A 134,392-nucleotide genomic window follows, 5' to 3' on the forward strand; every position below is an offset into this window, starting at 1 on the left:
GGTTAGAGTCCATCACTGCTCTTAAAATACTTTTTCAAATATCGGCTGGTGTATCTCAGGCAGCAATTGTTAAAGTAAAGATTAATCAAGATGAATAGACACCATTTTGGTATGAAAGTGTTAAGTTCAACCCATGTTTCCAGGCAACGCAACAGGAAGCCTCCACGTTGGTAAGTGGATTTTGTGATTTTAAGTTCCCAGTAATGGTGCCAGAGAAAGTGAAACTGCTGTGTACTGCGGACTGACTGAAACAGCAGCCAGGTGGAGTTGAAAGACATGACCGTAGCTCAACCCTCCATATCAAGGCCTTAGGGGAGCTTCAGAAACTGGCACAACTTCACTAATGATGGGTGAAATGTTTCATCTCTTCATCACATCCCACCCATCAAACTGTCTCTCTCTTTCTGTCTATCATTCGGTTTCTTGTGGTCTGTCTTCCACTTTGTCCCTCCCCACGTCCTCTCATCTTATCTGTCTCGCACCAAGTGCTTGTCCAGCAGGTAAGTACCTCTACTTTCCTACTCACATTCTGTCCTCCGTGTCCTCAAGTCCCTCCTTCAGTCTTGTCTCGTCTTCCACGCCGTCTCTCTTTACACTGCATCAGTGTGGGCTGTATTGACTACACTGCCAGCGAGGAGTCTAAAGGCTGAAACACACTACCTGCATGTGCAGCGAACATATTGGATTTCAAGATTTTGGCGCCCATGTTAACAGGTTAGAGTGGACATACTACCTGCGTGACACGCAGTTCTCACCAAGAACAGACCGGGAAAACCTCTGTTGTTAGTGATATTGACTTTATATGAGCAACATTACATAAAACTGACACTTTTCACTATAGTTTCAATCTCTAGGCTGAATCTGAATATGATAGTTATATTTTTTTTAACCATTTCAGAAAATTAATGTGGAGACAGTGGAGGACGGATGTACTATATGTTCATAACAGAAACCCAGTGTAGGCAATAACTGAATTATGTCAATAATGTAACAGGTAAAGGGCAGTATTTTTTTGGTGCACCCTCTCTCTCTCGCTCTGTGTATGTGTCTTGCTCTGAACAATGGTAAACAAAAGTCAAGGCCAAAGATGGAGCTGGCAGTAGCAGTGATGCAGCAGGCATGCAGCCAGTGAACACACACACACACACACACACACACACACACACACACACACACACGTGTGCCGCAGAAGTTCAGCGGCATAGCCGCCAAGCACGCACAATGCAAGCAGTGCGCCGTGTGTGTGTATGCTCTGTGTTAAGAGAGAATGTATGGGGGGGGGGCACACAGCTGGTTGATTGATTATCTGTCATACAGTGAGATAGGAGACTCATTCTGCAACCTTTTGTGTCTGTCTGTGTGTGTGTCTGGATGGATGTCACTGACAAGGATGCTGCAGGATGTGTTGAAATGACAGAGGGAAAGGCGGATTCCAAAAAAATATTTGACTTAAAAAAGAAAAGAACTGCAGACTCACACTTGTATGTAGCATCACATGTGCCAGTGTGTGTATCTCTATAGATACATATATGATGCTGTGATGCTATGATATATAAGTAATGTACTCTGCACTTGCAAGCACATTGCCAGGCATGTGAATCTGCGCATGTGGCTGCCTCCATGTTTCCCAGAGTGCTGTCCTTCCTCCTGATAGACTGTGAGTCATGAGTCACTGGTTAGCATGCTGGCCAATAATAGGATGATAAATGGGCCTGCTGCTCAGTGTTCTGCGGTGTGATTGGGTGATTTAATACCAGCTGGTCCACAGGTTACTTGTGTTGTACATTGATCCACATTATTCAGATGGCTCATTGGCTTCTGTGTGTGTGTGTGTGTGTGTGTGTGTGTGTGTGTGTGTGTGTGTGTGTGTGTGTGTGTTAATTTATGTACTTGTGTATCTGTGTGCAACAATTGCTTAATATGTACTTCATTATTTCTTAATTATCATAATTTATTTTCTGACATGTAATGCTCATGGCTTGAGAATTAATAAAGCAAAAATGTTTTGCTTGCACAAATGTGCAAACAAATGAGTCACGACTTGAAAGTCATTTGGGTGTTAATGGGGAGCTAAGGCCTAGGCTTAAAAATGTAATGTTTAATTTCTAAAGAAACAGTGCATGTGCAATGTCTGGTAGACAATTTAACATTTAGCAGTGAAAGAGCCACATATTTCCCGAAAGGCTATTGGTTATCCATCTTGCAGTTTCAGGCTGCCAGTGTTTTGTAATGCAGTTTGTGTTATTTCAGCAGCTACAATGGATTGATGACAGAATTGATAACAAAAATATTTTAACAGCGAAAGAATCAGAGCTGAAGATGAGGTTACTGTGTCAGCCCCTTCACAAATCAAAGAGCAACACCCCGCCATGATAGACAAACAACCATACAAGGGGAATTTATATTTAGGATGAGACAACAACACCAGTGTCTCCAGAGACAGTTGCTGCAGTGGATCAGTACACAGTATAATGCACCTTTAAAACATGCTGTGTTTTGAGTAAAGGACAATACTTTCGTTTTTTTTTCCTGACAGGAAATATATTGTAAGCTGAAGCAGGTAGGTGATGCAAGTATAGAGGAAGTGGGAGTAAATCATTTTATAAAGTACACTTTATGATATAAGTTGTGAAATACAATGTAAGCATGTGCAGGGGTGGAGCTTTTTTCCCCTTTATTTGTTATACTAATCGGACTAAACTGTTCAGAGAGAGAGAGAGAGAGAGAGAGAGAGGAAGGAATATTATGTAAGAGATGTTAATTAGAGATATCCAACCAAAAACAGGGCATGCATTATATTTCTTGATTTATTTCTTAATCTTTGTGAGTGAATCCATTCCTGAATAAAAACATCTACAGGCCACAGAGAAAATTAGAGCAAGGCTCTTCAGACCTACTTACAAAATGCAACCAGCAATAGAGTGTTATTGCAGCTGCATATTACTCATAATCTCTAAATCCCTGTTGGCACTGGTGAAAGATGTCCTACAGGTCTATATATAATTCTCTTATTCAGGTTTAAAGAATACTTTCCTCTGAGGATTTCTTCTTACATCGTCACTCAACCTTCCAGTACAGTGCGAAGGATGGGCTGTTGACGGTGCAGAAAAGTCTGCATGTGTTTTAGTTAAAGATGGAGACGAGTGGCCTCCCATAGCAGCTGTTGGGAACTTATTGCTAAATAAAGCTGATTGGTGGACACAGGTCCATGGGGTTTCTATCCTAGCCAGTCGCTTCTTGCCTGTTGGGACATGCAGTAGTCATATTTCTTTTACCATATCTTTGCATTAGTCATATCTTTTGGTCCTATTATATAATCCTCCTCAGACTATCTGGCTGTCCTCACAGTAATGCAGACTCCTGGCCTATAGTTAATAATGCTGCCAGAAGCATGTACTGTTGGCATTACTACATTACTCATAATCTTTTTAACACCATTTCATGCATTATTAAGGACTCAGATGTGGTCTTTTCCTCCTGCACTATGTGATGCTGACCTGCTGGAGTGTTGCAACTCACAGATTGATACTGACACTGTACACACTGAGTAATACATACACACTGTAATTTACATGTACAGAGGTTTGAAGAGGGAATTCTCCCATCCCAGAATCCAATCAAGTTAAAAAAAAAAAATAAAGAAAAATAACAACTATACTATTAATCAACCACCATGATTCAAACTGAACGTTTCAAACAGGAGGGTAGAGTCTGAGGAGTTGCAGTTTGCTGCAGTTAGTATACAACTTGTATTTACCTTCAGCTGGTAAATGCTTCCCTCACCCTCGCTCATTTTAGTGCAAGAACAGCAAGTGAAAAGTGTTATTTTTCTCTGTTTCAAGCCTCATGACACTTTAAGGGGGAAAAAAAATGCAAACGTACTACTAAGCTTGTTCTCCTAATGTTCAAATCTGTCTGAATTAAGCCAGTTCAGATGTTTTATTTAGACATGTGCTTAAGTTTCACTTTGATTTGGATTTATTTATGTGGGATACAAGTACGCCACTGGTAGTGATGTTTCCCCCTCGTCATGTTGCTACCACAGTAGTTTGTGTCCTGTGTTTTATCGTTCACATGTGCTCTTGAAAAAACCTTTTTTGTTGACATCTTATTAATATTTAAGAAACTGGGTTTTGCAAAGTAGACCCCGAAGCTCGTGGATGGCTCGGGTCACACATTCATGTTCAGATCTTGCTTCTGAAACTCGTGATGCCACAGTAAGTAGATAACATTTTTTAGATTGTTTCTTTATTCTTCATCAATAGTAACACAAAAAACATCATCAGCTTCTGAGACTGACTTTGGTATTCAAAATAAGAGATAAGAAAAACTGTCATCTGGAAAGCAGGAGCAGGAGAACTTGCCATCAAATCATCTCTGGGTCTATGTTTGAGAAACAGACACAGTGAAAAGTCCCAAAGGGGTTTGCAAGTGATGCTGCATTGGCTGTTTTTCTCATTTCCAAGTAGGTGAACTACATTATATCAAAGACTTGCCTCTCTCTGATTTGCTGTCTGGAGAGCACTCATGTTGTTTCAGTGCTTGGCATAATGACGGTGCCTGAAATTCATTAAAGTGTGAATGCGATATGCACATTTTGTTACCCTACAGGAGGCAAATAGACGACCACTGTGAGTCTTGGCCGGTCGTTGAAGAACTAGTGTGTCATAGCTACATTAGCTTTTTTAACGTGAAGGTTACGGTTGTACGAACAACTTAGATTGACATAAAAATACATTAGTTACAGCACACAGACAACTGTGCCACATGTCATCAAGTGTTAGCATTTATTGTAACTCCTTGGGAACCATTCCACCCGTGGGTGCAAACTCCTACCTGCCGTAAGCAGGCCCACTATAAATGATTTTGCAATATATTTCAGCCCAGGGCTTCCTACCTGTGGTGCTTTCACACATGACTAGAGTACCAATGTGCTTATAATATTTAATAGCTTTTTAGCCTCTGGATCAGAAGAAAAAAACGGTTCACATGGGTCGTGGGTTGAAATGTTTTAAGAACCTCCGATTTAAAGCCAAAAGCATGTTCCAAGTACGTTTATCAAGAATTATCACAACCTGACAACCCATGAAAGAAAACTGGCAAGCATCCATGGCAAAGCTTCAAGGATTAGAAATTTTCTTCTGACTGTTTTTCCTTTTCTGTGTAATTGTAGGGATTTACACATACGTACACAGAGATTAATCAGACAAAAATAATATTGAATATTTCCAGTTTCAACATGTGCTTATCACTGCATGGTGACATAGATAGGTATCCATAGCAGCAGGCTTTTGCACATGCACCGTGCAATTTACACCAGTATTTCTAGATATTGCAATAATTACAATCATTTGCAAAGTCTCATCAGCAGCGGCTTCCTTTTTTTTCCATGAGCAACAGCCAGAGCGGAGTCTCATTGGCTGGCTGCGGCTACTGCAGATAGTTATGGCAGACCAAGGAGCTGGACACCCTGAGGAGGACGACATCACATTAAGTCTGCTGCTACACAGAACATTTATGGCTCTCATGCTGGGATCCCAATAAGTTATTCCTAATAAGTCATCGGCACAAACACATGGTCGCAGTTCTAGTTGCCTTTTAGACGTGGCGGACACGACTTTATAAAAAGCAAAGCTAAAGTTTCAAGGAATTTGTGCAAACTGTAGATTCGTGAGAGAACGACAGCAGTCTCACCTTGAGAGCATGACTCATATCCTGTGACTTTTGGTTTTTGAACAGTAAAATTGGACGCTCTGATCTGAACAACATTTTACTGACTTGGAAGTTGTGGGCTACATCAAAGCATCAAGCATTGATTTCCCAAAAGCCAAATATTGTTGCAGCTGCTTCTACGCTGACCCACAGGACTCCTTGGATCTAAACTAAGTTTTCTCTCAACTCCTATCTGACCTACAGGCCTGCACACTACCCAGAGAAGTATTATTCACACACAGATCTTTTGAATTCTCTCTCATTTGCCATCCATTTCTTCCTCTGACTGGTCTTTCTTTCTCCCATCCTTGCTGCTTGTCTGTCTGTCATTTTTTTTTTTTTTTTTTAAAGAAAAGAGTCTTTTAAGCATTCCTGTAGAACGCAAGTGTTGTGAGAAGCAAGAGGCGATGCATTATTTATTGTGTGCCATCACAGACTACACAAGTGGAGTCAGAGTGGTTTGAAAAGCTGGGTGGGCCTGTTGGGGAAATAGTATCAAGCAGCTCCCCAAGGCCAATCGTATCATACTGGTTTAGCAGGGAGTTTTAGAAGTCGATGCTAAAATGCCTGCTATAATATTTTGCAAGCGGCACAAAATTCTATTTCAGCACCAGCGCCAAGTGACCCAAACTGTTGTGGACTGCCACCGGAGTTCTTTGCCTTAATGCCAAGTCTAAAAATAAGACACTTTTTACCACCAAAAGACTGTAGCTATTACTCAGAGATAACATCTACAGACTTAGATCAGACAACAGCGAAAAATGGTGCTCCAGTAGTCCACAGAGAACTGTTTGTATAAATGTGACAAAGAAGGGAGCGCATCCGATGAAGGTCAATTTGAACAAAAAATGTCAGACTTAAATGTGCCTAAAAATTTAAGCAAACAATAATCATTTTTAATTTATGGATCTGAAAACTAATTTAACTAAGTGCCCATTTACTACAGGTCCCAACATGTTTAATTGACCATGTGTCCCAGGATGAGACTAAGCTTTGCTTAATTGCTTAATTAAACTACTTCAAGTCTAAAATTCAATAGTTAAGAGCTCCGAGGCATTGTCAGGCTCAACACGAAGCAGAGTAAGTTGCCCAGACCAATGTTTCCCAAACCTTTTATTCGACATACCTCTTCATTGAAACCACCTGACACATTCCAGATGTCTGCATTTGAACTGAGTTTAGACTGTATATTATATATTAATGGTAGAAACTCTGAGACTCTACTCTGAGTGTCACAAGATGGTCGGTTCAACCATTTATGAATTACTTTGATATAACTATTTGAACCATTTTTTCCGTTGGGCTCAGCAGTGAGTGTTTCACTCGCATTTGTGACTAAAAGTAGATGTGTGTAAATAATGTTTATACTGTTTAAACTTTAAACTGCTTTAATCTGTATAAATAATCCCATAATTGTTAAATAAATTCAGTTTGAAGCAGAAGTAATTAAGATCCTAGTGTACCTTTCGTATTCAAATAAATCATTTTGCTTGTAAATGCCTCCTGACTTCATAAAGTAAAAACACATTATTTGATGAGTTTTTATTGCACTCCTAAACTTTGTGCGTCTTGGGGAAAAAATAAATTAGGCATCAAGCCCCATCACTGTTTCAACTAACTAGGTTTCACACACTCCAAATCACAACATTGTTCAGGTATTTTAGCTGGTTCAATATCTGGATATATGTTTTGAGTATGACATGGCTGGGAATTACTGCACTAAGGTCTCCTCATAAGGTGATTATGTTGGGTAAAACAGCAGTATGAGATTAAGACAGAATCAAGGTTTATATTTACAATCATAAAAGAAACATTTTTGATAACAGTATAGTATAAGCCGTAAACTGGGCACTGGGCGGTTTTTACTTTAAATAATTAAGTTTTAAATATGCCTAGTAGCAGATAGCTCCTGTTTTTTCACCTTCTCGCACCTTGTCTGTATCTTTTTAATTCTCACTGCCGTCTTTCTTGGTTTTGTCTCATCTGTTATTTTAGCCCAGCTCTCTGTTTTAATGAAAACTAGACAAATTTAAATTTTCTCTTGTTGAGAATCCAGGCACCACCTTCAGTTGAAGGAAAAAAGACCAAATTAATCAATCTTATAGTCAGAAGTAGTAAATGTCTGCAAGCAACTGTTATGCTTTCATTATTAATCATTCCTTTATTCAGAGTTCAGACTGAGATGAAAAAATGTTTGTTGTTATATTGTTATGTTACTAAAAAATGTTGATATCTTTTGAATGACGAAATGAACCGATCACTTAGTTTGCCGATAGTTAAATGAAGTATGCGGTTCAGAGTTACCGCAGGATGATGGGACACTAGGGGGCAATCAGCTTCTCTAGGATTGAAAAATAAGAATCTTTAGCACTATCAAACATCAACTCCTTTCACAGACAGCAAGTAAAGTTTGCTTTCTGAGCTGAACACTCAGTGCTGAAAGTGTGATCTTTTTATAAACTGGCAGATCGAGGTGTCTTTTTATAGGAGGTGAAACTGTCTTTTGCACCCGAATTTTAATTCACCTCTAATGAATATTAATTCCTTTGTTTCAAGGAACAGGAGAACCCAAAGTAGCTTGGATGTTTGTTTGGATGCTGGCTTCACTCACGATTCTCCCAACGAGGTAATGCTTTCTGGGTCACAGTGGTTGCATAGCAACAAGGGTCAAATAGCGGAGCTTCTCAGCAGATTTGGCGACCTCGCTCCAGGGTTGATGGAGCGGAGTTTTGAGGCTGATGATGATTCTTGCGGGCAGGCAGGAGTCGGTAGACAATACGGTCCCCCCTGGGTTTCTTGGTCGGTTGTGGCTGTAGTTGGATAGAAATCTTCTACACTCACTTTCCTTAACTAGACTTGTTGAATAGTCTTGTAAGTAATTTCGTTGGCCGCACAACAAAATGTCCAAAATACTATCCAAGAGAGACTTACTGAAGTTTGAGTTTGGTTATAGTGTCACAAACTGAGGCTTATTTCAGCTAAACATTGAAATGTGGTCGGCCAAATGAAGAGGAAAAAGAAAAATGCAGGAACACTAGTTTTGAAAAAGTAAAATATGATTTTAGCAAAGGCTTGGTGAGCAATGATGGGAAATCTAGGAGGACAAAAACATATTAAAGATTAAAGAACTATTACAAAGACCAAAGTATTCATGGTAACAATCACAACAAAACTTCATAACTTGATTTCATAACACACAGACATCAGAGTTGGAGCAATTTTCATAAAAAAAAAAAAAAAAAAACATTTGCTGAGTAATGTTTAACCGGAGGACTGAATAGTTGGACCACTCTATTCTTGTTAATCCACACATGTGCTTAAACAAGGAAACATGTCAGTGGCAGGTCACTTCAGGGAAGCATCTATGATTTAAGACGGGGTCTGGCAGGTTTCATGTCTCAGAGAGAGAGAGAGAGAGAGAGAGAGAGAGAGAGAGGGAGTGTCTAGATGTGTGTGTGTGTGTGCGTGCGCAATAGAGAGGGAGAGAAGGAAAGACTGCCAATCGTGTCTTAATTTCGATGTTTAATTTGTGAAATATATTTCATTTTGTTGAATGAAGCATCAGTCTCTGTTCCACGAGTGTGATTTCCTTATCTGGTCCTTTTCCTGGGATTTACATCAAGGAGGACCCCACGAGGTTGTAATTGGTTTCACGTCCTGCTGTTATCATCATGTCAAAACACTGAAGTCTCCGGGTTTGAGAAAGGTGTTTCCCTGGTCCGGCCAATTCTTGATTCTTTTATTGTGAGAGGTGAGAAGGCCATTTGGCAGATCCTGAGCGTTTCTGAAAAGCTTTATTCAAACCCACCATTACCTCTTGGTGGCATTCAAAAAGGGGGAGGATCCTCACACACTACACAGTCCTATGAAGCTGCAACCATTTTTTAATTAGTCACTTTCTCACAACTCCTAAATCATTTTTGATCATCCTACCCTCCTCTTTTTCAGGCCCCTGTCAGCTTGCATTTTAAAATGCAAGTAAGATGGACACAACAAATCCATCTATCCTTCATCCTTTCCGCTATTCCTCCTCCTGCCTCTCCAAATCCATCCCCGCTTTACTGTCTCCATGGGGAGTCTAGAAGATGTCTTCCATTTATTATTTATTTCCATCCCTTTGTCCAGCTGCTCTTTGCTGTCACACGTGCACGCACACACATATAATATATCTGGAGTTGAGTCTGTCTCTTATCCTTTTGCCATGGTTGATTTTAGTAGAGGCAGCAGTAGACAGAGTTGTATTTCGGTGAGCTCCAATGAGGACAAAAGTCCCGTCTCGATTACTGTATGAAGTGCCTGAAGACGAACTAAATCAAGACAAAAACAAGTTCACTAATGCTAAGAAAGAAATGGGACTAAAATAAAGGAGAGATGTGAGGAGATGGAAACAGAGGGAGCGGTTATTGAGAAGGCTAGAGGAGAGGGGACAGATGGAGAGAAAGACAGAGGGGAGGGAGAGTAAAGGCTTTGTTATACTAAATGGGTGCCAACTGGAAAACTGACAGAACCATTTGAACCATCAAGCCGAGTCCGAGTTTGTTGGGCAAGTCTGGGGCTCTGAAAGTGAAAGGCTTTGTGTCTCACGACATTGGCCCTTCACTTTGATTCCTGTCAGACTCCAACCAAAGTTTGACAAACTTGTGCGACCGCATTGAGCCCAGGCTTGAACGGTAGGATTTGCTGAGACTAAAATCTGATAGACCTCTTGACAAGTTTTTTTTTTTTTTTTTTTTTTTTTTTTTTTAGGAACAAAACTACAATAACAACAGAGGGTGGTCAAATATTTCTTTTTCAATTCTGCATCATTGATTGTGGCCGGGGAACTACACTATAATGGTGGAAGACTGTAATTCATTTTTTCTTGATTAAAAGCATAAAAGATGAACTGAACATGAGCCTTTCTTACATTATAATTTGTAACCTTTGTTACATAAAAGGCAATAATCCACTTGAGGCTATACTAAATTGATTTTAGACTGAGAGGGTTTCTCACTGCAGAGCCTTCGAACAGCTCTTAGCTGTTGTAAAATCACTGTAAAAATACCCTCTTGTGGTTTATTGCTTAAAAAAAAAAAAAAAAGAATCCTGTGAGCACTCTGAAATACAAACTCTCCAGTTTTGTGCCACTCTGGGTCCGGGAATGCCAATTTACAAATGCATGTGTGATGTGTGTAGAAGTACTCCGTTGTCAAATTATTGCACTCACTGATTTAAGTAAATCTGTCGCTGCTCCATTTATTCTCACCACAAGTGCTTCTTCTCAGAGATAGCTGGTACAGTGACAAAAATCCAACTGTTTTTCTCTCCTTATTTTCTTTTATTTTTTTTTTTATTTTTTTTAAATTTTTTTTCCGAAAAGGGAAGCCCAGGAGAGAAAGTTCTGGCTCGGTTTGAACTTTATTAGAGCAGGGGCACTAATGTAGTTCCAGAGGCGAGGCAGGGAGGGTTTGAACTTGGAGCCCAAATTGTTTCTCAACCACAATTTAGACAAGTACAGCAGAGGAAAGTGCGCAAGTACTGAGCACAGTGTTTGAGTGGCAGCACTAAAGATAGTTCCACTCAAGAAAGAGATATGAGCAAAGGAACGAGACAGAAACAGAAGAAAAGGTGGCGAGGTAACAAATTTCAACAGATGTTATAAGCAAACATAAACAATAAAAATGAAAAAAGCTGAAGGCTGACACAGGTATTGAAAATCGCTGTATATTTAACACTCGTACTGTGTTTCTACGAGTGTGTGAAGGCACTCCCTGCAACAATTTGAAATCCGCCAGCATCAGATCACAATGTGTTTTTGGCGATACACAACAGCCTCTTCCCATATTAAACAATTGTTTATTTCTTATATGCAGTGCAGTCAAATCTTTTTTGATACGGTGAACCAGCTGTACAAAATGAGAGAGCGAGGAGAAGTAATTGAAGCTGGTTTCCCAAAATGCGTGGCAGTGATGGTTTGTGTGTGTGTGTGTGTGTGTGTGTGTGTGTGTGTGTGTGTTTGTGTACATGTGTGGCTGTTTGACAGAGTGAGACATATTCCTCAACTCCTTTCAATTATCTAGAACCCAAACTGTTCTGATGCTGATAACACATTCTGCAGCCCACACGACTTCACAGGGGGACACATTTCGCTTTTCAACACACATTCCTTGAGGTGTGTATTTACCCCACATGTGCGCCATTTGTTATGGTAAGGGTGTTCATGTACATGTGTGTGAAAATGAGCACATTTTGGCGGTACCTTGAAGGCCAATCTTAACTTATTTGTGTGGTTGCGTGCATGTGCGCGTGTAGAGGAATATGAGCTGCATGTGTTTTCAAGCACACAAGTACAGTATGATTTGTGAAATTTGAATATAGAAATCGTTGAATTATACTTGAGGAAAAGATCTGTTGGTGAATGGGCAAACAAGAAATCCCGACAACAGACGACACAACACAACAAACACAAGCACTCATAGCGATGCTCAAAGTACACTGATTGACCACAGAAATCTAAACACCTGTGCAATGTCACGCTGCAATAAATACCACCTTAATTAAAATGTTTAAGTCAGGCTATATAGCTCAGTTATTTGTGTGCTTTCGTAATGCTGTATATTTCAGTGATGCATTGTGTGTACTGGGCTGCATTATATTCAAAGGCATTGTCAAATTCTTTCAACCTCAACACTAAGTGCAGCCTAAGTAAATGACAAGACTCACCATTTTAATGAGGATTACAAGCTTCATTTTCATTAGTATACAGGGTTGTCTGTGTGTGTGTGTGTGTGTGTGTTTGTGTGCACTCAAGTGCATACAGAAGCCCGGTCGAAGACTTGTGTTTAAAAAAAATTGAATGCTTAAAAGTAATCACAGTAATTTTGGTTCTTTTTAATAACACAGAAAAAACAAAAAAACAGCTCAAATCCCATGGAGCCTGACTTCCACACAGTTTCATTGAAATGTGTTGGCACGTTTCTGAAATATCCAACACAAAACAACAATTAATTCTAAAAATTTGTCTTTAAAAGTGGAAGCAGCTATGTTTTCCCTGTAGCGCATCACAAAGGAAATAGTGTCTCATACTGTAAGGTTGTGCTGCATGACTGATGGAGTAAAAGGAGCCTGTGCCCTGATGTGAGAGATCCATGATCCCTGCTTCCCTTGGTTCTGTTAAGATACTAACTGGTATAAATGGAAAGGAATTGAAAGGCTGGGAGTGTTAGTTGTGTCTGTGCGTATCTGTGCCAGTGCTGGGGAAAGTCTGAGACTCAGTGTACCATGTGAATCAACCTGGTCTGCAGCAACTACCTGCTTGCTTTTGTTGTTAACTGCATGACTGGTCACACGGAGTCAGAGGGAGGGAAATGAGGAGGGAGGGGAGAGTAGTGAAGAAACGACAGGGGGAAGAGAGGGGAAGAGAAGATGCAGGGTAAAAATAAAGGAGGCTGGTGGACGGAGAAGTAAAGAGGGAGAGAGAAAAGGAAGTGGAAGGAAAGGCTCAGAGACGAGGGCAGGTTTGTTGTTAACTGCATGACTGGACACAGAGACAGAGAGAGGATGGAGGAGGAAAAGGGGAAGAGCTCACCAAATGGAACATACACAGATAGAAGAAAAGAGTGTGAAGGGAGAAAGCACTTTGGTTAACTTCATTACCACACACCGGAAGAGAGGACAGGATGGAAGGACGAAAGAGGGGAAAGAAAAATAGAGCAGACACAGGTGGGCTTCAATCCCATTTTCACCAACTGTGGCTGGTGAAGGTACAGTCATGCATGATTTAGGATGAGGTGTTTTTAAGAAAAAAAGGTTAGAAGTTTGAAAGAGACCGGACATTGGGCAGGGGCTGGGAATTGTGCAGTTATGCTCCTTGCACCTCATAAAATGGATAGTACAGTATTTGTTGTGGAGAAAGAGGAGGTCATAAAGGGCCATATTTAGAGTTGGAGACTGAAGTTAGCCAAGTGACATCAAATGCCATGCAGAGACTTGGTCTGTGTGGTTGCCTACAAATATATATATATATACCCTTTGAGCTGTTTCTGTCAAGAAATATGACCATAACATACAGTATTATATTACCATTACTCTACTATCAGCACTATATAGTATTCTATAGTAATGCTATAGTGATTCATATACACAAAAAACAAAATATTACTACAGTGGTTTTTGTGTCTTTTAAGTAGTGAGAAGTCACGAATGTTTCTATTGCTGTATTTCTAAAAGGTTTTTTAGAACATCCTGGTTCACAGAGATGACGTGTGAGACAAGTATGACATTACTTTTTGTCAATAACTTTTTCTCATAACTGACACTGACAACACTTTATGCTTCATATGACAATGTTATATGCAATATGCTTTATGTGCCAGTCTTAAATCTTGATTTCAGCTTACTATATAAGGACTAGTTTCTATCCCCCAGCAAAATTAACCAGCTTGAGATGCTGAATGCAGCCTCAAGGGGCAAAAAAAAAACAACCCATATTTTGAATAATGATTCAGTATATTTATGGTGTTTGGTTTTAGTGCCTTATTTAACCAATTTTATTCTTTTATGCAGTAGAAAGGACTATTAGATGTGAATTTAATTATATATTAATGGCTGTTTTATGTACACCCAAAGGGATTTAGAAAGGATGAGATCAAACTGAAAAATCTTTCTAAAACCCAACACACAAGAGCGGAGAACCAAACCCACATTATTGGAGGTAAGCAGGAACACTGACCACAGCACTGCAGTGTTTCAGTGCCAAACTTGTAATCATGTCCTCACATAATTGTCTTCTCTTGTGAAAACGCAGAAGATATTTAATTTGATCTTGCAACAATTTGTAATTTGTACAGCTTGTAAAAAGATTGCATGTCAGCTGCAAAGCACAGCTCTGTCTACAAGCTGATCAGTGCTCCACTAATGGATTTGTGTACTCACTGTCACTCACTCACTCACTCACTCACTCACTCACTCACTCACTCACTCACTCACTCACTCACTCACTCACTCACTCACTCACACACTCACTCCTAACCCTAACTCACTCACACTAGCCGCTTAGTCTAACCTTAACCATCACTAGTAAATACTTTACCCTAACCGTAACCTAGACCTGATTCTAACCCTAAAACCAGGTCTTGACCCTTAAACAGCCCTTTGAAGTCGTGAGGACCAACCAAAATGTCCTCACATAGATAGAGGCACAAGTGTATACACACACACATGTACGTACATGCACACAAGCACAAACACATACACATAGATGGATAGCATAGGATCGCCAGAGAGGGAGGGAGAGAACACATACAGCCAGACTGAGAGCTGATCTGTGCTTCACTAATGGAGTTCTGCAGAGTCATAGCTCCCTGGTCTCCTAATTGACTTCCTGTCATCTACATATCATTTACATACTGTTACCCTGGGCGACGAAGTGCAGGAGAGTCTGGCGTGTGTGTGTGTGTGTGTGTGTGTGTGTGTGTGTGTGTGTGTGTGTACGCACTCCTGTGTGTAGTTAAGTGGAGATGAGTGCAGTGTAAACGCTGTCAGATAGACCCATTAATCATGTGCTTAACCTCATCAGTAACTCCACGCACACGCACAAGGACACGCGCGGACAAGCAAAATGAGAGACAGGGAGTTGTAGAGAAAAAGACAGACAGAGAGAGAGAGAGAGCACAGAGAATGAATGACAACGAGGAAGAAACCTTTGTGACAGTTGTCAGTGGTAGTGAGTGAGCCATTACTTTTGGTGGTTGTTCAATGCCAATGAATGACAAGTTTGTATTCATTATATGCCTGATATCTGTCATTATCTACAATTATCTGTGTCATTTTAAAATACCTTTTGAACCCTTTAGCAGAAGTAAGCTGATGCAGCTTCATGTTAGCTATTCACCAAAACACACAAGTGAATAGACACAGGTTACAAAACAGTTTTATTATTAATAAATAGCTGCTACTGAAATAAGCGGTGAATAAGCATTGAATTTTACACTATAACCTCCATGGTTTTAGTTTTAAGTGTAGTAAATATACACTATTCAAACTATGAACCTATGGAATTATGAGTGACTGGATAAATTCCATCGGTACAAATCATCAAATCACAAACATTGGTGTTTCACTGTATTTACAATTATTAAAACTCTCTGACTTTACAAAGGCATTGGTATTTTAAGCTAAGAGTATGTGTAAATACTGGAATTGTGAAGCCACAGAGGAAATGTTTGGCTCCAACAATTGGATTATGTAACTGTTTTCCTTATTTAGAACTCTGTTTACTCGTTTTGGAGAAAGCTGACATGAGATGCATCTTATGGTGTGATTTATAGCCATAAAACAGCATCAATATTTCACCTGAAACGGTGAGTATAATGAGATTATTACACATATGCAAGCAGGTTTTTTAGAACATTTACTTGTATGCACTTGAGATGTGTTTTAAAATAAATTAACTTGATAGGTAATCGATACAAAAAGCAGTTAACAAGTCCACTGTCTTTCCTATCTCATTTGCAAAATGCATTTTAATCAGTAAGAGCAGAGAGTACACTAGTTGGCTGAGGTGAGGACAACAAAGGAGAGGCAAGTGTGATAAATATTGAGAAATATGGGACAGACAATGATCATCAGACTGAGAGCCAGAGAGAGAGATGGAGGGCGGTACAGAAGAAAGAAAAGTAGGGTAAAGTGAGGTAAGTGAAGCAAAATTACAAACCGAGAGAGGAACCTGTTCTCCATATCCTAAAAAGGAAACTAAATCCAGCCTGATCCCATTCCAGTGTTAATCTACCAACAAAGCCAAGATGATGGAGAGAATAATGAGATTAACGAACAGAAAGCAGTATGAGCAATGGGACACACACCTTGAAATTCAGACACACTGTATACCCTGTTTCTCAGCTGGTGGTCCAAAACAAATAACTCGGCAGTCGGTTATTATATTAATTACTCATTACTCAGTGTTGTCGTGTTAGTAAAGTAGTATCTAAAAACCGAACGATCTAAAAATATCGCCCATGTTTGACAGAAGTAACAAGTACATGTATTTGTTGTGTGTGGCACATGCTCAGCTTGTAATTGTATCCATTGCAGTGGCTTTCACTGTCATGGTTGTTCCGTTTCTCAACGTTTGTCCCACATGTCGGATACCTTCTCTCTCTGCCCATCTCTGCTGTCACTCAAAACCACACTCCACTGACACACACTTGGAAACACAGAGCGTGGTGATGAATGGTAGTGAGCTGTGAAACCGTCCTTTAGCTGCAGGAACCGTGCTCAGTCCTGTATGACAGAGACCATCCATCCCCCTGAAGTGTCCCTTAGCAAAACACTAAATTCCCTCCAAGTCAAGTCTCCCAGTATCGATTGGAAATAGAACACACACTCAAAATACAAAAATGGAACACACTCAGAGTTTTTGGCGCCTGTGTATGTGCATTTATGATATGACTTCTAACTAGTGTGTTGGTCCAACGGTGTGTCTGTGTCATGTGTATGTGGCATGCTTTGTATATGGATGATGTTAATGTGTGTGCACACACAGCATGAGGTAATATGCTATTTTGTAGTCTCATTTGATAAAGTGTTTTTAGTATGTGATGACAAGACTGCTGAGCAGGGGCTCAGCAGGAGGTTGAGAGAGAGAGAGAGAGAGAGAAAGAGAGAAGCTTGAGAGCGAACGAGAGAGAGTGTGTGCTGATCTAGGGGGAGATGAGAGGGGAGGCTAACAGAAAAGAGATGAAAGACAAGTGGAGAAAAGCAGGAAGTGGTACGGGGAGATGGAGAGAGAACAAGAGGCTAGAACAGAGAGAGATGAGGAAACGGAGCAAGAGAGAGGGAGCGACGGTCATTAGAGAGGTCTAACCTAAAGTGCTTTAATAAAAGAAATAAAAGAAACACTAATTGGGAGATAAATAGAGAAATAGTTCAGGGACAGAAAGAGGAGACTAGAGGACACAGCAGATGTTGGTTAAACGATCTAAACAAACATGGCAATGTTAACAGACAGAGGGGAGATTTGGTATAATACATGCAAGACGACCCACACTCTGCACAGTATAGTGTGTCAAGTTAACACCTGGCCGAATCGAGCAATTAGGAAAAGAAGGGCCTTGTTAACAGAGGTGACCAAGAACCTCATGGTGACTCTGGCTGAGCTCCACAGATTCTGGTGGAGATGGGAGAAACTTTTCTAAGAGCCAGTTCCATGCATCATGTCTGGTTTCCTCCAGACATGAAGCTTAGAACAGCGAGCAGACAAGTCAATCTTGGTTTCATGGGACCAGAGAATCTTGTTTCTCCTTTAGGTGCTTTTCTGAAAACTCTCACCGGGGAGAGGCATCTGTGTGGCCCCTCTGCCATAAAGCTCAGATTGGTGGAGTGCTACAGTTGTTGTCCTTCTGGAAGTTCCTCCCACCTCCACACAGGATCTCTTGGGCTCAGCCAGAGTAACCATCAGGTTCTTGGTCACCTGTGTTACAAAGGCACTTCTCCCCCAGTTGCTTAGTTTGGCTAGTTTAGGCAAGTTTATGTATATAGCAAATTTCATATAGAGACATTTTAAAGTGCTTTACTTAAAAATAGATAAAAACAACAGAGCATAGAAAAATAAAAAGGTTAAACAAAAATGCATAGAAAAAATGTAAGAAATAAAATACAGAAAAAGTATAAGATTATAAGAGTGCAGTTATTGGCTATTAAAAGCAGAGGTGAACACAAGTCTTTAGCCAGTTTTTAAAATTAGCCAGAGTTGGAGCACATCTAGGAAGAGTCCTGGTTGTTCCACACTTCTTCCATTTTAAGAATTATAGAAGCCACTCTTGTGAAACTTCAATGCAGTAGAAATTATTTTTGTAGCCATCCCCAGATCTGTGCCTTGACACAATGTCTCTGAGCTCTGCAGGCAGCTCCTTCTTCCTTATGGCTCGGTTTTGGCTCTGATATGCATTTTCAGCTGTGAGATCTTATATAGACAGGTGTGTGCCTTTCCAAATCATGTCCAATCAGGTGTATTTACCACAGGTGGGCTCCAGTGAAGGTGAGGAAAAATCTCAGATGATCAAGAGAAATGGGAGGAACTTGAGCTAAATTTAGTGTGTAATAGGAAAGGCTCTGAATACTCAATGTCGATGTGATATTTCAGTTTTTCCTTTTCTGTTTTCATTTTGTCATTATGGGGTGTTGGGTGTAGATTAATGAGGGGGAAAAATAATTTTACAATAAGGCTGCAGCATGACAAAATATTGTATATGAAGGGGTCTGAATACTTTCCGCATGTGTACTACGATATGAAACTACTATGACTATAATGCACTTCTTTTGTACAAGTTTGAGTTCACTGCTAACATCAGCATGTTAACCACATCCATGATGCTCACAATGACAATACATAGATGTTGATGCTAAGCAGGTGTAATCTATACCTCACTTAGTTTAGCATCTTGGTGGATCGACCAACACTGCCATCCTTAACGCCATGCTCCTCTACTGGCTAAAAATAGAAAATAAAATACAATAAAAAATTACAGAAAAAAGCAAGCGAGGTTGTGGAAAAAAAGAGGAAAAGTCTGTATATATACTGTATTGTATGAGCTAAATTATTTTGTGTTTTCCAGAAACGCAAATCTGATTGGTTAATTCATTAAGATTGTACATCACCTACCCATATCCACATCTCTATCTTGTCTTTCCTGCTTATCCTGCCTAGCCTTCCCTCTTTTTAGTCAGTCTATCTTTCAGGTTGTCTGCTAGTCTCTGCTTCATGGAGTTGTCTGTTTCTCTCTTTCTGCAACCTTTGTAGAGGTTTCCTTCTCCTTCAGTGTTAAAAAAAACAAACAAAAAAAAAATGTTGAACACTGTATAGCATGAGGTCAACTTTATCTATTCATGTTTGTATGTGTGTTTTTCAGTGAGTACATGCAAATATATTGTAATGTGGGGACACAAGCCATGACAATATGCAGTGCCAAGAGTGAGGGGTGATTGTCTTCACATTAACACACACACAAATGCAATTGCACATTGGGAGAGCAAGACAGATTGAATTTCTTGATGCTAAACACACTCATGCGTACACACACACGCACACACACACACACACACACACACACACACACACACACACACACACACACACGCTCCGACAGAGTGACTGAGGCTTATTAAATGCCTTCATATCAAAAGCGTACAGCTCTCACACTTCAAAGAGGAGCAGAGACCTGAGGCACACAACACAACATAGAACTCACTATCTCAGCTTACACACATTCACACACATACACACACATGCACACAGATGTCTGAGGAGAGTCTATAAAACTTTTACTCATTACATTAAACCTGACCGTCGCCATTCCACAACAAACACACACACATAAACATACACACAGCGGAATTACAAGAACAGGTTCAATGTAGCAGAGTACACAATAAGTGTGAATATTTCATGCGCACATACACAGCAAGCACACACACACATGCGCTATGCCGACACAAATTGCAGCACGCCTATACAGTACATTTAACAGTCTTTCATAAACACACGGAAACACATGTACACAACCCTCCTTGTCTTCATAACACTTCTGAAAGTTAATACCCTCCTACACAGAGATGAAAGGAGGACAGTCTATAGTTCACCTCAGTGATTCTCTCCCTCTCCACTAAAGGAACATTGCACATTACTGACAGGTCAAATCACACCAAACTTTGGTCATGAGAGAGCAGAGAAGAGTGATGCTATTCTTCAGTTCGCCAGTGCAGACTGACCATATGGTGTGCTGTGGAGCTTTGATTTTACCACTGTGTATTGCGACACCTCGGTGGGCCATCGTGTCAAGGTTATTACCATCACTGCTAAAAGAAACCTGGAAAAATAGCGGCAGAATGAATGGAGCTTTTTTTTTTTTTTTTTTTTTTTTTTTTTTTAAACAAGGTCAGTCTAAAACAGAGATGTGAAAAAAGGCCTTGAAAAATGTTAACATGCTAAAATTGCGGTAGGCTTGACTTGCGTAGTTGAAGAAAGAAAGCATGGATCACCTTTCCTGCGTGCATCTGAGAATGCTTTTTTTAGTCCATATTATCATAGCAGCTGCTCATTCTTACCATTTTAGATCATTTGATAGTTTTGAGAATTAGCAAGAAGTCACAAACTTCCCATGAGAGTAGGAGGTGTGCATATGTGTTGTTAAAATCCACTGTGTGCTTCTTCAGCTTTTCGGGTGACCATACTTTGCTGCCCCTGAGTCAGTTTGTTCAGCTAGCGACAATATTGTACAAAGGCAGTCAGCGCTCAGGCTTGTTTGCTCCAAAATCCCTCTGTTTAACCATGGAAAATAAGTCTGCTTACATTGTAGTTATGTAGCTATTTGCTTTGCATGTGTGGGCCTCAGATCCCACCTGCTTTTGTGCAGGAGACCAAGAAGTTTGAGGACATGATCCCTCACTGGCTTCCCACAGCCTCCACTTGCATTCCTGTTGTTGCACTGTGTTGTTCTTATCACAAGTACAGGCCGAAAGTTATAAAGACTGTCAAGAAATTGACCTTTATAATATAGATTGAAAGCAAACCACTCCCTTCCTCCCACCCCTGCATCTCCCTACACTGTAAGGCTCCACCCAGCCCTTCAACGAGAAAAAAAAGTTACCTACTATATCTTTAAAAGCCTTCTGATTCAAAACTGTATTTAGCATTTGAAAAAAAAAATCACACACAATCTTGCAAAATGAAATATAATGTAATAGCTGATGTAATAGCCAACTTTATCTTTGGCTGATAAAATGACCAAGAAGGCTGGCCCCCACAGAATGTGATGGAGACACTGAATTATAAGTCAGAGGCAGAGTTTTTCCTCCAGAAAGTGGAAATGAACTATTTGTATGGTTATTTGTCATATGGGAGTTCACCAGATGGTAGGTCAGGGCTTTGCAGTCACATAAATATCCACAGGACCCAAAAGGAGAAGTTTTGTTTCAAAACTTGGAACACTCATCAAAATGTTATGAATCTGCAAAGAAATGCTCATATTTTTTAATATTTGAAATATGATGAGGATACTGTTTGTTGCTTTATTAACCTGCACAAAATATTCAGAATCAGAAACACCATAATTTTTCCTTGTTGTAACGTAGAGGCAAGACTCTGCTCCAAGAGAGAAAGAGGTCAGTTTGACTGGCGAAAAGCTGAACCAATCACCTACTTCCCTCTGGAGACCTGCTCTGTCCCTCTGTTAATGTGTCAGTCTGACTGTGGCACCATGCTGTCGTTACAGCATACATCGCTGCAGGAATTGTACACACATTCATACGGTCAGAAATAGACACACAAACACATACTGTCTCACACACCTATGTGCATACAAAGTTACAGACACACACACACACATGCACACAGCAGGCGGCAGTAAACACTCTCTAATTGGAATGGTAACAAGCCGCCTGTCAATCAAACCCTCTCAAGTTCACTTCAGTATTCTGTTCAATCTGGTCCAACTCTGCAGCACTTTAATCAGCCACAACTGGGACTCAAATTTCCTTCCCGGACCACCTTTGTTATATTTATCTCAGTGTGTGTTTCACAGCAAAGGGCGACAGTAAACATGGGATGATGATTTAGTGAGTTCATAACCTGTATTCTGCATCACCAAGATGCAGTAGGAAGGCGTTTTAGCAGCACTAACGTAGGTGTCTGACTCTTCTCAAAGGTACATGAGTCACCAACTCTTCCTTAAATACCCGAAATTGTCATAGTTGGCTCCAGTGTGACCGTTCAGACTAACTGGAGGTTGTATTTTAGAGACATTAGTAGGCTATAGCCTACACCACCAAAATACTTTGCTGTTGAGTGCACAGGAGGACCATGGTGACTTTCTTTACCAAGGCTAGGTGAATTTAGGTTGGATAAAAGGAGAAAAGAGTGTGAATGTTTTATTATCATTCAAGTAATGCATTATATGTGAAAATGAGCACCTTACCATGAAGTCGCAGATCCACAAACACTGACTCTGTTCTGCCCGGTAGCACTCATCTGAACTGAGATAGATTCTGAACTTGCATTGTGTTACATTATGTGTTTCCAACAGTGGAGTTGTAGTTCTTTCTGTTGGGCAAAAACTACTCAATAGCAACACTGGTAATGAAATCGCCACTGTATGTTTGACTTTCCATATTCTTAATTATTATCTGGCAAAAATAAATAACGCAGATTTATCTTTATTGGCTTAAAGTTGTTAATAAAACCATCTCGCTGATGTATTGGGCGGGATCTATGTGAAATAGGTTATATTAAAATGATAATAGATTTTGTCAGTTTCTTATGTAATTCTGAATACTATGTGCTGCTGTATAACTATTCTAAATTAATATTATTGTTTAGAATATTATCTTGTAAATCTATAAAATCAGTCATTTAGTTGTTCTATTCATCCATGTTTCCTGGATGTTTCTTTTTAGACAAATATGTATCTTAAGTCCATGGATTTCCTTGGTTTTGGAACCACACTCCAGGCCAATCTGCCAGGGTGGTATTAAACAGGCTTTCCTGACATGTGCAATTTCGACTAATACAACATGCCACCATGTATTAGGTTGAGGAATGGAGTTTGTTGTGAAATCCAAAATTGAGTCATATTAGGTTTCAACAGTCATTTGTTAACTCCCAGGATAAATGTTTTGAATTTAAACTGTTTTCCACAGCGAGAGTAATTAGGCCTGTATTCAAATCAATGCATTCAGGAGGCACAATATAATAATAATAATAAAAGTAAAATAATCAATAAGAATGAAGTTATTTCTTCAGTGGAATGAGTATGCTACAAGAAATCAGAGATCCATCACAGCTTAGTCACTATGCAACAGAAATGTCTAGTGACGAGCTAATAGATCAAGCTAGGGAACAATACTTCCAATATTTTCTAAATTGATTTGGGAGCAAAATACGTTTTAACATAAATTTTTGATTCACTGGTATCATCAGCAACATTATCAAATCCTGACAGCCCCACTGTGTGCAGTGACTTAACATGCACGTTTGAGCATGTGTGGTGGAGGACATGACACAAAACATTATTGTGATTCATCCACATGCTTTGATCCTCTGTGTGGTCCTCTAAGGTGTCTATTTTACTTTTTTTTTTTTTTTCTTTTTCTTTTTTTTTTTTTTTTTAAGATTAAAGAAGTCAATATTGGCATTTAAAAATCAGATGATGGTTTCTCCCTGTTTAGATAGCCATGAGTAGATCAGGTCAGGCCTATGTGCCCTAATGACAAATTGAAAAAAAAACCATTTGTACCTGTTTAAGTCATGACTTTAAGAGCCTTTTTAAAGTGGCTGACTGCCAGCAAAATTAGACTGCAACTAAAATTAAGAGGCTTCACTAATGTAAGCCTTTGTTATTTTCTAAGTGAGTTCAATGATGTGGTGATAATATGAAAACGCCAAGTCGTACTGAAGTGGCAAACTGCCAACTAATTGCCCAGCTGTATCACGGAATAAGACAGGTAGATGGATAGATAGTGCACTTCATTAATGCCAAAGGGAAATTGCAGTGTTGCAGCAAACAATGGAGAGGGTAAATAAAAGACAGAGCAATTAAAGGCTAAACTGTACAATAACTAAATAGACTAAATAGAAATAGTCTAAAAGAAAAAGAAAATAGAGATGAAAGATAGACCCATAGCTATACGTTGTGCTGAACGTACTGTACACTGTAGAATGGTGGTAATATAATAGACAGTAAATTAGTGCAGGTTGGTGGATATATATAGAGATGCACAAACCTTGAAAGATCATAATAATGTGACAGATGCAATACATACTATCATAGTGAAAAAGTCCACATGAGCGCTCTGTCCTTTACCAGGAAAAACTATTCTGTCAGAGGAGTCCCCTCTCACACAGAGGAGAATCACTCAACAGAGAGATGGCAGAAATGAATTCCTGTAGTGTTGCTTGTCACAGCAGCTGAAGAAGTCTTTGTTCCGCTGTTTGACCAGCAGGTCGTGGAGGGGCTGCAAGATGTTCTCCACTATATTCAGCAGTTTGTGCCGCAGCTTGCTCTCCGCAACCAACTCCAAGGGCTCCAGAGAACTCCCCAGCCCAGAGCCGGCCGGAGTTTGTTGGTGTCACTGGTTCTGACGCTGCTGGTTACAACAGGCTGGTAAAAGATCAGTAGCATCTTGCTGCACACATCAAAGGACCTAAGCTTTCTCAAGAAGAGTCTGCATTATCCCTTCCTGTAGACAACCTCTGTGTTTCTTGAGGTGGACCCATGGTGTTGGTATCACTTTCTCCACCAAGAATGAAGTTCAGGTTTCCCTCAGCCTGATTCCCCCTCAGCTTTGAAGCCTGTGATTTATTTTTTTTTTTTTCATACCAGACATCCGCCACATCTGCCAAATTTTTTTTCCGGCTTCCTCCTGTGAGCATCTTTGCTCTCACTTTCAGTTCCCTCTGCACGCTCCTCAGTAGGTCTTTGTCCCCGTCCCTGACGCCTCTCCTCTTCCTGTTCAGCAGCTCCTTCAGGTCGCTGGTTATCCAGGGCATGGGAAATGTTGCACTGTCCTGGTGGGGATGGTGTCGTCCACATGGAAGTTCATGTAGTCCGCTGTGGAGTCTGTCTTGGAGGTGATGATGTTGTCTTCATAGGGTTCAGAGTACATTCCAGTCTGTGGCCGTAAAACTTAACACAGGGCTTTAAAACATCCCTGCAAAGTCTCATCAGCTTCCTGGGTCCACCTCAGTAAAAGAGAAGTGTAGCTAGTCTCCTGAAATGACCATGAAATCATGTGGGTGTTGAGTTTATAATCTAGCAGTGATGGAGTTGACGACATCACACGCTACGTTGGCAGCAGCTGATGGCGGGATGTAAACACCCACAACAATGGCACGCCAAATCCCTCGGCAGATAGCGAGGATGCAGGGTCACGGCTAAGAGTTCAATGTCTGGGCTACAGTGATGCTCTTTCACAGTAACATGTGCATCTATTGTTTTGCAAGCGCTGCAGTCCCCTCTCCTTTCTTCATACTACTCTGCCTTCAGTCTTCTTGAATCTGGGGCTTCACTCTGAGCAGAGTGAGTTTGGAGAGAGTGAACCAATCACAAAGGTAAACAATGCCCCCACTCCTGTTGGCATAGCTGCTATGACAAATGTAAAAAAACACTAGGAGAACCAACAAAAGTTCTTTCAGTCACCAGTTGAAAAAGCCAAGCAAATAGTGTCTAAAGGTAATGAATTAGAAAACACAACGTTACTGCAACAGACTGTCACCATTTTGAATTCACATTCAAATTAAGGCTTAGCTAATCTTCAGTTTTTATGATACTGCTTTCTCTGAATACCTAATGAGTGCAATGATAAGATGATCCTATCTAGGTTGTGAATAACGAGTGAAGGCAGCATGCCAGAGAACTGCACAGCTGGAGAGCTGCACACAGAGACAGACAGAGAGAGTGGCTGCATCTCTTGGTCTTCATTCTCATTCAGTGTCGCTCTCTCCCTCCACTTCTCTTTCTCAAATGTCCAGCTTTAGAAAAGTCTTTGAAACTCTTTGACCTAAAACTAAACAAGTTTTTCATAATGTAATGTAATGTTTTGCCAAGGGGAAGGCATGATAAAAGAACATAAACATAAACAGCAAACAAACTATGGTCCCTATTTTACACCTGACGCAAAGCGCAATGCAAGTGTCTTTGCTAATTTCCGACAGATGCATTTTTGGTTTTCCGGTCCACCCACAGTGTTTAAATAGCAGATATACTTGCACCTATCTGTGCACCCATGGGTGTTTTGGTCTGAAAATGAGGTGTGGTCAGGTGCATTGTTGGTGCATTGCTATCTTGAGGCAGTGGAAGCGATTACGTGATTGACCAATAAAAACCTTGTCTGACGTCAGTGAAGCAGTATTTCGCTGTTATTCAAAAGGCACATTATTAAGATAGTAATATGCACTTACACTGGTGGGTGCACAGAGCGCATACGCCTGTTACATACAAGCAGAGTGAGCTAAAAATGTGCTTCAGCTGTTTGGATTAGTCAGGTGGAACATTACAATCCAGCCTCAGAAGGTCGGCGCATTCTCTGTGGCGTATCGTGTGTTGTACAACATCGCCATTTGTCATGACATAAATGAAGCTTTGCAGAGAAGCGTTCTTACTTATTACTTGGTAAATCCACCACAGTGTTGCCCATTTATCACCTTAACTAAATTTGTCCCACCACAGTGTCATAATGAACCAAAAATGTATTTACACCTCTCGTAATGTAACATAAAATATGACTAACGTTGTGATTTGTGCTGCTGCTTCTTTGTAGATTTGTGCACAGTGCACTGATTCACTCAGCCCTTCTTTGCCCCCCGGGGTGCACAGAGCTGTTGCACATGTGTGCCAGGACTGGACTCACTGGCCAGTCACAGTATGTGATCAACAGCCGCAAATAATAATAAAAAAAAAAATTCTGTGTGAAACACTTCACCATTATAATGGCAATCTGCCAAGGTGCAAGCTTTTGACCCATGCTCCTGCTGCAGCATTTGTTTTTTCCGACATTGAAATAGTCAACGTGGTCATGGACACACCCTAAATGCACTTGCGCTGTAGACTTCAGGCCATGTGCTTTTGACTGTTAAAATAGAGCCCGATGTCAATTTTATCAGTTAAATATATTTACAAACACAATAATAATCATAAAATCACAACTTTATTTATATTGCACATGTCATACAAGAAGGTGCAACAGCAATATTTTTAATATTATTAATAAGCTAAGGTTTTTTTTCATTATATTTTCAAAAAATAAAACAACAAATAAAGTAAATGATAAGGAAATCATGGAACATTTTGTGTGATTTGTTTCATCTAATTTGGAACTGCACATATATGTCGATTGATAAAGAAATATTACAATTTTAAACAATGGTAGAATAAACCCATATGGATGGTACATTCTGAGCAATTTGTCAGATACACATAATGTGATTTTACTCTGCATGACTGAAATGATCAGAAATCATGACAATCCATCAAAACCTGCCAGACTTTTTCTTGAGAAAAAACAGCAGGGAGCAGTTCAGTTTCTGAGGGTTGGACACTTTGCATTTCCTGACACTATGGTAGAACGAAGACAATTTTCTGCAACATGAGTGTGTTTGTTTATCAGAGTATGTGCAGGTAGGCCTGTGTGTGCATGTCTGTGCCTACTCATGTGTGGCTATATGTGTATGCATGTGTGTGTTATTAGCCATGCTTTGCTTGGTATCCATCTACCTGGCAGCTGAACTGCATTCCTGTTTGCCTGAGAGCAGCTTCATGTGCCACATCACTCTCTGGGATCTCTGCCTGTGTTCACGCGCAGAGTATCTCTGATGCTAACACACATCCTACTTAAGGTGTTATTTGGCATTCACTGTTGACGTGCACATTTTATGTCAATTCGTCTGTAAATAATCAGCGTTCCACATGTTGACTCCCACCTCTGCCTCTTGTCTCTCACCTGCCATCTAGACATTAAAAGGTGATCCGCCTCATTTCAACCCTATTTCTATTGTGGCTGTTGCTGCTCTGTGGGTTGTGCTAGATATGCACCTGCCACCTCTGCTGTAGCGATCCGGAAGACGAGGAGTCGTTCAAAGCAGCGTAGAATGGCGCCTATGGGGGCAAGCTGTGAAAATGTTCCTTTAATGATCTATTGTTGTCAATGTAAACACAAATCTGTTTTCCTTCTTTCTTCCTGCTCCCAATTTGAACGTTGTCATCACTTTGTCTGTCTACCACTTCCTTTTGCTCTTCTTCTTTTCCTTCCTCCATCACACTTGTTCAACTCGTTCTCTCGTTTTTGAAGCCGCCTGCAGATAGCAGAGAAGAGGAGAAGAGAAAGCAAAGATTGGGACGATGGATAGTGAGCCAGAGCAGAGGAAAATGTTTTTTTTTTTTTTTTTTTTTTTTTTCTTAATGTCTGTGTGTTCAGCCATGTGAGGAGAGAACTGGGATGTGGTCCAGCCACAAGACTATCAAAGAAAACACACCGCGCCGTGAAAGTGTAACACCGTTTAAAAACACACACGCACACAAACAACTGGCTCGTTGGTAACAGGAGGAGAAAATGAGGCAAGTGAGTAGTGAAAGGGCAAGGGTGTAAGAGGACAGAGGAGGGGGATGATGAAACTGGCATTGAGGTGGAGGGATTGAGGCAAGAAGTGAGACATAGAAAAGAAACCCAGCAGGGACGAGTATAAGTGAAGAAGAAGTGGGGGAGATAGGTTGGAAAGTAAAGTTGATATGAAGGCCAAAGAAGGATGGGGGGAGAATAGATTCATTTTCTCCCACTACAGTTTGTCCTTAACTTACAGTTAATAGGACACACCCATTGGGACAATAAGACAGACTCAGAGATGGAGGGTAAAGGAGAGAGTTACAAGGAGGCAGATATGGATGAAGATGCACAAACATACATAGAGATATGAAAGAGAGAAAGGTTGAACAAAAGGACGGAAATCCTGCAATACATCCGTGTGTGTGTGTGTGTGTGAGAGAGAGAGAGAGTGAGTGCGTGCGTGAATGCGTGTACAGCCGGATAAGGCAGCGTTGACATCTGATTACCATCCTCCCTGCCCTCCTCTTTCGCCCGTAGTCCTCTCCTTCCGTCCACTCCTCCTCCGTCATTTCATTTCCTCTTTCATCTTCTCTACGTTTCATCTGTTGTATAAAAAAAAGATTGTGCTGCTCTTTGAAACAACAGCAGCTGCATAATGAACTGACAGGGCAATATTTACACAGCATGGGTCGATCATGAACCCAGCCCAATCTGTCGTGTTTTGAAGTGTCGGGGGAGAAGAGCAAAGTGATCAGCGAGTTCATGTACGACAGCACTCATCATAAGCCGGGTGTTTGCCCAGGAACAGAGTCTGTCAACATTACCTGTCATGCTAGAACATGTACGTGTGAAACCCTACTCGTACATAACTCATGCATATATATTTTAGTTAATTATGATGGACATTTACAGTAGAAGAAAAATGACAACTCACTCAACTCACATTCAACTTAGATTAAAGCTGAATCTTTAACAGCAAATGTGTGAATATTTATCAGAGAATCGCTGTGACTGGCTGCCACCTGTCTGGATGTGAGTGGACACCACTGATATTGGCATCAGCATCATTATCAGTATCTACAAATCAGCATAAATGCAGCTCTATTCTCTGTTCCTGACACTCACATCCCTTACTACTTAGTGTGGTGGTGCAAAGATGGAGCTGATCTGTGACAGTGTTAAGTGTAGCAGTTGTGACTTGGCAGGTTGTGCCGGTGATCTAATGAGCCATTTTACTGAAATGCACAAAGCGTGACAACCTAATAAGATGATCAATATTTCTCAAAAGCCCAGTACACTCAGCCCCACTGAGAAATTCTTCAATAATATATTAGCAATATTTGTGTACCAGCTTTGAAGTGTAAAATTGTGACATTTTTCTCTTTTCTGCTTACTGTATCATGATGTACAGTACAACCACTGACACTGACTTGCCATAAACCTTTACCTTGCTTCCAGGATCAAGCGCCGTTCCCTTTCTGCTGCATGCAGTAGTGAGACAGTTATTTTTAAATACAGAAAGTGAGGGTGGGAGACACAAGCTTGCAGCTAAGGTGTGAAGATGTCTAATTAAAGTTATTTTTTCCCCCAAGAAAAAAAGATCTTATTTTAATTAGAAAACATTCAAATCCAGTCACATGAGTTTATATGAAATGATTCTTTCACGTTTTTCTCCTGAATGTGCCTCTTGATTAACTCGGCTTCAGTACCATGTTTAAGAATACGCTATGATCTGGAGTTTAATAAATTGCTGAATTCTCATCTTGCAGAGCCCACTCCTTTGCACTGCAAGTAAAATCGTTAGTCAGGGAAAGATTGAACATTTATTCATTTTCATAATGAAGACATTTTACCTTGAATTAGATCTGCAGCAATTAGTAAATTAATTGATTTAAACTTTTCATTAAACTTTTTAATAATCGGTTAATTGTTTGTTAATTTTTCAAGCAAAAATGGGAAACATTTAATGGTTCAGGTTCTCAAATGGGAAAATTTTCTGCACTTCTTTGTCATACATTGAATATTTTGGGTGTCGGACAAAACAAGCCATTAGGTCACCACAGACTCAAGAATAATTTGATCAATATTTTTCACTGTTCTCTGATGTTTCACGGACAAAACCATTAATTGATCAATCGAAAAAATAATCAATAGATTAATCAGTGATTAAAATAATCATTAGTTACAGCCTTAATCTGAATTCTACTGTATTTGCAGTACAGTAGATAGGTAGCAGGTGCAGTAGCTACAATTACTATGAGATGGGCTTTAAATACTTTTAGATCTATGTGATTTTAGTTTAGTCAGTTGATGTGAGTGATTTATTAAATGAATCTCTTCTGCTGTTTTTGCGTATACCAGAAATGTCAAATGTTGCCATGCCAACCGATAAAGAGGATGGATCAGTGTATTTTAACTAAACCTTGAATAACAATATCTCTACTTTTACACATGAATGTGTTTTTTTTTCTTTCTTTTTTTGGCTCTTTTAATTGCAGGGTGACAATGTTTTCACACAGATATTCAACAGAATGTGAAGCCACTCTTTACCATTTAGTTTAAAGTATAAAATATGTTTAGAAAATAATAATATAGCCTACTATTTAAAGACAGACATTGTCTTATTGTTGAATAATTGTTGTCTTTACTTTACTTAAACTAGTTTTTCAGCTGCAATGAAGACCATATCTGATGTCTCAATTAGTCATATGTTAAGAAATAGTCCCACTTGTGCGTTGCAATTGGCTGAAACAGATTTTTATCATCATAGGAGACACGTGAAATCAGCATTGTTGTGCTGATCTGTGATAGCAGCAGAGCAATCCAAGTATTTTACTATTCAGCTTGCTTTGTGTAAAGTTGTTACATAAATTTCAGGCATTCTTTTGTTTTCAATTGCAGGGTAGCAGCCCCATTCCTGTAATAATGACATAATTATAATTTATATTTCATTCCATTTTAATTTTTTTTTTTTTTATTACACTACCATTTCAATCAGTACAGTAGAATCACCCCCTAGGAAGTTCAGCCCGTCAAGAAAATGCTTACAACATACCAATCTTCTCCCTGAATCACAATTCACTCAGTTTCCTGTCAAAGCAAAAAAAAAAAAAAAAAACTTTTTCCTTTATCTTTACTTGCATATTTTCCACATAGCTTTATGGCCAAAGCCAGATTTTGTTATGTGTGATTTCAGTGGTGTTGTCATCCTTGCACTTGCTTTGAGAGGTATTAGCATCTGAGCATATGATATTGTTCCATTGAGTCAGTCATCAGTCAATGACCTAACATACTTTCACACACATTTTTCACTTATTTGTAAAGCCTCGGTTTTCTGTATGCAGAGAGTTATTTAATCACCAATGTAACTTATTCTTCGCCGGTGAAAACGTGTTCTTTTCTCTTACATTCATGTCCTTGAATTCAAGCGAGACTCAATGACTCATGTTTCTCTCTGTGGACACTGTGTTCTTCTACTCCTCTTTCTCTGTGTTCCCCAACTCTCCTATATCCCCCATATCTCTCATATCCTCCTACAACTCTTTTTACCCATTTCTCAAATTTTTCCTTGAATTTGATGCAGCAGAAAGAGATTATTTAAGTGGGCATGGAAAGCAACTTCTCTTGTGATTTTGCTCTTGAAATAAAAGGATTACTTGATCTAAAAAAAACAAAAAAAAAAACAAAACAGATACACTGCATAGCCTGTAGCCATCTCTGATGTAGTGAAGTTGATCAGAGACCAATCTTTGCAGCAGTGACACATAGCAAACAACAAGTGTATGATGGGTGTGTGAGAAAAAGAGATCGAATGACATAAAACAAGCTGCTTCTGCCACCAGAGAGGCAGCTGACCCAGACAGCAGCAGATGCTCAGAGCAGAGCAGGTGGAAAATGTCACCGATATGGCTGATATCTCTTTAGACTCCAAAGGTAGCTGCGAGCCAAATGCACACAATGAATGTCTTATCAGAGAGGGCTATCACCACTGTGCTGTAGCCGCTCAGTCGACATAAAGTTTATCAAACACACAGTCATAACTCTTTACCCTCTGGTTTTGATGTTTTAAAAAAAGGCCAGGCTATGCACGGGAACCATGATGAGAAGAAAGTGACAATCTGTTGTTAAAATACAAACACCACTTTACTCAATCTACTTTAGACCCTGATCTTTAGTCTTATTGTTGAATGAGCACTAATGCTTACTACTTAGTATTACAGGTTAAGGATAAGGATGACAAGGGTGACAGATTGTAGTCCCAAGAATTGATGAGGAGATTAAAATGGCTTGCAATGAGAATGGAAAATAATGCAGAAAATTCAACAGATATGCGAAAAGGAATATAATGGAAATAATACAGCATGTAAGTCAATTGTATTGGGACTTAACCTGAACTTTAAAGATGTCAAACTCGCAGCAGACTGCAAGATTGTAGATGGATTTCTAAAAGGTAAAAGGTCACTTCAGCATCACAGGTAAATACTGTGGATAGTAAATAGTGGAACCAATAGGTAAAACTTTCACATCTCTTCTACAGCTTTGAAGCTTTTAAACCAAGACATTCGAGTCTCTATCATTTCATTCAGTTTGGTACCAGTATTAACGGGCAGTTCCAAAAGATGTTTACCTGAATACCATATATGCAGAGGAGGATTTTGAGAGCAAAAAAAAAAGAGAGAAAAAAAAAGCAGTTTAAAATCTAGGCCAAGACAAATGGGTGAAAATCTATAGTTGGTAAATGACATGATGGAAATGAGGAGGGGAAGGTGCAGCTTAAGGAACTATTCATGCAGCTCAGTAAATGCAGTTGTCCGTGACACACAGCACTGAAATTAAATAGCTCATATTGCTGTACGGTGCACACTAAGTGGAAGCCCATGCAATTTGCACATGCATTTTTACACACCTGCATTTCAACAGCTGTTACTTTTACTATATTACTGAATCCTCTCTGCAGTACAAGACTTTGGCTTTGAACCAACCACGTTCAGTTTGAGCTGTGGTGCTGCTTGACATTGGAAAAAACTGACATTGCATTATTTTTTTTCTGCGACATGTATTGTGATATGAAGAAGAGACAGGAATTTTCACCAGACGACTGGAATACGTTCAACCTTGTCTTTTCCGTTGCTGAAATAATTCCATACAACTGATGCTGATTTTCTGCATCTCAGTCACTAGCAACCAACTCCATGTATCCAAAAAGCCTTAAACCGGAGTAGAAAATGTTATATCCGACAGACTTCTCTTGTAGATTAGTCATGGAAAATGAGACCTGCGGGAGTTTTCCTTTTGCATCAAGCAGCAAAAAAAGTTAGAATGACATGTTTGAGTTCATTTCCCTGACTTGACATTGCACACCCTGTGATGCGAGTATTGTGTATGCTCTCATCGTGATGACAATGCTGATGTGATATATTGTGCAGTCCTAGTTTGAACACAGAGGCAGCAGTTATTGAGGGAAGGCTGATAATCAAAGAGTGTGTCCTTAAAGTGAGAGAGTGTGGATTCAAGGCCTGTCTGTGTCTAAGCTTTGCATTTGCACAGTAAATATCACTTTCATGTACTTAGTAAGATGCTACAATAAGATATAACAGGAAACCTGGGAGAAGTCAATATATGAACAAATGAAACAAATAGTGACTCAAACGCACCCGGAATAATTGGGGTAAAAAAAAAAAAAAAAAAATTTCATAAGCGATGGAGGGTGAGGGTTTGTTTATGCTCCTGTTTGAGCCTGCACAGTGAGAAATCAACATTCGGAAACCTTTTGTTTGCTTTGGGAATAGTCAGATTATCAGGTTTTGATTACTAATTTAGCATTTCTAAGTTCACTTCTCCTTTATCCTTTCCCGCTGGGGCGGCTCCTCTGCTGCACTGGCAACATAACAGCTCATCTGAGTGGGAGTGGAAGAACCTCTGTCTGCTGAGCGTCTGTTCACAACACAATTCACAAAAGGCAATTTTGGGAATGTTTTTAAATGTGTTTAGCAGGAAAAGATGCAATCTAGCGGAGAAGCTTCATTTTCTTCATTCTTATTTACAGTAGAATGTCCCACTTTCAAAGACTGTTGAAAATGTTTTAAAAAGCACTTAGAAGAACAATTAACCTACATCATTTGAATGCTCATTAGTGGGAAGGGGTTTGTGTTTGGAAGCCGGCACGATGCAATGTGCAGGATTTCACATTATAAAACCATGAATGAAAAGTTTAAAACAAGAAGCTCCGGAATTTTCTGCGTGAATATATTATTTTCCTTTTATTTATTTTTTTTTTTACATAGCAAAGCTTTATTCTTTCAAGACCTCAGCTTTCACTTTTTTGAGCTTCTTATGTGCATTTTATTCAGGCTTGGAAATCTGGGAGGAGTTTATATATGAACAAATAAAAAAAAATAGTGACTCAAGTAAAACAAATACTGACTCAAACACACCTGGAATAATTGGAGTAAAAAAGACTAAAACTTTTTTTTTTCATAAGTGAGGGGGAGGGTAAGGGAGGACCACCTCAACATTAACAACACTCAACAGCTGCAGGGTTATTGCATTCAATTGGTTTGAATTGTTTTGTTTTTCTTAGAGTAGCATCTCAGCATATTTCAAAATCAACAGAAGCCATTTGTTCCTGTATTCAAGTTTTTCTTTTTTCTTAACTGCAGTTCCATCAACAGTTCAGCCCATTTTGCATTTGAGTGAAGCATTGGCAGCAGTAGAAAGAAATCAGACCTTCAAAGGGGAAGAAAAAGTTCAAATCCAATTTAACAACTTATTTAAACAAATGAAATAAAATGTTCCTAAAAAATTAAGGACTCTTCTCTTCAAAGATCTTAAAAATGAAGTGGCTTCTTCATGGTGTGAAATCCAGTGAAGCGTTGAGATTGATATGCAGATGGCAGACCACAGATATGGTCTTTTTAGAATTGGATAGAATTGGTGATGACAGATAAAAAACGATGGCCATGACACACACAAACACACTCATGCATAAACGCAAAGGCACATATGCACTTGCCCACCGGGTCTAATCTCCGCTCTGATCGGCTGACCCGATTGTTTATCTCTGATAGCACTGTTTCGATGAAGCTGTCCTCTAAACTAAACTCTGACGACTCGTGCTGTCGTCTCTTTTCTCGGCTTTCATCTTCTCATCTCTTTCATATCAGTTGTCTGTTGCCTCTGCTCACTATTGTGTGCTTAAATGCTGTGTCACACCCAGGCCGCTGTGTTGAAACTACTGCACATAAACAATCTGTGAATCAAAATTAATCAGTCAGTTACATTTTTTTTTTTTTTTTTTTTTGCATAATGCATATCCAGTGGCTATTTCCAAGCAAAATTGAAATAACACATCACATTTCAAATCCCCGAAAGAGCTCCCATTTGCTGCTGCATTTTCATCCCCCTTTGAAAAACTTGCCGAAGATTTCACTGGACAGCAAATCATTTTCAAAGCTCTGGCCTCTTTCTACCCCTCTGTGCTGCTCTCCATTAACAATAAATGGAAGCTGGCTTCTTCCTGTCAAAAACAACTTCATCCAGAAACAAACATCGGCATCTCTTCCGTCCTTACATCATGTCCATCTCCTCTCATCATAAAGTTAAAAACACTTGGCTCTCTTATCAGAAGCCAAAGAACAATCCTCTGGTCAATTTCTCTTTTTTTTTTTTTTTTTTTTTTTTTGTATTTTCTTCAAAATTGCATCCATTAAAAAAAAAAAACAGTTAACAACAACACAGCACCTCGTGTCATTTCTTTCAGTCAGACACAGCCTTAGGTAGGGACCTCGCTTGGATGTGAGACGGAAGGCTCGAATGTGTTATTTAAATAAGCCTGGTGTCAACAGAGATGGCCTCATTTGCCTCCCCATCTTCATTCGTCATCAGACACACTCCTCCTCGGTATCAGATAAAGCTGGAGCGTGAAACTGTTTTTGCTAGATTGATTTCTACAGTGTACCTTTTTTGAACAGCATATTGCATACGAGCTGCTTGATACGTGCGCCAGCCGACTCTGAGAACGTGATTTTCAAAGCTTTTAATCAGTTCATATTGGTTGCAGTATAATCTGCATGTGCAAATAGATTCAACACAGTGACAACAATAACATCTGCCTCGCTGTGAAAGTCAGCAACACACAGACGCCTTTCAGCATTATGTTTTATTTTTCAAAAACAGATGAAAATGATTTTAAAAAAAACAAACAAAAAAAACAAACATGCAGAGACAAGGGGAATATTTTAACATAAGTAAAGTAAGTAAAAGTGAGAGAAAAAGGCATAGTTGTGTTTTCTTTTCTCTGTTCTCTACTGTGTGTATGGAGTGGTGGAGGTTTCAAACGTATTCTAGCATGCTCAACAGGCAGGGGAACTTTCCTTCAGTTTATCTGCATGTCTTTGGACAGTGAGAGGAAACTGCAGCGCCCAGCGCAAACCCTCATTTATAACCACAGAGCCATGGTGTTTCACACATAACCCACCAAAAGAAAGTCCAAACAGCTGTGGAAAGTTAAAAAAAAACAATGAAAAATTTAATTCTTAACAAGAGAAGATGCACATTCAATATTAATGATGTCGGTTGTTTATCTCCTGTCGTGCAGGTCTGAGATCACATGTAATATGTAAAGCCGCAGTACATCGAGGGAGGTGCACACAGTGATGTGACATGAATCAGCGTGTTGCACTTGCTCGACAGGTCTCCATGCTGTTCCTTCAGACACAGATTCAGATCACTGCAGCCCCCCTACCACTTCCTGCCAAAATGTGGACACTAACACTACATACTTTGACAAGATTTAGCCCCAATTAAATAGTCCTGTGCATGCAAATTCAGAAAAATACTTTTTTTCCTGAATCCCACAGTCATAATGGTTTTCCTTTGTGGCTTTCTCACAGCAGTTCCCTCATCTGGAAAATTTAGGCTGGGCGAGGACGGTAACTTTGGGTTTAATTAGTTGAACTAAACTTGATGAGATCTTGTGGTGTGCATCCAAGCTAAGATAAAACCAGGGGAGAGCCGAGTTTTTCAGTTATCTCTCACTGTGAGCTGTCCTCATTAAAACACATCTGATGGTTGTCTGCAGAAGATTAAACGAAAAACACCATGAGGTGCCCTTATTATAAATACTGAGCTCTGCTGATTACAAACAATTGCCTTCATCACCCCCTCTCATTTTGCTTAGCAAGAAGGTTGTCTCGTAGAAGTCTATTCAGTTGCCTGGCACCAGTGATTAGGGATATTGTAAATATTGCTGGGTGTGGGTGGAGATTTATGGTAGAGGTGCAGCGAGCATGTAAAATTCTCTCACACTTCAACTGTAGTCCTCAACTGTATTGTATAGTTTAGTAGTCAAAAAGGCAGAAAATTAAGTGGTCATTCAGTCCATTATTCACAATCTATTAAGCAAGAACAAAAACCACAAAGCTAGCATTAATTCAATTAGTGACTAAAGCACTTGAGTGAACCAGGTGAAATGGAGGCAGGTAGTTGGAGAGACATAATTTCATTCAGTGAGTCATTCCTTCCCTCTGTGATTTTGAGTCATTATGAAACAGGAGAACACCTGGTGGCTCAGTCGGCTCTGGTACATGCAGCGACCGGCTTCAGCTGGACGAGATTCAGCTGAAGGCAGCCTCTGTGTGATGTGTGCTGCACGTCATGTGGAGGGACACTTGCGTGCAGGGGCAAAGAGGGGGGAGTGAAGTGATATAAAAACAGAAATAGAACAATTGCAACCCCTTACCAGTTCATCCTCTGTTACCATGGAGACGCTTTAAAGGAGTGTCGTCATAGTCTGAATATATGAGCGTACTTAACCACCTGTTGCCATCTCAGTTCATCTCCGTTCATATGTGGACAAAAGGATGGAGCCTTGACGGAGCTGAGCTGCGACAGGCTGAGAGATCCTCCGGGCAAACATGGCCCCCCAAAATTGACTGCTTTTAGTCTTTTAGTCTTAAAGGGACTGTTTTTTAGAATGAAACTAAGGCATTGTGTTACAGAGTAAAATTACTGATTGAGATCTAAACTTCTTTTGTGGAAAAAAACTACGAATTTGTCACATTTAGTTTTAGGAGCAGCATCTAGTCCAGCATCTACATGTTTGACCTCCGACAGCAGAGGTCAAACAGAAGAGAGAAGCACTGTGTGCTTTGCAGTGTAGTCTCACCTCCCACCTTGTTCACATGTCGGGCATGTTGAAAATTGAAATGTGTGAGACTTATATAATGTACGCCATATGCAATGCATGCCAAAGATGATCAGTATCGCCCGTGGATCGGCCGATCTCACTCATAGATGATCGGTATCGGCGGCAAACATACATAATCTTTACTCCTCCTATAGTGTAACTATAAGCACTCTGGAAGTAGGCACACATTCAGTGTGTGAATTTCTGAATCCATGAGCTGTCTCCTTTTGTCTCTGATAACAGCAGCTACAGTTGCATTAAAATGACCCGTTGTTCTCTGCCTCATTTAATGGCTCCAGTAATTTCTACACATGCGATTGAATACAAGGTGCACTGGGCTGCTGTTGTATTTATCTGAACGCTGATGAGTTTGACCACTGAATATTCTGTTTATCCTCCATTTATTCACTCGTGCTTTTTTATTTTACAAATTGTTGTTAGTTAGCTACAGCTGTGAAGTGCTCAAGTTATTCTTCTTCTGGTGTTTTTGCCAGCTCATGTGTGTTGCCACCACCCAGGGCCGACTTTGATGGGCATTATAGGCTCGTAGCCCTGGAAATCCAGTACAGATTGCAGTCAGATATGTGATCTAGTCAATGGAGAACAAACAAACTTGTTTTAAGTCATATATGGATTTTATCTGGATGTGATACATTTGAAATAACAAGTGTAAAAGGGGCCTTAAGGTTTTCCCACTTTGAACTTAACATGCAGCCATTGGGGTTGCTGCTCGTCTCAGGTGGATCACGAATTTAGACAAAATAGCTCACATTTGTAGATAGTTTTACCTCCTTTTAATATTTCCCATCCGTCAAAACGATTTCACACTTTAAAATTGCAAGGAATCCAAAATGAAGTTGGCCAGTCTCCACCTGAGGAGACGCCATCAGAGAGAAGGCAGTCCTCAAAGGCATAACACATCCGGGTGTAGCAGTGGACTCCCCTGAGTGTGAATGAGGGGGAAACGTTAAACACTTGCAAATGAGATTCAGCCAGACGTCCCTTGGTTTAAATCTATCTTAGGATGTTGGCTGCATGTCTTGCATTGCTCTCCTTTCCAGTTTTGCCTGTATCAGCCCACTGAGGCTACACTGAGAGAGGAGAAAAAATATCTTCAAAAAGAAACAGAAAACAACCCGTCACTGAGTGTGGCACAGGAAGGAAATGGAAGTCTGGGAGGTGGGGTTAGGGAGGGGGGTTGTGGGGGGAACAGACACTTCACTTAGTCACAGTGTAGAAATAAATCATTCAGTCACCCAAGAAGCAGCCAGACAAGTAGTAATGACACACAGAGCAAATGGTGAAGAAGTCGCTCAAGCATGGAGGAAGTCAGTCACTTCAGCCCACCTCAACTTCAGCAGCCTTGAAAAAGAATTTCTTTTACAAACCTTTGTGATCACATGCAAATGTGTCTCTGTGGGCGTCTCTCTGTGTCAGTGTGCGCACAACTCTGTGTGTTTTTATGTATGTGAATGTATTTGGGGAGTTGTTTATGTGCATGTGCCTGGGTGTGCACATACAGGCACCGAGCACCTCTGTTAGTGATCTCCACAGTAATACTGGGTAGCGCCTCTTTTGCTCCCGAAACAGCCCCAGTTCTGTATGGCACGGATTCAACAAGATGTTGGAAACATTCCTTTGAGATTCTGCTCCATGTCGACATGACTGCATCATTTCTGCAGATTAGTCTGCTGCACATTCATGCTGCCAATCTCCTGCTCTGCCACATCCCAAAGGTGTTCTACTGGATTCAGATCTGGCGACTGGGGAGGCCACTGAAGTACACTGATCTCACTCATTGTCATATTCATGAAGCCAGCTTTTGTGACACGGTGATTTATCATGCTGGAGTGAGCCATTGGAAGATGGTAAATTGTGGCCATAAAGGGATGCATATGGAGAGCAACTATACTCAGACAGGCTGTGACATTTAAACCATGATGGACTGGTATTAACTGCCACACCATTTCATCACCACCAGCAGCCTGGACTGTTGACACAAGGCAGGTTGGGTCCAAGGATTCATGCTGTTAATGCCAAATTCTGACCCTACCATCTGCGTGCCTTTGCCCACTGCAGCCTCAGATTCCTGTTCTTGGCTGACAGGAGTGGAACCCGACATGATCTTCTGCTGTTGTAGTTCATCGGCCTCAAGGTTCGACGTGTTGTGCATCACGAGATGTTTTTCTGCGCACAACAGTTGTAAAGAGTGCTCATCTGAGTGACCGTTACCTTTCTTTCATATCCAGCCACTGTGGCTATTCTCCTCTGACCTCTCTCATTAACAAGGCAGAACTGCAGCTCACTGGATATTTTTTGTTTTTCGCACCACTCTGAGTAAAATCTCTGGAGACTGCCGTGTGTGAAAATCCCAGGAGATCAGCAGTGTCAGAAATACTGAAGCCAGCCCGTCTGGCAACAGCAGTCATGCCACGGTCAAAGTCACTGAGATCGCATTTCCTCTCCACTCTGATGTTTGATATGAACATGAACTGAAGGTCCTGACCTGTACCTGCATCATTTTATACATTGCACTGCTGCAACCTGATTGGATGATTGGATAAGTGCATGAATAAGCAGGTGCACAGCTGTTCCTAATAAAGTGCTGAGTGAGTGTATGGAGTCGGTGTAGTCGGAGAGAGTTTTCAAGGCCTCTCTCAAGGCTACAAGTTTCTCAAAGAAAGTTAGCCTCTCTATCTCTCCATCAGGGGTGAGCTCTGTGGCCTTGTGGTTAATCTCTTTACCAATTAAAATTGATATATATTTTTCCTTTCAAAGTTTGGATTTAACCATCAGCAGAAAGAATTATTCATTCACACTAAGAACAGGCAAGGACACTGTGACAAAAGTTCCTGTGCTCTTTGTATTCCTTCTTTTTTTAAATTTTTTTTTAAATGCCATCATGCCAACATCTGTCTGTGTGTGTCTCTGTGTAGACTTTTTTTTCTGAGAACAGTACATGACAGGAATTCAATACGTACACGCAGCATTGCCCCTGTGGAGAAGATGGTCTGATTAAATTTGCACCTTGCTGCATAGATTTACATATTAATGAGTGGAAAATAATTTTCCTGAAACTTCTCAGTGCTGTAAGATAGAGTCCATATTAATACCTTCCAAAGTATGTTATAAATATTTGGCTTAATTAATGAATTCAGAAGCAAAACTGATTATTTTTAATTTACAGTATCATAGTGATTGTGACGGGATGTTGTCACTGTAGATGTGTCTTGTTTTATTCATACAGCTGTGAAGGAAACTTTTAAGCATGTACACATGCAAAGGTGAGTGTTTAATAATTAATTCATAATGATGATAATAATGACTCATCAGCATGTCTTCTGATGAATTTGTTTTCTACTCTGCTGCGTTGATTTCCCATTATAATCATATTCATTCCCTGTTATAGAGACATGAATCAAATTTTAATATTAGGATCTTTCTCAAAATGAGACCCCAGGTGCCACATTTTCTACATCTGCTGATAGCTTATGGGATGACTGTGTGTTCATCCTCCTTCCATTTCTGTTTCTGTCTTTGATGGTGCTGTGGTAATGTTAATCAGTCCTTCTGCTGTTAGAAAAGATATATTTTAGCTTTCCTTTTATTTAACCCCATACATTCTAATTTAATTATTTATGATTCATTAATAGAAAGAAAAAAAAAAACAGGAAGGGAGAGGAATTGTGTTAACAGGTGGTGATGAGAGTAAAGGAGAAAGAGGAGACAGAAATGGCGGAGAGCTGATCTGGTGCTGGCTGCCTGCCAAGAACTAAGGAGCAGAGAACTGAGGACTGGAGTAGATCTGGGGGAGCAGAATGGAGTTGTGTAGAGCAGATTGGGTATTAAAGTTGAGAGAAAAGAACAGAGCAGGAGAGAGAGATGAGGGGATTGGAGGTTAGGAGAGGAGAGAATGAGAGAAAAATACAGAGGGAGCTGAGGGGAATAGATCAGGGGAGGAGAAGTGATAGTGGGAGATAATAGGAGAGGAGGGAGAGGAGGAAGCAGACATATTTAGGTTATGTTCACAGGAACTTGGAGGAATAAACAAGAGGAATACGCAACACTTTGCATTTTGCAAGCCATCACCTTTCTTTAAAGAGTACTACTGTTCAATGTAAACAAGGCTCTCTGTAAAGTTCATATCTGTAATGTCACCCGGTAAAACATTAATGCATCCATGCACAGTACATGGTGTGGTATCCTACAATGCAAGAGGCTCAGTATCCAGTCATGAACAAGAAGGCCTCATCGATGTCTCAGCAAAAGAAAACAATGTAAAAAAAAAAAAAAAAAAAAGAAATCTCTCACCAGTAAGATCTAGTAAAGGTCTGATCATTTCAATCACCATGTTGCAGTCGTTTTGGTCTATGACCACTGCAGTACTTGTCTGAGCCTCACCTGTGATCTTTTCACCGAAACAAGTTGACTCATTTGGAGTAATGTTGATGAATTTAAGTACAAGTATTTACTCCCCCTTTAAGTCTGTTTTTGGTCTCTTCCAACTGCTGAGGAAAATATCTGGCTCTTTAGCTGCTAAATGCTCAGGTAGCTATTCAGTTTACAGCCAGCTGTCTGCTGCAGCCAAGAACAACACTAAAGAGAGCTGTGAGAGTGACGCTGCATACTGTCAGTGAAACAGTGAAACTACAGAGTAGGGTGATAATTCTGAGTTCATCACATCACAAGTGACGCCTTTCACATTACATGTTATTTAATCCATTGCTTATATATGTGTATATATATATATATTGATTGAAGCAACTTTAACTACAATTTTACATATGACACGAAGTAGCTGCTGTAATTGCCCATTGTGGAAGTCTGGCATGTATTCTGTTTTCATTAGGATATCTATATTTAGTTTCGCCCAACACTGAAGTAAAAATATAAAACTTAGGATGCATGTAACATCTTTTCATTTTGCGGAAAAAGAATTAATATGATAGAATAACATAGATGAGTCACATTTAATTTGCTGTGGGTATGTTTGACCCTACAAGTTTAAATTCAGTCACATTCAAGCTACGTGGATGAGAAACATAAATAAACTCTCCCTCTCTTTTGAAATTACTGTGTGCAATGTTTACCTTCGCTGAGAATTGTCAAGGTTAATTATACGTCGTCCTGCAGACAGCTACAGCACAACTGAAGATGGAAACGAGATAAAGAAAAAAAGAAAAAAACAAAGCAGTCAGTCTGGGAGAAAGTCATCCATTTTTGTTTTATTTTATTAGAAAATATCCACACACCATAAAAATTACATGTACAAAACTATAAGATTTGAAATTGCTTTATGTACACATACAAAAGATAAAGCCCAAAGAAAAAGTGAGGGGGACACAGGAAGGGAAAAGTGAAGACAAAGCGTTCATGTTGTTTTGGGTGTGTCTCTTGGGTGGGCGACCCTGGGATGGGTCAAAAACTTCGAGGCTCTCTGTCTATTTTCTCTTCTACCAACTTGCGTCTCTGCGGGGAACTGTAACAATCATGATTATAATAAGAATGACACAGGGGAATGGCAGTGAATGCAATTACGTGCACACACATGGAAAGTACAGATCTGAGATGGCACCTGTGACACCACATATCCCATTTACAATAACCAGCAACGAAGGCTGTGTCAAAGCATGATGATGAAGAGAGCGGTGCATCTTATCGAGCACCTGGAATATTCTGATCATTGATATAAAGGGATATCTGTCTGACGCACGTGAAGATGTAACTCTTTAGACACAGAACACTACATGAAATGTGACCAGTTATCAGTCATGTTGTGAGCATGCAAACACACTCCATTGTGGTAATGATGTGCAGAGGGCCTACAGTAGGTGACTACAACCGAGATGTTAACAAAGCAGGTGGTGCAGCCGTATACAATCATACAGCATTTTACTTCACATTAAACTTTTCTGACTCTGTGTAGATCTCTGTACCTGTAAACATATTTAAGGATGACAGTAGTGATGATGTTGTAGGTCAAGATGTTTCTGGTAAAGATGATATCAGTCATGATTTGACGTGATTTTGGTTAGCTGATGCCCCGCTACTTTATTTTTTCTCTTATCGGTTCATTTGTCTTTCTTGACTTGAAACGTGTGGCTTTCCTCTTGATCGCTGGGTCTGAAAAGAAAGGAGGACAGAAAGAGAAAGAAATTAGTTTACATTCTACAGTCAGAAACCTTTTTTTTTTTTTTTTTAACTACTGTAGTTTCAATTTGTCTCAAAAAAAAAAAAAATCACCACTGTAACTTGTGTTAGTTGTGTCAAAGGAGTTTTGGATACAGACACAACATTGATTTAAAATCTCAGCTATACACTTGTAAACAGGATATAAACACGATGATGTAATTTTCGGATGCAAAAATGAAGATCAGAAGATTTCCAATTGTGGTGTATCAACACCTATTAGCTACAGCTGTACCATATTCTCAGCCTCTGGCAGAAATATGTGTTTAGCTGGAGGAAATACGTTGTTTTTTCTGTGTGATTTAATTTTCTAAACAAGGCCACAGGGCGCTTTTTCTCCACTTCTTTTTTTTTTTTTTTTTTTTTTTTTTTCCCCTTTTTTTTTTTTTTTTTTTTTTTTTTTTTCTCTGTCAATTGCATCTCTCTGGATCAGACCGGCAGCTGATTACACTTCAAATGATGAAGAGCACTTCATCCACCTTAACTTCCAAAGGGATGGCCATGACAGACAACTACTTTCTAAGAAAACTGATGAGAAAACATGTAAAACTCATATTATCTGGTCACATTTATCCGTTTGCTGCAGACTAACATAGTGATGGACAGTCAATCCATCAGTAGAGCACAGAGAACCCATTCTTTAAAAAACACAGAACCCATGTTAGAAAAGCCCTGAATTCAGAATCGCCATCAAAACCACGTTAACAGGACCCTTGATTTCCTAGTTCAAACTAATTATTACCTTTGTATTCTGCTAAATGACTATAGATTTATGGGGAAAATGGGACGGAGGGCACACAGCCGACACAGCATCCTCTTTGTTAAACTCAAACACTGTGGGCCTCATTAGTATTGTAATGTGAGCATGCTAAAATGATTAGCTGTCACATTGTAAGTAGTCCTCCTGGGGGAAACCTGTTGCTATTCTCAAATTGCTCATTGAGTGGGTGGCAGAAACACTTTGCAGTTGAATGTTATTGGTCAAAAAATGATAAATTGTCAACACAAGTGCCTCCAGCAGTTCTCCAGTTTAACACAAAACAAACAAAATATTGATTGTATACATACAACTAAGTAACTCTACCTAATGCAAACAAATTGGTAGATTGTGTTACAATGGGGGACACCGGTAGAAAGGAGAATGACGAGCAATAAGGATTTGAAAACACCTTCAGTCTATTTACAATGAATTTACAAGTACAATATTGGGCCCCAAGCACACATGGCACTTCATAATTTCAGCTAATAACAAAAAAAACATCACTTCTTGTACCATTTTGTGCCAGTGCGCTAACCCCAGTGCACCATAGTTTGGAACAAGCACTTTTGACGGCTCCTTGAATGCTTCTGCCTGTAGAAGTCAACTGCTATACAGGTAAAACCATAAGCTACCATTTTACAAGGGAAAATGAGCCTGCCAAGAAAACCCTGCTCATTTTTAGGGTGGCATAGAGTACTGAAACACAAAATTCCCAAACAACCACAACCCCCGAATTTGCTTCTAAGATGATGTCCATTTTATAAAAGCTATAATTACATTCAAGGATACACACACTCTGTGGGTAATGAGGGGCACATAGCTGTTTTAGAAGGCAATTACATCTAAAGCTATACATCTTTGTCTACTTCAGTGATTAAAAAAGGTTGCATCCTTAATCATATTTAGGTAATTTTACATGTAAATTCAATAACTGCAAGTGCAAAAAAACAAAACAAAATCATGGTATAAAGTGAGAGTATCCCATAATAACTGACACAATGTATTAATTTGCTTAACCAGAGGAAATGGTAAGTAGGTGCAAGATTGTGGATATTGTACATAATTTCATTCATTGCCACAAATCTAGCTCTTGCAATGTGGGAAATTCTCAGATGCATTTGCAGCAATGTCTAATAATGTTTGCACAGGTGCGGAATGTGGCACGACTATCTGAAATGCTGCATCAGATGTTGCTTCAAAGATATGAACTTGAAGGCATGCCAAACATAGACTGGGGCTACAACATCATCTGAAGTGGAACCTGCTCAGAAAGAAAACATCAGAACCCCAAAAGAGTAGCGTAAATGGCGGTGCCACTGATGTCGATGTTAACAATGTTAATCCTCATTATCAGACGGGTTATGGTAGCGTTAAGGTGAAGCAGCAGCAGTCTGAATACAAGTTTGAGTCTAACTGGCTGAGAATAAATCTGTGGCTCGAGTTTAACAACGGTGAAACAAGCTGCTCGAAGTGCAAAATAAACGGTGCTGCGCCTTTTCCCAGCTGATGTTACAAAATGTCAACTTTAAGTTACTGCTCCGACAGCGTTTCTCATATAGCAGCTGAGAAAAGAGAGTGTCAGCGTGGATTCAGCGCACAAAACAGGATTAAAAACCAAATTCATAAATTCAGTTCAGAATTCAGGGTTAAACAAACCTCACCAATCTGAACGATCCAGTCAACAATCCATTAAAGGTTGGTTCAAGTGATTGAACCAATACTAACTCTTCCTAATACATTGCAACATGTGCATAAATTGTACTGACATGAAAGAGAGGCATGAAAGCAGTCCATGATTAGTGCCTGCACATTGATGTGAACCACAATTTCATTTGACGTATCTTAACATCCAATCCTATTTGGAAAAGGATTATATGACACTACTTTGGTTTCAAAGCTGAGGTTTAAAAAAGATGTACATCTCAGACTGCATACCCAGAGGTATATGGACAAAATAACGCATTGTTTTAGCAGTATATGGCATTCTCGAATGCATTTTTGACATTTGAAATGTAAAGGAGTAATGTGTTTAGCAGTTGGTCCTAACTACAATATCTACAATTGAAAGGATGCCGGCTATAAAAAGGAATCCCCTAGAAATCACCCCTCACCACATCCTGACAAATAAACCAAGAAACCTCTATCTATACCTATCAATAAACCCATCTAAACTAGACAAACAAGATGCCAAGCCTAACCTTTCACTGCAACACAATGTAATGAATTGAGCATTTAGCAGCAACAAAAGGAGAACACCAAAAAGCCACTGACTCCAGGTCATCGTTTAGCCTGTCATTTTAAAACAAAACATTGCTTTTCAATACTAAACTTCACTATGTTACCCCTGACACCATTCTTTGCGTAAAGCGTAAATCTGCCAATAACCCAACGGGGCACAACAGAGCACATTATGTTTGGAAGACCGAAAAGAGTTCAGTCTCCAAATTCAGCACCCTTGAATCTCACAGTCATCTCATTCTCCCCCAATGTGAATTAGCTGCATCAGCAATTTCAGTGTAAAGCTGCTAATTTAATAATTAAAGGGCCAGGCTGAAGCTAAAACCTTAAACCTGCTCAAGATTTTAATCCAACAGCAGTCCTATTTTCTCTCCTACCTGCAGAGGGAAAATAAGTTTCTGCTGAGAGGCAGAAATGGAAAGGGCGCTAACTGCAAGTCCTTCCAGTCGATAGTTGTGTGAATGCTTACACTGCCATTGATTTAATGGGTATTTCATTAACACTTTACATTATGCATCACTTGTAAGGCATAATGAGAGATTAAAAGCACATTGAGAGGAGTATGTAATTATGAGCCTTTAAAAAGTGACAAATATTCAATAACACACCACACATTACTGAAATAGTGTGTCGAAATGCTTTAAATGAAATGTACCTTTACTCACTTTACTCCCACTACTCTCTTTCCCGGGCATCTGCTGGAAAGTACACTAGTGGATAGTGCATTTACAACCTTGCAAATTTTCATTCTTGAGATAGAGTTTACAGATAGTGTCAATAAAACCCTGCTACAGTCATTATATGGAAATTACTTTAGGTCTTTTCTGTTTAGCTGCATCATTTTGTAACCTGCTGAATAGTGCTGCCCTATTTATTCCTTCGGGTAATTCCATGTCAAATCAGAAGAGGACTGACCATCTTGGATTTGCTTCATACTATATGTAAATGATCCCATTGTACCCATTTTTCCTTTGTATCTTCTTTAGTCTTTGTGATGCGGATTCTTTAAAAAGGGGTCGTGGCCCAAATAAAGAAGTGTTGCTTAAAAAAAAAAGAAAAAAAAGAGAGTTCCACAAGCCATTACTTTTGAATTATTCATACTACACATTTTGAATTTTCAGGGATTGTTCAGATGTCTTTGCAAATATGCATAACATACTCTGTAAACATTTACGCATTTGTGGATCTATTTGTACACGCGAAATGGCTTTTGCTCATTTGTAGATCCCTTCCTGTCAGTCTGTGGGGCACGTGACATTCGTGATTTGCCTCTTAATTGTTTGCGGATTTTCGTCCGATCCGTACCGCAGCTTTTCACATAGAACTGTATCTGCAAGACAGACTCCTGATGCCACAGCAGTTTGTTCCATCACTTGTGAACAATTCCACAGTGAAACTAGGGCCACCTGACACCCTGCTGACCTGCTGATGGTTTGGCATGACTGGAACAAATGAGTGGTTGTCTCCCCTTCCCAGAATAGTGACTGACCCAGAAAATCATGTCTGCAGTGTTTCCTCTTTGCCAACCCAGATGAAATAAATGTTCTTGATACTTTTTTTCTGCCCATGAAAAAAAGACCTGATGGGGTTAGCATGTGATCATCTGTGACCACCTGCAAGCTTGCTCAAGCTGCTGACCATTTTACAGTTGCTCTGAAATAATCACAAGTGATTGACATTGAGAAGTGGCAAAGAAATGTCATTCAGACAAGAGTCCCAAATCTTCCTCATGCTTCATAAAATTTGGGAATTTTTTGTTGTTTTTGTGATGGGCCGCTCAGCCACCGCTGCAAATGACCTTTGACAGCTGGGGACATAAATGATATGATATGGTAGAACTTTGTTCAAGAATCGAATAGAGATGAATTTAGTTTCTTCGGTTCCATCTTTGTTCTTTTTTTCTCATGTATACTGCAAATGGATGAGGGGTACATTGACTGTTGGCCCTTTGGTAAATCTGGGCAAAATTCTGCAAAGAATTAATAATTCTTAGCAAAATCTGAAGGCACTATACAGCCATCCTCTGACATATTTTCTTTTAAATTCTTTAAATACCCACTCCAGTGTTTGGCAATGAAATGTTGTTGTGCAAGTTTATCTGTTTGTTCAGTTGGAGTTTGTATAAATTCCTTTGTAGTCTGTCAGTGTAGTTCTGTCTGTGAATACGCACTGCTTGTATCTGGCGTGATCCACCTCATCACTGATTCCTCCAGCCTGGCAGTATTCTATAAGAATTTATTATTATTTTCCGTGTAAATATTTATTTCTGTGTATATTTCTGGGAGCTTTTATTTTATTAATTGTATTCTTGTTGTGTGACCTTGTGACATTTTGGTCATTTCACTTCCTGTAGATTTTTGCTATTCTCCTCAGTGGGTGTCAGGCTCCTCTGAGGAGAGGTAAGACCATAGGAGTGCTCCTGTCAATAGTCTGTGAAAACGTAGTAACAGTGCTAACAAGAGGTGTAGATTTCACTTTGTACAGGTCACAAATGCTGATCCTTGTTGTTAAAGTGGTTGTTTCAGTGTTTTTATAATGTACAGCACTTTCTTTGGAACATGCCAGTTTACTGATCTCAAGCTAGGCTAATGGAGCTCAGAGATGGGAAAAATATCTTTACAATAATATCAAAATGTTATGTATTCTGTTTTATTGATGTAATGGAGGATAGAGAATGGTAAATTTAATGGCACAAGTTATACTCATTCGGCGTCAGGCCGACAAACCGACTCTTCTAACAGATAATGGTAAGTGAAATTGCCATCAGGTATTGGAAATTAGGCAAGCAAGAGTTTAACATTCTGGTGCACGGTCCACTCATACGGAATGACCCCTCTGGCTCAAACAGTAATACACTCCTTTGGTCTTGTTCTACAAAACTTAAAGATGCCAATATTCTGATTGGGATATCTTATTTAGAACAGATCATATGCTTCATTGAGGTTCATCAATTGTGGTCTTTTCCACTTTTGAATGTGAGATTTAGAATTTATTTTTACACAATTTGTGAGAGTATTCTGTACATCTGTAGAACTCAACACATCTCCAATGGAGCATGCTGCCAAAGATGAAGCTATGTTACATGGAAATCAACACTGACCGAGGATGGCTCAAGGACATGTCAAACAGGTCTAGGTTCTATATTAATACTGTAAAAGTATCAAAGCACTCAGTCCGCAGAGAAATGCACACAGCCTGTATTCAGAAACTGTGCCTTTAAAACAAGCTGTCAAGACTTCTGTAACTTTGTGATGTCAGAAAAAAGCACCAACTGCTCTGAGCCATGCCCAAAGCCCGGCCCACCCAGTCCAACCATCCAACCTTGAGGGATTCAGTTTCTTTGGAGTGTTTTCCTAAACTGTGCTATATTTTTATTCATTCACTCAGAAAACTGTCAGCCAATCAGAAGAGAGGCCCAGAGACTCTCTTCTGATTGGCTAGAGCTCCAGAGAGAAGCTTGGAGAGGAGACGTAAAACTACACTGAGAACGTTCTTATGAATATCAAAATTCAAATAAAACACTGTAAGAGGAAGAGCAATATGAACATTAAATAATTCTTTTCACTTTTAAAGCCTCATAAATCAGAATTCTATATTTCATTCAGACAAGCACCAAAGAATTTTTTAATGCAATTTTCATCAAGCTATAACTTGGCAACTATGCAACTGAAGGCCAAACATTTTAAAAGTTAGACATATGAACATTCTCTGAAATTTTCAAGCATGTAGCATGAATAGTTTAAAAGTAATGACTTGTATAACTTTATAATTTTAACTATTCTTTTTTTCCATTTGTTTCCATCTGAAGGTGCTCTTTGCATCAGTATCAGTTCTGTGATGCAGATGGTGAATCATAAGAAAGTCTAAGAGGGGACTAAGGGAGAGGGTAATCATATAATAATATATAATATACATAATCACTCACGATACTATATGATATTTTTTATTTTTTTTTATATATTACTGATATTATATATATTATATTATATATATTATATATATATATATATATATAGTATATATATATTATGAAATTTAAGGGTAAGTGGTAAATCTGCAGCATCTATAGCTGTTCTCTTTATGTGTCTACTGCTGTGCGCGCACACACACACACACACACACACACACACACACACACACACACAAACACTCCTTTGATTTGCAACACAATTAACTTTTACAAGTCCATGTATCACTAAATGTCAGCCAGTTTTGCTTACTATCATGTTTAATTTTTAACATGGTTATAAATATAATCACTGCTCCCTCATTTGCATCACATGCTCTCACTGCCTATTAACGATTATTCTTCTGTCCTGCAGCAGAAGTTTAAATCACTTTCAGTGCTGTGGTATGCATATGTCTGACAGATGCGCTCCAATTGAAAAAGAAAACTACCACTCGTAAATTCAGTAGCGTTTCATTATTTTTATTAAGATATTGTGCATATTTACTGAGATCAGTGTAAAAGCAGTACTCTTCAGTAATATTACAGTGGGAGTCGTGAAGGTAGAATCATCACTGCTCATGTTTTTTTGCATTAAAATTCATATTCCTAAATCACTCTGTTTGATGAAACAACAGCGATGGGCTGTAGGCTTTTATTGAATACACAAATCGACAGCAGTGCTTTTAACCAGCTGAATATGCAGTGCCACTGACCTTTACAAACTGAGACAGAGAAAGGTCTTTTGCAGGACAAATCCCAGAGGTGTTTAGATGTTTGAATATGAAACACTGGCTTTTTAAATTCTACAGCCCAATCCTAAGTATTTGCTGAACAATACTGCCGAACATTCCCCAAAAAGCCGAATCTTTTGCAATATATTTTCAAGTCTGTTTTAGAGCAGATGAGTATTCACATCTCTCCCGATGCTTTTCCTGGGTGGGCGGCTTGCAGAAATGTCAACTTTTTAGCATGATTGACACATGAATCCATCCACTGAGTAGAATTAAAATGCACTCATTCATGCTGAAGCATTAACATGTTCTCAGTAAATTCATATTGTCTTCACCGACGTACATGTATCAATGGGAGGTCACAGGATGCCTCCATGAAAATCTCTTGTGACTCGTTGAATATGAGTCTGTGTGTTGACGTATTTGTTCAGCTGAGCACATCATCTGGCTCGCTGTCAAGATCATTTTTTTCAGCCATTTATAAGGGGGAAAGGAGTCAAACAACAAGCACGCACAAAAATAAACATGCAGTGTGTGTGTTTGTGTGTGTGTGTGTGTGTGTGTGTGTGTTGTCATCTATTATTCATACTACCATGTTTTCTTTCTGGGGACCTCATAGCACAATACAGTTGGAGCTCAATACACACTGAGCAATCATCTGCACATCCCACTCTTTCTCCTTTTGTTTCCCCCTTCTTTTCTCTTTCTACTACCTCTCCACCTCCTCCTTTACTCTTGCCCGTCATCTTCACATCTCCTCTCCTCGTTCTCCTCTTCCTCCTTTTAATCCGTGTCTTTTTCCTTTTCTCCTCTACCTCCTCTTATTTATAAAGCTGCTTATCTCGTTCAGCCTCTCTCCCCTATTTCGCTCTTCTCCCTAACAGTTCAATTCAAGAAGCCATATTGGCATGATAAGATCATCGCTGGGATATCCCTACATACGAGAAAACCATGTAAACCTACACTGAACAAGCGCAAATGTGCAAAATTTGAATTATCTCACTGAGCCCTACCCATCCGCTGTTGCTTTCCTTCCCTTGTATAATCTATTTTTATCATTTCTTCCCCATATTCTCACTTTATTCCTGTTCCTCGCCTCGTAGTACATTTACATCTGAACCTGTTCCATCTTTCCTTCATTCTGTTCTCTCTTATTCTCCCTGCTTCCTCTCCTCCCTCTGCACTTCCGTCCCACTTTTATCTTACTCATCTTTCATCACCACAGGTTAGACAACGCTAACATGCTTGCACTCACACATGTGTGTACAGTAGGGGGATGCACACTCTGTCGTTCCATACAGGCTCCACATGTGTTCCTTCCTTTTCTTCTTTTGAATCTTGTTTCACTCACACAGCTGGAACGTCATATGTAATGAGCGCAGGATCCAGCAGTGATGTGCTGGAAAAATTCGGGGTGAATTTTATGTCTTGCACTTACACAGTTATTCATATGTAAGTGTAAATGTGTGTGTGTGTGTGTGTGTGTGTGTGTGTGTGTGTGTGTGTGTGTCTGAGATCCATTTGCATAGTTTTATACAAATGCAGAAATGTACGCACAGCCATGTCGAGCTACATCAGCGCCACATCAGCCACCAGAAGTGATGTGAGGCTTAAATTGAAGCCAGAGCTTGGCCCATCAGCCCACATACAGGGAGCACACACTGCCTCTCTGCTACATTATGGCTGTAATAAAAGCCACAGTCTATGTGTCTCTCACTGTGCTGCTTTAGCCTCTGTCAATGAAATAAACCGAATGGTTGCTAGGAGGGGCTCATAAATGCTGCTGCAAAATGGCCACAGATGGAAGCTGTCACATCAAGTGGAACAAGATCATGCTACAGTTCACATGCAGTGTTTAACTGAAGAGACATGCAGCATAAAATGTGTCTGGTTCCCATCATCTGGTAAGTGATTACCAGATCATTCTCTATGGATTTGTGAGGCATCAAAATTTCACTTTTTCCTCTATAAATCTGTCTCCTCAATATAACACAACACATAATGGGAACGTGTGTCCAAACGTTTGACTGGTAATGTAGTTGGTAAACATATTCAAAGGAATAGTTAAACATTTTAGGTCATCACTTTTTATTTGAACATTTGTTTGAATGTAAGGCTCATTTCTGAGCCAAAATTTACAGCTTATAAGCACAACAGCAGGTCCAGCAGGTGGTTCTCTTAAAATTCTATATCAGCTTCACATATTTCTGGCCTATGGACCTATGACTGAACTGAGCTAATAAATAAAAAATGGAGGCTCATACTATTAAGGATAACGACAGAATTGGATTTGGTGCAAGTGCGTTCGGCTGTATGGGGTCTGTGAAGTACTTGTTAGTTCATCTGCGTTTGAACTTAACTTTTCAAAAAAGTGACATACCTAGCTCTTATTCTTTCTTTTGAATTAGAAGAAATATACATATACCAGTCTCATATTTGCCAGATAAATATATAATATATATACAGCAGCCGGTTTGTTAGCTCAGAATAAAGACTGTTAGCTTTGCAGTGACTTCCTGTGCCCTGCCAAGTAAATAGTCCAACACATAACGTCCCGAGAACCGCAAATTGTCGTCTTTACATTTGTGTTTATGTATGACCAATGAGTTTTTTACCTTTCAACAGAGCCAGACTAGCTGTTCTACTAGCTTAGCTAAGCTAACAGCTGCTGGCTGTGGCTGCATATTGAACAAATATGAGACTTCTAGTGATCTTCTTATCTCGGCAACAAAGCGGAGAAGTGCATTTCCCTCCAGAGTCTAGAATTTACAAAAGCATCATACTAACTGAAACTTTCAATACAATTTAATTAGTGCACATATAGCCTCCTCATACTCCCTGTATATGTAATAATTCAAGACAAAATTCAGCCAAGGTAATAAACTCTTAATGTACTTTGGTGACCACTGCACTTGACCGCAGAAAGGGAGGAGGAAAGAGCAATGAACAGTGTCAGGGAGGAGTGAACAGCATGTATCATTCATTCATCATCATCATTAAGGTGTCCGCGGAGCATCCTGCAAGCTTCATTTACTTTTATGGCCGAGAGAAAGAGAGGGAAATAACACCTGGATTTATTTTTGTAGGTCACAGTGCCGACATTTTTCTTCTTCAAACAGATATGTACAGAGATGTAAACTTGAGTTTAAAATTTCAAACTGTCTAAAAGTATCGAATCAAATTAATGGGTTTCTCCTTGACATGACAACCATATTGAGTAAATCACAGTAACCCCCCCCCCCCCCCCAACAAAATATGTCATCATGTTGTCATGTTGAGTAAGATACTATAGATGGCATCATAGTAAAATCTATATATTCCATAATACCTACCCTTCACTAAGCTTATCAATCAGTGGAAAAATTAAAAATGCAGCATTCAATCCATTGAAAGTTTTTATGTGAATGAAAACAACGACCATAGAATCTAATGACGAAGATAAAGATAGAAAATGGATTGGTATGCTGATTTGCCTCTTGCACACAACTGAGGCCATTCCATGATGCTGTGCACTCTGTAGAGCTCTTTTCTTTTTTTTTTTTTTTTTTCATGTGGGATCTATTTTTACACCATGCTTTTAGTTTGTGTATTTGTCTTACTAGTGCAGTGCCCATTCTAAATGTGCTTGTTATCTCATTAAAAGCTCAATATTTTATTCAGCCACCTAATCATCATCCTCTGATTCCCCATCACCGTAATAATAATAATGATAATAATGGACCCTATTTGTCAGATAGCTGATCAGAAAATGCTAGACAACAAATTCAAAATGATTACTGTGACACGTACACTCACTTTATATTAGGAAATATTCTAGGTGCTAAAACCAATGCAGTGTAATACAACAGGTCTGCAGTAAATCCCCCCTTCACAAGGATTATAATGTTGAGAATTTTATTGAATCTGTTTGAAAGAGGTGTTGATTTATGTTAATGGTCCTTTTGGAGGCTGTAATTTGTGGAGCGGTTGAACTGTGCTCGGTGAAACTGAGGTGTTTGTAATATTTTGTCAACCCCCAATTCATATAAATGGGATGGACACATTCACATGTACCAACAGTCTGTAATGCTAGCTTAAGCCAGTTTGTCACTCATACATGGCTGTTAAATGAAACAGAAAATATACAACGACTGAACAACAACGTTACATGACACATGGTGTAACATTATGTTCCCATAACAGCAGTGGTGCATAAATTACTTGTTACGCTTGTTAATGATTCTAATACATTATGCTTGGGGGAATAAAAAGTAAACAAAACAGTGCTGTCTTGCTGTCACTGTGTGTGCTCTTAAACAAGACGCTCCAGAATGCTTTTGCTTCAAGTGACTGTGTATAGCTGTTGTGCTGCTGTGATAAGCCATTTGCAATTTGCCGAGCTTGAGTCACTATTTAAAATATTCCCACACTTTATATGATTCCTTGCAGGTTTTCAAGCTGCAGTTTGTTTTCCAGGATATCCAGTCTTTCACCCGATGCTGCCATCATAGCGATGCACCATTTTTATGTTGATGTGCCGCCCCAGCCCTAAGTTACTATCGTTTAACGTTTCTCTTTATGTTTGTGAGAACCACTCATCCAACAAACTTCACAGTTGATACTGCACTTAAAAAAATAGCTACACGCGTAAAGTTTGAAGTCGATGGGACGAGCAGTTGTCAAGAAAATCGAAGGACTGAGATGTTTTCATTTATTGGTAAGATGTTGTATTTCTTGCTCTCTCTGCTGTGTGTGTATGTGCGTGCGTGCGTGCGTGCCACCAGTGACACCAGAAAGAGTAAATGTTCGTGTTAACTGCTTCTGGTGTCATCTGACATCTGCAATCATACTCATACTGGGGTCTGTGTGTGTTTTTGCGTATGTACTTGTTTTAATTGAATTTGTGTGGTCCCAAAACCGGGAGCCCACCGTACAGGGTCTGACGTTTTTGTGTGGACTAGAATGCTTGAAGTTTAAACGGCTTGTTTAAGGATTAAGACTTGGTGTTGGTGTAGGGTTAGAATTGAGTTTAGGTGGGGTTAGGGTTAGGCATTCAATTGTGATGGTTAAGGTTAGGGTAAGGGGCTAGGTAATGTATTATGTAAGTCACAGGTACAAAGATAGATATACATGTGTGTGTGTGTCTGTCTGTCTGTGTGTCCTCTCTGTCACACACACACACACACACACACTAGTTACACAGTCATAGGTCTGTACTACCTACCAGCCTCTCTTGTCATTGTGTGCAGGAACAAGAAGACTGGCTGAGTGATGTGTTGCTATTATTAGTGAAAGAACAATGGAAATGTCTGTGCAACTTTGTGTATTGAAATGCAAATTAAAACTGGAGACAGCTGTCATTATGGGTGCTCCCTGCAACACTGTAGACTGTAGTTATCTTGTAGCCATCACTTAGTAGAGAAAATAACATCTTTGCATTGCACTGTCTAGTCAAAACACAACAGAAATTACTGTGTTTGTATCACTATTTTATCTGTCTTTTGCATTTTAGATTTGCTAATGACATAGTAAAATGCTGTCCATGAAATTACCAAACTAAACCCAAAATCTAAAATGATAAAACACTCCCAAGCTCTTCTTTCTCATTTTGTATGATTGCAAGATATATTTGCATGGGGCAGGAGGTAATGCGGAGACCGGTGAACCCACCAAACAGACCTGGTTTGTTCATCTCATCCTATCTTCTCTCCTTTTTTACTTTTACTCACTTTTTACGCCTCTCAGTACTTTCTCAGTCCAACAAAATGACTAAATAAATAAATTAAAAAAACAGCACATTTTCTCAATGTTTGTGTGTGGGGGTGTGTATCCATGGGTGTCACACTGAATCAGTTATCGTTGGTGAAACTGAAAGTAAGTAACTTTTTTTTGTCACATCAAAGTAAATTAAAAATGATAATGAAAGTAGAAGATGAATCATCAACTAATTTTTGTGTCACACAGAACCTCACATCACAATAAATGACTGCCTGTTGACAAGTAAGGTAAACATCTATAAATGAGGTTAATTAATTGATGGTAATTATACCAAGGCCTTACAAGCATATTTTGCTGTTGTGAATACAGTAACTGCATTTAAATGAACTTTGAAGGAATCCATACTAAGTGAGTTTGTGAAGCAATGTGTGCATTTATATTGAGTAGAGAGCACTAGAACTGTTATTTGATTTGTACCTGTTGGATGGGTACCAGGGAAATAACATAGAAAAGACAATTCAAACATTTAAATGGTTCAATATCTGGGAGAAACTGTTTCATTTAATGTGAGGAACTGAGGTGTGTGACCATTCAGTACTCTACTTTGCTGGAGTTTCATTTACACGCACTTCTATATGCTTTTTTGGAATAGATATCAGCAATTCTCCATCCATTGGGAGCTAGGCTTCTGAAATTTGACTTCTTAACAGAATGTGTTATTGATTCCTTCTAATAAAAGTATAATTTCATTTTGATGGTGAGAATCCCTCCAGCCTGGGGATTGGATGAGTTAAATTCTGCAGCATCAGACATCAGTCTCTGTCTATGACTAAAGAGATACCGCTGACCTCCTCTTGTACGGACAGAGTCCATCCCTGAGGCTGTGGTGTTAGCTCATAACCATATCCTCTGCTAGCATATTAAATTCACCAGTATTTGATCACAGCCTCGGGCAGGCTGGGGGAAAAAAAAGACATCTGATGGACAGAGAGGGAAAGAGGGAGAGAATAGGAGAGAGGAGAATGAGATAAGGAGTGACTCAGACACTAAAAGAGCCAGTAACAAACAGAAGGGGGGGTATATTTCCTGTAGCCTGTTGTGATATTGTCAGTGGAGAGTAGTAACGAAGCAGATCGTTTAGCCAGGGTGTCTGTCTAATTGTCTAGCTGACAGCAATTAGGTGGCACTCGTTAAAGTGCCCTCATTAGGCTTCACACCACTCACGGCAGGAGGAGACACTGCAGAGTGTAAGTGTGTCTTAAACTATGGGGCAGGACCCAAAATTGGTCTATGGCCAAGGTGACTGCCGGTGTGTTGCCATATGTCACACTAATTAATGAGCCCAGGTCTTTGGGTGAGAGAACTTCTCATTTGGCTGCTTGTTTGGTTAGGTTAATGGGTTAATCAGCAGATTACTCACCTGTTTAAGTGGGCCTGGAGAGATGGGAGAGGGGCTGGTAAAGGTCCTCAACGTCCTCACCGGCCCCATCCAGTGGAAAGCAGTAGGTAATAGACCAGAGCAGAAAAGCACACAGGCTAGACCAATAGGCAACAGGCCTGTCTAGTCTAGTCCAGTTCAGTCTGCATCAGACTAAACAGAGTTGCACAGTATTAATCCATTTCCGGTGTACAACTCCAGGTCAGGCTCCACTGGGTCCAGGTTGGTTCAGTTCTGTCCAGGTCAAACCAGCTCAGCGCAGGTTTCCTTATATACTGTATGTGAGAGATATCAGGGTCCAGTCAAAGTTATCATCCAGCTCCAGTTCAGCCCAGCTTATGATCAGCTCAGCTCAGTTCAGCAGAATTGCATTGTTCCACATGGATTAATAAAGTGAAGCCACTTAGAGCCAGCTGTGTGGAGAGTCCCTTATGTTGAGTTGCAGAAACAGGGAGCCATAATTGTTTAACATCTGCTCGTATCCAAAACCAGATCCATCCAGACACGCTTCTGTTTGATTTTTATTCCCTTTCTGGTTATGCAGTCTACCATATTGTATATCCAGGTTGAGTGTGATTATCTATGCATCAATTTTTCACTGGTTAGCCACTCAATTTCGGTCTGTTTTTACCTTCCACTCACTGTCTGTCCGTACACACTGATGCTGCTCCAGGTGGGGAGAAGTTGATACATATTTTATGTCCTTTTTTTGTTGTTGAGACATCCAGATATGCCTCTTTATGTTGTTATGCCCACTGTATCCATTTCCACACTGATTCAGATGCTTCAAAGTGGAAAATTCAGCATTTAACTAGTGCTCCTCCATTAACAGCTATTAAGATGATCACACTGACAGCTGGATCCTGCAGCAACTGGCCAATCAGCAGCCAAGCAGAAACCGGGTCTTGACACAGTTGGTCGTCTAATCCAGACATGAGAACCAGGATAAGTAGTTTAAAGAAAACCAGACAGTACAGTTCTATAACCCCATGATATTCATGGAAACAAAGTAATGGGTACAGTAAACAGGAGATACAGGGAGAGGAGCTATAGGGCCTTTTTTTTTTTTTCTTCAGAGTTTTCACCAGCTTGTCCCTGGTGGTGACGTTCATTCTCCATATTTGCCACTCAACATCATCATCAGGGCTCTAGAAAACAGGAAAACAAGAACATGCAGGTCTGAAAATGGAACAGTATAAATACTGTATAAGGTTAGGGAAATGACATTGAGGGCAAGGGCAACAAGGGCATCATCTGTGTTCTAAAAGGGGCTATTTAGAACAGGAGGGTTAAATGAAATGGGGTATCAGGAATAGAACATCAGGTCTTGACAAAAGGACAGAAAACCAAGGTTCTGGCAACTAAATACTGAGTAGCAGAGGTCTGAAAGACACAATGTAGCACCTGTGAGATCTGGAGTACACCTGTTATTCCAGTGCCAGTACCACTGTTAAGAATAGAAATGCTTTAAACGTGTTGGGAAGACATTATAAACCTTTTAGAGGCTTTAACTTCTGTTGTTTTGTGTCTTGCACTGAACTAGACTTGATCCTACCCACAGGCCTGATTATAAAATTCTCTGAGGAGACGGTTTCATTTGTTTTCATAAGTTCTGCTTTGACTTTAAAAAAAAAAAAAAAAAAAAGTTTAAGAAAAGCTTATTCACAGAGAAAAGTTTTGTATTTTTTGTGACGATATTACGTCCCGAGGGAAAACGGAACAAAATTAAAGAAGATGAAACTGTAGGAAGTAAAAGTTCAAATGTCGTGTTTTTTTCCTAACTTTGTGATAACATCAGACTTGTCTTGGAGCAACACAAATGAAGAAGAGACGGCTTGTTTAGTCAAGTGTCTCTCTTTTTCTTTTTCTCTTATTTTTACACTTAAAAGCTGCAATGAAATGTCTTCATATCCAAATGCAACTGAGCGCATTGTTTTTTACGGCTTCCTTTTTTACATGGCAAAAAGATTTTCAGATCTCCCTCACTTCAGTTCCATTTCTTAACTTTTTTAACATCTTAGAATGTGTTTGTTTTTCCTTTGTGAGAGCTGTTTGAGAGCGTGACCGCTGTGCAGTCAGGAGATGCAACAAATGACTGCATGAGCGAGGTCTGCTGACGAGCAAAAGCAAAGACGTGCCATAGCTGAAAGAGTGATGAAGCTGTACTTGGTGTGGCAGTATATTGGCGCAGCTGTTATTTGTAATGTGTATGTTTGTCAGGAGGGCATTTCTTAACTGTACTTGTCAGAAGGAATATTTCTTAACTACATTTATGTACAGCCAGTGCTCATTGTGTCAGTTTAAGAATGAAGCACAGTCTTCTTAATGCCTCTGTCTGTATTCATCCATCACAACCACTGCACATCTCCACTGTCTTCTCCTCCATCATCCCCCTCTCCTCTCCCCTCTTCTCCATCACTCTTTGTACCATGCAGATGGATGAAGGAGATGGGTGAGGGGGGTCGTGTAGAGAGGAGAAGGTGGTTTGCAGTGTGAGTGGTGAAGAGATGGATAGAAAGGACATAGGACATAAAAAAAATAATAATTATACAGGCAAAGGTGTTGTAAATTGAAAGCAGACAGGGAAAGGAAGGAGAGATAATAGAGGATAGAAATAGTAGCAAACCGAGCACTGGAGAAAAAGGATGTGCCAGCAGAAAGGAGACGAATAGAGGGGAGGTGAGAGAGCGTGTATTGAAAAACAATGCAATTAGGAGAATGAAGAAAGAAAGGATAACATGACTAGAGAAAACAAGTGAGGGTAAATCAGAAAAAAATGAACAATAAAAGGACAGACAATGTGTGAAAAAGAATAAAAAGGAAAACAAGGGAATAATAGAAATAAGAAGGCAGAAATATAAATCAATAGGCAATCAATGGAGATAGAAAGGTGACCAGAAAACAAGAGAGAAAAAAAGAAAGTAAAGTTTCAGTTACAATGAAACTGACTGCAAATGAGAAATGAAAAGAAAGGAAATCAATTAAAGGATCAGTTCACCCACATTACAGAAAAAGTCACTTCCTCTGGTGGAATCAAACCATGCAGATAGTTGTGTCAGGCAGTGGATTTAATCCCTGCCATGACCAAAAAGTCCTCATTACTCTGGATAATCCTGAGAACACCTCAACAGTTTTCATAGGAACTGTTTCTTCAGCCGGCAGTAATTTCAATGAGAAATTTTTGTCAGGGCTGCAATAATTATTTTCATCATCAATTAATCAGCTGATCCTTTTTTCAGCAATAGTGACACATTGATTGTTTTGTGTGACCAACAGTCTAGAACACAAAAGATTTCCAGTTTGCTATTATATATGGGAAAGAAAAGCAGCAAATCTTTTCGTTTGAGATCCTAAAACTTGGGAATGGCTGCCATTTTTGCTTCAAAAATGATTTAAACAATTAATCAACAAATTAATTAAACTAATTGTTGCAGCTCTGGTAATTTGTTTAAGCTATGAGTGCCTCAGATGATGCTCTGTCTTGGAGACAGGAATGAATATCTGAACACTTGAGCACAAAAAAAAGAAGAAAAAAAAAAACTAGAGGAAACTAATACATTTTTTTTTGTTAATTGTGTGAACTGACCTGACCAGAAAACAAGAAACTCCAAAGGAAAAGGTTAGATGACAACATACTAGACAGGGTGAGGCTGCAGGACGGGCAGACAGGTGACACAAGGTGAAATTAGAAACTGTAGGAAGAGTGTAAGAAAAAACAAAGTCCAGGGACTGCCCAAGTTTTTAGTGCCAGTCATTACTCTTTGTGTGTAGTGTTGGCGCAATCTCTTTGTGAGGGCAAGAGACCTTCAGATCTTAAAGTCTCTCCATTCGACACTACGAGGCCGCCTGTCGTCTGCTGCTGGAGGCGTCCCAAGAGAAAGACAGAGAGAGAGATAGCAGGGAAATGGAGAAAGAGAGAAGGAAACAGAGCCAGAAAAAGCAAAAGAGTGAGGGAGACATGGAGAGAAACAGTAAGAAACAGAGAAAAAACACTGACACAGATACAGCTAAACAGCAGAGGGGAAAAAAAGGGGGGGGGGGTAAGGAGGAAGCAAAAATGTCAGGACAGTCAGAAAGCGGGTAAAGACGAAAGACGTGAGAAAGAGCTTGAGAAACACGGCGGGCGGGCGGGAATAGGGAGGGAGATTCCAAGAGCTGAATTCAGAGAGACAGACGGCAGTGAAGAATGAGGCTGGGCATATGGGATGACACCGAAAGGAGTGATGATAGATTAAAATAAACGGAGGACAGACAGGCTACAGGGTCATGGATGGGCCATGGGGAGAACACACACTTGCTCTTCGCACAGAGTCACACACATCTTTTCGTTATCCTCGACTATTTTCCTTATCCCGCCTAACCTTGTGGGAACGTTTGCACTGGCTCAAGGCAGTTGAACCTTGTACACAACAACACAAAAATGCATGCACAGACCTGCGGGGGATTTGCTAGCTGACCCTGAGCTTACAGGCACACACACACAACAACTGTTTTTGTCACTTGTGAGGACATTGCATTGTATTGTACGTCCATTAACCTAAATCTAAGTCTTAACCCCTTAAAATTAATGGTATACCTTGTGGGGAAGTGTTTTTTTTCCCTCCGAAATGTGACAGTGTAGAGATTTTGGTCTCCGTAACATGATTAATACACTGCACATTCAGTGGTTGGCTAGCTGTTCTTGAACTAATAGCACTTTGCTTGACATAATCATAAAATGTTTGTGTCATGCAACATAATTACTGCTAATCCTGATGGAACATTCCACTATTAGTATTCATGTTAATGATGCTAAATCCACACGCAGCATCCTTGTGTCATAAGCTCAACCTCGAGCTCCAAGGTGACACCGTGAGTGCCAAAATGTTTTCTACTATGTGATGTGTTTAGTAATGAAGGGATAGGTTCAGATTTTTCAAGTCAGTCTTAATGCAATACTTTATATAATCAGGAATGGGGGGCAAAATCCACAACACTCGTTTTGTGCAAATAAATTCAAATATGCAATTCTGAAGTTTGAGCAGTCTGTGTTAGCCAATTTGAGAATTTCGCACTAAAAAAGACTGTCACTTCAGAAAATATCCACATCATTAGTATAATTTAAACAGCTGAAAACTAACTTCAGTTGAACTTGAACTAAAATTCATTTCTGCAAAGTAAAGAATGTTGATTTTTCTCATGTCCGATGATGGACTTGATCACTTGGGCACCAGTAGGAATGATTACAGAAACTTTCATATGAGCCTCACATTAGCATATCAGTTCCATATTACTTGAAGAAATGTTTATCTGTTAATTAACTGAGGTAAAGATACCAAATAAATAAATCATTAAAAATAAAAAACAATATTCATCCATGACATTTAAACTGCAAAAAAAAATGAACTCAAAATTATGTATGAATGTGAAAACAGTCTATGAAAAGCAAACAAACAAAAGGAAAACTATCACCCCACAATGTGCCTGTGTTTTCATGTTGGGTCACATTTTTGACAACTGTAGGCCTTTAATGGGGTCTCTCTCTGTATCTGTCAGTTGCTCTGTTCCTCAGGCACTGTGACTCACTGCAGCTCTCTCTCTCTCTCTCTCTCTCTCTCTCTCTCTCTCTCTGATCAGATCAATGTTGCCTTTCTCTGCAATGCAGCAACCAGTGAAACACATCACAGACACAACTACACCCTGAGAAACCCCAGCAGACTCAGTACAAACACATGGCTATTATCCCTCATTGTAGGTTGCCCTCAAAGTGCCAGTGATCCTGGAATCAAAGTGAGGACGCCAACAATCACAAAAGCCAGAGTTCATTTCAGTCTTCCTGGGTCAAGTGTCAAAATAAAAGCCATAATAATTGCTTTGTTTGTGTGTCTTGTTGTGGTCTGGGATGCTCTTTGGAAGCTCCTTTGACTGACGCACTTCAGCCAGTCAAGGCTGGGATGAGGTTACAGCTGTTAATTAGGCCTTTAGGGGGAATGTTTGAGTTTGTGCATATGGCGACACCTCAGTGCTGCGGCACAGTAAATTTTAAGTTCTTCGTCAGTTTGCAAAATTCTGCGTAACATCCTTAATGAGCACTCCTCAGCCCCTCTCTCATGCAACTTCAATTTGGCGATCAACCTCTTAGAACACTTGCTGAACTACATCAGCCCAAACCCCTCGTAAAGTTTCAGAGGTTTGAAAAACAACTAGAAAACAACCTGTTTTAGTACAATGTCTTAAGCCAATTAATACCAAAGGGTAGCTGTTAGTTAGTGCAGCACTTGACACCATCAAAAATTTTTGCAACTTTACAACTAATGCAATAATTAGAGACTGTGATATGAGCAACGTCCAGCACATTTAATTGTGTTCTGAGTGTCAAAGCGACTCCTAATCCAGCAGTGTTCATAAAGGTGAAAACGTTCCCTGAACTTACCGTCTAAACTGCTGCGCTCTGCACAGACCTCTCCTCCCTGCTATCAACGTGAGGCTCAATGACACCTCATTTCAACCCATTCACAGGGGCCAATTGAACGACGTATCGGCTGCTGATAAAGTATTTCGACTCAGCTGTTTAAGCCACTCGTGTGAAATGGTGTCTCCATTTAGTCGTTCTAATGAAACCCCCCATTTCCTGAGTGGATTAGTGTTAAAGGGGAAGTGCACTGGAGTGGGCTTAGCACAGGGAAAATCTACCCGGAAAGAAAATCCACATGCTCTTGTGGATTCCTATTATTATAGCACTATTGAGCATTTCGAGCAGTCTTTGTGAGCATGTGCAAGTCACTTGAAAAGTGTGGAACAAGTGAACTGACGGTTGATTACATAAAACGTGAGTTTTATCTGACAGCCTTTGCTTGCAATGACTGAATAACATAGCATTTTCAATCTGTATCTTAATGTTAAGGAAGAAATATGTTAAAATATTTTAATTGCAGCATTCTGCTTTTACTTTAATGCATTTTGCACCACTGCAATGATACTGTAAATGCACAATGACATTCCTGCATTTGTTGTTTTTTGCCAACTGTCCACCAGTTTACCATCAGCTATCTGCTGCCAGTACCCACAACTGTAGAAACTCAAAATACTTTATTCAAACTGGAAACAAGAGGTTGATCCATGAACAGACAAGAGAGGCTGGAACGATAGTGAAAATGGAAATGCTCAATTAGCACTAATCATTTAGAAGCTGGAAATTAACAGTCTTTTTCAATGGCACAGACTTGGGTTTTCATCCTGAATCTTGGCTGCATTGTCCAAGGTAATCTAGTCTTCTTTTGCTGTGATGTTTCCCTGGATTTCTTCTTCTTATTTTTTGACTGTGTATTTTGACATTCCTAATCATTCTGGAGAACTTCGTAAATATCGTCGTCTAAACTTTATTGCCCCTGGCTGACTGCTTGTACTGCTTACTGCCATTACTGGTTTGCCTCTTTCCCCCAACACACTGATTTTAGTGGCAGTGCTGGTTTCTACCTCGACCACCACACTCTTATCTTTTTACAGTTTCTTCTACCGAGATATATACATTAGTAATAGTTGAGATTGCATCAGTTGCCTTGTACATTATGTATAGTATATTCCCTCTGAATTATATGTGTCTAGGGGATTCTGTTTTGTTACCCCTGTAAGGGTTCCATTAGACTCCCACTGAATCTAAAGCAAATTGCTTGGATTTACATAGAGAGCACCCTAGGGGGCAAAATCTGAACTGTGAGTGTCTCCAGCTGTATAAACATGCATACGCATACTGTAGTAAAGGTTTAACGTAAGAGTGCCTGGAAACTTGACAGCATTGTCAACATTGTTGTTAACTTATTTATTATTTATGTATTTTTTATGGACTCTCATCAAAGCATTTAAGGTGATGTGTAATGCACATTGCTTTGTAAATCTCTCCAGAGGTTTTACAGGGTCTTTTACACCATTTATTGTACCAAAAAATGTTCAACTTCCTTAAGACACTGGACATTTTAACTTTTAATAAAGGGGATTTCTTCCAACCCTGACATCGAATTTCAACCAACCTTCAATAGCCTTTCCTTTGAACTGAAGTAACTTTTCTTTTTCACACCTAAGTGCTCTGGTATCTGTGTGTCATACTTAATGGGCAACAAGCTTTCTGAGGGTGCTTAAAGTCTAGTTTGTAGCACTCTAATGGAGGACACACAAGGAGTGCTAATCTGAATAATGTTAGCTTTGGTGTGATGGGTGTTTGGAAAAAAGGCAAAAAAATATTGCATTTCCAGGAGCAAGTCACATCATCATGCACGACACACTTGGGCAAACAATGTAAACCCAGTAGTTTCTTAAATTTCCTAATAACTTTGAAACTTCAGAGTTGCATAATTCCCTAATTTTTTTAAGAAATGAAGCCTGGTAATTGGCAAGTGCAGAAAACAAAAATCAGCAAGCTTGGAGGATGTAATAATCTAATTCAAGTTTTTTTTTTTTCTTTTTGTTTCGTGTGAAAAAATAAATAAATACAAAGATAACCCTTGTCATACAGAGTGCAAGCTGTAATCTGATTTGCCAGCAGTGAGAAAGAAGAGCATTGACTACAAATTTAGATGCCACTTCAACTCTACAGACAGAAAGTTCAACATGCGTCTCACCCTCTCTCTCCTACTATCTTACCAGTCCACAAGGATGGCATCTCTTATTCATTCCCTCGTTCACACTCACTCAGTTTCTCACTGTTCCACGCTCCGTTATTATCTCGCTCAATTTCACACCCTAAATTGCGCATTGTCTATTTCTCATCCTCCATCTCTTTGTGTTTGACTGTATTCTTTTGTTTGCCCCTGTTCTCTCTTCTTCCTTCTCTGTCAACTTCTTTCTGTCTTTCGTTCCATCTCTCTGAAATGCTTCCCCCTTGCTGTGCTGCTTGCCTCTTCTATGCCTGTCTGTTCCTCCCTATCTGTCTGTCTACTACCTGCCAGTTCCTTCGGGGAGGAGGGCTCTTTGGCGACAGATGGCGGTCTGCTTTTCATCTCGATGGCGACCCTGGAGGAGAAGCGGGCCTTGGTGGGCGAGAGCAACTCCTCATTGGCCAAGGAGTCAGTCCTTGTCAGTATGCTCCGTCCGCTGCTCTCCTCCTCGACCAGTGCCACAGTGTCTCTCAGGGTGTTGCTAGGCGACATGGCCCTGGACGGTGCTAGCACTTGCTCGTCCTGACTGTCAGTCATTTTTGAGGCAGAGCGAGGGAGGACTTGGACCTGTCCGCCTCCTCCTTGTCCATTGCTTTGTGGTCTTGGCGCAGTGGCCGCAATGGCTCCTTTTCCGCTGCCTGCGCCTTGGTGGATGTAAACCTTGTAACGTATCATTAAGATGATGATAAAAACCAGCACAGAAGCAACAATAATCCCTCCAATGATGATGATCATAGTACCACCCAGGAAGTGGCTGTGCAGTGCTTGACACTGGCTGAACTCTGTGTCTGTGGTGAACGACAGACAGCCCAAAGGACGTGTTGCAGTCAGTGATGTGATGACATCATCAAACACGGCCAGGACACAAAGATCGTAGTTACGTCCGGCGGCGAGATCCCGGACCAGGAAGTCATTGCTGGTGGATGGGATCATCCTGCGAAAGCAAAGACAAAAAGACGTCACGGTCAGAACAGACTTAAACCTAAGTTGATACACAACAATAACAACAAACGGCAACTCTTTGTTTTATGTGCCTATAAAGAGGTTTAGAATAATAGGATTTAGTACTAAATACTAATAAAGAGGTAATAGAGGCAGTGTTCAATTAACACACTATCATTTAATCAATTCAAATTAATTACCAACATAACCTGCAAACTGTAAAATTGGTCAGACAGACAGGCATAGAATTCAACATGTGTATGAAGAACAAAGTTTCCGATAATAAATGACTGATGAATGAACAATTGTTGGGTTTGAATTGAAGCTGTTCTTTCAGACAATTCGTATTCCGTATAATAGGTACCAATTACACAGTCCTTCACACTTCTTCACTCTTCTTAGGAAATTATCAGGAAATGACACCACTGTAAAATAAAGTAGTATGAGCAAAGATGCAGATCAGTTTTTAATCAATCATAGACGCGGATGATTGTAACACAAGTTGCCATCTAGTTAGTGACGGTAATAGTGACTTCAAACAGTTGGTGAACCAAATGACAAAAGTTTCAAACAAATAAATAAACATCTAACATATTTTATCACTGACTTTTAGTGATATCAGGTTTTGAGATGCAACAAGAGGTCAAAGAGAAAATGTTGTTGATGAGTTGGTCCTTAACCAACTCATTTTAATGGACCAGACAAGAATGCAGAACCTTAAACTAGAGAAACATTTTTAGTTTTCTTTTAATTGGAATATTTTTAAGTACATGTCAAAAAGCTTTTTAACAAATCACCTATTTAATATGGATTATTTCCAGTGCTCCTTTCTTTTATTGCCATCACCGTTGTTTTTCTTCTGAGGTGCTTTGTGGAAGTGTTTCTTGACCGATAAACAGACACAGTGTTTAAATGAATAAAACACTTAATTAACATGTTACAAAAAATGTCTTTTGTGTGTGTCACTGACAGACAAATTAAATTGTTGCCTGGAAAGGATCACACCATATCTTACAACATTGCCCTCAGTGACATTGCACTGTGGGGCACTCTCTCATACCTGCCACCACAACCACCCCCCCCCACTCTGTCCATACACTGTACCAGTCTAACAAGCGATGGGGAAAAATCCTTTCCCAAAACGCCTTATCATTCCATCTGTGTGTTCTGCGCCCTTGTATTCTGTTGTGTGCTATTACATGAAAGCTGTAGCGGTGACACATGCACTATCATTATATATTTCCATGCGGTGCTGCCTGTGGCACAACAGCCACCTCATCGTCCTTATTTCCCCAAAGAGCTGGAATTCATAAGCCTGTGATCTGACAAACACTCACACACATCCAGCCCCCACAGGTGCAGAAATCCTCATTCTCTGATTAAACACATTCCTGATTCTTCCCATTGTCATCTACAATCTCGGTCTTTCCCAAGGTAAATACTGGAGCTCTAGTTTCTCCTTGCTAGTATACTTTCCTGGGGGAAATTCAGGGGGAAAACAATCACCCTGGTAAACAGGAACGATACTTTTTCTGTGCTTACCTCGGTTTTGCTTTCTCCCTTCCTTGTCGCACTGCTTTCTCTAGGGGTGTTCGGTAAAACTAGTGGAATTGTCAAACATCCATATGTCATTGCTACATTTTATCTAAATCGTATTTCCCCGTTGCTTCATTCACATTTTCCCCAATGTACTGTAAGTTTTTCTGCCTCTGCCCATCCCTGCCTCATAAATGTATTTCCACCTCTGCATGAAGACAGACAGCATCATAGTCGAGTGAAACAGAGCTGATGGGAGGCTTGTGTGTGTGTGTGTGTGTGTGTGTGTGGGTGTGTGTGTGTGTGTGTGTGTGTGTGGGTGTGTGTGTGTGTGTGTGTGTGTGTGGGTGTGTGTGTGTGTGTGTGTGTGTGTGGGTGTGTGTGTGTGTGTGTGTGTGTGTGGGTGTGTGTGTGTGTGTGTGTGTGTGTGGGTGTGTGTGTGTGTGTGTGTGTGTGTGTGAGAGCCAGTGGGCAGCAGGGTATCGGCTGGCCCAGTCTCAGTGCCAAGCTCATAGATGGCATTGAACCTCCACCAGGAAGAATTTCTTGGCAGATAGCTCTATGTGTCTTTGTGGGTGTGTATATATGTGTGTGTGTGTGTGTGTGACCTTGTGTGGTTGTGAAGTCTGGTGTGAGTGGATCCCTGGACTGACATCTTAATAGGAATTTAAACAGGAAACTTTAACAGCCGTAATGTCTTGCCGAAGGGTAACAGAAAGATTTGAGAGCAGAGCGGGGCTGGGCTGGTTCCTGTAAGCAATTTCAAAAGGGTGTACTGACTGTGAGAAAAAAAAAAAAAGTCATAGAAGTCATAGAAAACATCACCTCCATCCACCTTATTAAACTCCAAAAAACTACCGGCTGGGAGGTCTCCTAAATGTGTCTGAACAAAATAATACCATGGCTGTTTGTCTCCTCTCTCATCTTTGCAGTGAGACAAACTAAATCATAGTTTATTAGGGGGAGAAACTTCAGGGAAATCAGTAGGAGTCCAGTGCTGGCAGTGTCCTTCAGTGAAATCCACAAAGCACATGTGGGCTTCTAATCCAATATCTGCAGTCAGACACACTGCATCCCATTTTAACAAGTCACCTTTGCTTAGACTTGCACCGTATTTTTTATTTATTTTTTGCTGTTTAATGAAAACATGAGCTGAAACGCAAAGTGAGGTGTGTAATAGTGTCCTTAGGAGCTAAACATTCTGACTCAAAGCACATTACATAAAAGTAAAAGTCGTGACTGATAATAATTAAATTGCCATGGAGACAGAGGGCACCAGTTACAATATTTGTGACTATGTGGCTTCCATTGCTAATTTTGCCTCACTTTTCACAATGTGCATACAGTTGTTTTTAGTAACGAAGTGACATATATAACCTTCTAAGTAAGTGCGGATGCAAACATTGCCAAATTAAGGTAAAACATACCTAACTGAACTACTGTGAAGGTTTCACTTCCCACTTCAAAAAAGTGCGAATCCGTCACACAGAGCAGAATGAGGGATTAATGTGCAAATATCTAATAACCGGCAGAAAGTAAAGAAGGAGCTCTAGCGTGTAATCCATTATATTATTAGCCAGTCCTTGACATTTTCCACTTTGTTGTGATTTGCTGTCATTTTCTTTTGTTTAAATGAGTTTGTTGTTCTTTTATGTCATTTCATAATGACTAAGCTGCACTGAGCCTTGTCCTCATTACCAGACATGCATCTCATTTCCTCACCTTGGCTTTGAGTCTCTACTGTTGGCATGAATCTGTAACCCCCCCCCCCCGCACACACCACTGGACTTGATCAGGACCACTGCAGATGTCGGGTCATAAATATCAATTATGTTATCACTGAAGCAGCTCAGATCCATCTTATCCAAACAGATTGGGTGAGACAGAATCTGTGTACTGCTTCACACAAACCAGATAATCTTTGCCAACCATCAGCATCACCCTCCAACACTATGATTGTCAAGAAAAAGGCAAATGTGGTGGAAATCAGCCTGAAACCTCCCTGGTGCACCCCTTACAGGTGCTCCGTTCTTAATCGGATTCAAGCCGGGAAACTTCAGCAGCCCTGAGGCTTTGCTAAAAGGCAGCTGCACATGAACCAAGAAGTGAGTGGGTGGGATGAGGTGGAGGAAACTCTTTTCTCAGGTGTGGGTGGGTGGGGATGGATGGGGGGGGGGGTGTTGCTGTTATATTGAGAGATAAAAAAACCCCACCACCATCTGCCTTGTTAAACCTGAACAAGTAGGGTACATTTGTTGAGTAGAGGATTCTCTAATTGTTCTGAACAGAGTTTAATATTTACTGCTTTAATGACATCTCCTGCATTTGTGTACAGGTCATTTTTTTCTGTTTTTCCAGATATTTTTTTTTTTCATGTTCCTCCCAGAATGACCTCAAAAAGTGTCATTTACGGAACAACCTTGTTGCAATGTTGCAGACTTAATGTCTTAGTCAGGGACTGTTGCTGACACAGGAGACTGAACCCGGGCCTTCCACTTGAATGGCAGCTTTCTTATTCGCCACACTGCACAGTTGCCAGATGCACAAAAGCGATTGCAGCAACTTCTATTATATCTAATGAAATCAGCATATGGCATATGATTTGCTCATTGGCCAGCATCTGTTTGTGTTTTGTACAGCCGCAGTTATACAGATGTGCGAGGATTGATGCGACATTTTCAAGCAATCAATAATTAAGTGTGGCTGGGAGTTTTGGGTCTTGTGCAAGTGTGTGATGACTTTAAGAAGGACAAGGACTGCTGGGCCAAGCAGAAATGCTTCAGCAAGCCCATTTGACACCGCAATCATACTGGATGGTTTATTCAGTTAATGGGTTCAACCACGGACGCACACACACACACACACACACACACACACAGAGTTAAACAGCTTAATGGATTTCTTTCCTTCACTATTCACATACGCAGGCACACACAAACACACACACACTGCAAACAGATCAACAGTCAGTTATGTTTTGTCACTCCTCAGTTTGTCCTCACACCCACAGGCACGCATACACACATGTAACCACACATAGACATGAACGTGCACCCACACACAGCTAAAAGACTGCAAGACTCATTCAAATGCTCAAAAAGATAAACTATCTCACTGCTTGAATTGAACAGATTAGCACAGCCATGTGATCTGTGTACACATGTACCAAAATACTGCGAGCATGACAATAGTCTGATTAATGTGTTTAAATGATTGCACAAGCTGACAACTCCTCAAAATAATCCCCTTTTCTTTTCAATTCATTTATTTATTTCTTGAACATGACTAAGGCTGTCAACACATGATGACTGGAAGCTTCGCTTTGGTACGAGCGATTGTTTATGTGGTGAGAGCATTAACACCAAGTCGTGAGATTGTGTGTTGCGCAGTGCTCAGATTTGCACCTTACTGTTGCGGTGCAAAGTGTAAATGATTGGAACACTGGAATTACAGTAATGCGCAAAATATAAGATGTGCAGTACGATTGAAATACAGGAAGCCGATGAGAAACGTAACAGCTGTGTGTGTTCGGCCTTTTCGCACTTTGCCCAATCCAGTGTGGCTAGCTGCAATTTTAAAGTCCAGTTTACTCCTGTGCAATGAATGTTTCATAAAGTATTGCATTATTTCTCTTATGCAGTTTTTGTGAACTCTTAGTTGTGGAAATTTACACATGGTACATTAAACTCTTTTGGTGACTGGAGGCTGCAGATGGAAAAAAATGTCTCATTGCCTATAGGACAGCTGAAGGAAGTCAATATAAAGCTGTTGTGGATATTGCAACAGTGCAACAGAGTAACAATTTAAGATAGTATGGTCCACTTGAGATGTACGAAACCTGTTCCACAGTAACTGTGTATAAATATCATAACAGCTGTTTCGATTAATTGGATTAAAAGCAGAGTACTGTATGCCAGTCATAAATGTTCCTGTGACTGTGCTTGAGCTTGAACAGTCATTTGTAACATTTGTATTGTTTGTGACACTGTTCACCTTTTTTCTGCTACCTTAGTCAGATTCTACCCCACTGTCACTTGTGTAGTACTACATCATAATCCAAAAGTCCATTAGTAGAAAACCATAGGACCTTTGGTTGGAATTTGTTTATGTGCTCATGTGCAAATAGGCATCCTCATAGATGTGGAAGTACAGCACCAGATACAAATAAAACAGGAACCCACTGATTCCACCGCCTCATAGTGCCACTAGTGGTCAGAAGCGCTACAGAACGCCCTTACTGTGATATGGTGTTTACATTGACCCTGCCTTACTAAGCACATCACTTGCACATTTTTGCTGGTCTTGTCTAAAATGAATAACCTTACAGACATTTTCATCATGCAACAATTAAGCACATTTTGAGAGGTCTTTCCAAATTGTAATACTTGCAATCCTGGCCAGGTTTGTGCATTACTCTTCAGCTCCCTCTTGTATTTCCCATGTTAACTATCAACACAATGACTCCCATGGACTTACAATTCATTAAATATTGCTCGCTTTTACAAAGTTGTCCTTTCTCCATGTACAGTTTAATCTTTTGCCCCTGGTGCTGATAATGCCTATTAAAACAAACTGCACCCCCATCTCAACAGGCTATTTATAACCTCCACCGAGAGACCGATGAAAAATCAGTGACCAGGGGGAACTTGGGAACAAGACATCTTCTCCCTGTGCTGTGACAGAAAGCAATCTGTCACAGCACATGTATCATCCTGAATACTGAATAGTTATGGTAATGCTTGCCATCTCTGCATATCTTTTTTTAGGTGTGATCTGGTTCAGAGAAAAGTGTTCAGAGCCTTCATTCTCCTGTCATTGCCGTTTTTTTACAACCATTGGGCCTATTTTCTCATTTATGACTACGTTGTCAGAGAATTAATATTGACATGTCACCCCTCCCTCCCCTTGATCAGCTTTCCTTTCTTGGCTTTTCATCTCTAACTGCTTTCAACGCCACGGCAATCGAAGACTAGTAATTACCGTAGATTGCTGTCATTTCCCCAAGTTATTCCTCACCTATGTGTAACGGCACAGTTCACTATCCAACTGCTTTATACCTGCATTGGAAAATCCCACAGAGAATTTACGCACTTCTTTCTACAACTTTAGACCAGTCAAACCACGGGTTTTTCTCCCACGGGAACCAAAACTCAATGTGTAGATAGATCAAATGTGAGGGTTTGTGTACTGTGTGTGTGACTCAGGCTCATATGCAAAACAGACTAGTGTCTCTTTGGTCTTTATGTACAGATTCGCAGCTCAAAATTGCTACAGCATTAACTAAAGTGTTGAGCGAATTTTTGTAAACCAGACAAACTCTACATCTGATTGTTGAAGGAAATGCAAATGTGCTTTAACATGCAGGCTGAAAAAAAACAAATAAAAACAACAACAAAAAAAACCAAGAAAACCCACAAATCCCTTTTCGAATTTAGTTTTTTCAGTAACATCAGTAGAGATGTAGGTGAGCACTAAACCCAATAATAATATTGATATCCAGCTTCAAAATGTTCCTTCAGAATTTTAGTAATTTTTTAATATTTTCTTTAATATTATTCTACAGTCTGCTGCATCCAAGAATGCAGGCAGACAAGACGTCCAAAAAAAAAAAAAAAAAACACAGCTGGTGGTGTCACCGTCTCTGTTGTCAGATGTTACTTATCAGATTTATTTAAGCAAAAGAAATAATAATTGCAGTTCAGCCCAGTTGTTCACACTATCGTAGGAATACAATGACATTGTACACACACACACACACACACACACTGCATTTGGTATTCAATGCACAATGGCACAAGAGCTGCCATTGTGTCTGTGCAGCTGAGGTGTAGTCAGACAGAGGCTGACGAAGGCCTCGGTGCCTCCGGTCACAAATGGCATTAATAGATGCTAATAGAGCTGTTATCAGCAGCTCTACTTTGTTAGCATGTCATTATTGTGTAGCAGAAATCCCTGCCCTGGCATCACCCACAAACTATAAAAGATTTCTTAGTAAGGACGCGTAGAGTTCATGGGAGATGAAAAATGACGCTCTTCTAGATTGCACCATCAAACTATCAACTGGATAGGAACCAGAGACACAGGATTGGTCTTTGAAAGAAATAGACCAGCTATTAGCACGTGAGAGAAATGGTCAGCCCCAGAGGATCATTTAAACGGACAAAAGGCAAAATGTGAGCAAATAACTAAAGGCTCTATTTTTTTAACAATAAGATTTTCTACACATTGGTATTTGACTGTTACTTTAATTATTACTGTCCAACTATTCCGTAATTTATATAATGTTATTATGTCACTTATTTAAATGAAAAGATTTCTATCATAAAGAATGGCCCATTTGTAAAATACAAGGTTTAAGTCAGTATCTACAATGTGGCCAGACTGCCGGCATCCTCCATACATACAAGGTAACAGGCATTAAACATTCACGGTGGCATCTTTATTATTATTACTATCAAAGCATTGCTGTGTGATCCACATTTATCTATTAGTGTTAGTAATCACTTCTTATGTTGTTTGGTCAATTAGCCACTTGTATTATATTGAAGTCTTTGAATGGTGTACTAATATGAAATCCACATTTCTATTGTACCTTCCTGCCATGAATCTCGCCATTAGGTTTTATGTTGTTTTATTTAACGTTGTAATGGGTCGTGGTGGAAGGCTGCAGTGTGATTTGTGTGAGTAAACAACAGAAACAAAGCAAAATTTCTATAGAAAATCGCTCGCTTCTCTAGTTGAAATACGTGCACCAGCCCCCACAGAAATTTAACTGCTTGGATCACTTTACACATTGCTTTGTTTGGCACTTATTTTCCTTTCTGTGTTGCCCCTCTGTTGTTTTTGTCCATGTGTCTTATGTTCATTGTTTTTCCACTTGATCTACAAGTAACTATACTTTGTCTACACACAATATAATTTAGTTTACAAGCCAAGTCAATGCCAACTGAATCTGAAGAGCAGAAGTGCCTCAGAATATGCAACTCTTTAGTCATTATCACTGTTTCGTATTAATATTTTTGGGTCATCTAGCCAATGCCAATCCTCTCTAAAGTTATCGAGCAAAAGTTAAGTACCGTAATTAGCACTTTATTCCACATCAACCCGCAAGAGAACAGGCAGATGACACAATCTGCCCCCGACCGCCTACTGAGAAATCAACAGCAGTGCCAATTGAGACAGCCTGCTGGCAGACTGCCAAGCGCCGAACAGCTGAGAGAACTGGTGGAGCCAGTTGCCCACTAACTACACATCGTCTCCAGGGGAACCAACTCGATCCATCGTGAAGAAGTACCAAACACCAACTACCGCGGGCTCCGACCAGGAAAATCCCCAGCCATGGCGCAACTCACAGCGGGCGAGACTCACTCTCCTGCTCATGACTGGGTTAATATCAAGATAAAATCATACATTAATCATCAAATTCCTTTCATAGAAACCTAGGCAACAATTGGTTGTTTAGCTACATAGTAAATCACCTAATCACATTCTCTCCCACCATTTCCCAATTCGTTCCATGTTTTATTTTATCAGCTATTGATTCGTTTGCTTCAGTTTTCCTCTTGCAGATTATCAGACATTGCATTTACCCTGTATGAGTAGTTAGTCATGTAAAGATCCACTAGTAGAAATCCACTGAATTAAGATATCACAGGTTCTGATATTAGGCTTATTCATTCTATTAATTAGTCATTAATTAATTATTAATTCCTCCCTGAAGAGTGGAGGTGGTACCTCAACCCCCCTAAATGAGTTAATTTGAATAAAATAACCCAATAGAAGCTTCCTCGCTGCAGTCGTCTTTTCTCAGACGAGAACAGTGACAGGTTCGTTAGACGCACTCGTTACAACAGCAGACTGACAGGGGGCTCTGCACTGCTGAGTCCCGTTTCTGCGTGTTCATAAGTGAGTATGCCCACTCTTGAGTGTGGCTGACATTTCCAGGTTTAGCTTGGATATGTATACTCACGTGCACATCGGTGTCTGTGCATGAGCCTGACATTTTCATGCTGTCCGAATTCAGTTATGTTGACTGACGGGAGGACGGTTTGTTTGTAAATACTGTCCATCAATCAGCCCTAGGGCACTCAGAATGCATACTTCACATCCACACACACAGACACACACACACACACACACACACACACACACACACACACACACACACACACACACACATGTCATGAAGTCACATCCGGAGCCCTGGGTTCTGACTGTTGATCTAAGCAGAACGTCAAGTGAATATTTATGATAATGTGCCCTGGCTGTTTTTAAATAATTTAATGTGCCAATTATTCCTCCGACGCGGGCAGTACTGAACAGAGGAGGGCAAAGGGTTGACAGCAAAGTCCCCGCAGCACACACACTCTGTCCGTCCTGCTAAACACACTGCAAAAAATGACACAGAATGTGTCATTGAACTGAGCATTCATGGATGGATTGATGAATGGCCAACCGACATTGAACTTCAAATCGTAAAAACGTGATTTCTCAAACCACACATGCATGCACATCTGCCAGAAAGTGACATTATTTATTGAAGTAATTCATTTTCAAAAAAGTGAACGGAATCCAGGTTCTTTTCTGAAGCCACAATTTATAGATGTTCCTTGTATGCATCACCTGCAGGCTAGTGGGAGGCGCTGTTTAAGCAGCTGCGCACAGGCAAGCCCCCCCCCCCAGGGTTGATGCAGAGCACGCAGCTCAGTCAGTTGTGTGACAAAAGCTCAGTTAGGTCTGGAGAAGAATGAAATACATTGTAGCGTAAGATTTTCCAAGAGTTGGAATTGAAACTGACTGAATCTGGCAGGATCGCCAGAGGGAGGAAACTACTAAGTCGCAAAGTAGCAGTTGAGAGACAAGTTATCAATGGGAGAAACTCTGTCAAAATTATTGGCACCCCTGAATCGCGAGTTGCATAATTCATAATATCTTCAGAAATAAATGCAGATGAACCTATGTTGTATGACAAATAATGTAATCTAACCTAATTTAACCAGAAGAAAACAAAAAAAACCTTGCATAATAGTGATATACAAACACAAAATGTACCCTAGCCATAGTTATTTGCCACCTTCAGTGATATTTGGTTGCAGATCCTTTGGCAAAAATCACAGCTTCTAAACGTTTCTTGTTGCCTAGAAGCTTCTTGCTTCTTTCTGCTGGTAGTTCCTGCCTCTTGCACTGCTATGCATTCAAACTCTTTTAGGTTTGCAATGGCAGACTCCAGCAGTTTTCAGTGAGAATGCGGTCAGGACTCATTACTGGGCAATTCAAAACAGTCCCATCTTTTCCTTTTCTTCTGTGCTGCTGGATGTGAACTTTTGGTCGCTGTCCTGCTGAAACACCCGAGCCCTTTCTCTCAAACCCAGTTTTTTGAAACTGGGTAACACGCTTTGGTCCAGAATGCGTCGGTGGTCTTTTGATTTCATCATTCTTTTGAGAACAGTAACAGAGGCAGCAAAGCGCCTCCGCAGCATGATTGAACCTCCACCATGTTTTACTGTAGGTAAAGGCTTTTCTTATCATTTTAGCCTCCATGTTGTAGTCCTACTTGGTTTTATCTGTGACTTATGGACCACCACACCATTACAGCCTGAAGCTCTTTAGGTGTCACGCTTGGTGTTTTTTCCACAATCTGCACCAAACTTCCTTCTTTATTTCTTTTTTCTTTTTTTTTTTTGAGAGACAGTTCTCTCTGTTGACAACAGTGAGCTTCTTTATTTCATCTGCCATCCAGATCATTATCACGGCTTCATCTTATCTGGACGTTGATATGTGGATGTTGTCAGGGAAACTATAAACTTGGAATATACTGCTGGAACACAGTTCTACTCAAGAATGAGCTGAGTAAGGGAAAGTGCAAGAGGCATGTAATATTAATTAGGGTTAGACCATGTGACAGTGGTCAGATTTTAGCTTCCAATAGAATCCTCACACTTATAGAACTTCTAGAACGTAGTTTTGCCTGGTTTGGGGTAAGGTACGGAAAAGTGATGAAACCATGTGATACCTAGGAATATATACACCCTGTCAGACTGCCAGACAAGATATCTTCAGTAAATTGGTGTGGCACTACTTTAGGTCACTTGCTGTCTTTGTACTGCTCATCATTTTCTCTGCGGTGCGTCAGCTTGCAATAGATATTTCTGCCTGAGACATGTGAACTGCTGGTCATCGTCTTTTTCTCCAGCTCACGAGATTTGCTTCAAAGAATTAACCTATAACTTTGAGTAACGTAAAAGGACAAACCTTAAAGGAGGAAGAAGGACTAGCATCTGAAACATACATTTAAGCTTTTGTATTTGGTTTTAGCTAATATCACCTTATTGCTTTGGTTGTAGTCTAATTCATTTTAACTGTATGTTTAAGTTGTGAATTGGAAGATTTTCTTAAGTCAGTGCTTGTGTGTTTTTTGTGTGGGCTGCACGTCTTACTGCTCTTTATAGTCTGCTTCCAATAATCTCTTTACTGAACCTTGTGAATCCACCAAGAGACCAAACCAACTAAACTGATCTAAGATCGTGGGCCACAGATACCTCAGATACTAAACGTAGGATCAGTGATATACATTTCCTAGGGAAAAATTACATGTTTCATGGGTTACAACGCTGCATGAATATTTGATAAACTAGAAATAAAATCACTTTCCGAGCTTGTCATTTTTTTTCTGCAGAACAGAGTAGCCATTAAGTCGGACCCCAGAGACAAAATTTGATGATACAAGTTTTAATTATGAAAATAAGTGCCACATAATTGATCATTCTGTGTGGACCTTCCCTTTGGGACCTCGTGAGCTGAGGGCCCTGTCCTCTCGCCCCCTCTTAGGAGGTGAGCTGTCCCTCTTCATATTCCCCCTGGGGACCTGAGTCAGTATTTTTAAGATTCCACTGAGGCACTGGATCTTAGATTTTCAGTCCAGCAGTGTTTTGACACAGCCCCTCTCTTTCTTTATCATAGTCCCTCTCTCACTCTCTGCATCCTGCGTATAATTTTCCTCCCTCCATAGATCCTCTTCATTCTCGGTTCCCCCCTTTGTAAGCCTCCCCTGTCTTGATGTCTTTCCATCTCTCTCCGCCCGCTCTCCTGCTTAATTTCTCCCATCATCTCCAATTTCTCTGCCTCTCTGTCTGTAAAATTTCTTTTCATTTTCTCTCTCACACCGATGTTCAAACAGATCCGATTTCAGTGTTATGAGACAACAATGTGAGAGCATTCGCACTTAAATCATTGGCACTATTATTGTAATAGATGTAACTGGTGGTTAAACCATCCGATACTTTTCCTACTACCAGTGACAAAAATCTAGAAGCCAGCTGCATAAACCCAGGTTTTAAGTATAGCAGCTGCACTGACAGGCATAGAAACTTATAATAAGACAAGTCACAGTGTTATATATTGCTGTACCATTTGGGTTTTTTTTTTGTTTTTTTGTGTACTGTAATTCTCATTCACTCACATTTTTTCCGAACACATTTCTAATTTAGCTTGTGAAACATCCCCTCACTGCCCAGAGTGGTTGCCCTTACATTTGTTCATTTCTATCTGTCAAAACTGTTTTGCACATTTTCTCCTGAAATTTAAATACTTAAATCTTAGAATTTCATGTCTCAAGAATCATCCAAACTACTGTAAAATGTACCATGATTTATCCTCCTCTTTTGTATGTCAGTGTGTGGAAAGCTTTTAGTGTTAATTGAATACTGACTTACACAACTTACAGCTTAGTAAGGTAATTAGTAATAATTTATGTAGGTACTATTTCTATCTAGAGCAATAATGATGTCAAGTCCCTAGTTGGGAAAATAATTTACCCTGACATGATAAATTATTGATTGGACTTAATTAGTCACTGTATTAAGAAAGCATAGATGAAGAAGTTAGTGACAGACATCCATTGTTTCACTGGTGAAGGAGAGCTGTGTGTTCTCGTCATCATTCTCAGTGCATCTCATCTTCATAGCAGGTGTCACACTACATCAACTGTGTTTTGTACTGTAGTACCCAACCATTCCCCTTATACATGGCCAATATTTACTTATGACACTACAAGCAGGTGATCAGCTAAGAGTCAACCTGTCAGGTTGGCTATGTGACTTTTGGGATGGGTGTAATTTGATATATATATCTATAGATATATGTATATATATGTGTGTGTGTCTGTATATATGTATTGCACATGAATAGATTTTTGACTCCACTTCCTTTAATTTTAGCTAGAAAATATCACCATGGCTATAAAAGTAGATATAGCTCATTCCTTGCCATCGTACAAGATGAAAAATATTTCAATCAGCAGTAGTTTAGTCCAACACCAGTCCAGTCAGAAAGATTGTTTGCTTCACAGTTGCGAAACTGAACATACCATGAACAACCATTATACCCTTTGAAAAGGCAAACAGATATACTTAGTATTATTACTTAATTTGGCTGAAAAATATAAATCAACATGATTTGACGACTGTCATAATATATGTTTATATAAACCCTGTATCTTTCATGCACAATGCCTTGAAGTTGGTTGTTATCTTGATAGGTGGGAGTTACTGTTTTCTATGTTGTGGCCTGGGAAAAAAAGAGACTGTAAATACATAGGAATCTAAATGATTGTTGTCGTGCTGTTTTTAAAGAACCTGTTCTGAAAAGAAGGCTTTGTAGAACACAACAAATCTTCCTTTGCGAGACGGCCATGTTTATAATGGTGTGCTTTTATTAGTTCAGTGTAATCGAGCCTCCTTTCCTTTGAAAGAAGAGACACAAAAATTGAGTTTTAGAGAATTTGTAAAGATATCCAACAACAGAGCTTTCCAGAAGCATCAAATGATTTGCTCGCAGCCCGTTGGCCACTTGCCTGGTCATATGGATGCTGATATTTCTTTCTGAGGTAATTGAAATATCAAAAATTGCAGCAGTGATTTCTGCCAAAGCAGATTTATCTACACATGGCCTGGTCATTCTAAATGAGGAGCACTGTCAAGAGGCCTCTAGCAATTGTGAGTGGGTGGCTCGTACATTGTAACCCCATTACCTGAATAGATTCATTAAAAGAGGGTGAAAATTTAAGTGTCGAACAGCAGCATTGATGTTCTTGTTCTTCTGCTTTGTTGCTCTTCATCTGTTTTCTGCCTCAGTCTCTACCTCCTTCTCCTTCCTCACGTACTCCCTTCAATTTTTTATTTCATGATTTTTAACTATTCTCCTTTACCTCCCACTGGTTCAACTTGGCTCCTTCTGTCCTACATGGACAAAAAAAACAAGTTAATACTTCAGCATGTTTTTGCAAGGCCATCAATCTCGTACATGAATGTTCCAGCCTGGAATTCTCACAAGGGAACAAAACTTTCACAAGGATGTGTACAAACAGAGAGCGAACTGTTTTTCTCTTGTGTCCAATTATCCTCAAGTGAAAACTTAATATCACAAATGTCACTATTTAAGCGTAAAGAGACACTACAGCTTGTAGTGTTGGATAAAACCGCACTCATACTTTACTTTAGTTCAAAAGGAATTATATTAGATTGACAGCAAGGACCAAACAAAAGAGTACATGGCAGCCATAACTGCAGAGGCTGCATTGATGAGTGTGAACTCCAGCTGTTCCCTGGACTGAACCTATGGAGTGCGAGCCAATATAGAACTGATCAATTATGAAGAGCAGAGAATGATGAACACAAGATCCAAATTATAGATCCTTACAGTTGAAGAGGCTTGCCTATTTGTTTTGCAGTCCACATGCCCTTTGCGAATCAATTTGGTATTTTCTTGATGTTTTTAGAAGGAGTATTATCGATTCAGTCACGGTTGATGGAAAATAACACAAAATTATTAACAGAATCCTCATTTTGCAAATGACTTTGTGTCCAGTGTGGATTTCTCATCATTATAAAATATATTACAGCTTATACGATTTCATTATGGAACATGAGCTTTGAAAAACGATTTCAATGAATCCTGGCAGATGCAAAGATTTTTGTGTACAGACATGACATAGATGCGCCAAGGAAACCTCTAGTTTAGCTTTTATCTATGTAATTGCAGCACAGTTGTTACTGTATTGAAGATATGGTGAGATTAAATCTGTACTTACAGATGACTCACGTCTATGACTCACTTCTCCAAAGTCGGTGACAACAAGCTAACATCTCTGTGACTGGCTGATTTCCCATTAGAAAGACGAGCAAAAACCAGACTGTCGATCACACGTCTCAAGAGCAAAGTGTTAAGATCCGATCAGAGTGTTCTGCTGACTTCAGCACTGTGATTGTGAAAGAGAGAAAGCTGTGACACACACACAGACACACACACACGCACACTAACAAGAGCGATAAGAGGGCAGCAGACATAAAATAATGGTGGAAAAACCTCAACATAAAATCTAGATACCTGGAGGCAGCTCATGGGGTTGTATGGAAGAGACAGAGTGAAGAATCCTGTGTCTGCACTCTTCTTACTCCGGAGAAAATCATTGTCACTAACTTTTCCCTATTCTTAATTTCCCTCTTGTCCTCAATGTATTCCCGTTGTCTCTGTTCTCCTGCCCCTACCCTATACATACTGTAATCCACCTGTTGTGATCACTCTAACCCAAAGGGAATCCCCTCACCAGGTTTCCCCATATCTCATCTCAGCTGTGAACTTTAAACATCCATAAACAGTTTCAACCTGGAATTAATTAGTCCGTTCCGTCAGCTGATAATAGTTTTGTCCAAATAGGGCACAGATTAGATTTTTTTTTCAACTTCATAATTGTGACTTTTATAGTTACGCCATTTTTAAATGAGGAAAATTTGACACACACACCTCATAAAACCAGTCTTTCCGCCTGTTTAACTTCCTCTAAACCTCCACAGCAGCAGTAATACTGGCCTCACTGCAGTATGTTGCAGTATTTTTTTCAGCAGTCACAGCTGTGGATAATACAGATGTTGGCACAATAACTGTGGCTGTTATGGTCCTTGTTTAAATATAGTTCAGGTTGTGGATTTCACACTGGTCACAGAAACACCTTAAAACACGGTCCCTGTGAATATTGTGGTGTTGTGGAATATAGCACCAAGTCATAAGTTTCTTGAGTTGGCAGATGCTAAATGTGCAAAAGAGAACTTTTCCCTCACACAAATGTGTGAAAATACAAGGAATGTCTGTCTTCGAAAAGTCCAACAGCCTCCTCTAACACATCGTGTTGATGTAGAACTGAGCATCCTGCAGGCCTCTAGTTCTCCCAACACGTACAGTAGATGAATTCAATTTTTACCATAATATTTGATGGTTCCTCCAGAAACTGCTATTTCAGGGGGGGGGGGCTTATCTTTTTATATAAATGCAATCTTTATGATTCCTAATGCACAACACAGGCTACTCCAACAGGCCCATCATATCTGGGATAATAGTGCAGATGTAGTTGTGCTCTTTAAAGTGAAAAGCTGCAGGATAATCCCCATTATTACTCTTGATCAAACTCTTATGTTTACTGATTCTTTTTAAGAGGCTTAGATCCTTTGTCCACTACACACGAGCCTCAGTGACATTTTATCATATACAACTAGGCTTCACATGAGAAGCAACACAAAAGATTACAAACTTGATTTCATACTGTGTAAAGATGGCTCCAAAATACATCCTGATAATCATCTTAATTTGCTTCCCTCTTGCCATTCTTAAACCCGTTAGAATTGGGATTTTTTAGTACATTATATTCACTTCTCACACAGATTAACAATGTACATGAACCTCTTTGGAGACTATAATGTGCGGATTTTTTTATCTTGCTGGCTGCCAAAACAGTGTGTTGGGAGTATGCGGTGTTGCAGACTTTGTGGTGAGACATTTGGTCTTTATACCGCCTTTCACAGTGTGAGCCGGACATGGCTAGGAAATCAAAGCCGAGCTGAAGTCTGAGGGTGTCCAGTTCTGTGACATTATGATGGCATTTCTGTTCACAAATGATGTCCTCCCTTTGCTTAACAGATTTCCTTTGTGCAGCGGAGCGTTTTGCAGCTAGATTTTAGACGGTATACCTCCAGTTCTCTTCCACAAAAGGGTCATAGAATGATCTGCTGGGTAGATGAAGCAGCTGCATAAATTCAAACGCTGTGTTGGACCGTGGCAGCAGAGAGTTCAGCCACAATGCATAAATCTTTATTTATCAATCTGTTTTTGTTCTGACCTTCAACTATGGTCAAGAGCTTCGGGCAGTGACCGGAGGAATACGATTATGGATTCAAGCAGCAAAAAATGAGGTTTATTCACACACTGTCTAAGCTCGGTATCTGTGACACAGTGAGGAGCCAGGCAGTCCACAGGGCTTCAGAGTTAATCTCCCGCTCCCCTGCATTCAGAGGAGCCAGCTGAGGTTGTTGGGCACCTGGTATGGATGCCATCCCCTCATGTGCATCCCTTTGAATGTATATTGGCCATGACTCACTGAGAGGACAGCCGAGGGCAAGGCCAGGACATGCTGGAGAGGCATTCTGGAGGGGGTTCCAGCTGGCAGGAGAGCTCACTGGGATCCCCCAAATGGAGCATCTGCTGTTGAAAAAGATGTGTACATTGCTCTGCTTGTGCATTCGGCACCTCAAACATGGAGTGAAGACAAAAGAGAAAGGTGTCAAATAATTTACTGCCTTCCTGCTTTAGAAAGACCATATGTTGTTACCTGATTTGATGTGCCTGTATTTCCCTAACTTGCAGATAAAATCAGAGCGCATAGTTTTCATTGTAACTTTCAATAACACACTGACTGACCACAGATGGATTTCTTTTTATCTGAACATTAAATCTAATAATATCAAATTCCCCTGCCAGAAACACTGCTCCCCAGCCGCTAAACCTGAGTGAAATTGGAGAGGAAAAAAAACAAAACGGTTGTATCACAAAGTCAGACATTAAACATGCTTTATAGAAGTAAAACAAAAATATCTGTCTTGACACCAACATTCAAAATCATAAGCAAGCTTGCTTGGTTTTCAAAGTATTTCCAGGAAAAGCTGATTTTTTTTCTTTCTTTTTTTCCATTGTGTTTAATGGTTGAATAATTAATAGGTTCTGGTTGATGCTTCCAGGTAACTCCTCTGTCACAACTACATGTCTGGCAGAACATTGTAATAACAGTGTCACAGCAATAAGCATTATGCCTTGTTTAGCGTAAACATTTGAAGCGTAGATTTTTAAAATGCGTATGTTGCAGTAAAACAAGCATTGGCTTTGGTTGGTCTGACTATTAATACAATAAACAGTCGTTCTACAGTAGCTGGATTGTGTTCAAGCTGTCGATGTGAATGTAAATGTGGTGTCTTTCAGCACTATTTTCACCTGAGAGGTCACAGTGGCCTTAATTTACTGCTGAGCACACTGCATAAATAATAACACTTTGAGCCCTAAAATGGCAGAATGATATACAAAGATCAAGAGCTCGGGGAGAGGGTGAGCAGATTTGAGTTTTTATAATGACAGAGAATCTCATCACCAGTTAATAGCAGACATGTGGTTTTATAATTCCCTCCTCACTCAGTGAATATGACTACAGGTACAGTACGTCTTGAATATGTTATGCATGCAGCAAGGAAATAACATCCCTCCATGGTAGACAGAGGTTGAACATGACATCTTGCTGCTCAGTTTGGAGCACAGCTTAGGGGGCTGGTTGTTAGTGGGATGTACAATGCAAAGTGATTGAGGAATGGAAGGTAAGCGGTTGCATAAGAGTGCACTGGAACTGTCTTTCTTGTGGCTGTGGCTGACTTACATTTCATATGCCCAGTGGAAGCACAGGCGCAGGGATGGGCTCGACAAATGGCACTTGTGAGCGCTGTTATAAGTAGGTCAGTTGATTTAATGGTGCTCTACACCTGAAGTTACATTAAATCTCCAATAGCTGCCTGCGACGTGCTCTAATATACCACTGCAGTGCGCACTGGTCCTGTCACTGCTTGAGTAAAGCTAATCTTCACTATTAACACTGTGCCCTTAAAGATAATAAAAAAAAAAAAAAATCAATATGGCTCTCTGGTAGACGTATGATTTAATGTTAAGAGATGCATGACCTTCATTCTCACGTAGTCAGAGGGCAGAGGATGACCAATATAAGATTTAATCAGTGCTAATACCCCAGTGTTGTTGTCTATAACAACAAGCCAGGTCTTAACATTCAGCTTAAACACTTTATATATTGCAGTCTGCGAGCCACGGCCCTTTGTTAGCAGACATCCTGCTACGAGATAAGTACTCTGTTGTATTAATGCCGATATATAGGATTTCCCTATGGCTTAACGCTGTGGTTGAGGAGAGACAGTGTCCTTTATGAGAAAATACAAAAGTAATTTACTGTGTTAATCTCAGGAAGGAATTTGGATTTTCATATATTTTGATAAAAAAAGATAATTACGTTTTCAGATATTTCGTTTTTCAATGCACCTCTGCTTTCAGTTTATTCAGATTTTCACTCATGTTGCTATGCATACTGCATTATTTGTGCTTTTGTTCATCAGACTTTTGACTTTCACTGCACTGACTTACAATATAATCAGTAGTTGCACATATATTGTCCAGTCTGCCTACGCTCTTCTTTAAGAATAAGATATACAGTACAGTAGCTCTTTAACAGCTGATAACAGTGAGCTATTTTATTGATCTCTGTAGGAAAATTGCCTCTCCACGTCTTCCCACCATACAGAGATCTGAGGTCATGGTCAGCTATAGGCCTGGCTGGATGTGTCTTAATAAAGGACATCCCAGCAGGAATAAATGTAAATACCAAGATCTAGCAGTGGTCTCTACCCATGCTGCTGCTCCCAAACAAAAAAAGGGCAAATTAAATAGGAGCAGTGTTTGTTTAAGGACTGTACTGCACAGTGAAAAGAGTGGAATATGTCCTAACCCTTTTTGTTTGAATATAGAAGATAATGTCCCCAGTGATGACTGCCAGAGTAATCTCTGCTGCTGGTGCTCTACAGTAATGATCTTTGACTTAATACTGTGACCTTACCCCCACATTTGAGGACAATGGGTGACCTTTGTGGGATAAATACAGGAAATCATGTCATTTTTTATATTAATACTGTACTTCAGTAATAGCCTATGTTGTAACATCACACAAAAACTTAACATGTTGACCCTGAGCTTGTTTTAAGAGAATAGTGCAAGACAACTACAGTGGTAGTATGTGTTTAAAACACACATTACCATTTGCTTGACTGATGCTAAAGATTTTGACATTATTGTTTCCAACAGAACCTTTTGTATTGACGTAATACCAATGCAGCATGTTCTTCTGTGGAAGACATAACTTGATTTATATGAAAATAAATCAATAGGCTACATGAATGACTAAAACAACTCACTTGAATATATTACAAAATAAAAAAACATGGTTTTAAACATATTAATATGTAGAAATATGGATTTCCAGAGGATTTATTTTTCCTCCAGCACATTTTTTTTTTTCTATTTAGGATGATTTACACATGTAAAACAGAATTTTCATCAGGTGAGACCGAAATTATTTACTCTCAACATGCAAATTGATATTGATTTGACACTGGTAGAAAAATTATCTCAGCCAATCACAAATCTGAAAAGATCCATACATGTTTTAATTGCATCCCCATGGTTTGCATATTGAAGGTAAAATAAATGAGGCCACTGCCCGGAGGAAAATCGTGACAGGGGGAAAGTACACGTAATTACTTTGGAATTAATTTACACTTTATAAATAAATGTCTCAGCTTCATGAATAATGATCATGCGCCTTTTACCTATTTATTATCTATTCATTTCTGTGAACATGTTACTTATTTATTCTACTTTGGTTATGGATATTAATCCACTATACAATTAAAGAATTTGCATTTAAAATCACCTGGTACATTGCATGTACATTAAAAGAAGTCCAAGTGCTCAGTAAAAACATTGAGGTACAGGCTTAACAACACCAACCACCTCTGTGGGACAGCACTCAGCTTTAATCTACTCTCCAAGCAGCTTGTTGATCTAATATTTATAACACTCCTTTTCAACAGTGTTTATTATCTAAAATAGACTAAACAGACTGTGTGTTCCAGTGTACGCACACTGCTGTTAAATACAATGACTCAGTAAATGCAGCATAGAAATGATAGCACTTTCTCTAATAATGGCCTGTACTGCTCTTTCTAAAACTGTCAGTCTGACGCAGCACAACATGATGTCTTGATCAAAGTTAAATACCCCTAAAACTCTTGAAGCTGCTGTTGTTTCATAAGACGTGTCTGAACGAACTGCAGAAGTTATTGACCCCGTAACTCTAATCTCCCTCTCCTCCTCTCACCCCCTCTCTCCCTCTGCGCTGCCTCCCATTCCATCACCCCGGCAAACAGGAAGAGATAATCTGGGCAGAGATTATTCAGAGATTAGTTGTTTCTACTCTGCGTTGTGTGTGTATGCGCTGCGGTGGAAGGGCTGGATTCACAGTCGACACAGTCATCAGATGATGAATGGAGGGATGGAAGAACAGATGCGGGGAAGGACTGAGGGGAAGATAAAGAGACAGGTGGGCAGATCCGCAGTCAAACATAGAAAGATAGATGGACTGACACAAAGAGAAAAAAAAAAAACAAAACAAATAGACAGGAAGGCACATGACAGATACTGTGGCCCTGCCTGAATAAGCTTGAGAGGTTGTCAAGTTGGCGGCCTACCATTTATACATAAATGGTAGCCAGCATCCTAGCTGGTTATTTTTAATGTGCACTATGACCTGTACAGTCACCTTGCCCTGCTTTGAACCTGCTTTGAAAGCCAGTTACTAACCTTCAAGTGGCAGTGCTTGAAGCACACTGGCTCATCTTGTTATTTCCTGTATAAGTATCTTTATAGAAAACACAAACCATACAGTAAATACAGTATGTTGCGTATTTTATAAAGTTTATGTTTCACTGCTCCATACATGAGTGAATGGGGCTAAGCCAGTGTCAGCTGTCCTGAAATAGCGCCGTCCACACAACAATTACTATAAAAAGCACAGTAAAGGTCAAACAGCAGAAACAGGATTCAAAAGGCTATCGGTGCCAGTGTTGACCTAAAGTGGAGTGGGTGTCAGCCATGATGGGACCGGTCCACATTAAATACAGTTTCTTTGTCAACGTTGTTATAAAAATGCAATGTTTTTGCTACCAGTGACATTCATACAGGTCAAGCTGCCAACTTAGAGCCGCAGTTATATCGGGCCCCATGTCAGCTCACATGAGAATGAGTTCCACAGTGTGAGGTTTACACCGTATTTTGGAAACGAGACAGCACTGATACTGGAACAGTGCTGCGTTTTTGGTGTCAGTATCCAAATCAGAAAAGAAAAGGTTGGATCTGTTTATTCCTCATTCTCAAGCTATGTTCATTTTGACTTCACTTTATCTTTGATGTATCAGGACAGGTCGGCTTCCCCCAGTGAGATATAATTCTGGTCCTTGGTCGAAGAGAAGCTGATTGTTTTAAAGTTGTTATCTTGACTGTTGATCTTGAAGTTAAGCAAGCTCCTGAACATGGCAGTACCGATGAAATTCATAGTTTGTGCTCCTGTGAGACAGAGAAACACTTTTGTTTTTCAACATTTTCAGCAATTCTTTAACTCCCCCTCCCTTTGCACCAACTGTCAAACTGACATTTCTAGGTTGCATACTGGTCAAAACCTTGTGTTTAGTCTGTGTGTGTCTGTGTCTGTGTCTGTGTATGTGCGTGCGCAGACAGGTATGCGTGGTTTCTCCACTGACAATCTCATATTGTTTGAAAGGGCAGCATAGAGGGCCCGGAGTGTCCAGACTGAAGTGAATGCAATACATCAGCTGCTGACGTGTAATGAAATAAAAATGATGTAGGAGCTGTTGATACTTTGGCAAAATCTTCCCTTCCCTATAATGATAGACAGCAAGACAAAGGTATGGACATGGAGAGAAAAATTTAGAACAGGAATTGAAGTTACTGTGTCAGATGACTTTTTCATTAACCTGTCATGGTGTCTTTGAGGCGGAATCTACGAAGAAAATTTCCAAGCTATCGTACATGAAATACTTTCACTACGACATATAGACATCTAGATTATTACTTAGTTTACAATTAAACCATTTCATTTGCCAAAATCTTGTGAGAAATTTTGGCAGTCAATGAATGATCAACACATCTTACTGAATTACAAACTACTTAACTTCTGACCCTTTCCTTGAATGCATCAATCATAGCTTAGGAACTGTAGCAACCGCTGTCATCTTACCTCATCATACCTGGTGGATGTGTAACAGGGATAATTGGCCATTCCTATTGTGTCGGTGTTTCTAGATGGCTATGCCATAAAAATTCTGCTGTTTTGTTGACTTTTTATCTTGTAAGTAATTGTATCACATTTTGTGAGGTGCTCATATGTTGAGTGAGTGATAATCTCATACCAGCGCACTGTGTTCATATATTTGTGAAGACTGGTTGTTTGAAATGCAGCTTCCTAATACCTGAAGATTAGTAAGAAGGGCATTTCACAAAAAACATACATCACTTAAAAAAAGGAAGCTTGCAGGAAAAAAAACAACAAAAAAAACACACAGCATCTATCTAGTTAGTCTGGTTCAGCAAGTGGTCGTTAATGCTGTATATTGGTCTCTGTCATCTATCTCGTCACCTATGGGTATACACTTACTCACTCACTCACTCACTCACCCACTCACTCACTCACTCACGCACACACACAGAGTTTCTCACACACTTGGCCAAGTGGACTGCCCTGTCCTTCTGAATTAATAATATGCTTAAAACACACCGATGGACATACACACAGACTCCTGTAGCTCAAAGTAAATAATGTGCAAGGGCAAACACACACACACACACACACACACACACACACACACACACACACACACACACACACACACACACACACACACACAGTTCCTCACACTGTGACAGTCATAACCACGCAGGGGAAAATGTCAGTCTCTTTGTCAAGCAGAAGAGCCTGACAGAATCAATTAGCAGGCAGGGAGAATGGAGAATACTGGATTCAATTAAACTGACAGCTTCCCCCATAGGCACACCACTCACTGGGCCATTATTCAACCAAACTGTGTGTGTGTGTGTGTGTGTGCGTGTGCATGTGTGTGTCCGTATACTTGCATCTGTGCACGTTAGAGAGAGTGTCTGTGTGTATCTTGGGGATGAACTCATTTCTCTCCATCCGCCCCGAGGTCAGCTAGCTCTGTTAGGGATTTGGACCCACACAAACACAGTCGAAACCTAATCCCTCCTTCAGCCGTCCTCACCAAGCCACACACACGGTCCATAGTTGAAAGAGCAGCTTTGGTATCAATACAGTGGATTCATAGGCTACATTAGCATTAGTAGGAGAAATGGCTCTCTGACACTGGCTTTGAAGAAAGCTCCAGGAACGACAGATATTTCTATCAGTCTTGATTACCGCCAGACTTACAGTCACTGGCAGGGATGTGAGGGTTTCAGAGTGTTCATGGCTTAGCCTGGAGGCAGTTCTGGAGTCCAGGGGTATTTACGGGAGGAAAAAAAAAAACTTAATCAATGAGGTGAATGTAGCTGCAAATATACATAATGTATGTACAAAAGAAGCAGAACATGAGCTGAGTTTGGGTGGGTGTGTGGAGGGTGCACTTGTTTGCTGGAGTTTTTATTGTGCACTGAGCAGTGTTTAATCTTTAGTAAGTGTTGTTAGTCATTTACAGTCATTTACCTGGAAGGTAAAGGTGTCTTGGTTGCTGTCAATTTCCATAAACACATAATACATCTCTGAAAGGACACCAAAGTAAGCTGCCAGCAGTCTGTACAGTCATGCTCTGGATTACAGTTTACAGTCTAGTTTATCTATTGCTGTCCCTGTCGTTTCGCCTGTGCTGAATTATGCGCAGAACCTCTACTCTTGTCTCATCTGTTATCCAGTTCAGCTTGCACCACACACAAACAGAGAGAAAGAATTATGATTTAATTTCCAAAATGTAATGTTCAGCAGGCCAAACAGTTAGTGCTGAATGGGACCATGAACCTGATAAGATCTTTTATTTGTTTAGTAGTAAAAGAGAAAAAAAAAAAATCCTCTCTGTATCTATATAAAAATAAAGTTTAGCTAGAATACACATACATTATTCCACCGTTTGAATTTAACACTGCGGTATTTAAATGGAATCCCAACAGAATCAGGAGCCGCTGCAAAGTTTGAAGAGAACAAAGTTAGAAAAACTAACCCTCACCCCCTAACTCTAACCCTCCTGATATGAAGTTTTATTTTATCACTTTTTTCTTTTTACACCATATCAGTCTCGCCTCTAAACAGTAAGTAAGTCGTGTGTCAGATGGTCACATCGAGCTAATAGAGCTTGCAGATACTCATAAAAGCATCTCCACATATCTGTTGTGCCACTGTCTTACACTTCTGTCATTTGCCTCTTCATGCTCAGTACAGACGCACTCCTTTATGTGCAAAGAAAACAGCAGTGTGATGGGAGTTTCTGTCTGATTCAAGTCTACCAAGAGCACTTTTCTTCAAAATGTTTTTTTTTTTTCTTTGTGCTTTTAAATGCTAAATAGAGACAGGGAAACTTTGTCCATTTTTTTTAATAATATATGCACAGACACATCTTACACATACACACAACAGTGCACAGGGAGATAAGGATATGATCCAAACTATAGTTGCTTTTTTTCTCTCTTGAACAAGGCTTAGCTTTGTTTTGCTCATTTTAAGAACAAACTACAACCTACAGATAATCTGTGAAGGTTTGGAGCTTAACGGTTATCTCTTAAGTTAAGTATCTCATCCGTTGTTGAAATTATTGCTTTGTAAAAACGAGCTTTCATGCAACAGTAGGAAAACTGTTCAGTTAATTCTAGGATGCAGCACTCTCTTGAAATCAGATGCTGTCCCTGTGATGAAAGGGATAACCATACAGAATCAAAATCTCCTTTATTTGTCCATAACAAGCCTGTTGTACAAACAAGTCAGTGTTTAAGTTTTTTGTAATTACATAACAAGGAGCCTTTCTGTGTATGTGTGTATATATATACTCTGCATTCTGTTCAATACCACAGATTGATCGCGATTGATGTAGAGGCTGACTTTAAAAGCTGTCCTGCTGTGTTCCCCTTTGGCCTTCCAGTGAGTCATCACTTCCATTTATGTTACATTGAACACAATGCTGGATTTGAGTATTTTTCAATACAAAAGCAGTCACTATTCATTTTTATACGATGATTATGCATTTTGCTCAGGTGTGAGCTTTTAGTCATCATCAGGGTTTAAAATGCATTAATACATTTTGCACTCAAGTTTTTTTCAAATATATCATACGCATTCATGAATACGGTGCAACAAGTTCTAGACTTTACAAATTTGTAAAAAGAATAAAAATAGAAAATATATTTTTAAAAGGGAGAGGCATCTGCTAAAAGCAGAGTGCTGATGTCCAGATATGTACTTTTTGGCCAGAAGCCTGGATCTATAACCCCGACCATTTTATGACTTTATTTTGGGTCTAAGTAATAAACTACTGGGCCAGGAGCTCATTATATTTGTTTCGAATCGTCCTCTCTAATTCCACCTCAGATCAGAGCTCAGAGAGAGAGAGCAAACTCTCTCTGTCTGTTCTATGAAAACTTGCTGTGGTTGTTTCGATGCACTTAAGTGCAATGAAGTGAACTGCTTTCACTGTTTTTTTTTATTGTGTTTGAATTGGGCTGAACACAATATGGCTGATTCCCAAAGGACATAACTTTAGAATTGTATACCCCAAAAAGATATGGAAATGATACTGTGTGATGTGATATAACAGATACATTGCAACCACGTGAAATGCCATAATTGGAACTAACATTGAAGCAATGGGCTGTGTTTTTCTCTGTCTGCCTTTGTCTGCCCGTCTCTCTGTCTCCCTCTGCATGTCCAATTCACTTTGCCGGCTCTTTTTTCACAGACTGTCACAAGCAGTGGTGCGGCATGTTGCTATTTTTGTGACCTTGAAATGCACAAGATTGAACAACAAGATGGGAGTTGCATGCAAATAAGGTAGAGTTTGGCAAGGTGCAGGTATTCTTTTGTGAAGTTATTGCTAGGACCACATCTCTCATCTTCTATAATTTGATGATTTTGCCTGCTAGCGTGGAAGGAATGCCTGCTACAAAAGTGCAACTGTGACACAATAATGCTAAATAATGCAAATAAACAACAGCTGTAACAGTAATTTGAATAAGGAATAATCAGCGCTACTGGACAGAGACCGTGGGGTGTTGGTATCCACCGGGAATATATACAGCATCTCCCTGCAAGCTCGCAGCTGAACGACCAAACAATACCGCCTGTCTATCTGCGTCTCTTCCTGTCTGTCTCTAAGTAATTCTGACAGATACACGCACCCACACAAAGACAGACACAGACACTTAACCAGTTAGCCCCTAAACCAGCTTTAATAGGTTAGATTTTCATGAGCCACTGCCAGATTTCCTCCCATTTATCGAAGCTATTGATCCACAAACCGCCCATGGACCATCAACCACAGGGAGGGAGGGGGGGGCAGATACAAAGGCAGTGAGACGGAAAGCGAGGAGATTAAATTCATTCTAAGTGCAGTGTTGACAGTGGGGGCCATCCACTAGATTTATCACATTTATCATAGATGGAATACAGACAGGATGGGGCGGAATGAGAAAAAGAAAAGAAGTGAACGTGTGAGCTTTCAAAGAGAGAAAAAAGAGGGAACAAATGTAGAAGAGAGTGAGAGAGAGAGAGATGAAATATTATGGAATGAGCGGTGTTGACACTGGGGAGCATGTATTTAGTTCGGCTGGCGGATTAAAGCCTAATTTTACATCCATCTAAGTGGGCCATAGGGGGAGAGAGTGGGGCTGAGGCTGATGCTTGTTAATGGCTTAAGAGTCTTGTAAGGGCTGGGATAGACTTTGAGTTCAATGACAAGTTGTACTTGATACACGCTAGAGGGTTTAGGGGCTCAGGAAAAAAAAAAAAAAAAAAAAACATGTTTTCAGTTCAAGACTGTCAGAGGATCCAGGCCTGCCAAATCCTTCACTTTTAATGTAGTGCTGGTGCTAAAAGAAAACTGCATAACTTCAAAACTTTTGATGTTTTGTTTTCACACTTTTAATTGAATGCACTGTCCCTCATGTGCTGAATGAGGTCAAGCCCACTCAATAAAAACAATCCACAATCTGTTTAGGCAACCACATGTTCTAAATTGTGATAAACTAAGGACCTAAATATTCTCACTCAAGATTAGTCTAAACCTAAAGCCACAATGATCCTGCAGGCTGTATAGCTGTCGCCTGCTATAGCACACACACAAGTTTTTGAAGTTTTTGGGACATAGGGACTGACAGTGACTGTGATTTAGCTGCTTTGCTGTTACTGTATATAAAAATGCAATAGAACCCCATACTGAAGAAATATGAAGTTCTCATATGAGCATTTATGGATTATCCACTCTTGCCCTGATTTGCAATGCATGCATTAAAACATAATAAATTCAAAGGCATTAACTTCCTGTAAGTATGCGCGCGAGAGAGAGAGAGAGAGAGAGCGAGAGAGACGCATAAAGTAGAACAAGACGGAAATAAGAAAAGCACTACAAAATGTAGAGAAGTCCTGCTGTTCAGAGAAAGAATAGACAAATAGACATAGAATTCAAGTGCACAAAGAGTGTAACGTTAAAAAATGAAGGAGACAGGGCGACTCTGGCTGGATGAACATTTCAAGCAGGAAAAAACATATAAATACTGATATTCTGCACTGACAGGAGCGGGCTTGGTTACATGTTTACACCCGCACGCATGCATGTCTTTGCAAATGATCTACTTGGCTTATGCAAATGCAGTGTCAGCAAACGCAGTAACACAATTAAATCAACATGTATCCACCCAGATGACTCCAAAGACCCACAAACACACACACACACACACACACACACACACACACACACACGAAAACCAGCCTTTACGTAATTAATAAATACTTCATCATGTGCACACTCACATAAACAGGAACCCGTGCATGAACGCTCACAGGCTGTCTGGTATATCAGCCATTATTTGGCCGCACGCTGTTCTGTATGTACAGCACACACTGACATAGAAATTTACGTGAACACACACACACACACACACACACACACACACACACACACACACACACACACACACACACACACACTAGACATGAACATTATGAGTACAGGCAGTGCAGTAAGAGTTAGTAGGTCGTGATTGCTCCCTTCTGCAGATTTGAATGCCTTTCTCCATCGAGCCCACTCCCACCTCCCTTCTCTGTCCTCTCTCCATCTCCTTGTTTATGAACCTCATAATAAGCACTCACACCTTTCCATGTGTGCCTCTCTGACAGTGCCTGTGTGAGTTGAGTCTCGGTCATATAACAGTGCGAGCGCGTGCGTGTGTGTGTGTGTGTGTGTGTGTGGGAGTGTAGTGATTATTTAAGAGCGGGTTGTTACTGTAGCTTCCTGCTGAGTAAAAGCGAAGAGGCGGGGACATGAGACAGAGATGAGAGAGGAGGTGGTGGAGAGAATTACAGGCAAAGTAGAGGAGAGAGTGTGCGACAAAGGAAGAAAGAAGAAGAACAAATAGACACAGACAGCGAGACGGGGCTGGAGCATGACGGGCAGTGAGAGAGGAATAATTATTACCAGCCTCAGTGATAAGTGACAGATCCTACACATGAGCATGCGTGAGTTCACACACACAAACGCATATGCAGCACACACCTTGGCAGAGCATGACAAACTGAAATGGGCCAATTAAAAGAGACTGGTACTGAGACACTGGTCTATTAGCAGTGACGGGACAATGTTTTACAGTTAATGGTGATTGCTCAGTACCTATGTGAGGCCATTAGCTCAGTACACGAGAGAAATAAAAACGGTTAGCTTTGAAACAACACAATCAAAATCAGCTTGCCTCTTACACGAAGGCTGTCTGATCTTTGAACACAAACACCTCTCAGGACAAACACCGAAAGATCTACCTTTTAAACACAGAGGCTACAAATAATAAGGATCTTTTTTATTTATGAGCAGCTGCTAAACACAATAATATGGTAAAAAAACACTCTGCTGTTAAACAAGTAAAAGTTAAGGTGCCACCCCGTCATGCAAACTTTTACATTTATTTTATCCTAATGTGTTATTGCTAGTTTTTGAACAAGTGCAACAGGTTGTTCTCAACAACAGGTGAAAGTTCTCACCTGAGTGGGTATTTTTTAGAAATGATAATAGGAGCAAAGGAGGAAGTGAGGTGACACTGTTATAAAGCAACAAAGTCATTTTAGGACAATGGTCATTCCATAACGTCAGCCAATATTAGTGTTTATTATCGTCACCATGACAATAATCCCCTAAACTAACCCAAAGTCACAATCATTTTACCTAATTAAACTGTCACACTTCTTTGTGTTATGGAAGGCACAGACACATGATGCCGTCCTGCCAATATGGCCGCACATCAGAAAGCTTCTTTATTTTCTTATGGAGGGACGAGCAACACATTTTGTTGTTTAATTTGGAGGAATTGTTGGTTGTAGGTAGTCGTAAGTGTTTATCACGGTGCTATCCCCAGCAGCAATGCATTCCCATCAGACTGAATAATTTGAAAATAATAATCTGTCTGTACTTTACTTTCATCTATGCTCAGCTGGCTCGCAGTCACTTATCCATCTCTGGGATAGCTCGCTCTGACCCTGACTTGGCATGGAGTGTTTTCATGCTGTTATCTCCAAAGAAACACAAAACAAGCCCAACATATTTCAGGCACAAAGAAGTTGTTACAGCCCCAGACAGCCCATCGTCTGGGCATCTTTCCAAACTCAGCAAGCCAGCTCTGTGATAGCGCTGGTCACCCAAAGTGCATTGTAACACCTTTGTTTACAAACACTCAGACTTGTTCTTCATTCATTTTCAACAAGAGCGTGTTTTTTTTTATTTTTTTTAGTTTCATTATACATTTTACTGACACTAATCCTAGACAAAGTCATACATCACCACACATCCATCCTTCAGAAGGAGAAGACAGTGATATACAGATACCACTGAGACACACTTAAGTCTTAGTGCTTGGGGAGGGGAGGGGGAGTGAAAACTCAGCAACCTGTCATTCTTTCACGTTTGATCGCTTCTTATTGGCAGCGCTTTCAAATTTCAGTGTAACTCTTGGTGTGTATGCGTACAAGTGTGTGTTTGTTCCACCTTCCTCTCAGTCCTAATAAATAACAGATGATGGTAGTGTGTTCAGGATCGTGGCGACTCAGTTCGGTTTAAGCACGTTCAGTACGACCTCTGACAGCGGGTGTGGTGTGTGGAGCTGAGCCATGGTCCTTACTCCTAATGAGGCACCGTTCCCTCCCCCCCTCCCTCCCACTTTTATTTCATCTTTCTTTTATCTTCCATTCTCCTTCCACCTTTTGTATCCCCTTTACCCATCTGCCCACCCTCTCTCCTCCTCTTTTCATCTTGCTCCTTGCCCTTCTACACTCCTCCACTGTTTTCTTTTTGTTTTCCCTCAGTCATTCTTCTCTCCCTCCCTCTCCCTACCCACCTCTCCTCTCTTCTCTTTCATCTGTCCTCAACTATAACCCGAAACTCCTCCCACGTTTTCAGCATCTTGCTCCTCATCCTCCTTCCTTCTTGCTTCTTCCCTCTGCCCTATTTCCCCCTTTTCTGCCTTGCATCTCAATAACATGAAAATTAATGAATAAAAGTGAAATGAAAATGAATGTATGCACGTCTTTGAAGTTATTGTAAGTCACTCCGCATAAGAGTTTCAGCCAAATGCTTAAAAATGTTTATGCAAAGGACGATCAAAGAACACTACACTGAAAGCTATATTTGCCTGCCAGATGTTATTTGGATCGAAGAGAGATGATGTTTATGGGAATACAGCTCAAAAGTCACATCTAAATGTCAAGCAGGAGATTTGACATTAGCAGCTAGATTATATTGTTCGTTATCATCATTACAGGAATGGAAGAATTGAACAAAACTCTTTTGAAATGCATCGCAAAGTTGAAGAATATATTTCAGTTCTTTATGTCTGTGAGGCAGCTAAGCTGTTTTAATGACTTGGTTTTATGGGAAGACTATTAAACTATATCTAGAATGTAATGACCGAAGTCTGTGAAAGGTAGAATAAATCTTAGAGTGATCACAAATTAACAAGGTCATGATTCAACTTTACAGCAGTGGGGAGGATCACAAAAGGTAAATTTTGTGAACGGAAAGCGTTGTTGATGAAACGTGAAATAGCACAACAGAATGGCTTGAGTGCAGTTGTTTCAGTTACACTTTAACACGCTGACGGGTGAGCCGGTATCATCAGAAACTGAGCAGCTGATCACAGTTGACCAACTATGAATGTGTAGGTTTGTATTGAGGACACAATGCAGAATCTCCTCAGCAACACCGGCTTTCCCTCCAACATATTCATACATCGTCGTACAGGCTGCTGTTGGTGGTAGAAACAATTCATTGTCAACCTTGATCACTGTGCACTCTTAGACAGATTTGTTATAAATAACTGACTAGTGCTCTGGAATAATATTGTACTGTAATTGTGTAGATATTCTGATAAAATAGTTATAATAAGGTCGCTAGGTGTGTTCTTCTCTTAACGAGCAGCTTAAAATAACACGCATACTTTACTGCCATTAACCACGTATCAGAATCACTGATGCCTAAATAGATTGGATTAAAACTGTTTAAAGGACAATTCCATTATAAAACACTTGAGAAAACAGGGGGCTTGCGTTTGTGAGTCACATATTTTTGTTGACCAAAACGTACATACTTTGACTGTCGCCGTGGCTGAGTTTGTTACAGTAACATACACTCACCGGCCACTTTATTAGGTACATCTTGTTAGTACCGGGTTGGACCCCCTTTTGCCTTCAGAACTGCCCTAATTCTTCGTGGCATAGATTCAACAAGGTGCTGGGGACATTCCTCAGAGGTTTTGGTCCATATTGACACGATAGCATCACACAGTTGCCACAGATTTGTCACCATGATGCGAATTTACCGTTCCACCACATCCCAAAGGTGATCTGTTGGATTGAGATCTGGTGACTGTGCAGGCCATTTGAGTACAGTGAACTCATTGTCATGTTCAAGAAACCGGTTTGAGATGATTTGAGTTTTGCGACATGGTGTGTTATCCTGCTGGATGGATTTGCAACCAACTTCATCTGCATGGAAATTCAGTTTTCCTTTGAAATTCATATCCACTTTAAAATACATGGCAATTAGTCAGATAAAATAAAGCAGTATTATGAAGTCTTAAATAAACTGATTTGTCCACAGTGAGATCCCAAAATAAGCCTCTGGTATCTCTGGGTCAGACTATTTATTGCCCACAGCTAATTCTACTGTGCTCTAACACTGCAGGGGTAAAACACACAGCAATTATCCAAATCAAACTCTGTAGTATACATATGTAATGCAGCTTAACCTCTAAGGGGTTTAGCCATACAACAATAGAATCTTAATGGGGTCAAATGGATTAAAAAGCAATAGACAAGAGATGGATGGAGACCGAATGAGAGAGAAACAGAGACGGGGAGGAAGAGAGAAAATTTGAGGAGGAAAGGCTGAATGCGGACAATAGCTGCCAACAGCCAATACCGCAGATCGATGGAACAGGGTGCACTGATTGAAAAATAGAAATGTATGACCCAATGCAAGATAAAACTGGATCGCAGTATACGTATGTGTGGAGGCATGTGTCTGCTTATTTATAGAGGGAATCTTGGATTATAAGATACCGAAGGAAACAAAAGAAGACACAGGAGAAAGGGGTAAGAGGACGAGGTTATGAATAATGCAGCGATCAGAGAATGACAGGGACAGAGAAAAAAAAGGGGGAAAGACAGAAAGAAACGGAGAGGCACTTAGAGTGTTGCCTTTCAAGTCTATAGCAACAAGAAAGGAATGGATCTTTCCATGATATCCAACACATCCGAAGAGCACAACATCAATACCTGCTGTAATCATGTTTCACATGACCTGCAAACAGACATCTTTCTCATTAGCCTATGGGTTATATGTCATGTGCTTGTTCTATATCAAACACAAGCAATCATTCATGTACATGCATGAAAAAAAACAGTCAAAGTGTAGTGGGGTTAATGCATCTTAAAACAGTGAAATACTTGTTGAAGTTGTTATTCAGTAATTCAGCAGGAGACAGGCAGTTTTATTAGACAGGGTGGGGTGGGGGGTGGGGGGGGGGAGGGGGTTGTTCAAGGTAGGAATGATTACGTACAGGGCAACTAAAAATAGGCAGATTTTAAGAAAATAAACTAAAATGGAATTTTAATAAAGAAAATACAAGAAATTGATGATTTTTTTGTTTCATAATTTATTAATGAGTAACTATTTAGGCATTGAAATTGACAAACAAGGTTAAAAACGGCTTTCATGTTGTTGTGACTTCTGATATATATTTTTATTTTCTACGAAAAAGTTTAAAGAGTTTTTATTTTGCAGCAGAGAAGCTAAAGCTAGAAGATATTTGTCCCTGCAACTTTTGATCCTCCTTAATCTAAACATATATGCAAGTTACAAAAAACGCACTTTTCACAGCTGATCTGTAATTTCTTTTTTTTCCCTCACACCATAAACGTTCAGTGACAGTCTGGTGTGTGGGGCGGTGCCGGTGGTTTGGGCTGGAAGTTCTCCCTCTTTCTAACTGACTGTACGGTCTTCAGGTTTTGTTTTGGTCTTATTAAGGATATAGAAATGTAAGGACTGATTTTCAGTTTAGAATTCATGTTTTATCCGCTGTGTTCATATACGTAGATCACATTAAAGTGGAGCAGTACTGCGTGGAGGTTTCCTTGCTTTAATATAACCAATGCTGTTTATTGTTCTATTTTTTTCTTGTGGTACTTAAATCCATGTTTAGCCCCATTTTTTTTTCTTTTTCTTTTTTTATTTAGTTGCTTGAACAAAGACTGACACCAGTAGCAAGTAGTGGAATCTCCTTACTCGGTTTTTATTAAATTTCAGATGACACTGGATTGATTTGCCACTAATTCCCTCGATTCAGTCCCTAATCCTAAAGATAACCACTAATAACCCTTAACCTTAGCCCCAGCCCCAGCCCAGTGGTTGAAGGATAACAGGATAAGACTTCCAGCAGGATGGGGAGTGAAAAGTAATTTCAATAACTCAACACCCCGAGAGGGAAAGAAGTAGCTCAATAATGATAATGAAACTCGCTGCAGTTTCATTTCTGTATGTGTACATTTTGTATGTACGAGTATTAACCAAAGTCGGTTGCAGAGCATTTACAAAATAGGACAAGGACAAAAAAAAACGTAATACTTAGTTAATCCCATCCTGGCTTACTGCTAAACTAAATTGGACTGCAATACATTCAATATAATGGATTGGGTTTCCCTGATTGGAATTACTTACACTTGTCTTATTTACTATTGATCCTTGTCTTGATATGCTCAGGCTGTTTTTTTTTTTCTTAACCTAAGTGGAAAAATACTTATGAGAATATAGTGAGCTTGTCTATAAATCTATTTTCTGTCATTCATTTCTATCCATTCATTTCTTTTCCTCATTAAAGGCTTGCTGGTGCCTAGCAAAAGAAAGGAAACATGCTCGTCCTATCACAGGGCTATGCAGAAAAAATAAATCCCTCATATACTAATCTAGCTAAATTCAACAAATTAGCTTTTTCAATTCAGCTGAACTGCATGTGCATGTTTGAACTGTGGGAGGAAACTCATGACAAAGTGGGGAGCACACAGACTTAATGTGTGAATTACATATTTCATCAAGCTGTTTTCTTAACCACAACAACAATGTGCGCTTTGTCAGCCAACAGCTGGAGTTTTTGAATGTCAACATAGTTTTGCTCACTTGAACAGCCCTCACCTCACGTCCCCAATCTTGGCACTGAGAATACACCAATGACTTTCTGTGCATGAGTGAGGGCGGGAACCTGTGTTATTCATTCCTGTTTATCTGAATAATTATTTGGGATGGCCTGAAAACTTCCCTAGAATAATGGAATGATGTGGAGGGGAGTCCTAATGATTAAAAACAAGACTATTTCAAAACCCAGTATGTGGCCGGACTCTGTTCTGTATGGTCAATGTGCTAAAGAGGGAGGAAATAGTTGAAAACTGTTGCTGTCAACAACTGACATCGTGTGTCAGTAGTGTCAGCCGCTCTCTGCTCTTTATCTGTTTGTTTCTCTCCTACCCTCTGTGCATAAAGCTGTTCTCATTTATATGTTTTTTTTCTGTTTGTTTGAAATAGTGACTGAAAAGTGGTCCATTAAGACTACATGTTAACCAGCAGTCACTTCCAAACCATTTCAAAACTGCTGTTCTGAACTGCTAAAATCCAGATTTTTGTAACCACAACATCGTTTGACAAAATCACCACATACATAAAATGATCCCTCAGAGAGAAATCGTCAGAATGTCTTTCTCATTTTGTCTCACAACGCGCAGCCTCCATCTTACAACCTCTCTGCAACTCACTGAACAACAGCCTCTTGGTCGCAGGGCAGTAGTGGCAACTCTCCTCTATGGGGAAAAAAAAAAGTCTCTAAATCTAGCAATAAATGCAGGCTGTAAACTCCCCCAATTCATTTTGAAAGACTAACAGCCAATGGAGAAACTCCAGCACTCTGCCGACTGACCTTTGGTGCGACTTCATCACTCAGTCATGTGACATTCGGTTGACCAATGGTGTAACTTGATCACTCAACTATATCAGTCAGTCAGTCACTTAGTTAGTTGTGCACTTTAGAGTTGTGCACGATGTCAGTTGTTGACAGCAACAGTTTTCAACTCTTTCCTCCCCCTTTAGCACATTGACCATACAGAACAGAGTCCGGCCACATACTGGGTTTTGAAATAGTCTTGTTTTTAATCATTAGGACTCCCCTCCACATCATTCCATTATTCTAGGGAAGTTTTCAGGCCATCCCAAATAATTATTCAGATAAACAGGAATGAATAACACAGGTTCCCGCCCTTATAGCGCTAGCCCTGCTGTTGCAGTCCAGCCAATAATGAGCACAATTTTGATGTTCTACATTACATGACATCTTCACAAAGTTCATAGCCTCTCAAAGGCTGCTGGAAGTCTGAGCTCAAGACTCCTAGGCAGCTTAAAACATAGATAAACCATAGCTTGAATATTAAGCTTGTGTAAGCACATGGCGGAAACTCAATCACTAATAAAGAGTTTGTTTACTCGTATTTCATTGAGTGTTGTGGGATGCAATCCATCCAAGAGCTCTCGTCTCTTATCTCTACTTACCATCCTAATCTTCTCTTCCCTTTTCCCCTCGTCCTCCCCAGTTTCTCTGCTCCTCCCCCTCCTACCACACAGTCTCCTCCTCCTCTATCCCGCTGCCTCCCGTCTTCCTTTGCGCCCTCTTCTCCTCTCATTTACCACTTTTCTACCCCTCCCAGTCCCTCACCCTCTCCATCTCTCACTGTGTGTTGTGTGTCTTTTTAATTACTCCTCCCTCCATCCATGGAGATCTGAAGGCTAGGTGGTGGCACAGACGGATGACGAGGGGAAGAGCAGGGAACTTGAGGGGTTAGTGGGGTGGGGGGGATAATTAAACATCGATTTGGGATGATGATGAAAACGGCAACATGACGCCAAACAAGGGGATTATGGGTCGAAGAGCCGACAGCATTCTGCTGAGATCTGCAAAATATCCGGGACAGAGAGGAAAGGGCGGCAGAGCAAGGAAGAGATGGAGGCAGGGGAAAACAAGGGAGGGGGATAAAACCACAAGTAAATGAACGCATAGATGAGGAAGACAAGGAATGACAAGACAAGGAAAGGTAAGGATAAAGACAGAAAAGCAAAAGGATACATAAAAAGAGAGCAGAAGAACAGGGAGTAAGGATGTAGAAGGAGGAGGAGAGTTAGAAAAAACCAGGGATAGAGAGAGGGAGAAATAAGATATCAGAAAGTCACTCAGATAGAAGAGAGTCAAAAAAGGGAAAAGGAATAACAAAGAAACAAAATATAAAATGGGGTAGGAGAAATACACTTGAAAGAAGCTATGTGACGAAAGAGAACGAGACTGCAGACGTGAAAGAGAGATGACTAAATAGACCGTGTCGTCAGTGTCTTTGAACTTAACCTCTCTGATCTGACTCATTAGTTCTGCATTTAATTGGCACAAATACAGCTGGTACCAGCAATACAAGGGTGTGATTGTGCGTGTCTGTGCACACGTGTGCGTGTGTGGACCACTCATTTGTCATTAGGCCCTTTAAGCTCATTAGTACGTATGCAGTGAATCATTCAATTAAATGACAATGACCTACAGCGAACCGACTAGTCATATCCACCAGTGGATGTGGGGATGTGCACACAAGCGTACATGGGTGTGTGTGTGTGTGTGTGTGTGTGTATGTATGTAAGCAAGCATATGTATTGTATATAAGCCTGAATATCTTCTGTTTGGTCTTGTACACATCTTGTTGTACACATTTTTAAAGTGCCTTGCATCAAACTCTCTTCTGCATGTGTGTGTTTGAGCATATAAGCAGCGTCTAAAAAGCAGTAGCTACATTTTAGTGAGTTTCTAGCTGAGTGATTAGAGGCTTAAACCCACTAAATTCCTCAAAATATTTACTGTGTCCACACCAAATGTTATTAAAGCAGCAAAAAGCAATGGTTTATCAGCCTGTCTGTTTTTAGAGCCATAAAACACTCACTCATTAAACTGTCATTTACTGTGCAACAGGGCTTTTTTATTATTCTATTGTCAACACAGCTGATTTACCAATAATTTAAAATTGACAAATGGTAATGGTTTAGAACAAATTACTGTACGGTTAAATTAGAATGTATTTAAATAAAATACATTATAAGAATTTGGCCCTTTGATATTAGTACAGTGGTCACTTACTGAACTGTGCAAGCCCTAGCAGTTTTGTCCAGTGAAGCCTCTTTTGATCATGAGGACACATTTTCAGGTGAAATAAAAGCTTACTTTTTTTAAATTGCATTATTATCTAAATACTTTTTTTCAACTGAACAAAGGAGTCTAAAAATTTTTACAAGGTAAAAATAGGCTGAATTGAGACATAAGTAATACAACGGGAACTCCTTGACATTTTTTACAATGAAAAAAAGACTCTTCCCTTCTCTACTGTTTCAGTACGTAGCAGCTTTTGTAACCCTTAAAGTGTGGATTTACAATATTTATTGTAAAAACCAGCAAAATTTATAGTCGGTGATGTCCCTTCCCTTTTACATGGTAGTGAACACACATCACAAGAAATGTGAAATATAAATGTGAAATTCACTCAAAAAATAATATATATATAAGATAATCCATTTGTCTTCTGTCTGTCTCTATTTATCTATTTATTCATTTATTTATTTTCAACATTTACCTCTAATTTTCTTAGCAGCTGTGTACTGAAATCCCCGCTACATTAAACATGATCAAAATGGACAATGGCACATCACACATGAACAAGCTCGTTTGTGCTTCATATAGTGTACATGTTAAAAAAAATGTGTAAGCTGCATCCACCCACACACACACACACACACACACTCTCTCACTCCCTCTCCCCTGTACCACATGCAGGCCCACCTCAGCCCTCCCAGCTTTGCTCCAGATGCTCCCACCACCTGCTCCAATGCTATTAACCCCTGACACACTTTTACCACCCGCCGACACACATGTACACACTGCTTGTGCACTGACTTCAGTTCATTCATATTTCAGTTTAATAATGCTTGACAATTCACCATTAATATTAAGGACTCTAATGGGTTTTAGAATTAAATAGTGAATGTACAATGTCTTTTATATTCCCTCAAAAGAGATTCCCTCAGAGGATTAAAAATAGACAATACTTTTTTCTTTTTTTTTTCCTTTTACCCATTTGTTCCCTAGTTGTGAGGAAAACTATCTCTACTCATCAGAATATCAACAGGTCTAATGATTGAGACTGACAAATAATGAGACATTAGTGGCATCATCCACCTAATGATGACAAAGAGTACATTTATGTCTGCTAATGTCACATAATATTCACGGCATCTACATTAAGATTTGCTAAACGGGCATGAGAGTACATCCAACTGTTATTAATGCATGTTTCCAGTCACTGTATCCTGAGTCTGCTGGCCTGCGCAGATTTTATGTGTCTGTGAGTCCATTATTCAAAGAAGCACTCACCATGCAGACAATGCAGAATAAGGTAGAGAGACAGAGTAGAGAGTTAGGACACACGTTTGGGTCGGTGTCTGCATTTTGCGCAATTTCGTGGGTGTAGGTGTAGATGTGGACGTGTTTCTGTGTGATTGAAAACGGTTCGCGTTGACCCTTTCCTGCCCTTGCGTGGTGAGGAAAATGTGAGGCGAATAAAATTCTTTAAATCACACACACAGACGCAAAGAAACACAAATGCACACAACTGATCCAGAGAGACAAAGACGCAGTGTGAATGTAGTGACGAATTGAAGGTTTGAGCTTAAAATTCCATTTTGAAAAAGATATCTCTTTACAGGAAGTGTTAATGAGTGTGTGCTTAATGCATGTATGACAGTGCTTTGTATTGATGCAGGTTAAAGTACTGTAAATGCACCTTCAAAGGGAGCTGTGCTCCCACACCAGAATTAGGGTATGTGCTTTATGGAGTGGGCACCTACGTCTGGAGACTGACACAACACATTGCAAATATACTCTATATGAAAAAAGTATTTTAGCATGTTGCTAATAATTTATTTATTCTTTTCAAACAAAATAAAAAAAGAACAGAAAAACAAACAAACCTAAAGGTATGATGCTCAATCTGACTTCCTCTTCTTTGTTACAAGTCCTGATGAGACTTATTGCAGTACAGAGATCAGCTCTGTGCTGACTCACACATTGGTTGCAAACAATTATATACTTTGACTATGCATTAAAACACAGTACAGGTGACCACAGAGAGGGACAGAGACACAGTTTAAGTCTTCACTGCAATTTCAATACTCAGACAGGACATCCTGATTGGCAGATCTCAACACTGCCAAGTCAGATTCTGCTCACACTGCAAAATGTTGAGCAGACCACATCCATTAGGTTGTCAGGTTTGCATTTTGATGGTAACTCTTACTCAGACCTTGGATATCCGTCCAAGTCACAGTACACAAGAACTAAGAAGTCACTGCTGCATTCACTTTACATTTGCAGTACAGCAAACTGCACAAGAAGGCAACTCTCATCTCTTATTTTTCTTAAGTTGGTCACGTTAGAGTAGAAATCATTTTCTAAAGCTGCAGAAGGTGCCATCTTTGGTCTTTGCATCACCATGGTTACAGGCATCACTCATGGCAATACCAAGACTACATTTACCTGTTTATATGCACAGTGCACATTTCATTCTGTCATGTGTAACATGTACAACACATAGAGAGTCACTCTCAGTGGGAAATGCAGCTGTCATTTCAAATCACTGACAGAATGAATTCACTGTCAAAGACAGAAAGAGAGGAAAATGTACTGCAGACGTATTGAGAAAGTGGGGGGGGGGTAAGACCACACAATGGCCACATATCAACACCCAGCGATACATCATCTCAGGTCTTCCTGACAGGAATCTATAAATCACACTGACATGATAAGCATAGTTTTAGGAAGATATAGCTCTGTCCATGTGCAGCTATAGAGTGCAAGCCAGGCTAATACCACTGTGTTTGGCTGGATAATGTGTTGTCCATGGTTCGGCCTGCAGTGGAATCTAAGCTATTGAGCCTGATTAACCTCTGACTGATCACAGATCAGTATGTTAATACACAATTGTCGCTTGTTCCGAAAGCTCATGAGCAGCACAAACAAACATACAGCACGCACACACACACACACACACACACACACACACACACACACACACACACACACACACACAGTTGTGTCTCCATGCCTTCAGAGGACATTACATTTACATCAATTTCCTGCAGACTTACTCCCGTCTTGACCATATTTACTACATGTTTAACCCTAACCTACTCTTAACCTTAAACCTAACCTTATTTTAACCTTAAAACATCTTCACCTGAAAATTAAATGATTTACGAATGCAGCCATAATATGGCTGTAGGTTCCCACAACATGAGTAATACCTGAAACACAAACACACACATGGACATCGACACTTAGAGACATTTAGAGGAGCCGCCTACAGAGGTCTGATGCCACTGATGGCTCCGAAACTGACATTGAGTTTTTGGCTAATACGCAACTGCCAGCTGGTTCAGTGTGCAAACACATAAACACTCATCATGTGTGCACATGTGCACGCAGACACACACTTGAATAGACATTGATTAGATTATACAGGGGGCTTTGAAGAGCATGTCTCAGACGCAGGGTTAACTAATACACTGCCAACCAGTGATTTCCAAGTGCTTACGCACGAATGCACATGAATACACACTCGAACACACTCGAACACACTTGGTGCTATAATGCATTGATCGTAAGTAGTGTACTGGTTGTTTATTCGAAGGTGGATATGGTCCTAGACACCAATGGCAGTGCATAGATTACAAGATGCTGTGATCTGGATGCTTTGGCTGTAGTAATTTAGTCACTGAGGAAAATAATTATATCAAGAATTTGTTAATTATTATGCAGTAAATGCAGAATGGATTCTGTGTGCCTCAAACACCAGAAAATCAATTACATTTTTTCTGTTCCAATTAAAATATTCTGATGAAAATACAGATACAAAATAACTAAAACCAAATCTATTAGTTATTGTATAACTAAATTTAAAAAAATATATAATTTGCTTTAAATGTGTGTTCAAAATAATGATTGTTGAATAAATTCACTCGACAAAATGCTCCCTCAGCACACAGGTCCAAAGTAATGGTGAAAACATAATGCATTAGTAGCCAGCGAAAACCTCCTCAGTCCCACATGCATCTTCCAGCTATCGTCCAGTGGAACTACATCAACTACTCAAACATAGAAGAACGTCATCAGTGCTCATTGATGAAGTCTCAGAAAGTGTGATATTCACCAGTTTTCAATATGTGCTCTTTGATAAAGAAATGTAACAGCCAGACTTTAGAAAATGAATTTGTGAAGCTCAAATAATCTCTCGTTGTGGCACCGATATGTTGTTTTCTCTTTCCGTGTTTCCTGTCTATCCTGCTCCTCAGCACTCCCCCTCCCCTCCTCTCTTTGTGGCATTGTGCCTCACCCCTCCTAATGGACATTGACCAAAGAAAGACAGAGGAGAGGGGCTGTACACACATCCACACAGACACACTCAGGGCTGTTTTTTTTCTTTCACTCAGAGCAGAGCTGGTGCAATGATGACGCCTTCTAGATACTCTCACAACACCTTTTTGTTTTTTCAAATATTTAGGCTTGTATACTTTTAATCTTTCAAGTGGTAAGCAGTTATAAAGAACCAATATGATATATGTTTTAAGGGTGCAAATATTTTTTTTAATCTCAAACTATAAAGGTGTAATCCTAAAGATTCTTGGTTGATATGGCAACAAACTTTTACTTGGGTAACAAGTGTGTTTTATTACCACAGCAAACACTCTGAGAATATAACAGAAGAACAACTGGGTATGTGATTACAGCGCAACCAAACAAACTTGCGTAGTTTTTAATGAAGCTTAGCACAGACCTCAATGACAAACACACTGTTTCCTGTGGCTGCTTCGCAATAAAAGCCACCCCATGGTTTGCCTATTGAACAATTTTAAGGTGAAGCAATGACAGTAGGAACTGACCTTTGCATCGCTGCACTGCATGTTATAAAGTGAGCAGACAAAGACAGTGAGGGATATATCAGTTAGATAAAGTTGCACTGGATTACCTGCATGCATCATTTTCAGGTCTGCGATACACAGTTTAATTTGTATTGTAGATGCCCAGACGATCTGTTTGATAATGTGAAGCTCAAAGTAGAGATCCACTGTTACCCACAAAGACCTATACATATGTACACCTGACCAGTAAGGAGTGCGTTTTGTACCGGCAGGTCCACTGTGCCCACTAACTGCCTCCAACCTTGAATGGACAGGTGCAGATGGACGGTTGCTATGCGGAAGAACGGTTGCCATGCTTTGAATTGTAAGAAGCTGCTTGTCTCCCACAGTTAGTTGAACTGTCTGAATAAACAAGTGTCTTCTCTCGCTTAGAAATAACACCATAATCATTTTTGGTACAGACCTTCCATTTCCATATCTCACAAGCGTTGCATTTGATCAAATTGAGAGGAACTGTCTGATTCTCCTGTCAGCTGGATGTATTTGACATATTCTATCAAAGCTTCTTCTTCTCAAGAATAACTATTTCCCCAAGAGGCATTTTAAATGTTGATCAAGAGTAAAAAGGGTGAAGAGGAGCCAAAATACATTATGAGAACATTCTGTAGGGCAGTGAATACATTTTTGATTTTCTTCCATAATCACACAAGACAGAGCGATATATTTGGCCATTTCATTTACACCTCTGAAAAAACGAAAGAAATTAGTAGTCCACAGTCGGTGTCTGTGATGGTATTAAAGCCACCTGTCACTCATAACAAGATCTAGGAGATTTTCCCAACCTGTTGCCATGACAACTCCACAACATATGAAAACTCCACATGAGCTGAAAATAAACAGGGCTTTCCCAGGTTTTCCAAGAGCTTTATAGGCGATGATGTTGCCAGAGAGCAATGTGGGAGATTCCCCCAAGAGCACGAAGATTTTGAGGAAAACTTAGAATACAAACAAGTGCTCCGCAGTTAAACTGTGCTTTTTCTCTGACACGTCCAGCAATGTGTACATTAGCTGTAACTGTAAGAAGAAGCAATATAGTGGGTGAGAAATCTACCCCACTGGCATGCACGTAAACATCCCATATTGAAACCTAGCCATCAACACGCCAACAAGAGAGAGACACATTGTGCCAACTCAGACTTTTAATACCAGCAGCAGTAGAAAACAACCTAGCTCCAGCCCATGTGAGTGTGTCTATATAAACTCATCAAATATTCAAATCAATAACGGTGTGCTTTATACACCCAATCATAATTGTAAGAAGTGAAGGGATTAAAGAGCTATCGTGCCTCTTTTTCCGGTCAAAGTAAATGCATAGACTGTGCATTAATCATATTAACTTCTATTACACTGAAGCAAATGCTCCATCACACATTCACTGCACTTGCCATATACACAGGAGAGGCCTAGGCAACACGCACGAGTAGCAGGAGCATTGAACTTGGTCCAAGTGCAACTTCTGGTGCTTTCACAGAGATATTGCTTGATGAAAACATCGTCAAATGCTTGGTAATACTGTTACTAGTTAGCACTCTTGAGTGATAGGCCTCCTCCAGCCAGATGACTGCAATAGTCTGCTGTTACATATTCTGCTGCTGCTGTTATTGTAATGAACAATATGATAACACATGGCACAAGGAAAGGGTTTTGTCAGTATTTTTCAAAAGCACTAATTAGGACATTCATTTAAGTTCTCTGTGTCTCACGCACTGCTTCACAAAACTCTAACCTGCCTTAAGTGTAAATGACAACATTCTCAAAGTTGCATGATTACCATGATTTACCATAAAGTGACCTTTCTACCTATTCAAATTCTGCACATCAAATGAGGCTCATTTCAACGATAACATTATTAGAATTCTATGGCTCCAGCTATCAAGACAAATTACCATAATACCTTGAACTGCTCTCTCTAGCTATTGAAATTCTATGGGCGTTCCTTCACACTTTGTTTAGACTTGGGGTGATAGTTGGCTGTATCTGCTGTAGCATGTTGTGCACACAAATCAGAAAACTTGCATGTTTGTACCGGGCAGCTGTTAAAGCAGATGTTCCCTCTCTCTACATTAAAACCTTTTAATAGTAAAGGTTGTAGCAGTTTGATAGTCACCAAGGAGAGCCAGTCACAGGCAGATCTGATAAAATCAATCACTGTGTCAAGTTCTACTCAGGTAAAATCCCATAAAAAAAAAAAAAAAGTATCATAATTACAAAGCCATAATGTAATTACCAGTAGTGAAACTACACAACAGAACATCAACACAGCAGTTCAACAATGAAGCAAACTGACAGACAAGCATTAAAACTTGTTAAACAGCCCAGGCTTTTGCCCAGGCTCGCCTTCATTCAGCGAACTCGACAATGGCTCTGCACCACTACAGATGTCTTTATCATTTCAGTTGATTAGACTTTTACAACTGGATGACTGGCTAATCTCCACTTGTATCATCTATCATCTGTTTTCATCCTCATAGCAGCGGCTGATGTCTGCCGATTAACTTACACACAACTGCATGTGCACACACACACACACACTTACAAACACATACAGCCACATGGAGGCTTTTTACTAATACGTGTTGAAAGATTCATAGAAGTCATCGACAGACAGTGAATTTAAAAAAAAAAACAAAAACATTCAGACCATAAATTGACAGTGTAGATGGACAGACCTGTAAACCAGTGTGTCATCACCAGAGCTGTTGTACTGGACCTGGAACATCCTGACTCCAGACATAGGCGTCTGACTGCTCCATCTTATGAGGGCAGAGTTCCCTGTCAGTTCCACCAATGAGACCCTCCGGTCTGGCCCCCTTGTCTCGTTGTTAGGCAGCGCGACCTTAGAGGAGGTTAGAATGTCAGAGGGGGCAGGTTCAGAGGACGGGTCTCGACTGCGGCTCGTGCTGTTTGCGAGATGGGGCATCGCCGTGACAACTAGCTCCACCCTTCCTGTGGATTCACCTGCTGCGTTGGAGGCAATGCAGGTGAAGTTTCCGGAATCCTTCAGGGATGTTACATTGATCTCCAGGCTCCCGTTAGGGAAAACTAAAGTTCTGAAACAAATGAAAAATGTAGATATATCATAAACTTGATTAATTCAATAAATCAATCAAAAAATCAACTGAAATATATGTTACAACAAAGCAACAAATATTTATAGGGAGGTTTTAGAAGTTCAAGCAGTAAGATGTTATTCATTCTAAATTCATGTCCATTTTAATCCCTCATTTTTTTATTTTTTCATCTTCTCTGTTACATCTGCTGGCTACTGTCGTGCCATTGCACCGCTCCCTGTTCATTCCAGTCACTAAAAAAGTGAGACACATTCACTTCCAGCTGCAAAATGATTCACCATTGCATAATTTAAGAGGCAACTCCCTTCTGGTTCTCACCACCCAGTCACGTAAACCCTCCTCCTTTTTCACCCACATAGGAGCCGATGGATAATCAGTGTTCTTGTGATCAACTCATTTACTCACATCTCCACTTTGCTGCCTGCAGCACCTGATGCTGATGCCAGCTCCCACTGCCAGCATCCATCCAGACTCTATTCCGAATCAATGCAGTGACTGCCAGGCTGAGTATCATGGTACTGACTCTTTGCAGACTTTACTACCATAAGTTCAGGCATAAACCCAAAATGCACTCGCCAAATAATCCAACTATGCTTTGTATCCATAGGATTTTCTATATCTAAAGATGCAAACAGAAATTTCAAATCAAAAGGTGCCTAAGAAAAAAAAAAAAGGGTTGTGACATTATACAGTATATCAAATATCTTTCTTTTTATAACCAATGTTCTATATGCAAAACCATAACTAGAAACCCCACACATCTGACAACTGTGCCAACTAGGTTACTGGATGAAAGTGTGAGAAAGGTCTTATGGGTGAGGACAATAAACTTCTGACCTTGTTTCAAAGTTGTCTCACACAAGTCATGTGCGCACTACTACTACAGCCATGACAAAAATTATGTGAGACATGCTGTCTTTCTAACTTGCATATTGGCTCATAGCACTGAGCTGGAGCAGCACAGGAGAATATTTAAACAACCCCTTTCCTTGCACCTGCCAACTGATTTGCCAGGTTTCTGACATCGCTGGAATGTGGACCGGTGTTCTCAGTGGACATGTGATAAATTAACTTCGCCTTAAATTTTGAAAGATTGTACAGTTTATTGGACAAGAGAGAAAGGAGATCAAACTGGAATGAGGAACCATGGTAATACCTGGAGCCATTTGATATAAGTCGCCCTTCAGGGCTGATCCAGTGGACTTCAGGCTCTGGGTCACCATTTGCTTTGCACTTCAGACTGGCAGGCTGGCCTTCCATAGCCACGGTATGAGGTGACTTACGGGTCAGAACTGGTGGGTCACAAATAAACTCCTAAAGGGCAAAAGAGATTAGGTCATTCTTTCAAGTCTGCATTGTTTTCTGAGCTTTATTATTCACTTTATTAAAGTGGTAATTTCAAAGATTTTAATTTAAATGAATGCCTGTGAAGTCAGCGTCTGTCACCGAATGAGGTAACGCAATAGTGACTGAGCCTACGGCCCACTGATGAAAGTATTGCAATATTTATACAGCATTATTATGAGCTGGGTGTATGTGGCGACATTCCTGGAAATGATGCTGTATTAAGTTGCTGCTAATGCAAGTCAAACTTTTACTGCTGCTGCAGCTTCACATTAAAAGCATTTAACTGGTGAAACACAAGATGACTATTGTTATCAAGTAGTCACAGGAAATGTAGTGTAGTTTTTCATTGAGCTTAGCACTTATCACTATCGTTCATCAAAAATTTGCCAACAAAACAAAATAGCGGTCTTTTTCGGCCTTTAGTGACAGTTGATCAGTTTGAAATATAACGGGGAGCAATGGAACAAGAAAGAGCAGCCACAGTGAGCTGTTAGATGAAGAGTTGGAGGTGGCAGGCTGCACATCAACTTCTCAGCGAGGTAACCAACTCTTTTCACTGTGCCCTGCTGTTTGCAGTCTCATACCGTGTGCAGCATAAAATCAGATCATTGTTGCGCTCAGAATAATGGAAAAAAGCCAATTATTGATTCTTTGTAAAAAAAAAAAAAAAAAAACGGTTTGTTTTCGTGCCCCAAAAATTCTCTGACCTGTAGTATTAAACCACATTTGCTGTTACCACCAGTAACTACAGCTGTCGCCAAATCAACCAGGTTTGAAATCTTCAAGATTACCACTTTACAGGTTTGCCCCATATCCAATGTTATGAGACATATTCTTATCAAAACGTCACCTCTTCAGGGATTGTCCAGAAGTACTTGGCACTGAGGTCAGGGGGAGAGGCACATGTCTCCAGGTCATCTTCTCTGGTTAGTCTCCTCAACCATAGAAGTTCACAGTTACAGTGAAGGGGGTTGCCACCAAAACTCAACACCAGGGAGGAGAGAGGGGAGCCTTTGGACTTGGCATAAACTGGGATTCTCAAGAACAACGGGTCAGGGGGTATTTTCTTCAGCTTGTTTGACGTCATGTCTAGCCTGTGAAAGGGAAAGGTGTAGGGAGAAGAGAGTTGGAAAAGAGATGATTATCAGATGAATAGAAATTCATTCAGTCGGTCAGTAAATCACGCAGCACATAATTGGCATTTGAATATATTATATTTGATTATTTAGATCACTTTACATTATCTAACTCTACACACATCATCTGCTTGTCCCTTTGTCCTTTACTCTATATATCCATTTACCTGGCCAGTTTGTGCAGGTTGGTGAATACACCTTGGGGAACATTTTCTATGAGGTTATGATCCATATTTAGGGTATTGACATTGGTTAGGCGCCCAATCGTGTCCCAGGGCACCTGAGCGAGGTTGTTGTAACTGAGGTCTAGATCCTCCAGTGTGGACAGGAAGTCATCAAATGCGTGGGGAGATATGGAGTGGAGCTGGTTGTTGGCCAGGATCAGGTGGCGAAGGTTGGTCAGGCCTTTAAAATGGTCATCCTGGTTCATAGAAAAGTGAATATGCAGTGAGAATAACTTCATAAAGACAAACTCTTGCACATACATACCTGTACTGTAGGCTATTTCTTTCTGTCTATCTACTGTATCTACAGTTGTATAAATTATTCTGTCGTTCTAGCACTATCAGAGTTGTGTGTATTCATCCATCCAAATGTAAACTCGGGTTGTGTGGCTCTTTTTCTGTTTATCAACCCATTTACCCATTTGATTATTCAATCCTATTCACCAACATTAATCTATCCAGCCGTCCAGCCATCAATCTTACCTTGATCACAGTTAATCTATTAGAGTCTAGGTGGAGTGCTCTCAGTCGCCGCAGGTCACTGAAAGCTGAAGGGAGGATCTGACTGATGGTGTTTCTGGACAGGGTCAGATGCAGCAGGCTGGTCATGTTGGCAAAGTCCTTTCTTCGGACAGCTGGTAGTGAGCAGAATAAACACAAAGACTCCATTAGCTAAGTCATAAGGGGTCAGATATGTTGTATTACCCAGGGAATGTATTAAGGTAAAAATAGTCAGGAGATGCACATGCACCAAAGAAGTTTTAAAACGCAAATGTTTGCCTGACCCTAGAAAGACAAACTTTTTGGCAACAGTAAACCCCAATTGACAGCCAAGAGAATATGGCATCACGCAAAATGAGATACACAATCTTTAGTTTTGCGCAGAGTAGTGCCACAAACTGAAATTGTTTGTGTGATGTTGTTAATGGCACGTCATAATATATTTCTGGGCACTTTGAAAGCAGCCTTTTTTTAGCTTGTGCATCTTTTGTTTTGGAACTATGGCATAGAATATTTTTAAGTCAAGCCTGGGAAGATTAGGTGGCTGCTTTGGTGGGAGCTAATGGGAATCCAGATTAAAATAAAAAGGATAAAGCAACACTTTAGTTCTTAAAAATAAGTATGTTTCAAAGTATAAAAGAGAACTCTTTGATATAAGGCACAGATGAATCGTGAATGAGATTTGCCAGACTGAATCACAGAACAAACCAAAAAAAGCAAGAAAGACAAAAAAAGAAATACCCAGGCTCATGAGAAATATTACTTAGTGTCATGTGGAGACCAACAAAAATAAAGACTTGTGACTTGAGCCAATATTTGTATTCACTGTTAACAAACTGTTCAGTTGCATGCACTTGTTCTGAGATAAGGTGATTATGCTGCCAATTATCAACCAGCTACTGAATTTGTTTCCATGTAAACGACCAATCCAAGCATACACGTCAAGTGACAGATAATGACAAAAGAGGGTGAAATAAATGGAGCAGTTTATGAAAGCATGTTATATCACTCACAAGTAACAAACTTTACTCACTGCACTCCAATGTGTTATTTGAACTCCAGTGGTATATTAAATTGAATGTAATACAGGACAGACTGGCAGGTACATTACCTGTGATGAAGTTCTCTTGAAGCCGTAGCTCCACAGTGCGTCGGTCAATGGCAGCAGGAACAAAGAGCAAGCCTGTCTTGGAACAGAGGATAGCGAGCGATGGAGAAAGGCTCTGGCACATACAGCGTTTCGGACACGGCTGTCCCCTGCATGCTGCTGCCAGCAACAGCAAAGAGAACCACAGCCGTTCCATTATCCTCCACAGGGAACAGGGCAACTGGAAGATAGATAGAAAGGAGCAATGAATTGAAGTGGATACAAAGATGATGTGGTAAAGAAAAGGAACTGTCAGGAAGCTGGAAACCAGGGTAAATCTGACCTGTAGAGACACTAGAGAGTAAGTGATTATCTTAAACTTTTTTAATCAAATTCAGCGAATATATCCTCATGGTCCGCTAGTTGTCCATTCCGTGTGTGTGCTGATAAAAAAAATAAAAAAAAAGCCCCATGCTCTGTAAATAGAAAACAAACAAAGTGGCTCGCACCAAGCCATTCCAGCCAATCAGCAACAGGGGGCGTTTGTGCTCATGCACAGGACTAGGGAAAGAAACAGTGAAGAGGGGAAATGAGCGAAAAGGGGGAGTGAAAGCGACAGTCAGTAAACCTAGCAGATGCTAACTGATAGTGCCAATCTAAGGATACCAGGGGAAGGAGAAGGAGCAGCATCGATGCCAGACTATGTGGAGTTTTGATTGGGATTGATTGGGAGATTGCAGACAAGAGACCGGTACAGAGACCAGAGATGAAGGTGAGCACATGGAAGAAATTTCTACTGATGGTGGCATGATGGCATGATATACCCCACAACATAATTGCATTGTCAGGCTAGAGAGATGGCCAAGGAAATGCCAAAGAGGACCTGTAAGAAACCTGGACTTATACATTGCAACTTGCCCGCATCCAAATGATAGGCATTTGGGGTGGATGGATATTTTGACGGTACTCCGCCTGACCTATGTGCCAGCACAATTGACACCAGGCCATTGCCGCCACAGCCATCTGGAATTTGTCTCGATAGTCACGATGGCCAGTCCAACTATGGTGGAGAGACCTCTGAAAGTTGAATGACATACAGAGATGGAGCTTGCTTTTTTTCTGCATGACAGATGGGTAACATTAATTAACATTAACATTTGTCCTGCTCACTGCTCAAGAGCTGAACAGAATTACACAATGGTGTGAGCTCATATAGGACTATCATTGTGTGGGTGCATAGTGAGCTGGCACTGGGGATTTTTTCCTCATCAGTCCCTGTTTAATGTTTTGGAAAAATGTAATGTCGCTGTTTTCCTATGTAACTGCAGTTTTTGTGTTAATGTTGCATTATGGCTACAGCATCCACCTGTTTTGTGTTTTTTAACAACTTCAAAGAAGTTGCACACATGTTGTATATTATTACAATTGTGATTAATTTGCTTGGGCTGCATGACTTTATTCAAATTTCACCTTTTTGTAGTTAGAGGTGTATTTATGCCCTTCTCACAATAACAATAATGGGCTCCAAGTATCATCAAAGTCATTGAGGAACAAATTCTAGCTGTCATAGTTTAGTGAGGCAGCTAAATATACACTACAGACAGAACTCAAAACTCATGGTGTGATATGTCTGTGTACCAGTGGTCAGCAGTATATTAGCCTGCCCGGTTTGACAACTAGACTAATCAATAGCATTGAACTTCTATTCAGTAGGGGGCCCGTGAAATACCTCTCCATTCTGCGTCTCCCTAGATACTCCTAAAACCCTCGTCTCTATACTTTATACTCCTATCACCCTTATGTTTATACTGCTAAACCCTTGTCTCTATACTTCTCCTTCTAGATTTTATTCCTGCATTTGACATCCTAGCTCATAAGATTTTATTAAAGAGACTGGAACATCTCAGTGGGGCTGATTCAAGTCATGCTGTATTTGTCAGATTCCAATTTGTTGATGTTAACAATGACTCTTCCATGCACACAAGTTTTTCATGGAGTTTCACACGGTTCTGTGCAAGGACCAATACTATTCACCCTATACATGCTTCATTTAGGCAATATTATCATTCAGAAAAGTACTGCATAAATTTCCATTATTCCGCAGACGACACCCAGCTGTAAATTGTAATTTCTGTAAATTCAGACAAAACTGAAGTTATTGCACTTGACCCAAAACACCTCAGAAAAACATTATCTAATATAGTTCCTTTAATGGCATTACCTTCGCCTCCAGTTCTACAGTAAGGGAACTTTAGGTTGTTTTTTCACAAGGACACAGAAAACAATATGGACAGCCTTCTTAACCTGCACAATATTGTGACAATTGCAAACAATATGTCTCAAAATGATGACACAAAACTAGTCAAGGCATTTGTTACCTCTAGACTGGACTACTGTAATTTCTTATCATCAGGACGTCCGGATAACTCTGGGAAAAGCCTCCAGACAATCCAAACTGCAGCAGCCCAAGCACTGACAGGAACTAGAAAAAGAGATTACATTTCCCCTGCATTAGCTTCTCTGCACTGGCTACCTGTAAGATCCAGAATAGAATTCAAAATCCTTCTCACGTATAAAGTCCTTCATGACCAAGCTCTATCGTATCTTAAAGACTGCATAGAACTCTGTTATCCCTATAGAACACATTGCTCTTAAAATGCAGGCCTACTTCTGGTTCCTCTAGAGCAGCGGTCCCCAAACTTTTTTCAGTGGGGGCCACATCAACTTTCCTTTCTGAGATGGGGGGCCGAGGTTAGTCTATAACAGGAAATGATATGGGCCAGGGTGACAACCAGTATTATTGTGGAGATTACAATGATAATTTGTTGTAGCTGCCCTTCGTTTGGCTTTGGCACCACCTGTTGATTTGCAAAAAAAAGTAATAAAAAGTCTTCACATGTGTTTATTTGAAGTTACACAAGATACTCATTTATTTTATAGAAAATAAAACACAAATGATGTAATGCCGGGGGGCGGGGGCGCCGGCGGCCACCGGGCGGCTAGCTCTGCTTGCTGGGCGCAATGGCTGTGCCGGGGGGGGGGGGGCGCCGGCGGCCACCGGGCGGCTAGCTCTGCTTGCTGGGCGCAATGGCTGTGCCGGGGGGGGGGGGCGCCGGGGGCCACCGGGCGGCTAGCTCTGCTTGCTGGGCGCAATGGCTTGTGCCGGGGGGGGGCGCCCGGCGGGCCGCCGGGCCGCCATGGTCATCTCTCATATGCTGAGGTGCACACCATTAAGACTAGTGTGAATGTCACAACGGAAAAGTTTGTCCAAAGTCCACAAGTTTGGTGTCTACGGACTCGGCTCGTCACGCTGAGTAACATATGTCAGCCCAGCCTTCTGAGTCGCTCCCTTCGAAGGGCCGCCATGGGCGGTTTCTCATATGCTGTCGGGGACACGGTTAAATTCTGTGTTTTAATAATTTCCAAAAAAATTTCTCGAAAGTCCACAAATTTGGTGTCTACGGACTCGGCTCGTCACACTGAGTAACATATGTCAGCCCCAGGCTTCTAAGTCGTTCCCTTCGGAAGGGATGCCTCGTTAAACGTCTCCGAGGCCCGCTTGCTGCGACGAAAAATTTTGTCAAAAGTCCACAAATTGGGTGTCTACGGACTTGGCTCGTAACATATGTAACATGTAACATAACATACGTCAGCCCCAGCCTTCTGAGTCGCTCCCTTCCGAAGGGCCGCCATGTCAGGTCTCTCATATGCTGAGGTGCCACACCAGCGGTCCCCAAACTTTTTTCAGTGGGGGCCACATCAACTTTCCTTTCTGAGATGGGGGGCCGAGGTTAGTCTACAGGAAATGATATGGGCCAGGGTGACAACCAGTATTGTGGAGATTACAATGATAATTTGTTGTAGCTGCCCTTCGTTTGGCTTTGGCACCACCTGTTGATTTGCAAAAAAAAGTAATAAAAAGTCTTCACATGTGTTTATTTGAAGTACCACAGATACTCCATTTATTTTATAGAAAATAACAACACAAACTGATGGTAAATGCGGGCGCGGGGGGGGGGGGCGCCGGCGGGCCACCGGGCGGCTAGCTCTGCTTGCTGGGCGCAATGGCTGTGCCGGGGGGGGGGGGCGCCGGCGGGCCACTGGGCGGCTAGCTCTGCTTGCTGGGCGGCAATGGCTGTGCCGGGGGGGGGGGCGCCGGCGGGCCGCCGGGCCGCCATGGGTCATCTCTCATATGCTGAGGTGCCACACCATTAGTGTGAATGTCACAACGGAAAAGTTTGTCCAAAGTCCACAAGTTTGGTGTCTACGGACTCGGCTCGTCACGCTGAGTAACATATGTCAGCCCCAGCCTTCTGAGTCGCTCCCTTCCGAAGGGCCGCCATGGGCGGTTTCTCATATGCTGTCGGGGGACACGGTTAAATTCTGTGTTTTAATAATTTCCAAAAAAATTTCTCGAAAGTCCACAAATTTGGTGTCTACGGACTCGGCTCGTCACACTGAGTAACATATGTCAGCCCCAGGCTTCTAAGTCGTTCCCTTCGGAAGGGATGCCTCGTTAAACGTCTCCGAGGCCCGCTTGCTGCGACGAAAAATTTTGTCAAAAGTCCACAAATTGGGTGTCTACGGACTTGGCTCGTAACATATGTAACATGTAACATAACATATGTCACCCCAGCCTTCTGAGTCGCTCCCTTCCGAAGGGCCGCCATGGGTCATCTCTCATATGCTGAGGTGCCACACCAGCGGTCCCCAAACTTTTTTCAGTGGGGGCCACATCAACTTTCCTTTCTGAGATGGGGCCGAGGTTAGTCTACAGGAAATGATATGGCCAGGGTGACAACCAGTATTATTGTGGAGATTTACAATGATAATTTGTTGTAGCTGCCCTTCGTTTGGCTTTGGCACCACTGTTGATTTGCAAAAAAAAGTAATAAAAAGTCTTCACATGTGTTATTTGAAGTACCACAGATACTCCATTTATTTTATAGAAAATAACAAACAAACTGATGGTAATGTTCAAGTAAGAATGAGGTGATGTGATTTTGTAACAGGTACAGTTGAGTTAACAAACGGTAAGTGTTCTGTCTTTACAGGTAGTGAAATAATATTAATACAGAATAGTGGTCAGAATCAGGTAGAACATGTTCCTGTAAAAAGAGCATTACTATAATGACATTTTTTAATATCTATTGCTATTGAAATCAGTAGGCTTACCATATCAGTGTGAGCTGTGGGCTTACTTCTGACTGGTGAGGAGATCGATGTCAGGTTCCATTCCAGTTACAGCCAGTCTCAGAGACTGATGCAGGTGTTGATCTGTGAGACTTGATCTCGTCAGATTTTATCAGCTTCATGTGTAAAAAGTTTGCTCACAGATATATGTGCTCCAAAAAACTGTGGACATCTTTGTTGCGTGCTTTCTTATGTTGGGGTAGGTCTCATTTGGGAGGGCAGCATAGTACTTGATCAGACTGTTGGGGCTGAATACGTCTTTCAGCACATCACAGGTCTGCAACTCAGCCAGGTCAAATTGAAGAGAAGGCAGGGTGTTGTTAATGTCGCAGCAAAAGGGTTCTGGAATGTGCGGATTTCTTTAACGTGGACATGAAGCTCACGAGAACCGCACACGTTTCCAGTGACGGTTCCTTGCACTTCTCGGTTGGGAACGGGACCGCCGGTTTCTCAGCTGAGAGGCTTCGAGTAGCAGGGAGATGGGTGAAGTCTTGTTTTTGCACCTGTCCAATAAGCAGCGCTAGTTTAAGCTCAAATACTTTGATGTGGGAATACATGTCAGATTAGTTTTCCCTTGCCTTGGAGCTGCAAGTTGAGGCCGTTTAAAATTTCTGACACATCTGTTAATAAAGGCGAGGTCCCATTTCCATTCTGTGTCGATCAGCTCTGGGACAGTTTTTCCCTTTGTCAGGAGAAAGGCATTGATTTCGGGTAGCAGGTCGTAAAAACGCTTCAAAACTCTGCCCCGGCTTAACCAGCGGACTTCAGTGTGGTAAAGCACGTCTCCGTGGGCTGATTCTAGCTCGGAGAGAAAGGCTTGGAACTGCCTGTGTTTAAGTCCGTTTGCTCTGATGAAGTTTATGCAGGACACAACCACCTTCATGACAGATTCCCACCTCAGAACTTTGCAGCTTGAAGCTGGCTCGGTCACGATCAAAGTCACGTCAGAATATACCATTGTGTGAGGAGGTGAAGATGAGCCACTATTAACTATAAATAGCTCATAACTATGGTCAATTTTAATTAGAATGCCAACCTTTAAGTACGGATATGTTATGATGTTATGATAGGAAAATGCAATTTAATAAAAATTGGTTGATGTTTAGAGGGATTGTCTGGGATCGTTAAGTGGGCCACTCCAACTGCTTTGGCGGGCCGGATGTGGCCCGCGGGCCGTAGTTTGGGGAACCCTGCTCTAGAGGCTCCAAAAGTAGAATGGGAGGCAGAGCCTTCAGGCTCCTCTCCAGCTCCCAGTTTGGGTTTGGGAACCCTTAGTTAAAGGGATATCATATATCCCTCCAGCTATAGACCAAGGCTGCTGGGGAACTCCCATGATGACTGAGCCCGCTCTCTCTCTCTCTCTCTCTCTCTCTCTCTCTCCCTCTCCCCTCTATGCACCCTATGCATTCCTATGACATTACTGCATGTCATGACTATTTTCATTGTTATTATTGATTGGTGCTGCTATCATTGCTGCTGTTATTAACGGTAACACCCCTACACCTATAAGTATTACTGTCATTATTATAACAAGAAGTCTCATAATGATTGAATACAACAGTGTATACACCTGTTCCTGGTCTCTATCTCTCTCTCTCTTCCCTCTCCTCTCTCCCCCATTTCCCTTCTCTCAATCCAAACTTGCCGGCTACCCACCCTGAGGGAATGGGTGGCTGTTCAATCGGAGGGCTCTCGTTTCCTCTCCACTGTCCCCAAAGTGCCTGCTCATGGTGGGAACTGTTGGGTTTCTCTCTCTAGTATTGTAAGGTCTTGATCTTACTCTGTAAATATGATTTGGTGCTATCTAAATAAAACTGAATTCAACTGAAAAACACTCAACGGAACATTTTTTTTTTATTTTATTTTTTTTATCAAGGGATGATAATATCTCCAGATTAAAAATACCCAGTGTTGCTGCACGCTTATCCTAGATTTCCTTGTGTATCATCCAGCAAAGCAGGTCTGCCAAATACAGTATATACAAACAAACAAAGTGCAGGCAATCTCATGAGCCTGCTAAAAATAGACACGTTGTAATTTGATACTTCATGTTCTCCATCCTCCCACAATGTAAAACGCAGAGCAGAAACAATGATTATCTATACACGGACACTTCAGTTCTCCTATCAGCCTTTCCATTTCACTCCCTGTCAGTGTTTCTCTATGTCAAATATATTTCTCTCCATTACTTTTGATTATTCTCTCCGCCATACCTCCCCATCCCATTGCCCTTTTACAGCACTCTATTGACCCATTGTTTTCTCAGCCATCCTCATGCAAATATTCATGATTTACTCCTACTTCTAAACTCATGTGAATACATCAGATGCTACACAAACAATGCAATGTAATTTACTATCAATTTCTGTCCTCCTCCTCCTTATTATTTATATCACTTGCTCCTGGTCACTCTACCCCTGCCCTTGTCATTTGCTCTAGCTGTCCATCATTCTCTGTAACTTCTTACACTCTCACACAAATTATATCAGTGTATTTCTATCACACATAGCTCCTTTTGTCATTGCCTCTGCCGCCTTATCTGCCTCTCATCTCCTCTTCCTCAGTTCCGCCTCATAAATCTGTAGTTATAAAGCACATTTCCTACAGAGGATGTAATTCTCATTCCTAATCGCACCCTCCAACTCGCTTTTCATTTTCTTGTTTTTCTCATGATCATCTATCTCAGAGGCCCCCTTGCTCAATCTTTCTGTTTTCTCAGGCTCTCCGTGCTCGCTTCATATTTCCGCCCCATCATCCATCTCCCACCCTGTCTCGCTCGGTTTTACAACGCCTTTATTGTAATGTGTCTTTAATGCGTTTATGTTGCAGAAATTGGTACCAACTGTGATTTTAAAACCACGCAGACTCCACTTGGTTTATCAATTCATCCGTCTTGCATCTGTACAGTACAATATGAGTCTACACTATAATAACCATTCTGTTTTAAACATTTAGACATACCTCACTTGGTTCTAGCGTGCATCCAAACTACGTTGTTTTTGAGGCTGTTCAATTATGCATGTATGAGTTTTTCAGTGTAACTCAGTGTGGATGATAGCAATCAGTTCACCCGCCATTACTCACTGCCGTGCTTGTTCAGCTATGGAGAGTTAATAACACAAGAGAAAACAGATCCGAGCTGTCTGGCCTTGTTACCAGTTAGATTGGGCCATTATAGTTGTTGGCAGTGATTTGAATGACAATCTAATGCCCTGCAAATGACAACGGTTGAGACATCTGGTGCAGGGTAGAGCTTGACAGTTCTGTCCCAACTCAGTGAAACTCAACTTGGTTTGAATTGCTTGTGATAGTGGCTGGCTTTCTCATACACCCGCATATCCAAAGTAGATTATATCCATCAGTAGATTAATCATGTTACAAAATCCTGCATCACCAACCTACTTTCAGGCGTACCCAAAAAATGAATAGCACACGTTTTATAGCAATCAAAAAGATTCTGAGAGTGATCACCCCAGTAAAAAGTGGGTTTGGAGGAAGTTGTTTATTCAGAATAACTGTTACTAGAGGCAGGTTTCTCATACCACACTTTTGACTTCATGAGGTTATATGTTAGTTAATAGAATGAAATAATATTGAATGGGTGTTGGGAAAATCCTAGTTAAAGCATCGGTCCTGGTAGACTAGCCTACTTGGGTTTTTGCGCCCTAAGTCTTCAGCAGGTCTTGAGCCCATTAGCTCTTAGTCACAGAATGTGTCATAGACTTGACTTTGGTGGTGTTAACTACAGGTCTGACCGGTAAACCCATGACAGTTGTCTTTGTGGAACTCATGTCAATTAAATGTCACAAGTTTACAGAAAATGTGCAGAGAATAGGTATTTTATCCAGGGTCTGTCTGCTGCATATGTCGATGTTCTACATTTCAGTAAAGGCAAAACTATCAGGCATGTTTAGAAGTCACATAAATCCTTCATTAAGCTCACTTGTGTCAGATGCTTCTTTGGCCAACATTAAGCACAAACTGCTGTTTGGGACAAATGTCATGTCTCCAACATGGACATCAATTACACTGGATTTGTCCAGGTGTTCCTGCATGAAGCCCAAAAAGGACCCACTCACAAAACACAAATGGAGCCACAGAATCCATTAACAAACCCTGCTGGTGCCCATAAATCGACAACCCTTTCATTACAGTCTGAACTAATGTGAAAAACTGACAGGGCAAAAGGAACCTTATAATATCAGTAGGTACAGAGTGACACTGGTGAGAGTGAGGGTGTCTTTCAAAGATTAGGACTGAGGGTATAAGCAGGCAGTGCCACTTCCTCTCTTTTAGCTTCATCAATGTAAAGATGCATTTCACTAAATTATATTAAACCATGCTGACATGTGACAGACCGTGTTATTCTAATCATGTGCAAAAGCAACTCCAGTGGTTGGGATCTGAAAACAAAAGCCCATTTAGCGTGCTGCATTTGTGCATCTTCTTGATTTCAAATTAATCACAATGAATAACCAGTGACTCTAAAGCTCTTACGTTTGCAGGATTTAGCGGAAAACAGAGCAGAACCGTCACATTTAGATGGTAAATCAGACCACACATTGCATTCACCCACCAAATGCCAGACTGCCACCATCCATGAACAGAGAAAGTGTCATCTAGATATTTTTAAACACATTTTCAGATGTATCTTTTTCCCAGCCACATGGTGTCATATTATTAGAATTTGATTCAATGTTTCTTTATGTCTGAAATGCAGACAAAATTCACCCAGTATCATTTTGGAGTAATTACACTGGAGAGCTCTGCATATGATATTCATTTTCTGGAAGTGACTGTAAAAGCTGCCAGAACAACACTGGGGATGTCTCCAGCAGTGACAAATGTTTATGTTTTTATTTTATTTTTATTTAATTTTTATTTTTTTTCAATGCAAGCCACAAACACATCCTGACAGTCCCTTTGTTTTGCTTGACAGTATGATCTCCACTTTGCATTTGTGAATCAATCAGCTGCTCCCAGGCAGAGTATTTTCCAATGTGTTTAGGGCAGATATTGTAGCCTCCATGCTATGCTACACTCTTTTGCTATGTTCGCTGAAAATGTCAGGTTTGGAACGTACTCTTTGCAACAGAATTGTCATTAGTTATGGGGAAAAAATGCATGAGATACCTGAAGCACTTCAAACACAGTTATAGGTACCATTGCCTTGGAGAAAATGAAAACGGCAGCACAGTTTAAAGTCTTTTCGCTTCAGTCATACAGGAGAGTTCTGAAGAAAGCAGCAATTAGCAACACATACTGCAAAAACACCCCACATGTCCATTTTCTAAGGGGGAAAAAAAATCTCCTCCACAGGTCATATCGACCCTACCTGTGAAGATTAAAGACAGCTCCCCTGTGCTGCTTTCGCCGTCTGTTTTTCTTCACCGTTTCACACCCAATCAATGGCAACACGCAGGTGTCTTTACTAATGTGTTTATTGTAAATATAGCAGGCTGCAATCTTACAGTGTTTACTGTTTGAAGAAGTAGTGAGCCTAGTCTCCTTTCAACTAAAGTGGACTTTCTTCTGATTAAGCGCATGCTCTTCAGTCAGAAAGAACAAGATTTGATCAAAGTGTCCTAAAGTCAGCTAAAGCTCCTTTATTTCATTGCATACATAATGCATTTACATCATAATGGAAAACAAAAGACAACAGCGCTTACGGCGGGTCACATTAAAGAATGTTAGATCAAAAAGCAGTATTTAGCAGCGGTCAGACTCACTCAAGCAGATCAGCTGTTGTAAGGACTAAAACTAAGAGAACTTAAAAAGCAGTGTTGTTACAGCCCCCATATGAAGCAATTAGCAACACAAATCAGCAACACACACATTAATACGCTTGTAATAGGGATGGAGAGAAATCAGCAGAAAGGGAAAAAATAGTGCAGGGAGTAGCAGTAAGTGAGGAAGAATGCTTGAGAGAATGAAAATAAATTGAGGTAAGAAGGAGGAGGGCAATTGGCAAGAATCTGTAATCATTTCAAACATGAGGAAATACTCAACATGTAGGCTCAACTTTATCTAACTGACGTTGCTCCACAGAGATCAGCCCAGTGAATCGAGAGGCAAAAACTAATTTCTAGAAACAACTTGTGACCACATGCACTGCTAACACCCCAGATTGATGGGAATGTGGGAATCATTTTTCAAAATGATATATGAACTTCCAGTAAGGAGTACAGAGACCCAAATTTACTATCTATGGCAAGCAAATGTCTTCTCATTTCCTCCCTTATTTGCTCCATTGAAGGATACTTTTACAGTGGAAGCTCTTATTGCCACCACCCATGTCCTGGCTATTTGATGTTATGTCTTCATGAATTTCAAAAGAATCTATCTTATTGTAAGGGCCACTAGAGATACATTTTACTTTGGTAACCTTTATTTGTATTTGCATAGAAAAATCAGATCAAAGTGCAAACGATAATTACTTTTGAAGACCTGTGATTTTATAGACCACTACTGTGTTTTTATCTTGAAAAACACCGCTGGAATATAGCAGGAAATTGAATGCTTTTAAAACCATTGATCAATAACACTTCAGTATAGAAATAAACAATGATTTGCTTTCAAAATCTGCTTTTTAACACACAGTGAATCAGATGTTGTGTCCATAAACATAGATGGAGTGCACCTTTGGCTCAGGGACAGTTAATAGATTGTTGCTATATCACCATCAACAAGGTTCTCTGCACCTTCATTCATAACATTATGATTGTAAATAATCCACGAATGTGATCTTTGCACTCAGTACCAGCAATTCATCCTTGTCTTGCTGTGTGATATGTGTGTGTGTGTGCGTCTCTGTGCATGCATATCTGGCCCCTCACTTATGCTGTGTCCAGCCTACTTTCCCAGAGTACACTGCACCTCGCAATGGAGATGGATTACCCTGTCAGCGTTCTTGCAGAACCACTGCAGAGAGTCTTGTGTGTATAATTTACTATATCTGTGCTAAAGTGTGAACGTGTCTGTGTGTGTATGTGCACATGTGCCTACCGAGTCCTCATCGTATTTGCCTCTTTGATTAAGCACAAATGCACCTGTACATATTCTCTGGAATTTGAATGTGAGCGTTGCATATATTTCTGTGTGTTTATGCATGAAGCTGCGCATGGATGGATGAATTAGTATATGGACGTTTGTGTCTCTAAGTGCTCGCGTGCTGCTGCTCGTAAGTGCTTGCTTATGTGTATGTTTTTGTGTACACACAAGAGTAGCTGCATGTTTTGTGTGTGTGTGTGTGTGTGTGTGTGTTCCATCTATTTCTGCAGAGTCTACCCTAGCGAGAACACTGGGTTATTAACGACCTCGAGAGCAGCATCATCCATCTGCTGCATACACACACAACCATCCTGTACACACACTCACGCAAAAACACATACACTAAAAGTTCACTTGAATTAAAGAGGGTGTGTGCCTTAGTTTAAATGAGTGCATGCTTGTGTGTTTGTGTCCACGTGTACCCATGCATGGGGCTATAAGTGTTTCCTGTGCTGCAGCTTAATCTCTGTATAATGCTGTAGTGATTAATGATGAAGCAAATCTGTACAGTTTCCGCTTTCGCATCAACAACATGTCAACTGTTGCTGAAAAACAACTTCACCTCGTCTAAACCTCTCTGTTTGTCTCTCTCTCACTTCCAAAATAATTATAACCCATTATGTTCTGTTGCATTGAATAGAGTGAGTGAGACTGGGAGCTAAACACTGAAATCAACGCCTGGAAAGGCATGAAAACAAGTGAATGAAGGACAGGTGGAGGCCATGGCAAAGCAAAGCAATGAAGAGAGCAAAAACAAAGTGCTCCTACAGAATGAGGTATCTGTCAAAACCAGTGGTGAAGGCAAAGTTTTTATTGGTTGCAAAAAAATATAAAAAATAATAATAAAAATAAATAAATAAATGAAT

The 134,392-nt window shown here is 40.3% G+C and overlaps 1 protein-coding gene across 1 annotated transcript; it reads right to left on the reverse strand.

The window, feature by feature from the left end:
* Positions 1-63,773: 63,773 nt before the first annotated feature.
* LOC111224107 (leucine-rich repeat and fibronectin type III domain-containing protein 1-like protein) lies at positions 63,774-121,500 on the reverse strand. The gene is made up of 8 exons (XM_022748505.1): positions 121,308-121,500; positions 120,179-120,330; positions 119,639-119,892; positions 119,186-119,429; positions 118,145-118,302; positions 116,587-116,967; positions 68,882-69,531; positions 63,774-63,823 (listed from the first exon to the last, which is right to left on the reverse strand). The coding sequence occupies exons 1-8, from the start codon at positions 121,498-121,500 to the stop codon at positions 63,774-63,776; spliced, it is 2,082 nt and encodes a 693-aa protein (XP_022604226.1).
* Between the last annotated feature and the right edge of the window lie 12,892 nt (positions 121,501-134,392).

Source organism: Seriola dumerili, unplaced genomic scaffold (genome assembly GCF_002260705.1).
Source record: "Seriola dumerili isolate Sdu_G_001 unplaced genomic scaffold, Sdu_1.0 BDQW01000122.1, whole genome shotgun sequence".
NCBI classification, from domain to species: Eukaryota; Metazoa; Chordata; class Actinopteri; order Carangiformes; family Carangidae; genus Seriola; species Seriola dumerili.

Coding starts and splice junctions, on each gene's coding strand:
- LOC111224107 (XM_022748505.1), bottom strand. CDS start 121,500: ATGGAACGGCTGTGGTTCTCTTTGCTGTTGCTGGCAGCAGCATGCAGG. Junction 119,893..120,178: donor ATAGATTAACTGTGATCAAG/GTAAGATTGATG, acceptor TCTATGAACCAG/GATGACCATTTTAAAGGCCT. Junction 118,303..119,185: donor TCTGGACAATCCCTGAAGAG/GTGACGTTTTGA, acceptor TTTGCCCTTTAG/GAGTTTATTTGTGACCCACC.